General features: G+C 31.4%; 10 protein-coding genes and 1 long non-coding RNA gene across 20 annotated transcripts in view; 3 read left to right on the forward strand and 8 right to left on the reverse strand.

Moving 5' to 3' along the window:
- Positions 1 to 6,377: 6,377 nt before the first annotated feature.
- LOC101219665 (iron-sulfur assembly protein IscA-like 2, mitochondrial) lies at positions 6,378 to 14,817 on the reverse strand. 2 transcript variants are annotated; one of them, XM_004147240.3, is made up of 5 exons: positions 14,452 to 14,817; positions 8,773 to 8,977; positions 8,033 to 8,154; positions 7,809 to 7,917; positions 6,378 to 6,709 (listed from the first exon to the last, which is right to left on the reverse strand). In XM_004147240.3, exons 2-5 carry the CDS (start codon positions 8,941 to 8,943, stop codon positions 6,644 to 6,646), a joined length of 468 nt encoding a protein of 155 aa, XP_004147288.1. In that variant the 5' UTR covers positions 8,944 to 8,977; positions 14,452 to 14,817; the 3' UTR covers positions 6,378 to 6,643. The 2 variants fall into 2 exon arrangements, with proteins under 2 accessions (XP_004147288.1, XP_011653808.1); XM_011655506.2 differs by lacking the exon at positions 6,378 to 6,709 and adding an exon at positions 7,038 to 7,097.
- Positions 14,818 to 19,097: 4,280 nt separating this feature from the next.
- On the forward strand, positions 19,098 to 29,342 carry LOC101219905 (protein SEMI-ROLLED LEAF 2). 2 transcript variants are annotated; one of them, XM_011655513.2, is made up of 19 exons: positions 19,098 to 19,541; positions 19,648 to 19,722; positions 20,346 to 20,461; positions 20,916 to 21,030; positions 21,219 to 21,347; positions 22,772 to 22,819; positions 23,231 to 23,412; positions 23,488 to 23,684; positions 23,795 to 24,087; positions 24,450 to 24,599; positions 24,724 to 25,278; positions 25,384 to 25,530; positions 26,327 to 26,399; positions 26,566 to 26,693; positions 26,879 to 27,079; positions 27,180 to 27,320; positions 27,411 to 27,536; positions 28,133 to 28,366; positions 28,527 to 29,342. In XM_011655513.2, the coding sequence occupies exons 1-19, from the start codon at positions 19,413 to 19,415 to the stop codon at positions 28,686 to 28,688; spliced, it is 3,201 nt and encodes a 1,066-aa protein (XP_011653815.1). In that variant the 5' UTR covers positions 19,098 to 19,412; the 3' UTR covers positions 28,689 to 29,342. The 2 variants fall into 2 exon arrangements, with proteins under 2 accessions (XP_011653815.1, XP_004147289.1); XM_004147241.3 differs by having other exon boundaries at positions 19,100 to 19,541; positions 27,183 to 27,320.
- Positions 29,343 to 33,963: 4,621 nt separating this feature from the next.
- LOC101220141 (4-coumarate--CoA ligase-like 7) lies at positions 33,964 to 37,211 on the reverse strand. Its single transcript, XM_004147242.3, has 6 exons — positions 35,893 to 37,211; positions 35,354 to 35,543; positions 35,007 to 35,152; positions 34,531 to 34,598; positions 34,337 to 34,439; positions 33,964 to 34,257 (listed from the first exon to the last, which is right to left on the reverse strand). Exons 1-6 carry the CDS (start codon positions 36,901 to 36,903, stop codon positions 34,144 to 34,146), a joined length of 1,632 nt encoding a protein of 543 aa, XP_004147290.1. The 5' UTR covers positions 36,904 to 37,211; the 3' UTR covers positions 33,964 to 34,143.
- Positions 37,212 to 40,004: 2,793 nt separating this feature from the next.
- LOC101220380 (lactoylglutathione lyase) lies at positions 40,005 to 47,645 on the forward strand. Of its 5 annotated transcripts, none has more exons than XM_004147243.3 (9): positions 40,005 to 40,153; positions 40,396 to 40,515; positions 40,636 to 40,697; positions 41,510 to 41,570; positions 41,792 to 41,871; positions 41,965 to 42,035; positions 44,766 to 44,855; positions 46,023 to 46,144; positions 47,260 to 47,645. In XM_004147243.3, exons 2-8 carry the CDS (start codon positions 40,423 to 40,425, stop codon positions 46,121 to 46,123), a joined length of 558 nt encoding a protein of 185 aa, XP_004147291.1. In that variant the 5' UTR covers positions 40,005 to 40,153; positions 40,396 to 40,422; the 3' UTR covers positions 46,124 to 46,144; positions 47,260 to 47,645. The 5 variants fall into 5 exon arrangements, with proteins under 5 accessions (XP_004147291.1, XP_011653831.1, XP_011653833.1 ...); XM_011655529.2 differs by having other exon boundaries at positions 40,128 to 40,290; XM_011655531.2 differs by having other exon boundaries at positions 40,128 to 40,290; positions 47,322 to 47,645.
- Positions 47,646 to 51,657: 4,012 nt separating this feature from the next.
- Positions 51,658 to 61,339, forward strand: LOC101220610 (choline/ethanolaminephosphotransferase 1). Of its 3 annotated transcripts, none has more exons than XM_011655546.2 (20): positions 51,658 to 51,814; positions 52,273 to 52,457; positions 52,748 to 52,757; positions 52,853 to 52,903; positions 53,210 to 53,287; positions 53,434 to 53,509; positions 53,634 to 53,656; positions 53,739 to 53,839; positions 54,951 to 55,045; positions 55,144 to 55,212; positions 57,740 to 57,809; positions 58,255 to 58,318; positions 58,401 to 58,441; positions 58,524 to 58,608; positions 58,862 to 58,924; positions 59,898 to 59,956; positions 60,049 to 60,101; positions 60,377 to 60,449; positions 60,756 to 60,800; positions 60,930 to 61,339. In XM_011655546.2, the coding sequence occupies exons 2-19, from the start codon at positions 52,321 to 52,323 to the stop codon at positions 60,775 to 60,777; spliced, it is 1,170 nt and encodes a 389-aa protein (XP_011653848.1). In that variant the 5' UTR covers positions 51,658 to 51,814; positions 52,273 to 52,320; the 3' UTR covers positions 60,778 to 60,800; positions 60,930 to 61,339. The 3 variants fall into 3 exon arrangements, with proteins under 3 accessions (XP_011653848.1, XP_011653843.1, XP_011653846.1); XM_011655541.2 differs by having other exon boundaries at positions 60,946 to 61,339; XM_011655544.2 differs by having other exon boundaries at positions 51,660 to 51,814; positions 52,262 to 52,457; positions 60,946 to 61,339.
- A 12,292-nt stretch (positions 61,340 to 73,631) lies between these two features.
- On the reverse strand, positions 73,632 to 75,633 carry LOC116401706 (transcription factor MYB36-like). The gene is made up of 3 exons (XM_031880148.1): positions 75,466 to 75,633; positions 75,001 to 75,130; positions 73,632 to 74,508 (listed from the first exon to the last, which is right to left on the reverse strand). Exons 1-3 carry the CDS (start codon positions 75,599 to 75,601, stop codon positions 73,818 to 73,820), a joined length of 957 nt encoding a protein of 318 aa, XP_031736008.1. The 5' UTR covers positions 75,602 to 75,633; the 3' UTR covers positions 73,632 to 73,817.
- Positions 75,634 to 88,346: 12,713 nt separating this feature from the next.
- On the reverse strand, positions 88,347 to 92,045 carry LOC101220848 (serine carboxypeptidase-like). The gene is made up of 9 exons (XM_004147245.3): positions 91,541 to 92,045; positions 90,857 to 91,025; positions 90,645 to 90,764; positions 90,378 to 90,521; positions 90,146 to 90,296; positions 89,948 to 90,036; positions 89,514 to 89,772; positions 89,273 to 89,406; positions 88,347 to 88,653 (listed from the first exon to the last, which is right to left on the reverse strand). The coding sequence occupies exons 1-9, from the start codon at positions 91,861 to 91,863 to the stop codon at positions 88,531 to 88,533; spliced, it is 1,512 nt and encodes a 503-aa protein (XP_004147293.1). The 5' UTR covers positions 91,864 to 92,045; the 3' UTR covers positions 88,347 to 88,530.
- An 806-nt stretch (positions 92,046 to 92,851) lies between these two features.
- Positions 92,852 to 96,784, reverse strand: LOC101221083 (vacuolar protein sorting-associated protein 24 homolog 1). The gene is made up of 6 exons (XM_004147246.3): positions 96,378 to 96,784; positions 96,121 to 96,197; positions 94,591 to 94,693; positions 94,060 to 94,181; positions 93,269 to 93,463; positions 92,852 to 93,179 (listed from the first exon to the last, which is right to left on the reverse strand). Exons 1-6 carry the CDS (start codon positions 96,487 to 96,489, stop codon positions 93,102 to 93,104), a joined length of 687 nt encoding a protein of 228 aa, XP_004147294.1. The 5' UTR covers positions 96,490 to 96,784; the 3' UTR covers positions 92,852 to 93,101.
- Positions 96,785 to 98,570: 1,786 nt separating this feature from the next.
- Positions 98,571 to 106,698, reverse strand: LOC101206311 (polyadenylation and cleavage factor homolog 4). Of its 2 annotated transcripts, none has more exons than XM_011655564.2 (8): positions 106,346 to 106,698; positions 105,543 to 106,169; positions 105,236 to 105,337; positions 104,866 to 105,114; positions 101,421 to 102,215; positions 100,104 to 101,012; positions 99,457 to 100,005; positions 98,571 to 99,294 (listed from the first exon to the last, which is right to left on the reverse strand). In XM_011655564.2, the coding sequence occupies exons 2-8, from the start codon at positions 105,915 to 105,917 to the stop codon at positions 99,250 to 99,252; spliced, it is 3,024 nt and encodes a 1,007-aa protein (XP_011653866.1). In that variant the 5' UTR covers positions 105,918 to 106,169; positions 106,346 to 106,698; the 3' UTR covers positions 98,571 to 99,249. The 2 variants fall into 2 exon arrangements, with proteins under 2 accessions (XP_011653866.1, XP_031739723.1); XM_031883863.1 differs by having other exon boundaries at positions 106,342 to 106,698.
- A 10,124-nt stretch (positions 106,699 to 116,822) lies between these two features.
- Positions 116,823 to 118,788, reverse strand: LOC101221324 (xyloglucan endotransglucosylase/hydrolase protein 31). The gene is made up of 4 exons (XM_004147247.3): positions 118,533 to 118,788; positions 118,223 to 118,323; positions 117,642 to 117,859; positions 116,823 to 117,545 (listed from the first exon to the last, which is right to left on the reverse strand). The coding sequence occupies exons 1-4, from the start codon at positions 118,744 to 118,746 to the stop codon at positions 117,179 to 117,181; spliced, it is 900 nt and encodes a 299-aa protein (XP_004147295.2). The 5' UTR covers positions 118,747 to 118,788; the 3' UTR covers positions 116,823 to 117,178.
- A 23,795-nt stretch (positions 118,789 to 142,583) lies between these two features.
- LOC116401842 overlaps positions 142,584 to 144,179 on the reverse strand; it is a 2,781-nt gene continuing 1,185 nt past the window's right edge. Inside the window, exons 1-2 of the long non-coding RNA XR_004214250.1 lie at positions 143,396 to 144,179; positions 142,584 to 143,099 (exon numbers count right to left, since the gene is read on the reverse strand). The exon at positions 143,396 to 144,179 is cut by the window's right edge and continues 1,185 nt beyond it. This is a non-coding gene — a long non-coding RNA (uncharacterized LOC116401842). The remainder of the gene's footprint in view (positions 143,100 to 143,395) is intronic.

Raw genomic sequence — 144,179 nt, forward strand, 5'->3', positions numbered from 1 at the left:
TATGTTCTTGTCCTTTCTCGTCATTGTAAGCTTCGTGTAGTATACTAACTAAACGTTCACAACATCTTTGTCGTTTGCAAACTCACAGTTTGAAAACTCTTTATCCAAGTCAAGTAGAACAAAGAGAGCATACAGAAAAATTTAAGACAATAATACAATGTAAAAATATATTTTGAATCTTTCAAGTTTCCACACGATCATGAAAATCGAAAGAAAAAAAAACCAATCTTTATCAACCCTATCCGAGAAGTTTTGGATATAAAAATCAAACATCTTCATAGTATGAAATAAAATGAAAATGAAACATGCATGGTAATCAAGAACGAATAAAGTTACTTATGGTTAAACAGTCCATTGATAAATTTTTATACAGACATAACAGGAGAGCTAGAAGATGATGAGTTCTAGTTATATGCATTTAAAAACTAATGCGAAAATTGTGAAACTGTCAGTCAGTCAAAATTTTGAATCACAGTAGATGATATTTTCATAATTTAAAAAGCATTGAATTATGTTCGTGGACTGTGAACTAAATACAATAAATTGGAATGAAATAAATATTATGATGCATAGGATTGATTGAGCTGGTTCATTTGGAATGATTTTCATCAATCTAAACCAATGAATTTGAATTACACAAGATTTGATTTGAGTAGCTTTGAGTAAAGGTGGGTTAAGAGAAAAGGTGAAAAGGAGAAGATGTAGTGATGGGAAAAGGAAAAAGGAGAAAGGGTAAGTATTGATTAGGACATGTGAGGAATTAGTAGAAGATGAGAGATAGATATTAGATAAGGATTTGAAGATCGATCCCATCAATGACAGTAAAGAGGGTGGCCATGTCCTTGGATTGTATTGTACTCTACTGTGCCTTAGCAATTTTGATCTCTAAATATATTCATTCACCAAAAGCCCACGTGATGGGAACATTCTTTGCCACGTGGGTTCTCACTCTAAAACTAATCATAATCTGCCACGTATACTTCTCCATTTGGAAACCCTAACCCTCTTGTGTCCTTTGTGGGGGCACATCCCATCCCTCTTGGCCCCCCCCATCCCCCTATTTCTAGAGGACACACATGCTTATATAATTTCCATTAACAACTTCCCAAACCTATAATACCATAGTTGAAGTATGGGCCATATCTACTTTTTTTTTTTTTTTTTTGCTTTTTTCTACTTTGGAGATATTAGCCAAATATTGTTGGATTATCCTGAGAGTGTTAAAATAAAATAAACACAGTTTAATTAGCTATGGTAGAGAAATAAATTATGTACAGTAATCTTAATTAAATCTCGGGAAAAATCGATCCCGAGATTATCCTGAAAATGAATGTGAAACTCATATGATCTTGGGACTCCTTCAACGAAGTTCAGGATAAAGTCATAAATCTCGGTCAAGATTCGTCATCTGCACAAACCAAGATTCATGAAAAAACCAAGATTCTTCAAATGAGTTCAGGAAAAACTATAAAATCAGTCCAAGTTAACTCAATAATAACTAAATTGGAGCACCCTGACTCAAAATTGTATTTTCCTTTTTACCAACAAGTTAAATAAAAAAGATAAAAGATTTTAACGTTATAGGTATATTTTAAAGCTTTTATTTTAATTTATTTTTTAAATAATTCAATATAATATACACATCATCGAATATAACTAAAGTTCATGTCAGCATTTAACGATCTAGCAAGCATTTCGTTAAATTAAAATTAACTCAACGACCAATATTTAGAAGTATTTAGCAAACGTAGAGTGATCGAAGTGTTTGTTTTGAAACTTCTAGAACCAAATAGACATGAATTTCAAATCTTTGAGATCACAAGTATATTTTACCCTTTTAAATATTATTTTAAGTTTAGATGATTCGCAAGAGAATAGTTAGTAATATTCATATAGGAAGACAACGCAACAAAATATGACAACATCATTGCTCAAACTATAGGAACTATATTCAAACTAAACTCTAAAATCCAAAATTCTCTAAACTTGAAAAACTATGTTTGCAATTAAACCATTTTCTTTTAGTCATTTCGGAGTTAATTTGAAGAATGAACTATAAAGACATGTTTGACCCTCAGACTTGAGAGGAGTGGAGTAAGCTACTTCAGGTTTGGGGCATAGATTAACCAAGAGAGAGATTAAGGTTAATTTACTCTCTGCCACACACTATTCCACTTCATGCCATACACTGTTTCATTCTCTCGATCAGTTGTATCTCGGGATCATTGAAAATTTTGCTTTTCTCAGAGTCAATCTCGACTGAGATCGACCCAAAGATTCTTCCTAAATTTAAAAAACTCTTTCAAGAAAATTTTCCAATCTCTCTCGTGGACATCTCAAGACAACCTTAACCCGAAATCATACTATATAATGCTTATGTTCTTTAGCTCAAGGCTATCTCGAGATAACTTTGGTCTGAGATCATTGATTAAGCATTATGTCAATGATTTAGGGCCAAAGTTTCCCAAAGATAGCCTTGAGCTAAAGAACACAAGCATTATGGTCAATGATATCGGACCAAAGGTGCCCCGAGATAGCTCTGAGCTAAAGAACATAAGCATTTATGTACTATAATCTCCAGGCAAGGTTACCTCGAGATGCCCTCAAGAGAGACTAAGAAATTTTCTTAAAAGAGTTTTTAAAATTTGGGAAAAATCTTAAGGTTGATCATGAACGAGATTGACCCCGAGAAAAAAAGGTCAAATTTTCAGTTGTCCTGAGATGTACCTGACCAAGATAATGGAATAGTGTGTGTGTCGCAGGAAACGGAGGGATTTCGACGTAAAATAAGGGGAGTAAAATAACACTACTCCTCTTTTTGCTTAACCCATGCCCTAAACGTAGAGTTGGACTAAAATAGTCAACTCTACTCCCTTCAAGTAGCACTCCAAACGCAGGCTATAATAATACATATTATGATAGTCTACACCTTAAACACAGATTATTATAATTCTTATATTATTATAAGTCTTTTCTCGCCTCAAACGCTCCCCAAGTATTTTGAATGTTCTGTCGAAGCAATATAAGCCATTGGATTGCTTTACGAAAACAACCAACAGAAAAAAAAAACAAAAAACAAAGGGAGATAAGTGTGTGAGACTTGAGTGATTGCTGTTTGGTGATGAATGGGAAATTTTGTCCTTCTCTGCTGCCCCATTGCAATTCAACACTATTGCTGCTGATTTCAAATATATTTGTTCAATACACATTTCTTATATTACTTAAGTGGTGTCACCTCTTGGAGTTTCTTGGAAACAAAACTATTATTGCTTTATACTACCTCTCATTTTCTTTTACTTCTTTTTTCCCATGCAACAATTTAAACATTCAATTAATGATGGTATGAATGTTATCTAATTTGTTGTAAATGTATCAATAAACATCAAAAATGAAATCTTATGTTTAATGGATACTTTTACAAAAATTTCATTTTTGGTCTTCATTTGGATTTTAATTTTCTGTTTTTTAATTTAAATCTAACCTTATTTTCTTTCTTTTTTATTTAAGACAACCCTTTTACCGCTATTTTAGTTACACAATAAATTTCTAATAAAGTTATGTTTGATACGTAAGGTTTAGTTTTTTGGTTTATTAATAATAAATTATTTTTTTCAATTTTTTATAGTCAATATTATCTTTTTAAGTAAAGAAAGTGAATTTTTAGTCAAATTTCTAATTCCAAAAACTAAGTTTTAAGTTTTCAAAACTAAACTTTCGTTTGGTTTTCAAAAAGTTGGTAGAACTAAAGATACCATCATAAATAAAATAATTAAATTTAAAATATTAACAAATATGGAAAAGAATACACCAAAATCTATTGTGAAGCTTTCAAAGTCTATCTATAATAAGACTATCCATCACAAAATTTAACACAAAATTTTCAATGTTTGTAATTTTTTAAAAAGTTTTATTATATATTTAATTATTTCCAACAAGAAAAAGACAAATTTATTTTGAATTTATTTAAATAGTTTAAGGGCATATCCCTATTATTCCTTAAAATAAAAGAAGCAATTGCAACAATGACATTAAAAACATTTAAGAAAATTAAGTCTATGGTTTGACCTCGACTTGATTACGCATCATATTGTCATTTGATGATCTTTTATTGTTTTTTTTCAGCTTTAGCTTTAGTTAGTATTTTGAAATGATAATTAATTAACTTTTGATTCTCGTTTATTACTTTTCTTTGTCATAATAATTTTTGAACATATTTGTCATTTGATTGGTCACTATTCTTTGACATGTATAATTACTAATTGATATTGAATGTTATCTACCTGCTATCGTATTTATTTGTTATCTTATGATTGTTTGATTGCTATTAAATTCATGTGACTTTAGTTTTCTTTTATCGGCACCCAATGTTGACATAAGACATTGGGCTTTTTAAGTACGCTTCATATGTTTGGTGACTAAAAAAAATGAGATTCATCATGCCTAATTTTTAGCATAAAAGATAGTCATTAGTCATTTGATTTTTAACTAATTATCATATAAAATTCTTTTATTTTTGTCAACTAGTCATTCTCATTGTCATATAATTACTTTATATTCTTTTTCACTTTAAAATATTTATTAAAAATCAAATGACAAGAGAGAACAATCATTTGATAATTAAACAAAAATCACAAACCAAACCTTAAAAGTACCTAATGTCTAATGAAAATAAGAACATACTCAATAACATTCAATCATAGCAATCAGATGACAACCAGATAGAAATTAGATAATAATTGCATGATAATTTATGATTTAACCATTCAATAAAGAAAGAACCACAATTATTCTACCTCTTGACTAAGACCAATTTCTTGAGCAAACTTCACCAAATACCACTATATGTTGGCCAAACACCTAATGTACAGAAAGCACTATGCACACAATGAAGCTTCTAAAACCGAGACCAAACTCATCCATAAAACACAACCCTTTATACAAGATCCACTCGCTGAAAATCAACCCAACTTGCCAAAGACCCACATGACACTAAATCAATCATTGATCACTGCTGATCGGAATCCGAACGTAAAGTACTCAACATCTAATGAAATTTACATGACAATCATATATAAATAAGATAGCAATCATATAACAATTAAAAAATAGTTGGGTGTCAACAAGTGAAATTTCTAAATAAGACAAAAACAACATTTAAAAATATGTTGCTAATATTGTCTAAGAACTATAGAGTCTACCAAAAAGAATATCTTAAGATCGCGTTGATATATAAGTACGTGTAATATCAATACAGATGATAATCAAATATCAACAAGATAATAATCACATGACAATTAAACAGTAATTGGATGACAATCACCAATAAAAAAAATTCACACATTAAAAGCATATGAATAAACAAATCCGATAAACAAAGGATGAAATCATACCCTGTTTGAGTAAGTTATAACCCCATAAAAACAAAAAAAAAAAAAAATCACTTTCACCCACAGAGTTTTGGCACATAATAATGAACTTATTACCTTATATTGTTTGTCACGTAGTTTGGTAGTTTACGATTGCCATTCCATTGCCTTTTAGCATTTACTTGGTAGTCCATTTGTTCAACAACCTTAAAAGAGCACTTTACACATGAAATGCACAAACAGTTTTAAAATGTATTTTTCGGAGAAGATGTGGAGACTAAGTAAAAAACCAAATAGCACAAAATTAAATATATGATACACATTACACATCCAAAATACACAAACAGAAACCACCATTGCACAAAAAGAAAAAAGTGGTTAAATGAAAAAAACCTAACCCAGTCGTATTTTGAAAATCCACTCCATAATTTCTCCAATTAGAAAAATGGAAAATGAAGGCATTTTTTCAAACACCTTCAAGTGCACGATCGAACTTATTGTTACTCAGAAAAGGACCTTTCTACTCATTCTAGTCGCCACCCTCTCTTCAACAAGTCGTCATCGTCCGCTTTGGGTCTCGTTCGTTTGTTGTCATGTCTCCTAGTCGCCATCTCGACACAGCCGTAGATTGAAAGCTCAACGACTATTTGACTCTCTTACATCCATTCCTTGCACCATTGCCAACTCCAGTTTTTGACTCTCTTACATCCATTCCTTGCACCATTGCCAACTCCAGTTTTCCTTCGCCGTTCAAGTCGCACCATCATAGCAGGTGTTTCACCGGATTATAGCAATCTAAAAAGTACTAATGAATTCTTCTCTAAAATTGCAAAAATTAGCTCTCTCTATGGTGTTTGACTACCTATAAGTTTTCCACTTTTTAGGTTTCTCACGATTTGAGTCCTAAAGGAAAAAAGAGTGCAATAACTTCAAATTTACAATATAATTTACTTTATTGTCCATTAAACTTAAAAAAAAATTCAATACTCTTAAATAATTTTGCTATAAATCTAATTTTAAAAGACTTGCAAATATACAAGTATATTTTATTATCCAATGCAACTCTCTTGTAATAAAATCCATCATGATTAAGTGCAACAAAGAATGAAGTATGAAGTTCTCAAGTAATATAAAAGCGGCACATGATACAAAAATTATCGGAATGGACAAAAAGCCTTATCAACTGAACCAACCAAGTGATAAACAAATCCATTATATCTTCAAGTCAGAGTTTTGGTTATTGCTTCTATGCCTTCCTGAGAAGAGCTTTGTGATGATTATTGTTTCACCATAAAAGAACTTTTACAACTACAGCCACCAACAGCACTTGGATTTGTGGTCACCTGCATATGGCATATTACAAGAATTCAACTTCTGCATTAGCACTACTTTTGTTGTGAAATAAGAAATAAGAATGGATCAAATATATGATGTAAAATGAGATATATATGTTCTTTGGTCTCCAAGTTTTGGATTTATAAGAATGCATAAAATATATGATGTAAAATGAGATGTGTTTTTTGGTCTCCAGGTTTTAGATTTAGTTTCGGTTCAACTTTTAGATTTCAAAATATTACCCTTTTAAATGTCGTTTAGTAACTATTTAGTTTTTTTTTGTTTGGAGCATTTTACGTATAAAAAAATAGACTAAACTATTTATATGTTATAGCAAAATTTAGAAGTACTTTAGGAACCATAACCTCCCTCAACATCACTTGGATTTGTGGTCACTTTGTCCCAAACGCCCATAAAGTTCTTTAGTCAATTTCTAGAAATAAAAACAAGCGTTTGAAATTTACCTTTTTAGTTTTCAGATTTTGGCTATGATTTTGAGACAACAAAGCATGGAAAGTAATAAAAGGAAGCAATGTTAATAAACTTGATTTTTAAAAAAGAAACTAAATGGACAAAAGCTTTAATGATTAAGTTTTGAGTTTGATTTCAATTTAATCCTTAGATTTCAAAATGTTACCGTTTGATATAAGTGTTTGAGTTTTGTTTCAATTTGGTCCCTAAACTCAAGATTTACATTTTCAATCTCAATTTTCACTCAATACTCACTTTTAAATCAATACTCACTTTTAAAGACTAAGTAAAAATAATTAAGAAAACTATAATGGATTATGTTTCATTATTTCTTCATCAATGTTGAAGTTAATTTTGGAACTTCACTTCATAATTAATTTTAGATATTAAAGATAAAGATTGGAGTGAATATGTTATTTAAAAATTGAGGTTAAAAAGTGTAAATCTTGAAACTTGTTACTAGATTAAAATAAAATTCAAATTTTAAGGTCTAAAAGCATAATATTTTGAAATCTAAAGGCTAAATTAAAATCGAAGGAAAACTTATTAACTAAAAGTGTAACATTTTGAAACTAAAATAAACATATCTAAGCAACAATGGTGATCCAGCAAATGGTGAGACATAGGTTTACTCACAATGAAAGCGGAACGAATCAGCTCCTCAACATAATCAATTGTTGCTCCTTTTACAAAATCATATGAGATGTTATCAACTACCAATTTAACTCCTTCCTTCTCACACACCCTGCAAACATGAAAGGGGGGAAAAGGATGAAGTTTTAAAGAGTGAAAGCAAACATCATTGGCAATCTTTAGGTGAAAATCCAAATTAAGAAGTGAGTATAAGCTATTTAATAGACCTGTCATCTGGATTGGTTTTGTCATCCAAATTGAAAACATATTGAAACCCAGAACATCCCCCATTTTCTACACTCAACCGAAGCATCTTTTCTTCCATGGGTTCTTGCAATTCTTTCATTCTCTGCAAGGGCATCTCAATACTCAGCATTATTCAAAACTTACACTAGTGCAGCAGGCAAAAAAATGTGTAGAAAAATGATGGTAAGAATGCTTTTAAAGGATGAAGATCAAGGACTATGTCAACCGTGATGAATAACATAATTGCGAGTATTAACTAATTTAGCCCTTTGGTAACAGATAATACATCATACATCTAGTTGTGAAGAGTTCATTCCTAAGTTTATAAGTCTCACTTCCTTTCATTTATTTAAAGTTCTTTAAAAAATTAAGAATAAGATAATTATTATAACTGGCACCATATATTCTTCTTAATACTTCAGTTTTGGCATCATAAATTAAGCCTCGCTTTAGGGCATCACGTATGACAAAGCAAATGCCCAAATTTGAAGCGATAACAAGAAAATGCCCAAATCTCAAATTCTTCACTCATATTTTAATCGTGTTCAAGGCAATAGTTCATTAACATCCTACAACCAAGAAATTATAGGTCCAAATAATGCACAAAATGAGGATAGTCCAGAAAATCAAAAACTAAAACAATAATGACAGTGAAATAGATGAATAATTTTAAATCCATATGGTAAATGCACAAAAAGGATTACATAAAGAGTAGGGATACCCGAATGCAGTTATCTGACATGTGAATTGTATCAATGCCCGCAGATGGAGTTATCAACGAAGAAGAGGCTTCTTGATAGGCTGAAACAGAAGAGCTAAGAAGCCTTTGGTTCTTTCGGATATGTGCTCCCAAATATGGTGTTAGCCGCTGAATTAGAAATCTGGGAACCATCTCTTCACTCTCTCCTCTTCAATTTGATCCTTATCTGCGGCAAAACCAAATCCTAAAGGCATTAATATGACTAAAGACTAATGAGGATAATGCTTCTTCAAAATCCAGGTCAATTAAAAGTTGAAACAAAAATGGAAATCCAAGATTTCGAATTGGCCTAGATTTTTTTGGTGAAAACAACTTTCATTCAGAAAAAAATGAAAGAATACAATGGCATAAAAAAAACCAGCCCCACAAAACCTACTAAGTAAAATATTGTCTACAGAATAGTTACAAAAGTTTTTTTAAACCGAAGTCCAAAGAGACACGTGAAATCTAACCAAAAACCAAATCTCAGTATGCCCCTTCTCTCTACCCTTAAACACCCTATCATTCCTCTCGCCCCAAGTGTCCCAATTAACCGTGCACATCTCGGCGAGCCATGAAAAGCCCCCTTTATCTCTAAAAGGCGGATGGAAAAGAACTCCTCGATCGTCGCTCTAACACTCCTCAAACCAGCAAATCTAAAACTGAACTCCTAAAGGAAGGAGCACCACACAGCCCTAACAAACTGGCAATCCCAAATGAGATGATCAAGATCTTCCTCGGCCATCCAACACAGCATACAACAAAAAGGCCCGACAAGCGAAGTCCTCCTCCTAACAAGCCTATCAACAGTATTAACCCAACCAAGCAAGACTTGCTAGATAAAGAACCTAACTTTCTTAGGAACCTTAGTCCTCCACACCACATCAAAGATCGACTCCTTAGGGGGAACGAGATCCAACAACAGACTAAACAGAGAGTTGCAAGAGAAACCCCGACTAGGATTAGGATGCCAAACACGGGCATCCCTTCTCCCCTCTCTAATAGAGCACCCCTCAAGCAAGAAAAGAAGAGAGGTCACCTCCGTCGTCTCCTTATTGGTCAAGTTACAACGGAATCCGGAAGAAAAAGACATGGAATTTGATGGGATACCAGTTGTTCCCACTCCCAGTAGACGAAAATCAAAGACTATTGATATTACTAAGATGAAAATATCGAAAATAACTACAGGACAATATCACCGAATTGGTTTATAGCCGATTCGATGGACGCCCTTCCCTCTCCTGCTATCCTCTCTTTCAAGAATATATAGAAAGAAACTTCACCAAAAAGAAAAGCTCCTCATTCTCTCTTTCACTCCCTTATTTATATTCACTCCCCACCTACAGTGGTCCCCCTGTTTCATGTGTCGTTCCACTCATTGTGGTCCCCACATGCGGTTACATAACTAACTCCTTCTTCTGCTTCTCTTTCCTATTCTTTCTCCTACTGTATTGATGTATGATGGGTGGTCTAACAGAATTCTCAAATCTCACCAAAAGATCCGAGATAGGACAGTTTTTGGATGAGGAAAGATGATACAGATGCGGAAAAACAGAACAAAGGGGATTCTCCTCCACTGACCGATCCTCCCAAAAGTAAGTGTCCTTGGCCTAGATAATTTCAATCAGAGTGTTCGGGCAGCAATATTCAAACAAAACAGATGAGTCTAGCAACTTTAATCTACAGCATTGGAATATTTTCTAGGAAAGCAGTTTCAATTATAATCCAGTTGAAATCAAATGGATATGAAATTGAACGAGAAACTAAATTCTTAAGGGCTCGTATAAAATTAATATAAAAAAAACGATGATATCTATGAAACTTTAACCGCATTAGGTCACTATGTTGTTAGATCCTTTTCCCCGCCAAAGGGGGATAATGAAATTTCAAAGATAAATAAAATATCAAAACAGAGGGAAGAAGTCCCAAAATGCTAGCAATTTATAAGATCTCCCAATTAGATAAAAACAAAATAGAAGATAATAACCCCAATGGGAGACTAAAAGAAAATGAATCCCATGCACATGAAAACTTAATGTACAAACTCAAGTAGAAAAAACCTACTTACATAACATGCAAATAACTACAATTGTTAGACCTAAAACTCTTTCCCAACAGAAACACTAAGCAAAAGAGTCTTTCAACAAGAGAAAAGAAAACCATGACAAGAAGTGAAAAGAGATAATCATGAGAAGGCAGTACCAACAAAAGAATTTCTCTAAAACCATCGTCTACAAAAAGTCTGTGAATCTGTGATTTCTCTCCCCTTCCAAATCAGCTCAAGAAGAGCACTAACAGTTAAATTCCAATGAATCTTAGCCTTGCCCATAAACAATGTACCAGCAAGAATTTCCAAAACCAAACATCCAAATCCATTTGAAAGGAAGATCCAACTCTCGCTGGATTTAATACTTTTAGCGTATTTTCAATTTCAAAGTAAAGTAATAATCCACAGTGAGAGAGGTCAAAATGGAATTCACAACATTCAGGAGGGGGAAAATGCAGCTAGAAACCAAACCCGAACATTGTAAAATCTCAATCAAAAGAATGATGTATTGCACAAGGCCATTGTCTTGTGGATTTCTAACAATGGGTTATGTTTCTATTTTGTTGTTGATCTATGGATTTCGGGAGATTTTGAGAGGGAGGGGCAGGGCAAATCTGAAGAGACGCTTGCATTTATACAAGATTATGGAGCTAGATTATCCCTTTATGGAGAAACAAACATTCGAAAAGAAGAAGAAGAAGGCATCCTAATAAACAAAGCCACAAAAAGGAGGCTAATAAGAAAAGGCCTCTGTAGCTGTAAAATAAGACAACCTGTCACCAAAACCCAAAGGGCAACATGGATACAAAAAGGGACCAAACATCTTTAGGATCCCTTTCCAACCTTCTAAACACTCTATTGTTCCTCTCTCTACCCACAAATTTCACAATAGCACTCATAGTCTGCGTAAAAAGTCACAAGAAACAGCCATCCTTGAAAGACAGATGGAAAAGAAAGTCATAGAGCATCCCCAAACAAACTATATGATGCCAAATTGTAAATCAAACACTGTCCATGAAGAAATTCCACATGAAGCGTGCATAGTCACAAACTCCATAAGATATAATCCAAGTCTTTCTCCTTCTTCCAATAGAGGATACAACAAAATAGGTCTATCATTGAAGGCCACATTCTCGAGACCCGATCCAAAGTGTTAATCCAATTATGCAAAACCTGGTCATACAAAGAACTTAACCTTCTTTGATATCTTAATTTTCCAAAGAGCCAGGAAAATGTATTCCCTTGCTAGAGAAGGGTCCAACAAACAACGAAAAAAATAATTGTAAGTGAAACCTCTAGAAGGGTTGGGACTCAAAATACGAACATCTCTTATTTTGATCCTAAAATCAAACTTTCCTACCAAAGATAGGAGGGTCGTGACACTTTCCCTATCCAACAAAGGATGATGGAAACTGAACGAAATGGAAAGGAGATCCTAGACCAAACCAAGACATTGGCCACAAAGGAATTTTTTAAGAAGGTCAAATGATAAAGATAAGGAATCGATGTGTAAAGGGTTTTATCCCCCACCCACTGATCCTTTAGAAATATGTTTCCTTTCCCTGCCCCACAACACATTGACGACATGAAGGAAGGGATCTTGATGGAAATATCCTTTCACAAACTTTTTGAGTGTGCCTTTTTAGTGTTTTAAAAAGCCCTCCAAGCACATGCCTAGGCATAGGTATGTTAAAAAATAAGAAAAATAAGGTCTTACCAACAGTTGTTTTTGAAACTCTAAGGCTCAAAGCCCTGGTCCTTGGGCATTTTCCATTATTTTTTAAAAGAGTAATAATTAGGGTGCTCCCTTCTTTATTAACTAAAAAAACCAAACTTAATAAGCTAAATTCCAAATATCTTGTGTTGAGGGGTTTTTTCCCATATGTTCACTTCAACTATGCTTTTTCTTCTTTATTTAGTACTTCTAAATATTGTGCACCTCACAACAAAAAAGTCCATGCTTTTTTTTCACCTGTGAAGACCCATAAGACTATGCGCTTCACTGCCCCTTTAGCTTTAAAAATATTGTTCCTTTTGGTGTAAAAATGTAATTTTGAAAAAAACTTAAACTTGAGTATTATTAATGGCCCCTACATTACCCAACAAGTAGATAGTTGGCTCAATAGAGCAATAGGTTGCAAGTGATGTTATAAAACACACTACATCTAGAAACATTTGAAAGCCATATGATGGTTCAGCAAACAAGCAAGAACCAATCAACTACTTATCTTCCTTCAGGCGAGGGGAATATGCTAAAAATGGCTAATTACATTGCTACAGTGAAATTATTGGCTGATGCAGACCTATTGAACTAGTGAGTGAAAGTGCACAAATAACTAGTGTGACCTAGATCCATAATTCTTGCCCACCAAAACAGTTTGAATGTTTAAGATAATAAAGGAAAGTTTTTTGAAGAAACAATGGCACATATGAATAGGAGAAAGGCAAAGAGGGTCGATGCTTGTACTCGTGGCTTTAATAGAAATTAACCAGACTCTTGTTGTACCTACAGATATTAATTAAGAGAGAAACAAGTGAACTCTCAGGCTTAATCTTACTCCAAATGTGTTTTCAATGAGATATATAGTTAGACTTGTCACCGAATGTTTTCACTCATGTCTAGGAAGGAGTTGACTTCTTTAACGGTATACAGGGAGTTGACTTCACCAATCTTAATTCAAATGCTCTACAGTATCTATCTCAAATGAACCCAAACCATATAAGCCCTTAAGTCAACCAAGTCCAAATCTACAACATATATCTATCTCAAATGAACCCAAACCATATAAGCCCTTAAGTCAACCAAGTCCAAATCTACAACATATCACATCTCGCATCTCGACCACATGTTTGGGAGCTGTGACTGTGCTTTTTTGGTGTGGAATTGTTTTTAAGATTCCTTGCCAGGTCTAGGGAGTGTAGCTCTATGATCGTAGAGATTCTTCTTCACCCATCTTTCAAGAGGAAGGGCACTTTCTATGTTCGAGTCTCCCATTTGGACTTCGGTTTTTTTCCCATTTTTTGTAATTATACTTTAGGTGTTAATTTTCCATATTGGAACCCCGTTTTTGAGATTGGCTCTTTTTGGTGGAGGATTTCTCTTTGTAATATAATCCCGTAGTATTCTTCCATTAAAAAGAATGGTTTTTTCATCAAAAACATAAACGCACAGATGGCAAGCCCTAAACAGGATTTTGGGGTATGTAAAAGGAACATTAGAATTCTAGACTATGGAATAACACTATAAGTTTGAAAGGGGGTGAAGGGCACTGGACTCAGTCCCCTATCCATTTTAGTAATACCAGTTCAGTTAGTATGTTCGAACTTGTAGTTCATTCTCCTTCAATCTAGGGCTTGATCCCCATCCCTATCCCTTTTAGAAATACCAGTTCAGTATCTGAGCAATTCTCAATTTACAAAGAAGGTAAAGCTATTGGTAATAACCACCTAAAGAAAAACAAGTTATAAAGGTCAGAGTTCCTTTCTTCTCTATGGATTCATCCTTTTCCGTCAATTAGTACTCGAGAAATCGTAAGCAAAAGAAGGAAAAACAAGAAGAAAAAAAAAGGTATACATATTAATAGAACGAGAAGAAACAAGAAGAAGGTCCTTACATGCTGATGGCGCTGCAAACAGTAGCACATAAGGAATTCACCTCTTTCCCAATGCAAGTTGTGAGCATCAATAATTTAACTTGAAAAATGGTCACTGCTGCCGAAACTTTGGTGGGCTCGTGGTTCATTGTGTTCCACACATTCTTCCCCACTTCCCAAAGGGAGAGGATGCAGCAACGACTGCTGAAATCAAACAAAGAAGAAGGAAGAGATAATATGGAAAGAAAGATGGAAATTAGACAGAGAGAGAGAGGAGAGGAAGGTTGGGTTTGAATCAGGGAAGAAGGAAGAGAGGGAGAGTTGGGTAAATAATGATTTGGGGAAATGAAGTTGCAAAGGGAAATTGTGATAACTACCCTCTCCAGATTTTATCTTCCAAAACTAACACTTTTGTTAACTTGTTAAATTAGTTTAAAATGAGAAAAATTATATTAATATTCAACTTTTTTAAAACTATTTAGAAAAATACGTTTGTCCAACTCTTCCATTTCCCTTTTTTGTTTTCCTATAACTTTTATCTTTATTTTATTTTATTTTTCGTTTTTAAATGATTATCATTTTGACGGTGGTTTGATATCATTAAGTTTTTTATATTCGCAGTATATATAAAATAGGTGTGGTTAGTTATTTTTTCTAAATATTTTGGTTATTTAATATAATTTCTCTTCATTGTTTGATAAAAATATTTCAATATTATTTTTAAAAATTAAACGTATATTTTTAAATCACAAATACATATTTTAATTTTAGAGTGTGTCATGGTATAAATTAATTAATTTATTTTTCTTTATTTATAGATCTAAAGAATAAGAAGTTAGATAGTAGATTCGTTTTAAACTTTTGATAACCATTTATTTTTTTTGCTTTTGAAAATTTAACGTATGAACTTTATTTTGTTAACTTTTTATATGTTATGTTCCACTTTCTATCAACTATTTCAAATAAAACAAAACTAAAATTTGAAAATAAAAAAGAGAACAAACATGATTTTTTAGAAAAAAATAAAAAACAAATGGATATAATCAAATAAGATCTAAATTATTACGTATTGAATTTAAGGACTCAATTGCAAGAAAATTGAGTGTACATGAATCATAAATTTTATTTATTTATTTTATATGGATTTGGAAGATTCAAAATATAGAATAAATGAAACGTAAGTTACTTCATATTCCTTTTAACTCTAATTAGGACATAAACGTAGGGTGTACAAATATGGATTGAACTCGAATAATCCGGACTACCCAACACATATTATACGGGTTGGGTTGGGTTAAAAAAGTTTAATTTTTTCGGGTTGGGTTAGGTCTTGGGTTGGAGGGTTGAAAAATTCGGTTCAATCCAACCCAACCCGAATTAATATAATATATATATATATTATTTTAATAAAAAAAACAAATTAAAGGTATATAAATCTTGAATTTATTGTATGAAAGTTTGAATTATGTATGGTTTGAAATTTAAATGAAACAATTTTAAACTTTTATAATCATTAGAAACTAGAAAACGGAAAAAACAGTTTTTTTAAAAAATTTATATATACAGTGCGACAACCCAACCCATATTTTACGGGTTGGGTTGGGTTAGAAACTAAATTCGGGTTGCCAACCCAAATAATCCGAAAATATGGATTGGGTTGAGAATGTCTCCCAACCCAACCCGATTTCACCCCTACATAAAAGTAACTGTAAATTCATGTATAACAAATGCACGTGTTACTAACCAGTATATAGAAGAATATGAAACACAAGGTTTGAAGATGCATATGAAGAGCACATCAGCGTGCTATAAAGATCTGATTGATGGTTAAGGTATCTTAAGCAATAGCGGTCAAATATGCAACAGAATATTTTTCTCCATACTAAATAGAGTTTGTTTAAGCTTAGACTTGTGAGAATATTATACAAATGGTCTTATGTCTCCAATATGAATGGCTTTCCTCATACACTAAGTTTTAACAATAATCAATTAATCATTTGCACATTCCATTAGATATTGTTATTTCTTGGTAACATAAAAGCGTAGATTATAAAAAGAATACCTTCAACTTTGCATTTTCATTTTGTGTTAAGGAGAGAGATACCAACCAACAATTTAGTGATAAAGCTTTATATTTCAATATAATTTAAATATCAAAATGTAGATATGCAAATTCATATTTAAAAGTTCGAAATTGATGAAAATTATCAAAGTTGTAAAAAGTCAAAATACTGATTTTTGGTTTTGAAAAGTCAAACTTTGATTGACCGTACATTTAAATGTGATTTAAATTTCAGAAAAATGAATGTAGATTTATGGAGAAGGTTGAAATTAGTCAAGATTAACAAAACAGTAAAAAAGTCAAAGTTTGACTTTAACTTGAATAATCAAATGATCATTTTGTCATTTGACTAAAGTTAGTGAGAAAATTCAAAATTTTGTTGGATAATCTCACTACGTTATAGTGGGATGTATGGTTGCATAAGATATTGACATCAAGACCACTAATGGTTAGTAGAATGTGAGGTGTTGGGGTTTGATGAATGATGACGTTTTCAAAGTTTGAAAATCTTTCTGCTACTTTTGTATTTTGACAAAAAAAAAAATAATAACTTCACCAAATCAATTTTCTCTCCCAACTTTTAATCCCAAGTTCAACCTCCAAAATTCATATCTCTCCTCCATTCCTTCACTCATCAGGTTAAACCTGACTCTAAGTGGGAAGAATACAATTTCAAATAAGAAATACATACTAATACTTCTACAGGCGGCCCTCATCTCTTCATTTTCGAAATGTCATGGAAAGAATTTCTTAATCAAGTTTACATTTACATTCTCCATTTCAAGATAACCTAGATCTTCTTTCGTATCTCGGTTGCTCTGATTGTTTTTTAACGGGTTTCGAATGTCAGTGACAATCGAAACTCTCACATGGAAGTCTTGGATGAACCAAAGTGAGTTTCTTTCTTCTTTTTCTTTTTTTCTTTTTTATGGATCAATTGTGTAAGCAAGGACGCTCTTCGAGGGCTTCAGAGTAGTCCAATGAGTTGTAGAATATGAGAATGAAAAAGCCAAGCCTTAGCTAGAAGACTTCCAAATATCCACTGAGATGAAGATGACAATGAAGGCGTTGGCGATCGGAAGAGATTGGTCTCTTGTACTTCTTCCTGCTAGTGGTGGTGGGTTCATCGTCGGTGGTGCGTTGGCGATCGGAAAGGGAGTGTTTTGATTGAACCGACACCATGAACAGAAGATTAGAATTAGCAAGAGGAGAGGATAAAGATAGAACCAATGAAATGGGGAGATTTATGAAGGAAAATAAAGCTAATTTCTTCCCTTTGAGAATTGAAATCCATAAAAGTTTCTAACATAAATTGTAGAGATAAATTGGAGAGGAATTTGGTCTTATGCAGTCTTGCGGGAGCTTAAACAGACGTTATTTTTACGAACCCCAAATATTCTCCTCTAAACAAACCAATCAGTGGTTCATGTTTTTAGTTTTGGACGCAAAGCATGAATTAAACAAAACCAATAAACCAACGTTGGGAAGCAATAAAATTAAAGGCTTTCTATGCATTTAGCCTAATTGAATAGTTCTAAATTATAAGTGTTTATAGTTCGATTTAACTTTGGTTTGAAGTTAAAACCACATCAAACACCAAAATGCAAAAAAAGTCTCATCTAAAATCGAATCAAAACCAAACTGCTTATGCATAAATATTAAATTGAAATTCTTTATGAACATTATACACAAGTAAAAGTCCTACAAAGTTACAAACATAAATTAAATTAATTTGTACAACTTCTATGTCTTATACTTAATTCATACAAAGTTACAAACAATAAGTTTCAAAGTTCAACGAACATAAATGAAACTTCTACAATCATATAAATTTCATCGAAACAACTTATCCTTCACGTTTTTAATCTTCTTGTTCTTTTCCTTCTCATTCCTCTCCTTGACTTTTGTCTCTATACCCGATTTGAAGTTTTAAAAAATTATGTTCATCTCTTAAGTTATACTTATATATTTAATTATAATAGGTTTAGTATCTTAAACCAAATCAAACATGTAGTATTCAGTGTCTTAAACTATTTTAAACTATTTTCAACGTAGATGAGATTTACACGTAGAAGCTTTCTTTTTTTCATTATTTTTTTGGAATACGACAAAGCAAAAACAATAAAAAGAACCTTTACTTATAGTTTTTTCATAAGGGAAATTAGATAAACTCAACTTTATCTTATAAAAAAACATTTAATATATAAAAAAATTTATTAGTGACATTAATTGACCTTGAGTCATTTTTTCAGGCAAATAATCTAGGGATAATAATATATCATATTTAAAAGACTTGTTTTTTTCATCCATTTATCATAAAAACAGATTTCATCTTATTTATTTTTTCTTTCATCATAAATAGTTGATAAAAAATTGTTTAAAAGAACAATAACAAAAAAATTGAGAAATAGGAGAGTTGAGTTTGTATTTAAAATTAGCATTTCATTATATAAAAACTTAAAATTGAAATACAATAGCATGTGAAATGCACGTGTTAAAAACTAGTTAGAAGAAGTGGGAAAATAACGGTACCTAATTTGGCAGTTGGGGAGAGGAGAAAGCGAATGCGAGTTGTATGGTATTATGCGAAAAAGCCAAGAACAAGGAGATCAAATAGCCGAAAATGGAGGCCACTATGAAGATGGAGGTATATAATAATTTTCATTCCTCCATTTTTGTTTCGGTGGAGGTCTCGGAGATCCGGTGCTCTCGCGCTCGCATACCGGAACCGGACGTCAATCCCTTCTCACCATTTTTCGAGGGCCAGGGTTCTTCTTTCCCATCTCTCGTTCGGGTCCTCCTCCCGGTGCTTGTAGCCTTCTTCCCAATCCCAATCACTCCTTTTCATTTCTATGTATTTTGTTCTTTAACCGGATTTTTGGGATTTCCTTCTCCTCCTCCTACCTCCTGCTAACGGGAAATGGTTTCGCGCCAAGTGTTGCCTGTTTGTGGTACTCTTTGTTTCTTTTGCCCTGCTTTGAGTACTAGGTCTAGGCAGCCCATCAAGCGCTACAAGAAGCTGCTTGCGGATATCTTCCCTCGCTCTCAGGTTCATTTTTTCTCTAACGATTTTTCAACTACCGTGTTTGTTGGGGTGAAGGGAATTTGTGGCAGATGTTTTGTTGAGTTTGAACCTTCTTTTCATGTTATGGCAGGAAGAAGAACCTAATGACAGGAAGATCGGTAAATTATGTGAATATGCATCGAAAAACCCTTTTCGGGTTCCCAAGGTTCCGTTTACCTGAATTTTATTTTCGTTAATATGTTGGAACCCTGTTCTTAGATTATTCTGACGCGAATATCTTTATTGTAATTCTTTTTAATCTTCATCTCACATGTCTAGAACCAAAGTTTCTGTATAGAGTGAACTTCTATTGACAGGGAGATTATGAAGTCCTTTAATATGGAGGATGTGGTTGAATTATGTTCATATAAATCAAGCATGACATATTTCTCTGTCCTTTTATGTTTTTTTCCCCTGAGAAATCATATGACAGAAGAGTTGACAATTTGAAGGTTTGGGGGAAATTTAGTTGTCCAACGCAGACTTTTTTTTCCTCCTTACACAATGATGCACGGTGAAAATTCTACTGTTTACTTGGGCTTGTTAAACGTTTGATTTGGATACTCTATTATTTCCGTGCTTCCCATTAAAATTTAATCCCTATCAGAGGTTATGCATTTTCTTTTGGTGCAATCTTCTTGAGTTTAAATTTTTTGGGATGCTTTGGCTGATTTTCATTATGATATATTCATTGCTTGGTCCCTGAGGTATGGAGGCATAGTACTTTGATGATTTGTACTTATAATACGTTAGGTTTTTCTCTTAATAATTTTTTTATTCTTTTGGCAGATCACAACTTATCTTGAGCAGAGATTTTACAAGGAATTGAGAAACGAGCAATTGCACTCTGTTAAAGTCGTCATATGTATCTACAGAAAGCTGCTATTTTCTTGTAAAGAGCAAATGTGAGTTCCATATTTATTGTAATGACAGCTGCGAAATCTTTGAATATCAATATCATTTCCTGGATCTTTTCGTGAGATGGCTATAAACTAATACCGGGAAAGCTAAAATTTGGTTGAGTGGTGCAAGTTGCTAACACTTGCTAACATCTCAGGCAGATCAATGGATTTCAATTCAATCGGTTGTTGTAACTTCACTTATTTACTAAGATGTGGGGATTCATACGTAAAATGAAATTATAAAGCTAAATTGTGCAAACCATGTTAACTTTTAGGCCATATGTGAAACTTTGAATTAATTTATTTTTCTTCGGAATAAATTTTCTGGAAACCATTTGTGATTTATGGAGAAACGCCAAGCATGCTTATTGATTTTTGATATGTCCTAACTTGAAAATATACTAATTATTAATTATATAGATTTTAAAGTTGTAATTGACTTAAATAACTATTTCAGGCCTCTATTTGCGAGTAGTTTGCTTGGCATCATCCACATTCTACTGGACCAAGCACGCCATGATGAAATGCGAATTTTAGGCTGCGAAGCCCTCTTTGATTTTGTTAATAACCAAGTAAAGGCTTGCTTTTTGTAATGTTGCTTAGTTCATGGTTTCTCCATTTATTTCATTTATTAACGAATTATTTCTTCCACGTCCCCCCCCCCAAAAAAAAGGTTGTTTGGCCTAAGGTTGTGATGAATTAACTTAAAGTCATTACTTGCAAAGTTTTCTTATATTATGTACATTTGTTAACTATGCAGAGGGACAGCACTTATATGTTTAACTTAGATGGAATGATTCCCAAACTTTGCCTTCTAGCTCAAGAATTAGGGGAAGAAGGGAGAGAAAAACAGATGCGGTCTGCTAGCCTTCAAGCCCTCTCAGCTATGGTAATCTGCACTATGCTTATTTGGACGTATTACTATTTATCTTTATGCACGTACTTCATGGGTTGGGCTTTCAATCTGTTAGTTATGGCATTACATGAACAGACTTATATGAATGATTCTTTTGCTTTTATTGATAATTTATTTTTAATGAAGCATGTGGCATGAAACCATGCAAGGAGTTATTTAGTTTCTGGTTTTGATGTTGTAGAAAAGTTTCAAGATGTATTTCATGGAATACTCTATTTTGGATTTAGGTATTTTAACCTAATACATGACTAGTTTTAACTTTTGATTAAAGTAATAATAATCAATACTAAATTTTAATTTATATAATTTGATAGAAATGTTTTTTTTTAACAATTTATTCAATATCAAGAAATAATTACTGATTAAAATAAGATTATATCAACTAAAAAAGAATATAGGGCAATCTTATTTGTATAGGGTATTTAATACAAATATTTTATTTTACACACTAATTTACAACTTAATATTAAAATTAATTTTATAAAAATATTGGCTGGAAAAATCATTGGTAGTGAAAATAAGATGGAGAAAAACTTGTTAGCTAATTAACAAAAAGGATGTGAATGTCATTTATTGATGAGAGAAGGGGTATGATGTTAAAGTGACTAATGAAAAGGAGTCATTGTCGCAAAAGATGAAATGAGAACAAGATTGATGTGTGTTTAGGGAGAGAAATGACTAATGAGATTACCCCTTTATGGGGGAGGGGTTCCCATATTTGTGGCTGACCCATCGGTTGCTTTCATTGCAATATTTTCGGTTGATGAAATAAATTGTCCCGATTTAATTGAGGTAAAGTTATCAAAGTGAAATTTGGGTTGCATACATAACCTTTGAGGCAACTTCTTTTCGGTTAATGAAATAAATCGGCCAGAGCAGTTGAATATTAGCACAAATACACCTAATACTAAAACAAAATTACATATCTTTTAATTGCTAAAAGAATTGAATTTTTGGTCTGTTCAAATGGCAACAAATCCATTGTCTTAGTTAGGGGGAGGGAGGGGCATTGAACCAGAATGGCAACAAATCCATTGTCTTAGTTAGGGGGAGGGAGGGGCATTGAACCAGAATGGCAACGTAAGAACTTATTGTTAAGACAACGTGAGAACATATTGCTGAAAATACCCAAAAACAAATTGTTGTCCTGAACTAATTTCTCCTTTCCAAAGTCTGCTTTTATCATCTGCCTTTTAAATTTTGAATCACAATTCATATATAAATATATCTCTTTGATGTAACTGTTTCTGTTGTTGTATCCTCGCTCCTTCATGTTGAAATTACAATGACATTGATACACCGGTTCACTTTTCTTTGTGTTGCCTGTTTCTGTTGGCGAATCTTATTTGGTTTCTTTTTAGTCTGGAAATAATTTTTAATGAGTGTTTCATCTGCAGGTTTGGTTTATGGGTGAATTTTCCAATATATCAGCAGAATTTGACAATGTAAGTTGTTTTGCATTTACCACATTATTTTCATTCTCTCTTTAGTTTTTGGAACTATGGCCAGCCCTTTAACCGTTGGTTATTTAAATTATTCTCCTTATTTTGTTTTTGCTTGGTCTTCCTCTGCAAGTTTAAGACTTCAGTGGTTATATTATAACCATGAGGACATTTACGAATCCTTTAGTAGCTAAGTGGTTAAGACTACGTATAATTTGTAAACATCCCCCACACCCCTAATTCTTTTACCATCCTTTTTAAGAAGATCAATGCTGTTGGTAATTTCCTTATAGTTGTGGGCTGTGAGAAGTATGTTGATCTCTGATTGATTCTCTTGTTTATTCCTGATATTTTACTTGTCTACGTATTATTATGTCTTATGTTGGTGGTATAAAGTTTCATCTAAAATTTTAGGTTATCTCTGTCGTGTTGGATAACTATGGAGATCTTAAAAGTACTTCCACTGCTCCTTCCCACAACGAGCAAGATACTCAGGATGCAAGTGCTGAAGTAGTTCCCCAATCAAACGAGCACTTGACAAGGGTGTCTTCATGGAGGATGATAGTAACTGAAAGGGGGGAATTGAATATATCTCTGTAAGTTCATGTCTTGGAACTACATAACTATATTTGTGTCAACTTCCCAAGTGATATCGATCTTATATGTAACAGAGAAGAAGCAAAGAATCCAGAATTTTGGTCAAGAATTTGCTTACATAATATTGCCAAGTTAGCTAAGGAAGCTACAACTATACGACGTGTCTTGGAATCTTTCTTCCGTTATTTTGATACTGGCAATCTTTGGTCTCCAAAACTTGGGCTCGGTCTTTCTGTCTTGATGGATATGCAAATAATAATGGAGAATTTGGGTATTGTTTGAGTTTTGGCCTTTGAGATCTAAACCACTACTTCTGATTTCTTCCTATATTTGTATAATTGTATTAGTGATTTTCATGTTTATTATTATTTTTTTATACAGGGCACAACTCACACTTTATGCTTGCAATTTTAATCAAGCACCTCGATCACAAGAATGTTCTTAAAAACCCTACCATGCAAATTGACATTGTTAATATTGCTACCTCCCTTGCTCAGCAAACAAATGCTCAACCATCAGTGGCCATAATTGGTGCACTCGGTGATATGATGAGACATCTTCGAAAAACTATACATTGCTCCCTTGATGATGGTAACTTAGGGGCAGAAGTTGTCGAGTGGAACCGAAAAAGCCAAGCATCAGTTGATGCATGCCTTGTAGAGTTGTCAAGAAAGGTAATTTTGCATTCATTTGTGCTTCTCGAGATGCTCTTAATCATTTTTGTAACTAATTTGTTCCTATTACTTAGGTAGCAGTTTTCATATAAAAGAGCAGTTATTAGGCTGTAGTTACCCATCAAACTGGTAACCACGATTTTTTTACTGGTTTGTGGATTATCTGAAAATGGCTATATAAAGATGAGGTCGTTCCATTGTATATTTACATGTAATATAATCATAAAGTTCACGTTGTTTTGTTTGACTTCCGCACACTATGAATGCCTATGAAATCTTCTCAATTCAATTTAATTTCTTATAACCTTCTAATTTCTTAACATCGTTGTTGGTTTTGTGTTGATTTTCATGCAATGGCTTAGGTTGGAGATGCTGGTCTTATTCTAGACATGATGGCTGCGATGTTGGAAAACTTGTCAAATATTCCTGTAATGTCTAGAACATTAATTTCTACTGTGTACCGTACAGCCCAGATCGTGGCATCAATACCAAATCTTGTGTATCAAGACAAGGCAAGAGCATCTTATCTTTTTCATCTCCCCTAAATTCTTTAAGATTGTGGTTCAATCTTAGTCTTCACCTTTTTTTCTTCACCCATCTCTACCCCAGCCATGTTAAACTTAAAATGTTTTGTAGGGCTTTCCTGAGGCGTTATTCCATCAATTACTACTGGCAATGGTCTGCTCAGACCATGAAACTAGAGTTGGTGCTCACCGTATATTTTCTGTTGTTCTTGTTCCATCATCTGTCTGCCCACGTCCTAATGCTTCTGTACCCCCCTCTGCAAAGCCTACTTATCTTCAACGGACACTCTCAAGAACTGTGTCAGTGTTCTCCTCTTCAGCAGCACTTTTTCAGAAAGTGAAAGTTGAGCCTCTTTCCCCACCAGAGAACATCTTTCAAAAAGTGGACGAAAAAACTATAGTTCAGCAGCCTACAAAAGTTGAAAGTGACTCCATTTTTAACAGACTAAAGTCAAGTTACAGTCGGGTTCACACAGTGAAAAAGGATCCACCAATTTCAGTTCAAGCCTCAATTATAGAAGAAGAAGAAGAGGAAGAGCCAAAGATCAACAATAATACTATGATGAATAGGCTGAAGTCTAGTTACAGCCGAGCTTATAGTATGAAAAAGACTACTTCTAGTACAGTTACTGATGAGAAACCTTCGGGAAGTTCAGAAAAGGAACAAGTATGTATTGTGTTCTTTAATATTGTTACATCAAGGTATTCCTCGATTACTGTTTAGTGTTTCCTCATGGTTTAACATTATCATTTTGTTCAATTAAAACTACAGACAACATTCCTTAGGCTTAGCAGCCGCCAGATTACCAATCTTCTCTCATCAATATGGGCACAATCCATCTCTCCTCTCAATAAACCTGAAAACTATGAAGCAATTGCTCATACTTATTGCCTTGTGTTGCTATTTGCTCGGACTAAGGTAAAATCATTATTGTTAGTCAATCATTTTATGGAATTACTATATATTTTGGTCAAGCCCTGAGGAATGTGATCTAGATCTACTGTCGGGTCGTATTTATGTCTTATACTTTGGTTCCTAACAATAAGTTATGAACCTTTTCTTTTTTCTTTTTTTCCCTTCCTTTAGTGTTGACTACAATTTTGGGCAGAAAATGATAGTCTGACTGACTAGTCAATTACAAGATAACTCATAATTTCTGATCATGTAATACTAAATATATGTCTTGGCAATGATGTGGATTATGGATACCATTACTAGTTTGCATCAGCTGGTAATATTCTTCAAGCGAATTTGTCAAAAATGCATGTTCCTTTGATATTTTTTATTGGGATAATAATAATGTAGTTTTTTCATGATTATATAAATTTTAGAGTCCAGGATAATTTGCATCAAGGACTGATGAATGGGTTTGAACTGTTAGCATGAGTCTTAAATGGAGATATGCTGGATTGCTGAATTGAGAAGGAAACTTATGGTGTAGAAGTCAACTTTTTCCATTGTCTATCATATTTAAATCCATATAAGTTCTCAACTCAGCTTTTAGCTGTGATGGAGAGAAGTGAAATCTTAGTTCTCTTAGTTCTGGTGAACTGTACCAAAAATTTGATGGGAATACGTTATTTTAAGACCTCAGCTTAGCTTATGGTTATTGTTCAGTTTGCATTATTGTCAATTTGATAATCAATCATTTGTCCAGTACCGATTGATAGATATCCTTATATAATTGTCCTTATTTTATACTCTTCGTTGATAGAACTCCAGCCACGAGACGCTCATTCGAAGTTTCCAGCTAGCATTTTCCTTGCGGAGCATTTCCCTGGCTGGAGGTAGAAAACATTCTAAGTTATTAAAATTAAATTTCATGTCTACTGTTTTGAACATTCCAAATATGTTGTGATGGAAAGATATTTTTTCATTACTAGTCTTACGACCCCTTGGATGGACCTTCAGTAAGTCATCTCTTCATCTAAAATGAACTTCTACAAATTGCAGGGCAATTGCAATCATCACATCGTAGGTCCCTTTTTACGTTGGCAACATCGATGATCATCTTCACAGCAAAAGCCTACAACATTGTGCCTCTTGCCCCTCGTGCTAAAGTTGCCCTTACTAGTGAAGTAGTACGTTCAAATTTTTTTTGTTGAGACTCTAATTCATGCATAGTACTAATGTGTCTACCTTCCAGCTTGACATCTCTTTGCTGGATATGTAATTGGGTTTTTCTTGATCCTAATTTCGATTTCAAATAAAGTTAAAGATTTTAGATTTCATGAGTAAAGTTCTACTAAATTCTTACTTTTACCAGGTTGACCCATTTCTACGGTTGGTTGAAGATTGCAAGTTGCAAGTTGCTAATTTAGGACATGACCACCCCAGACCAGATTACGGATCTAAGGAAGACAATGAGGATGCTGTGAAGTCACTTTCAGCGGTTGACACAAGTGAAAGTCAATCTAAAGAGTCATTTGCTAAGCTAATTTTGCAGACATTGCACAAAATGTCACAAGTAAGCATAATTTTTTTTCTTTTCTTTTTCCACGGCAAATAATCTTTAGTTTATATTTTCCATTTCAAGTAATTGTAACTAATTGTTGTGTTCGCTAAAGCAGAAGGAGTTATCTTCTATTAGAGAACAGTTACTTCAAGACTTTTTGCCAGATGACACTTGTCCATTAGGAACTCAATTTTTTGTCACACCAAGAGAAATTTATCAATGTGGACCTAAGAGTGACGAGACTTCTAACACGGTTCATTACAATTCACTCATCTCACATGTCTAAAATTTCAAACTATTTTCAAATTATAGTGTTTTCTTTACATTTCGGTGTATTTTGTAGGTTGACCCCTTATTTTCAATGGATAATGACAATACATGTGATGAACCTCAAAGTCAAAATGATATTGAGATAGAGAAGGTCCCAGAAGGTCCAAGTGTAATGAGTGCTGATGAACTTTTGAATTTGGTAAGTTGCTAAACTTTGCACATGTGTTCGTATACATTTGAGATGAACATTCATAAAGACTACAAAATCTTGTATTCTACATTGTCTCAAAATTTACGAAGATTTAAAATACAGAATTAAATGTTAAAAACAAAACAAAAGGGAATTAAAATCAAGAATGTACTTTACTGATCGAGAAATGTAAAGTTGTTCTGGAAACACAATAAATAATCAACAGTCCTTTTAGGGTTCAGTATGCAGTATACATTTTCTCATACAATTCCTGACATTATTGTTGATATTTTTATCCTATTGAACTCAAGGAAATGTTTATGAAAACCTTGATTTAATCAAATAAGCAATTTAATAAAAAATAAAAAGGTCTCGATTTTAGTTTTCCTTCATTTATCCCATGAACGGTTTTGGGATCTGCTAGGGTGGCTGAAGTTAATTCTTCCTGTGATATATAATTAAGTTTCTTCCAATATTTCCGAAGTGATAGATGTTTGCAGAAGTATAAGCATGAGTCGGAAGATATTTTTTTGCCTAACCTATTTTTCCTCATTTATCTCCTTGGTGTAACTAACGTACCCTCCTATTAACAATCTTTGATACAGATTTCTGATATAACAAATCAAGTTGGAAGGTTATCCGGCTCCTTACCGACAAACATGCCTTACAAGGAAATGGCTGGAAATTGCGAAGCTCTTTCAGAAGAAAAGCAGCAGAAGATAACCAATTTCATTGCTTCTCAACCAACTAATGAAAGTTCAGTTAGAACCCCCACTCATGATGACGACAATCTGGGAAAAGAGCCTTCTCAACGCCATGTTCAGTTTACAGTAAATAAGGTACTTTTTATCATATACTCGGCTTCTGATCAAATCAATACTTCCATCTTTACCTGCTTTCATAGATTGATATCAGCTCATGTATGCGTAAATATCTCCACCTTCTCTCATGGCTATATCTTTCTTGTAAAATCTGACCATGAAATTCGTTGAAATGCAGAGTGGAAACCCATTTGTTGACTCAGATGCACCTATGTATTGGAATTCCTCCGTTAACACTTATCCAGCACTTTGTGCAACTGAGTACCAATATTATCCCCATCTCATTCAACTACCATCCTCTAGCCCATACGATAACTTCTTAAAGGCAGCCGGTTGTTAAGTTATGGAAAAGGACATGAAAACACTTCGAGGCTTCTCGGCGGCTGTGATGATTGGCTATAAATTTCAAGATTAGCAAGCAAAACTCCTAAGGTCTATGTTCTGGACCGGGCATCTGCTGCTGCTGCTGCTCTAGTCATTCGGTGAAGCTCTTGTCATCATTTTTGTATATCTTGATATGATTCATACATGCCATTTTCTTGATGGCAGGTAATTTGTTTTCCTCAGCCAGTTGCATGTTTGGATTGTTGAAATCATTCATATATGGTACCTTTGGATATGTATTATAGAGAAATAGGTTGTTAGATGAGATTGGGCTTAATGTTTGTCTAGACTTGGGGATTCCATGGTATCTGTCCTGAAGGTTCATTCACGGGAGATTGTTTACCTGTTGGACTGTCATAGGTTTGTAAGTGATGAAAGGGCGATTAATGGAGATTTGTTTAGCTGTATATTTGTAACAAGTATCTTGTATTTATGAGTGTAATTATTTCCTCTTGTAAGAGTTGACAACTATTCATTATAGGCTATATCAGTGGGGCTTATATTATGAAAAACTTCGGTCTACTCATTGTGCTTGTGTTCTGAACTATGAAGTTTAAATACTTCAAACTGTCAAAGATAATTGGTATTATATATCGGATACATTCAAATACGTGGTTGATACTGTCATTGTTTGTAGTTTGAAATTATATTATATCTAATAAAATAGTTTTTGATGGTTTATTAGTGAAAATTAAATACTATAATTTTGAATTCATAAAGAAAGGTTCCGAGACCTAGAGCAAACTTGACTTGAAAAAGTCAATGTTTGACCTTGGCTTGAATGGTCAAGTGACCATTTTGCCTTTTGATTAAAGTTAGTGGAAAATCCAATTAGTAGAATGTGAGGTGTTGGACTCTGGTCGACTATAGATTCAAATGTAATTTAAGTCTACACATGCAATAGTTGCATGTCTTTTGTCTATTTAAAGGCTAGTTTTCCAAATTTAAAAAAAAAACTTTGGACAAATTTTAGTTATTTGTCTTTAAAATTAAAAGGTGAAAAACTCACCTAAATTCTCCCCACCCTAATCCAATTTCCATCTCTTAATTATGCCAAATTCATGGCAAACACTATCCCCAAAGAAGAAGAGAGAACTCTTCAACAACAATGTTGTATTGAAACATAATGATCCAAAACTCCCAATACACAACTCTAACTTGGAGTTGGCTATTTATGGCTTTACAAGTAAATTACATAATTAACTAATTAAACGCTCATTAATCAAATTAACAACTTAACAAATACTAACCTAAAATATATTAATTATTCTCATCAATAAAGTATAAAAATATGCAGCAACTTATTTCAAAATGCAAAAGTTTAAGGATTTTATAGAGTTTACACTCGTTTTAAAAATTAAGAACTGTTAATCCATTCATTTCAAGAATTGGATGATTGCTAATTTAAACAAAAAGGGTTGTGATTTATTTAATGGTTGAGTAATGGAAAATGAAGAAAAATGATCCCAAAAGAAGGGTGTGACATTATAACTTTCAAAATATTGAATATTTCCTTGTTAACGGATTTTTTTTAAAAATAATGTGTTTTGTGAAAGTATTTTGAAAAATAGGGTTGTTAGGAAAGAAATTATAAGAATAAGGTTGTTTCCCAAACTATTTTCAAAAATAGGTGTTTTTTTGAAATTGAAGGAAGTCGTGTACGGGGTACACGACTTCGAAATGAAATTGAACGAAGTCGTGTACCCCGTACACGACTTCCTAAATGCACATGTCAGCACATTTGACCACTTCGCTCCACGTATGCAGGAGTTTGACCCACGTGGACGGAAGTCGTGTACGGGGTACACGACTTCCTAAGATGAATGAGACAAGATGGAAGGGAGAATGAAATAAGAAGAGACAAGATGAAGAGGGGGAAAGGAAAGATGAAGTTGGGATGAAGAATGGGTTAGAAAGAGGAAAGATGAAGTTGTGATGAAGAATGGGTTAGAAAGAGGAAAGATGAAAGATGAATGAGAGAAAAAACTAGATGAAGGAAGATGAAATATGAAGGAAGAGGAGAGTAAAGATGAAATATGAAGGAAGAGGAGAGGAAAGATGAAGGAAGAGGAAAGGAAAGAGGAAGGAAGAACGAAAAAGACGAAGAGGAAAAGTTTAGAGAGGAAGGAAAAATTATTTGGGATGAAGGCAGAATGAGAGAAATTTAGGGTTTTTAAAATAGGTGAAGTCGTGTACCCCGTACACGACTTCCTGCATGCGCGACACGTGTCCGCTCCCTCTGCACCCTACGTCCACCCGTGAACCCTACGGTTGACTGGACTGTTGACCGTTGACTCATTGTACGGAAGTCGTGTACGGGGTACATGACTTCCACCTTACGCGGCAAAATGTGCCAGTTGTACGGGAGTCGTGTACCGGGTACATGACTCCAGTCAGAAAACGTGGGCCGGGTCCACGACTCCACTCGGATATCGTAAGCCCGGTCCACGACACCAAATCGATTTGTGGAAGTCGTGTACCCCGTACACGACTTCAGTCACCTATTTTTTAAAATACTTTCCCAACTACCCTATTTTTGAAAATACTTTCCCAAAAGACATTATTTTTAAAAAAAATCCCTTGTTAACTAACGTCATTCTCCAATTTTTACTATGCTTTGCTACTTATTAATTTTGATTAATATTCTTCTGATATAGAATATTTCAAATTACTCTTTTCTTCCTTTCAACAGATTTCCTTCCTTTTGCTTTCATATTCATTTTTAACCAGGGAAATTTGCAAAAATAGTAAAAAAAAAATTATGATAATAGAGTTCGTCACTTACATTTTCTAAATTGTAAAAATAAAAAATTTAAGAGCAGATTACTGTCTCAATACCGTCATGTTTGCCAAATTTGCAATATGCTAAAAAAAGATGTGTTATGAACTATTTTTCTCTAAATTTTTTTTGTCATCTAATGCAATTGTCCACTTAAAAGTTGATCATCACTCCGTTAAAATCGTTAAACGTACGGCTAATATGATTCAAAATAGTGTAACTTTATATCACATATATCTTTTGTGTTTATGTATATATACTCAAAAATAAGTAAATATATGTCAAATATATATTTCTATATATAAGATTGTAAAAATTGTTTTAAACACCCACTTATCAAAATATACCTTGATTTATTTTTGAAAGAATCAAATACAAATGTGTATACTGTCAAATATAGATTATAACATTTTCCTTTTCTGTTTTCTGTTTCTTCTTTTTTTTAGAACAAGAAACATGAATGTGTTTGAAAACGGTTTATGCTTTTTGTTTCTTGAAAAAAAACAGAAACATAAAATATGTTTGATAACTGTTTCGTTTCTTGTTTTCTTATCTTATTTGATATTTATTTTTTATTTTATTCATATTATTTTATTTACATCTAATTCAATTAAACATTACACCAGTCACTTTATCAAACCTAGACCTGTCTTCTAGTAATCTTATGGAGATCAAGATGAAGATTGAGATATGAAGGATAGAACCGACGAGGAGAAAGACGAAAACCTACGATGAAGAGAACTGAAATCCACCGCGAAGATAAAGACAAAGACCCACAGCGAAAACCCACAAATTCGACGAAAACACAGATCCGACGAAGAGGAAGATGACGAAGACAATGAGAGGAAGAGGAAGATGATAGACACTTGGTGATAATCGGAAGAAAAAGGAAATCATGTTTAAAAATGGAAAAGGAATTAGAAAAATAATTGAGAAAAAGAAAAAAAACCAACAAAAATAATTGACAAAAAGGAAAAGAAATCAATAAAAATAATTGAGAAAAAAACCGATAAAAATAATTGAGAAAAAACCGATAAAAATAATTGAGAAAAAGACCGATAAAAATAATTGAGAAAAAAAAAAAGAAAACTGATAAAAATAATTGAAAAAATGAAAAGAAAACCAATAAAAATAATTGAGAAACGAAATAGGAGAAACTATTTTTTCTTTCTTTCAATAATTCCTTATAAAATGAGAAACGTTTTTATTTTATTTAGAACGAGAAACATGAAACGTTACCGAACACCTCTATTTCTTAAAAAATGATAACATAAACATAAAACAGGAAACAAAAACATTACCAAATGGGTCCTAAGTGTTTCATCAATTCTTACTTTCACATGTGAGGGTAATAATTTTTTAATTTTTGGAGATATTTGAAAAGATCTTTAAAAAAATCATAGCGACAAGAAACTTCTTATACGTGTTCATCCATAAATATTCGCAAGTCCTGTAGAATAAGAGTCTCTTTGACATTCTCTTCAAGATTCTTTTAATATAATAATTGGAGATGCAAGTTTCAAACCATAGACTTGATTGTCATTAGTACACTCAAAGTCATATGAATTAAGCACTTCTCGAATCTTTGAAGCTATTTTAAATACACGTGATATGAAATGACGTCTTTCGTGGTTGGTTTGTTTTGTTTTATGATTTGATGGTATATTTATATCAACTATTCAAAGTCAAACAATAAATTGTACTAGAAAAAAGACAAGGGATGCATTGATATATCTTAAAAGAATGTGTATTTTTTAAACAATCGTTGTATTAAATGCACTATTGAAAACACCCATCAAATTTTCCACTCTCTAAATTAACTAAAGTGGGTCCTTGATGTACAAGCAATTTCTAGGTGTCACATTTAAGGTGGAGAAAATAAATTCACATTTAAAGTTGGTAAAAAGATTGAGTGGTACACCAATAATTCTCGAAGTCTATTTTCCTTTTTCCTATGACCATAGAGGCATGGAGTAATGCTAGAAACAAACAACATCTTAACTCAATTGATATTCGTTTTGCTAAGAACCATGACATCCATGGTTCAAATTCCTCATCCCAACTTGTACTAAAAAAAAGCATTTCTTAATTAACTGTATCATATGGCAAATTAATGATTAGATCATTTTGAGACAAGTAGATCATAAACAGAATGAGGTACGGAAGTTCAAAACTGTATAATAGTCCAACACAAAATAGATCTTGTAAAGAATTAAACTGTGTAACTTCTCCAACAATAGTTGGAGTCAATATTCAAATTTCAAAGATGGTGGAGACTCCATTTCATCTTCTTTACCACCAAAATCCAAAAATAAAACAACGTTTTAAAACCAATTTGGTTTTAAGAAACACTAATAAAATATAGGCAACAAAAAGTTGAAAACCGATGGATGGAAGTGAAATTTGAAGGTTTAATTTTGAAAAACCAAATGGATGTCAAACGAGATAACTATTGAGTAGTGAGTCTTTTCACTCTTTTCACACACATATTGTAATAAAAAGAGATAATTTATTCACTATTATAGTCAAGTTATTCAGATTCACTCAAAATGAATTTAATATTAGGTCTATAGACCAACTTATTGCTTCTCTTCTATGGCCACTATCATAATGAAACTAGGAAACAAAGATCTCAGATTTTAGCTCTTACTTTCTCAATGAGTTCTCTCCTCAGAATTTTACCAGAAACAGACTTGGGGACACTGCTGATGAATGTCACTCTTCTTAACCTTTTATAAGGAGAAACCTGTTACAAGAGAAGGACAAGTAAGTTTAATTCATGATGTACGTTGAACAACAGTAAACTTTCTTCTAAAGTGGCTTACCTGATCAGCAATGAATTTAAGGATGTCCTCTTCGGTCAAAGAACTATTGGCAGATCGAACAACATAAGCAATTGGAACTTCTCCAGCTTCTTCATCAGGGCAGCTGTCGATTAAGTTTCAAAATTGATAGTATCAGTTAAATGGTTACTAAGAAATGAACTTCAAAAGTTTAAATATGAGTAATGAAAGCTTACGGGATGACAACAGCATCTAGTATCTCAGGGTGAGAAACCAGCAGTGCTTCAAGCTCAGCTGGTGCAACCTGGAGATATAGTAACAAAAAATGAGAGAGAGAGAAAAGCTTGAACTCCAAACAGCATTTGCACATACAACGACTAACCTAGCATGCTATCATCGATAGAGAAATTACCGGATATTAGGACATGTTTGTGGATGGTTTTGAAATTGTTAAAATTACTTTGAAGTGTATGTATATCTTTTACTATTCAAAACCAAGTTTCAGTGTCAGTCTGGTTTTAACTATTTCAAAATTACTGAAAAATATGTCATTAGTGTCGCAAGAAAGTTTTGAAAGGTAACGGTTGAATGCAGTATCATCTCAACAACAATGTTAGTTATAGCAACAAAGAAGCTCGGCTCATGTTACTTCAATTTTAAAAATGTACAGATCGTAACTAAATATGATAAGATAAACATATCATATATTCACCTGAAAACCTTTGTACTTGATGAGTTCCTTGATCCGGTCGACAACATAAAGCTGACCATTTTCATCGAAGTATCCAAGGTCTCCAGTATGCACCCATCCATGTTTATCAATAGTTTGCTTGGTGGCTTCTGGATTGTTGAAATAACCTGTAAATGAGGTATTTCAATATTGAATTTCAAAACCGACTTTAATCATAGGTACTAATAATGGCTCCTAACATGGGAAAGATCACCTTAGCTCATGATAATAGTTACTCTAACTGAAACAAATGCAGGGACTACGCTTACACTCTCTCCAAAGTATCGTATGAAACCATAAAATCAATGAAAAGATAATCACAATCATACCGAGCATCATGTTTGGTCCTCGAACATGTATCTCGCCATATTGATTAGGAGGTAGAGGCTTTAGAGTATCTACACTGACTATTTTAGCCTCAACACCAGAGGCAAGTGTTCCAGCTGAACCAGAATTTCGTTTGCCAACTGCTGGATTCTCCAAAGCAACAACTCCACAAGTCTCAGTCATACCATAACCCTGAAAATGATAACAAATTCAACGGTTCATTACATTAGAATGTAATAATTCAATTCTACGAGGTTGTAAATCAAAGTCAAATGAAGTGAGAACCACAATAATTTCCATTCAGGAGTAGTCGACATTTAAGTTGATTGTATTTGACTTAGAACAGGGGAGGTATTTTTAACCGAATAAAATAACTTGAAAGCATTTTCATTGTTTTTATCACCGTCAGAGATTTTGAACATTTCTAAAAACAATCAGGGTGATTTAGTAATTACCTCTGTAATCTGATAAGCTGATTTTAGCCAACAAGAAACAATACACAAAACATGTTATAGAACACACACAGCCTACAACAGGGTACCTGGATAACCACAGCACTGGGAATGTTATTAGCACATTCCTCCATTAATTCCCTCCCAAGAGGTGCAGCCCCTGAACCGACACGCTTCACGGATGAAAGGTTGTATTTCTTCACCAGACTCTGCTTTGCCAAAGCAAGCACCACAGGCGGCACAACCCACAGATCTGTCACCTTGTACTTCTCCACTGCCCACAAGGCTTTCTCAAGATTAAACTTTGGCATAGAGACAACGGTGTTTCCTTTCTGCAGTTGAGCATATGTTATACAAGCCAATCCAAACACATGAAACATTGGCAAGAAGTTCAGAAATACGCCATGTTCCTCTCCATTAAACGTCTGATCCATTGTTATCATCAAAGAAGATGCTATGAAGTTTCCGTGAGTCAAAATCACACCCTTACTAGCTCCTGTTGTTCCTGATGAATATAGAAGTGCAGCTGTATCACTCTGCTTCACCCCAACAATTGGAAACTCAGACCCAGATTTATCACCAGCCATGTTCACCAAATCATTGAAACACAATATTTTAGGAGAATGAATTGCTGAAGGAATTTGCTGGTCTAGTAACACAGTTGGGATGTTTAGATTCTTCACTTTATCCCACAATTCAGCAACAGATATCACGAGTTTAGGTTTAGCATCTCTAACTTGCTTAGTTAGCTCAGAAACCGTGTATACAGGATTACAAGTAGTTACAATAGCCCCAATGGCAATAACCCCAATGAAACAAATGGTGAATTGAACTGAATTTGGAGCAAAAATCAACACCACGTCATTTTTCTCAATACCCAATTGGATCAAACCATTGGATACCCTAATTGCCAAGGCTTTAAGCTGGGAATACGAGACAGAATTTGAAGATTCCGCATCAACAATGGCTAGTCTATTTGGATAAGACAATAAATTTCTGAAGAGGAAAGAAATCATGGAGAGATTGGGATCTTTAGGAAAGACAAGCGGAGGCCGTAACGACCGGAAAATTCCATCGCGACCATACCCAGATTTCTCCATTGAATGAAAATTACAAAGGTATTAGCAGAGAGGGTTTGGATAAGTAGTAGTAGCACACAGACCGATGCGGAATTTGAGGGAGAAAAGGAAAGTGAAGATGACAAGGAATATGAGAAAAATGAGGCATCATCAAAAGTCGGTTAAATGGAAGCAAAATAAGGAGAGACTTGTATAAGGAGTGAAGACTTGTTACAGCAGCACGAGGGAAGAAAAAAGTGTCGCCATGAGTGGTAGGTAATGGGAAGATTTGGAGATTTCGTCTTCAACCTTGACCGGTAAAGAGGAAGGTGATAAAAAATTTGGAAATTTGTCCGTTAATATCTAAAATGACCCATCTTTTACAAATAATGCCAACTAACCCTCCACTTAGACACCATATTCTATACTCGAATTTTATCAAAAATAATGGTCGAAAGTCGATTTAAGGAATTCGGTTTTGCAAAACCAAACCAACCCGACTCAATTTATATCCACCTTCAACCAACCCAACCAAAATTTTAAAGTATTATATAATATATAAATGTTTAACAATTATGATTATTGATTAAAGTATACTTATTTTGGATAAATGACAAAATTTTATTTAAATTGATAAAATAGCAAGATCGAAAAAATATGGAAAATAAATTACTCGAATAATGTCTTAAATGTTCATACTAAGTGAAAAATTTGCATCTCAAATACAATTATTCAACAAACCACAGATACTCTTAATTAACTCAAACTCCTAAAAAAACAATTAATACCTATCAAAATCTAAAAATTAACACTTATCACCATCAAAGCTCCACATAATTTTTGGAGTCGTTTCATATCTTATTCAAATCGTGTGAGTTCAAGTATTCAAATGTTATCAAGCTCATGTAGTTAGAGAAATTTATTCTAAACACCATTATACTTCATCATTGTGGGATGCAGACCAATATTATGTAAATAGTTCACTATTATCCCAAAGCACATTCAGATGATGTCCCAAATATTGCCGAGATAAGAATGAAAAATGTAAAATGTATAATATTTTATGAATCTAGAATTTTAGAAGCAAATAACACAAATACTTATGTTTCAAAATAATATAAAAAATGCACATTTCCATAACGTTTTTAAAATATATACATAAAAGACATACCTATTTTGTATAGGATTTTGAAATATTCTTATTTATATTATTTTAATGTTGTATTAAACTAATTTTTAAATTATATCTTATTTATTTAACTTAAAACCTAAGAAGATTGGTTTGCATAAAACAATAATTAATTTGGAAGTGTATCCTCTATACATAATTTATCATTAAAAGAAAAAACTATTTAGATTCTACTGTCCATTGACATTTTGTAATTTTTTTACCTTTGGAATAGTTGCAAAGGTGGTGGAGATCACTAAATGTGTTTGATCACATATGCATGTCACAATTGGCAAGGATTGGGGATGTCGTCAAGATAATTGGTGCATAAATCAAAGTTGGAGGCCTTTCTTTTAGTTAACATAATTTTTTTTGTGAACAACTGCTACTCTTACAAGGGTTTACGGTGTTTGACTCTTTACGTCAATGAAGTTGAAGAAGACGAACCAATGAAGGTTTTGAAATTAGGCTTCAATAGAGATGAAGAGGACGAACGAGTTTGGGAGAAATTGATGATTTTATTACTTTTAATTGCTTTGATTGTTTTGGTAGGGTAAAATTAGGGAGAGAGCTGAAATGTTTGTGGTTGGGGAGCCTAATTCAAATATAAGGTATTTTGGTTTTTGAAATAATCGTATTTGGGGTGTGAGTTTTTTTATCGGGATAGTTGCAAATTTAGCAATTAAATTCAAAATAATTAAGTATATAGTAACATTTAAAAAAAATTGTAAATATAACAAAATTTGTCAAATTTTATCAATGATAGAGTCTATCACTGATAGACCATGTTATAAAAATTGGTCTAATAAATCATACGAGTCTATTAGTGATACAAGTCTATCAGCAATAGTTTTGCTATATTTGCAATTTTTTTTAAATGTTGCTAAATGCTTAATTATTATTCCTCAAATGGTCATCCATTACAATTACCCTTTTTTCACTATGGACATTTAAGACATTTTTGCAGCCATTTTTTTCTCTATTTTACTTCCCTATATTAACAATTTAAATCAATATTTTCCATTTATTCAAAGTAAACTTATAAATTTGTTATTTTTCTCGTCATCCCTTTAAAAAAATTCCATAGCCCATGTTTTTCAATTGCTCTTCATTGTTAAATAACTTTTATAAAAAATTCCAAGTGGAACTTCCAATAGTTGTAGCTCTAGCCCACGTCATTTGTCGTCTGGTTTCTTCATTAACCAGCAATATCATTGGTTGTCGCTTCCCTCCATCCACTGTCGTACATCGACTTCCCTCTCTTCGTCTTTCCTTTGGCTTTGGTAAGGGTAATTGTTATTTTTTTCTTTCAAAATAAAAAAAAGGTGAAAAACCAAACCGATCAATCAATCGGTTCAAGCTTTTTGAGGCTGGTGGTCGGTTTCACCCATTGTAAATCAGTTTTCGTTGATGGTTGTTGTTCAAAATCACATCAGCTCAATCAATGATCACCTCTAAACAAATATGAAATTATTGTTTTGTCCTAAACTTTTGCCAAACGAAAATTTTGAAAGCCCCTCAAACGATTACACTTCATACGTAACAACTTCTTCACACACGCACACACACTTACACTTATGAGCGAGTCTAGAGACATTTATGAACGAGCTTAGCTAGACTTATTTTAGTGAGACATATGAAAGGATAAAAACGAAGATTTTACCGAAAAGATAAATATAAGGGTGTTTGATTACACACTTATGAGCGAGCCTAGAGACAATTATAAACGGGCGGACGGGCTTAACCCGACTTATTTTAGTGAGACATATGAAGAGATAAAAATGCTTGATAGCATAAAATTTTACAAAATCATTTCTTCGTTTAATTTAAAAATTCCAAAATATGATTGACAAAATAGTAAGGAAGACTTTTAAATCAAACATACCAAAAAATTATTGTTGTCGATGTGTCTACGATCAATTGAGAACACATTGGTTTGTGAAACAAATTGGAATGAGAAAATTTTTAGACCGAAACTATTTTGCATATAAAAGCAAAATTATTATAAAATATATTTGTCATTTGCAAAAATCCAAATATGAATTAGGATTCTAATATCTAATTCCATCTTTCTCAAGGGCATAATCACTAGTTTCGCACATCCGGGAGTAATCTCTGAAAAAGGTAAAGAAAACTGAGCAAAATCCATGGCTTCCTTATCAGTGGCCACCATTTTATCCCGTCTCTCTATTTTGGGGTTTGCATCAAAGTCTTCTTTTAAAAACCAATTATTGATCTCCTCCAATAGTAGTAGAATCGAGGTTCAAAACAGCTGTTTTTTTTTTTTTTTTTGTTGCTGTGTTTCTTTTACAATGGGCCTATCTACCCTTTTTGATTGAGTTTTTAGAATTCGTTTTTTCTTGCAGAGATTGAATCGATTGAGACCCTTTTCCATGGCTTCGTCTCCTAAAGAATCTCCAGCCAACAATCCAGGACTTCAGGCTACCCCTGATGATGCCACTAAAGGTTACATCATGCAACAGACTGTAAGATTGCTTACAATTTTCTGTAATATCCATTTCTTTGTTCTTTCATCTAATCAACTTTAAATGAAGGCACCATCCATTTTACTCACTCTTGATTCCATTTTATGGATTGTGCTGCAGATGTATCGGATTAAGGATCCTAAAGTCAGTCTCGACTTCTATTCTCGAGTTCTGGGAATGTCGTAAGTTTTCTTTATTCGCTTCTGTTTATTGCTGTAAGCAGATTATTCTAGAGTGAACTGAGGTTACTACGCAGCTGATTGATAACCATTTGGTTTTTTATTTTTGAAAATTAAGTCTACTTGTTCTCAATTTCTTAACATGATTTTCATTTTTCCTTGAGTAACCAAACCAGAAATTTAAAAGTGGTAGAGGTGTTTGTAGCCTCAATTTTTAAAAACTAAAAATAGAAAACTAAGGAAGAGTCTGGGACAAGAACTATCTTGGCTGTAATAACCGTCTCTGATATTTATTATTTGCTGCTAGAGTGTTTACTATTTCCTTCTCAAACTAAAATAATTTATACCTCAAATGCATACTGTTATAACCCAAATTAAAATAATCTATACCTGAAACACTAACTACCATAATTCATCATTTTTTTTTTATTCTTTGCTACCGTGTTTACTATTTCCTTCAGTGTTTACTATTTCCTTCTCAAACTAAAGTTGTTTATACCTCAAATGCATACTCTTATAACCCAAATTAAAATAATCTATACCTGAAACACTAACTATTATAATCCAACTACAATAACCAAGGACTTTAATAACCAACTGCTTGCCCCCAAATGCCCTCTAAATGGTTACCAAACGGACCTACATTTTTTTCTCTTGGTTCTAGTTTTGATGCTTTCTGTGGAAATTTTTTTGAGAACATAAGTTTGTGTTTGGCTCTTTAGAGTACTTGAAATTTTATTAAGTTTCCAGAATGATTCAGTCTAATATGAGCAATTTGGGTCAAATAATACTGACACTCTCCTCAAATATGGAAGATTACTCAAGAGGCTGGATTTCCCTGAAATGAAGTTTAGTTTGTACTTTATGGGTTATGAGGTAACCTCCTTTATTTTAAATTTATAGTGCACTATTTGCATTTATAACGACTCTTTACGTCGCTGTACTATGTTTCGCATATATCAGCTTGTTAAATTTTATACACTTGCACCATATTTGGAGTTTTTAGACAAGTCTCTGAAATTTTGATTTCCTAGCTTATATTTGTATATCATAGCATCTCTGGCTTATATCTATAACATTTTGATATGGTGCTTTAGGATACAGCATCTGCACCAGAAAGCTCAGTTGATAGAACAGTGTGGACTTTTGGTCGAAAGGCTACGATTGAGTTAACACAGTGAGACTTCTTTCACTGTGCAACCTTTCATTTCAAGGTCATTTGGAGTGCTTCTTTTTCTATTAAACTTTGACTGTCATAATCTTCCTGCAGCAACTGGGGTACTGAAAGTGACCCTGAATTCAAAGGATATCATAATGGGAACTCAGATCCTCGTGGCTTTGGTATCTAACTTCCTACTGATGCTTCTTTTCTTTGCTAGGATTGTAGTTTGTCTGTTGACTGTTGCTATTATCAAATGAAATAGACCCACTGATGCAAGAGTATGCATTTGGCAAGGACACGACACGTGCATCACTTTCCACTAAACTAGGGGGAAAACATAAAAGGAAATTGGTGCAAGTTTTCTTTATGAATCTCATTAGAGCCTAGACTTATTTAGACTGCTTAACGGTTAACACTACTGTTCGAACAAACAATATGTTTTTTGGTTCTGAGGCTTTCACAACTCTGGTAAAGACTAAATAGATGCATTTCACTTGATAAAACTTTATCTAGCATGGAGTTGTAAAGTGACGTTTAATTTGCAGGCTATCTCTCTCCCTGTCTCCCACTTGGTACTGCTGTTGAGTTGTCGAACTTATAAGTCACCAAGGGGTACCTGAATTTCTCTGGGTTGGAATGTAGTGATATGAAATCACTAGCGAATTGGAATTAGGAACCCTTTCAAAATGAGAACCCCTAATTCTCAATCACTGTGTTAGGATTCTTAACTTGAAAAGCAGAGAATTCCCAACAAGACAAAACAGAGGGAGCACTCTGCTATAATACATTGATCAAAATACTCAAAATGTTCCACAAAACAGAGATATAATCCAGAAAAACAGTAATAAAATAAGACTAACACCCAGCTCCTTAGAGAAGGCTGGAAACTTCTCCCAAATGAAGGCTATGGCAGCTTTCACGTAAAAAGACAATGAAAACCTAATGACAACAATCCCTAAAAATATTCTGTAAAAATACCAACTCCCTAGTGGGCCCTCAGAAGATGATTTCTCTCTCTTTGCTCCCCTGAATGCCATCAACCATGTTAATTCCCTTTTCTGCCCCTTCTCTTATATATATTGGGGTCTAACACACTAAAACCTCCAAATCAATATGATTTCAAGTTTCAACTCAACCCTAAGGGTAGGGTTAGACGCGAACGCTTAAGATCAATATCTTGAAACGAACAGTTTCTTTACCCCAAGATTCAAACACTCCACAAATAGGATGATCAATCCCACTTGAATGTACTTGGACAATTCAAAAAGCTTTAATGCTAATCTTGATAACAAGCATGAAGGCTAAATTTGATTTATCGTCAAAACTGATTGAAATAACCTAATAGCAATGCTTAAATAGCTTCCCAATGAAAACCCTAATGCACAATAGAAAGACTAAATTAACCCTACTTAAATGTCATGAAAGGATAAAATTGAAAAATACTAAAATTATATCAACATTATTAGATAGTATCTAATTAATAATTTAATGCTTGGTCGGTTCATATCAGTAGGTTTTATAGAATACTTAGTTTTTATTTCATTGGTAGAAATTAGAAGGGGAATTTTTAAAAATAGCAAAATAAATTAAAATATTTACAAGCTATAGCAAAAATTTGGATTTTATCAATGATAGAAACTAATAGACTTCTACCACTGTCTATCAATGTCACTAATAGAAGCATATCAGTGTCTGTTAATGATAGAATCTGAAAATTTTGCTATATGTTATAAATATTTTGTCAAATTTGCTATTTTTGACAATTCCCCAAATTAGAAAATATTTAACGATGATTGACTTTGCTTGTATTTAAGATGAAAATACAGACCTGTATCCTGAATTCTTTACATCTTACCAGCCCTTATATTCAAAGTGTTAAAAGACGATACGAAACTTGTGCCATTTTTGAATCATAAGAAGCTTAGGCCTCTCACAAGAGAGGCTTATGCCTCTATGGAAATGCACTGAAGCTCGAAGTCTCTATACCTTGTATAATGATTAGAAGAATAGTATTTATCAATTTGCCCAATCCTTTATATTTGATTTGAGTTGCAATAATTGAACTATTGCTGGTTTTACTACTAAGGCTTGAAAAACAGTGAAGAAAAGAATTTATTGAATAATAAGCCAATTAATGATGATATTAATGATGTGAAGGATATTGTTTTAGAATTTCTGTTTATCTGGCAATTAACATGGGTGGTTTTCTTGTATTATTTACTATTTTTAAATCTTGAATCCACTTTTATCCATTTGAAATATTGATTATATTTGAAGACGTCAATACATAAAAATATATGAAACTACTTTTTTCTCAATTTCTTGTTGTGATCTGTCTAAGTCATAATTTTTAGAAAATAATAGGTTATATTAAACAACCAATTCACCCAAAAGCTTAAGCTAGTGGTTGAAGATAAATTTAATTATATATCACTAACACTCCCCCTCACTTGTGGGCTTGAAATATTTGAAAGGCCCAACAAGTGGAAATTGATTTTAATTGGGGAGGAAACGGCAATGCAAGGGCGCTTGAACACAGGACCTCCCTGGACCACTTGCTCTGATACCATATTAAACCATCAATTCACCCAAAAGTTTAAGCTAGTGGTTGAAGGCAAATTTAATTATATATCACCAACAGGTTACATTGTTTGTTGTATCAAGTTTGTGTCTGTGCTTCTTAGTACTCAATTATATAGAACAATAGATATCAAATGCTCCATTCTGTTGGCTTTCTGCATCTTTTCATAAATATGCAGAGATCTATCAAGTGTACATGTTGTATGTCACCTTTACTCACAAAATACGTGGTTACAAGTACAACTTACAAGCTGCATCTTACCTTCTTTTATACCTGATTTTTGTTTTTAGATTGAATTATTCTGATTTATTCTCTGTTTTTTCTTCAGGACACATTGGCATAACTGTTGATGACACAATTAAGGCATGTGAAAGATTTGAACGCTTAGGTGTGGAATTTGTTAAAAAACCAGATGACGGTGAGGCAACTTGTCTAAGATCACTGTCAAAAGATCTTGTTAGAATCCCTATTCAATATGCTTCAATTGTTCTCTGCTTGCTGATTGTCAGCTGTGATTTGAAAATGAAATTATTGGCAAAACGAAATCTTTGTTATCGATTTAGTGAGAAAAGTTCATCGAAGTGTCTTGAATATGGTTGTCCTTAGCCAAACAAAGAGCCCCAAAGAAAATCCCTTAGGTTAGAGCTAGCTTATTCACTAACAAAAAGAAAAAGGAATAGGACTTTGTTGATTTGGAGGAAGATAAAGAACTTTGCCTGCGGTTTGATCCTATTTGGGATTTGTCAAAGGATTTTGTTGCGTGTTGCAAGTATTAATGTGCTGGAGCATAGTAGTGAAAAAATGGTGATTGATTTTTGGAGTTTGCTCTGTTCTTCATCTTCCTCTCCAAGGCTTTTTTTTAATATATATATATATTTTTTATATTTTATTGTTATTATTACTATTATCATTATTTTTTATATATATATTACAAGTTTCACATTTTTAATTCTAATAATGAAGGTTAATTTAAGAAAATGGGCTAATTGCAACCATTGAGAAACTACAAGGACAAAATTGATCAAATTGAAAATTTAGGAATGTGATTGTTACCGATCTCATAGTTCGGGCGTAGTTTATGCAATTTTATTTACTCTCCAAGTGAGATGTAGTAACTTTAACATGAGTTAGTCCTAACACTCTAGATAGTCCTAACACTCTAAATGGTAACCGGAAAATTAGTTAGTGGACTATTAATGAAGAATTCATATTTCTTCCCCTTTCTGTACGACCTGAATTTCAAGAGAGGGAAAATGTCCAAGGAAATAAACTAACGGTAATGGGAATATAAGGAAATTATTACAGAAAGGAAAACTGGTAAATAGAGAAGAAATTCTTTTCCTATATCCAACAATTAACATTACTTTGAGATTGCTTTCATATTATAGCATGGTTAACACTATTTTTTTTCCGCAAATGTTGTATTAAAGCATGGAGTGAGGGAATTGAACCTCTGATTTCTAGGTTGATTGTACAAGCATTATGTTAGTTGAGCTACGTTCATGTAAATACTATTTCTATTAAAATGGAAAACTATAAAAACTGTGAAAGTTGCTGATGTGTTTTTCTTCTTTTCTGATTGAAGGCAAGATGAAAGGAATTGCATTTATCAAGGATCCTGATGGCTACTGGATTGAAATCTTTGATCTCAAAACTGTTGGAAAAGTTACTTCTGAGGCTGCTTGAGATAATATGAACCTATTTCTGGTAAGTTAAAGGGCATTTATTGTTTCAAATCAGTGCTTGATTAACTGGATCAAATTGCTTCCAGCTTAGCTGCTGTCATTTCACTTTGTTATGAACTTGTGGGTCCAAGCATCTCCAGATCAAATAAGTTATATCACTAGCATGATGTTGGTTTTGTAATTAAACTCATGCGTATTGATGTGCAAATAACTGAAATCAACCTACAGGAGTGCGCTAGAGTGATTTGCATGCTAGGTTCTGTGATGAATTGAAATAGACTTCTACACATCTAGATTTTGTCTGTGTAACTCTTGATTTCCTTTCTCTCTTTTTTTATTCCATCTTCAAGTTAGATGACCCGAGGTTCTCGAGACAACTCGATGTTCGTAAAACTCAACTGATGTTGTTTTGTCTATTACTAGCCAAAACTTGTAATAGTAGATTTTTTAAAAAAACACAATTGGATACATTTAGGACGGATGAGGGATAATTCAAGTGATAAAATCTTGATTCTTTTGGACATGACGATGTGTAGGCATGATTTTTATGGATCAAAACCTTGAATTTGTTACTGTGGAATGTATGAAAAATAAGTATTTTATGAATGCATCTCATTTTTATGCTTATTATTAGGCTATCAATACTTGAAAATGGGATGGAAACCGAGCCCACTAACAATATCCATCTTCTTCTTCTACATTATTGAAGTGTATTTCTAAGGTTAAATTACAAATTTAGTACCAGGGTTTAGAATTGTCCCTATGATCTTAGAAGTTATAATTTAGTCTTCTACTGTTTGATATAACTTTCCAGTAAGTTTTATCGGGGACTAAATTATAACTTTCTCCATACTATAGAAACTGAATTTTACCATAAGAGTGTTAGAACCAAGGTAGTACGGGATGTCTTTGTCCCCAATTGGTTAGAATGGGATGATCAATGTAGCATTTAAGTGACTTGGCTCTTCCACTCCAATAGCTGGTTTTTGGAGTATGATTCTCCAAGGTGCTTAAGTACGAGTATCTTGCCATCATCTTCTGTCTTTTTAAGTGGCGTTGTTCATCTGAACAATTATTTTCTTTGTTGTCCTTGTGTTTTATGTTGTCAACTTATGTTTTATTTCAAAACTTTTGAAGGGTCCATTCTCTTCAATAAGATTTACAATTGAAGCTTCTGGTTTTGGGCGCATCTTGTTCAGGCTAGCGTTCTTCTCACTTTTGCCCTCTTGGAATGGAAAGAATAAGTATTTTGGGAGGCCCTTTGTTCTATGTTGTACAAGAATTGGTATTTGTTATTGAAAAAGAATGTCAGGCTTTGATTTTGAATAACGTGATGTGTTGGGTTGTGTCATATGGCCATTCACTCTTACTTTTGACTTTTCTTGGACTGATTCTTAAAATGAATCATGAAAGTCTAGATAGAATGAAATTACAAGCCATAACATCTTGAAAGGGCTACAAGGACTTATTATGGTTGTAAGTTTTAAAATAAGAGAATGAAGTGTTACATATGAAAGTTCTAATATTATATTATTATAAAATTTAAAGTACAAAGCTTTTTTATTAAATAAAATATGTTTTAACAATAAACCTCAACCCTAAACACAACTTTAAATTATAAATGTATTTGCTTTGTGCTACTGCCATCATATCAAGACAGTGAAAACTGCACGAACAAAAAATATGTGCTTCCATGGGTACTTGAATGATTCTTTATCCTACGATGTCCCTTATTTATAAAGCAACCGACCCTCCTATTTCTAGGCTCTTAGTCCGGTATTCTTTTGTGACATCTGTTTAATCTTCTCAACTGCTAAACTAATTGAATAGTTTAACTTGACATTATTTATTTGTAAAAGCAACAAAGGAAATGCAAAAGTTAGTGTATAAAAAGTAAGCATTGCTCAAGGCGTAATACCCCAGGGTATTCACATAACCAAACCCCTTAAACAATTTAACTCATGGTTAAAGATAAAAGAATGAACTTCATTAATTTAGAAATCATTGCTACGAAATGGGTGTTGAATTGGTAAAGAAAGAAAACAAAGACCTACAACAAATAAAAAAAGAACTGTTGGCAACCTTAGAGCATTCATGACTGCACATCTCCTCTCTGCGAGTGGCGCCGCCCACAAGCGATCTAGTGACGCCTGTGACTTCAACCCTGTGTGCCTCATCCTCCATCAGGGCATACTTGCAATAATGATCAATGTACCTCAGGCGAGTGGAGCTGCGTTGATGACAACGTGATAAGTGCAAAATTTGCAACCAAAGGGTGTGTTCCAATGTAAGCTAGAAAACGAATCATAGTAACAATTGCAATGACCAAATGACAGCACATGCAACTGCGTTTGAAGCTGTCGATGTTATGGTTGGATTCAGTGTTCACCAATATGCAACTGAAGTTCTATAGGTATTAATGGAAAGTTTGTATTTAAAATTATATTTGACAAATTTATTGATGAAGAAGTAGGAATCTAAGATATTCATTGAAATTTCATTCTCACTCAAGTAAAAGCTTACAAATTCCTCATTCGCATGGACAAAAAGTCTAAAAAAAATAGATCAAGAGGTCATTTTGTGGCTTAAGAGATAAACAGAATTGAAAGTTATTTTGTGACTCAAGAGATAAATACAATTGAAGTTGAATAATCTGACCTGTGAAGTCTTACCTCTTAACAAAAAGATAAAATAGTATAGTAGTTCACAATATAGTATTTAATATTATTAGTTATTTCTTTGGTAAGTTTCAAAATTTGCACATGTATTGTTGTCACTATTAATATTTAGGCACGATTTTTTATGAGATTAATAATTGATATCCAAGAAAATCCAACTTTTAGAAAGCTTAAATTTTCTTTAAGATAACAAAGGATTAAGTTATTATGATACTTTTATACCATTTTATTTCACAAAATTTATTCAACATATATCATAGCAACAATAATTTAATCCATCGTTCTATTCTTAAATTTCTTTATTTACTTTTAGTTTTTTTTTTTAATAAATTATTCCAAATTTATAATTAATTATAAGTTTAAATACTGATATTGTACATGTTAAACAATTACTGGTTATATCGAATACACGTTCAATCAAAACTTTAATTGATTATAAAAAACTGTGTAAGCCACGTACGTCACAACATGTTTTTCATCTATTATATGTATTTGTTTGTATGGACTCTTCTTGACATTATTATATGCTATATTATGGTTATAAATGTTTAAATTTTCCATATGACAGATCATGTTTATATAGCAGGCCAATTTGTTATAATTTATGTATGAAGTGGTAAGTATCTCTTGCATGCAAGTGTAAAAGGGAGAGCGTGATGCTTAAATCATGTATGGATGGCAGTAGGGGCAGAGCCACGTGAGGGCAAGAGGCATATGCCCATTGCCCCCTCAATTAGTTTGACTATTCAACGCACACATTTCATAAATATAATAAAAGGAATCTTAGAGTGAGGGGTCTTTTGGTCCTTTTCACCATAATTATGCCCCCGAGTTTGTTCCGTTTTTCAAAAAAGTAATTATTCTTTTTTTCTTTCCACATATAAGTAGTAGTTTATCGCCACTTGACTTTCACGTGCATATTTTTTAAATTTTAATTATATATTAACATACAATATTTAAAAAAAACAAAATAAATTAAAATATTTATAAACTATAACAAAATTTTAGATTCTATCAACGATAACCTTCTATCACTTTAGCATATATATAATTGATTATCAATGATAGAATTTACCATAGGTTGTACGTATTTTTGTAAAATTTGCTATTTTTAAAACTTTCTCTGTTGACATTTGAATAAAATAGTATGATTGTGTACCGAGATCTTTTATATTTGATACACGATTTTGAATTAGATAACAGTTTAAAAAATATAAAAGAAAAATTACTGAAAAATAAGAGAAAAATACGATGGAAAGGAAAAGAAAAATTGCAAAAGAAAGAAAAGAAAAAAGAAAATGGAAGGAAAGGACAAACTGAAATATTTTAAAAAAATGTAGACTTGACGGACTTTTTTATTTTGTTTATAAATGCACTGATAAAAGAAAGTCCATCGTTGTTCATCATTAATAGAATATTAAATTTTGTCATATTTCATAAATATTTTCAACAATTTTATTATTTACAATCGTGTTCCTAACAATGATTTCTCCTTTATATTTATATAAAATTTAAATTGTAAGTTTAGTCTCTAACATTTTTAAATCACGTGAATCAATTTTCTAAAACTTAAATTGCGTCTAACAAGTCGCAAATAAGGAGACAAGGGCCTCTCATTAGGTCAGAATATATATTGTTGATCCCAAGAATCATAAAGAAAAATTTCTATTACGGAAAAATATTGTTCATGTGCTTGCAAGACAAAAGAGATTAATCATGGGGTTTGTGAGTGATTAGAGAATATTTAAAACAGGAGGGTATTTCTCGACATATTTCAACCAATGATCTTGGTCGTTTATACATAGAGTGACACATAATAACCATTTGGCTGGCTCATAACTGCCCCTCTTGAATGTTTGGAACGATTGAATTAATGCTTGTCCAAAAATTACACTCTTTATTTAGGCGCTTTAGTGTGGACCACCCATTCAAATCTTTAATGTCTCACTTTTATGGCATTTCGCTTGTATAGTGTGACCTACGAGCTTCTCAGCTTGACCTTTGAGCTTCTAAACTATAATTGAACCTTTGAGCTTCTAAACTATAACCGGACCTTTGAGCTTTTTAACTCTCCTCTATAGCTTTCAGCACCTCAGCTCTTCTTTATAGAGCAACCTACGAGCTCCTCAACTCTCATTTATAGAGAGACTTTCAAGGTTCTCAACCATAGCTTGATCTGTGAGCTGCTCAACTCTTGTCTATAAGTCGACCTTTAGGCTCTCTCTCGAGCTTCTCTAAGTTCTCTCTTAGGTTTATCTGAGCTCGCCTCTACAACTTGACCTTTAAGCTATCTCTTAGGCTCTTTTGAATTTGACCTCTAAGCTCTCTCTTAGTCTTTTGTAAGCTCACTTATACAACTCAACCTATAAGTTATATCTTATATAGGCTCACCTCATGGGGTCCATTGAGCTTTCTCTAAGCTCGCTTCAAGCTTGCCTATACAATTGGATCTTTAAACTATATCTTAGGCTCACCTCATGGGTTCATTGAGATTTCTCTAAGTTAGCATAAGCTAAAAATCACTTGTAATACACGTTTGTGTATCGTAATCGTTTATAATAAGAACTACACGCATGCATGTGGTCGATTAATCACGTGTTAACTGAGACATTTTTTGTATTTTTTATTGTGGATGTGTGAGCTTGTGGGCTTTTTTCTTTTTTAAAAAAAATCCAAAATTTAAGTTTTAAAATATTTTAGAGATATATATCTAAATGTTATCCTACTTATATGGTTAATGAAATTTAAAAGTTGTATGCATATTGATAGTTTTATAAAATTGGAAAGTGTATAGCATATTTGAAATCTTGAGGGTAACAAATATGTTATTACCATGCAAGAAAGTCAAAAGAGTAATTTGGCTTTTGTACGAGAAATGGCTCTCCATCAGAGCGGGAGATGATAAAAAGATCCTCCTTTTTCACACTTGGTTTCTCCCTCCACAGGGCTCCTCCGTTTCCTGATTTCTCGTCCTCTCCATTTCCTTTCCCTTTCCTCTCCGACTAGAAATCAGGGTAATCTTCTTTCATTCACTGTGTTGTCTTTCCATGGCTTCTTTCCTCTATTACTTACCTTTATTTGTGGCACCCGATCTGATTTCTTACAACTTATTCTTCAACTGTATTCGATTCAACTTTCGCCAGATAGCTTAGTTTTTCATTTGGATCCATGCTTTCTGTGGGAGCTACTCTGTGTAAACATTGTTATGAATTGCCCCATCCGTATCTTATGATTGACGCTCTAACTAAAGCATTGACAAACACTTTGCTTCTGAATAGTAAATGGGTTATTGCTTTAAGGCTGTTTAGGATATTCAAATTCCTGGAATACATGTAGTTTTTATGTTTTTTTTCAATGGTTGCATCTTTTTTTTTTTAATCCTTGATTGGATACTGCATTCTGTAATTCCGGAGACTTTTATTGGTTGGGTTGAGTTACTATTTCTTTTTTTTCTGATATAGCTGAATTTCAGGCGTGTTGATTGGTTTCTGCTGCATAATTTTGATCTTATTGTGAGGAAATGGGGTATATTGGTACACATGGGGTTGCAACACTGCACAGATACAAGTACAGTGGTGTTGATCACTCTTATGTTGCCAAATATGTGCTGCAACCCTTTTGGAGTCGCTTTGTCAATTTCTTTCCTCTATGGATGCCGTAAGTAAAGCTTCTTTGTTTCTAGAAGTAGTGATTTCTGCAAATTGAGTAAAAGATTTTCCCTATGTTATCTGATCCTGTGGTCAGAAGCGAACTGTAGAGACTTCATAAGTCAGTTTTTCAAGACATGATAATGATTTGCATTTAAAAATGTTAATAGCTTCTAGGGCAATGTTCAAAACTGATTGCGCTTATTTTATTTTTTAGTAAAATTTCTTTCTGACGATATGCTGACTTTATCATTTTTTCTCTGTTCTTTCTTCATGTACTTTTCTGGATGATTTCATCAGTCCAAATATGGTAAACTGATGTTTCCTTTTGAGCTCTATACTCTATCTTTTGCTTTGACTTTTGAGATAATATGTTCTTTCCTTTGTGGCTTGTTCTCGTGGTAGATAACACTTATGGGATTTATGTTTTTGGTCACATCAGCAGTTCTTGGTTATGTAAGTAACATCCAAACTGGTCTTATTTAAATTTTACTTCAAATGGTGCCATTATTATTTTATGATTATCAGACTCTTGCAATACTTGGTTCTAACTCTTTAATATAGATGCTCTAAGACATGCCAAAGATTTTGTTTTATTAGTTTTTGTGTTTTTTCATACTTTCACTTATCTTTTTGTGGTTTTATTTCCATTAAAAATGTAATAGGCACAGTATATCTAAAATTGATTGAGATATATTTCTTGTTGGTTTATTGATCATCAGTCTTTCTTATATTTTTACTTTTATTCCACTTCCATGTCAGATTTATTCTCCTCAATTAGATTCAGCTCCCCCAAGGTGGGTTCATTTTGCACATGGATTGCTTCTATTTCTTTATCAGGTATGCTGTAATATTCTATATGGAGTTTTGTCTGTGCTCCTTGGATGGCATGTCCTCTTTTGAAAGCTGAACCACTCGCACAGATTTCATGGACACTATTAGAGTGTTGCTAATAGCCTTGTAAATCCTTTATCCCGTTTTACAAGACTTTTGATGCTGTTGATGGGAAGCAAGCACGGAGGACAAATTCCTCAAGTCCACTGGGAGAACTTTTTGATCACGGTAATATTTCTTTTTCATTTAAATTTTTTTTTCTTCTTGATCCTGTCTCTCCTGCTTTTAATTGGCTTACTGAAGATTAATGTTTTAAGAAAATATTGTTATTGGGCTTCTTTCTGTCTTCCAGGATGTGATGCACTTGCATGCGCGGTATGTATCATGGTGCATAATTGCTGTATTTTCCTGGTCATCTGGCATTCATATATTTTTACTTTCTTGGTGTTGATACCAGTTTGAAACCTTAGCATTTGGGAGCACTGCCATGTGCGGAAGATCTTCTTTCTGGTTCTGGGTACTTTCAGCTGTTCCCTTTTATGGTGCAACGTGGGAACAGTAAGTTTTCTGCACCAGCTCATTATTTTGATGTGATAGAAGTTACAATGAGTAATGACAGTGTATCTTCTCTTATGATTTTAGTTCTTAAATGGATCTCTTATTAGCTATGTGGTACCCGTTACTTAAACAATCCCTTAGCTTAGGAAGGGGAATTCTTCATCACCCTTTTTTTGGTATAACTTTCTTGTCTAATAAAAGATCTCTGTTTTCAATCTTTTGTCAATTTGGTCCCACCGAGGATATCTGATAAATTGCAACAATATAGAGAATTCAATCTTTGATCAATTTGGAAGAAAAGGAACCTTGGGATTTGTTAGGTTAGGATATATTGAATACAGAGGATACAACACTTGCCCTCTTGCTGGTGCTTAAACCAAAAAGACCTCTTTTGTAATTATAGTGTCTATTACAAATTAGAAAGCTTTTCTGTGATAGTTGTACTTTAGGAGGGGGTTCCTCCACTCTCGCCCCTGGGTTTTTCCTCTTTCTGTTCTTTTTTATAAATATTAGAGAAAGTTCCTTATCAAAATAAATAAATTAAATCTCTGTTTCTTTTTTTAAACCAAAAGGAAAAAGAGACAAAGAAGTCTGATGCTTCTAAGTGAACCCCCTTTTTCCACTTGTGGATCTTGTTTGACTTACGTAGATGGTACACTATTTTGCTGGCAATGTGTGATTATGCATATTTCATCCAGCAGTGAAATTGTTTCTTCTCTAAAAAATGTCTATCTGTACATGTGTGACTATGCATCTTTATCATGATCACGTGCTGCTGGGTAGACATTGTGATCAGATATACCCTTTTTCACAGTTTGTATATCATATTTATTATGTTATTTTTGCACAAAATTTTATTGTTCTTCCAATTCAAACAAGGACTATTGCTAACTTCATAACTTGGGTAATTAAAGTATGCAATTTTAATAACATTTTTATTAGCTAGTTGGAAAACCTTTATGCAATTTCTCTGACTTTGAGATTGGGTTTCGAGCTGTTACCCTTTCCTTCTATGTGTTCTTTTTTGGGTGGATTAGTTTGCTTATTATCTTGAAGGGAAAAAAGGAAACAAAAAAGAGGCACCTAACTTCCATTTCATCTTTGAGTACAGCTTCTTCACCAATACTTTAGTTCTTCCTGTTGTAAATGGACCTACCGAGGGTCTCATGCTGATATATTTATGTCATTTTTTCACAACCTTTGTGGGTACGTTTCTTCTTCCTGCTTGTTTTACAATTTCTGTTTGCAATTCTCTTCCAGCTTGATATAAAAGTTCATCAATTCCTGAATATATCTTCTACCAGGTGCTGGGTGGTGGACTCAGCAGTTCGGGAAGTCCATACCAATTTTTAGTTGGGTTCCTATTTTCCATGGTAAGATATTAAATCTACTATCAATGAAAATTTTCAATATTGTATACACACCTTCAGCAGTTCTAACTATGAATATCCATCCTCCTTACTTCCCTCTCTCTAACTCTCTATAATCAGTTTTTATATTGAGTTCTGGTTAGCTTTATACTTTAATAATATGTGAGATTCTAGTTCAGCTTGACTCTTTGCATTCTTGATTGCATTGATACGACTCTCTGTTCTTCTATGTCTTTATGGGTGGTCTGGTTCGCACTATCATATGCATATTGGGCATAAAATGTATAGTTTGTTTGTTTTTTTTCCTCTGATAAGAATGTTTGTTAAGTGAAATAATGCATACAATTTCAAATTGGTCTGGTTCATAGAATGAGAAATAAATGCATACAAATTTTAATGCATCCACTTATGCATGTCCTCCTTGTAGAGGAAGTTGGTAGATACGGTTGATCCATCATGTCTCAATCTACTGATGATTTGGTCTTTTTTTCAAGTAAGGAGGACTCTTTCCTTAATTTGAATCAAATTTTTGTCATTTTTGGAAACCATCTCAGTCCTTAGGATCAATTGAGGCAAAATTCAAATTTAGGTCTTAATTGAACCATCTAAGCTGGGTAGTTAGGCTTCCTTGGTGGGGTATGAGGTTTGTACCTTTCCTTCTACCTACATAAGCCTTTTCCTAGATCATAACCCTAGACTAGAAGCCTTACGTTTTAGGATCCTGCCTTTTTTTCTTTCTTGGAAGAGAAATATCTCATTGATGAGCGGAATTAGAGAAATATCCATACACACCTAAAGGTGATTACATAAGAGATCACCTGTTGGTAACTAAGAAAGATAAGCTAAAGTGTTTAAATGATTGCTTAATTTTGCACCAAGAAAAAACAGTAAAAAGAACCAATTGGTGATTACATTTTAGGATCCTGGCATTGACAAGATTTGTATAAGGCTCTCTTCTTGGAAAGATAGTTTTTCTTGAAAGGTTGGAGGGTTAGCCTTATTCAGTCTACCCTAAGCGGCTCCTACATATTTTCTGTCCGTAGCAAGATGTTGGAGAAGTTGAAGAGGGATCTCTTATGGGAAGAGGTTGATGAGGGGAAAGGCTTGCATCTTGTTAGTTAGAAGGCAGCATCTAGGCCATTGGAGATGTAAGTGTTAGGCATTGGTAATGTTAGGCTTGATACATGGCTCTATTATCTAAATGACTGGCAACTTTTGTTCCTTGTTTCTTCTCTCCCTTTTTAAATCAGCTTGCCTCCTTGAGCAGTCACACTGGTTTCTATCTTTTCTCTTGATGAGATATCGATTTTTTTTAAACAACTTCCATTGAAAAAAAAATGAAAGAATTGATGAGAGACATTTTTTGACTTTTCGCTATCTGTTGACCAATAGGAAAACGACTAACGTCTTGGCTTTGTTATCGTTGAAGAAACTTTTTATTCAGCCCTCGCAGAGGAGATGTTAGCCTTTGGAGTCTTTGCCCCTCTAAGTGCTTCTAGTGTATTTTTAGTTGTTTGGCTAGCTCCTCTCCATTTACTGACTGTCATTTTTCCTGTTTGTAGAAGGTTAAGCTTCTAGTATGGTAAGTTAGACATGGAAAAGTTAATGCTTTAGATCAGATTTTGGCCAAGGGGTCCTCTTTTTTCCGTATGGTCGTTTTGTTGTATACTTCTTATGAGGATGGCAGAGGATCTTGATTTACTCTTAGAGATGTGATTTTTGCCAGTTCTATGTAGAGTTGCTTCTTCGAGGTCTTAGATTTTAGGTTTGCCAGCTTGCAAAGTTGTGGGGGAGATGATTGCAGAGCTTCTTATCTCTGCCTTGGCAGGTTAGGGCTTGTTCCATTTGATGGGGTCTTTGCTGTGAGAGAGACAATAGAATCCTTACGGGGTGTGAGAGATCTTTGGTGATGCTTCGTCCCTTATCAGATTCTCTGTTTCTCTTTAAGCTTGGGTGATTAGGTCTTTTGGTAAGTACTCGCTAGGTCTTATTTTGCTGGACCCGAGCCTTTTTTTTGGGTAATTTGTGGCTTGACTTACTCTTTCTTTTTTGTGCTTCTCCCATTTTGTATGCTCTTGTATTCTTCCATTTTTTTTTCTCTCAACGAAAGTTTGGTTTATCATCCAAGAAAAGGAAAAGGAAAAAAATAGTTCTAGGTTTGCAACCTTGTTATAAGTTTCAGTTTTCAGATGTGATGATTCAATATTTATGACATGATATTGTACGAAATTAAGTTTGATCTGTGGACAATTTCTTTAAACTTAATCCATTTGGGTGACAAGCTTATTTTGTTATGTTATCCACCCTTCGCCTCTTACTGCGTTGTTATTTTGCGTTTTGAACCTGTCCAATATTGGCAAAATTCTCTTTTTATTCCTCACGTTATTTTATGTCAGATATATAATATAGGCCTCTAATACATTTTTTACCTCTTTCTTGTTTCATTACAATTACTCATTCATTTGGAAATTTCACTGCAACAGTTACTTTTCATGAAGTTGATCATTTTTTTTTAAATTTCTGTGTCCAGATATTCCTACATTCAGGGTTGCACTGATTTTATTGGCTGCTTTCGGTGTCATTCCTACAGTTGCATTCAAGTATGTTTTTCCTGTCTTCTTAATTTAAAGTGGCATCCAAAATAATGTGACACTTTCCTTTTAAGTTAAAAAAAGTTTCCGTAGCAGTGAATCAGATTAATAGTTTTGGATATACAGAATATCAAAGTAGTATGCAACAATTAATGTTATTTCAACTGTAAATGAATTACGGATACTGGAAAGTAATACTTGTGAGTCATCAAGTCAATATTTGGAGAAGGTTAAATATAAAATGATTTAAAAGAAAGTGAAACTTTTTACCTTTTCCAAAGTTGTGACACATCAAAAGTAAGTTGATTACCAAGATTTTTCCATAATTTTTCTACATGGGATGAAATGATAAATTTTCTTTAATTTTCAACTCATGTTTCGTTCCAGTTTCAACTTTGAGGACTTTTAACCGGAATATTTTCTCAAACCCATGTTATCTTATGCTTCTGGGCAGTGTGTACAATGTTTACAAGGTTGTGCAGGCAAGAAAAGGAAACATGCTATTAGCATTAGCGATGGTAAAATCACATTGTCTATTAACTTTGGTTTATCCATGTTATGCTGTAATAATATATAGATTTTGTTTCATTATTCATACAGCTCTACCCATTTGTGGTACTTGTCGGAGGCGTCTTAGCATGGTAAATTTCAATTGTATTTGTTTCCCTCACCTAGTACATTTGTAGTCATCATGTCTTTACACCGTTTATATCTTTCATTTAGGGATTATTTGTCACCTTCTGACATTATTGGAAGCTACCCACATCTGGTTATAACTGGAACTGGACTTGCTTTTGGATTCTTAGTGGTAAGACATAGGCTCTCTCTCTCTAGAAGCTATGACATGAATTTGGTGGACTGAGTTGGTAATTTTTTTAGTGTTACTGCTATTAAATGGAGGTTTTGATGTACTATCCCATCATTTCCTTCGAGACAGCATTATGTCCCATGAGTGGGCACCATTTTATGGCATCAATGACTTACATTAGTTGGAGTAGGAGCTCGCATGCAATGAATTCTAGCTTTTCTAAAAACTAAAATTGAAGTATTCTGTTTTGCAGGGTAGAATGATTCTTGCCCACCTCTGTGATGAACCCAAGGGCTTGAAAACTGGAATGTGCATGGTATGTTACTTTAATGAACCAAAATACTGTTGACAAATTCGTCAATATTTGCTGATGCTAATATATGACACCAAAAAATCGTTGATTGACAATTCTAGTATTTAGTCAAAAATCAAAATATAGACTTTGCACCAAGTCAACTGACTTTTCAAGCCTGGCTAGCTAGGGGGGACATTATTGTACTGTTTTGAAAATCTTCATGAAGAGGCATGATTGTGAATTCATCTGGGCTTGAACCCCCACCCTTAATCGGAATACTAAACCTTGGTTGTTTGCTTTGATTTTTCTAGTTAGTTAATGAGTTATTGTCATACATAATATGATTAACAAAATTGCCTGTTCAGTCTGTAAATAGCATAATTCATAGTTGAATTATTAAGTTACAGTTCATATACATAAAAAAGAAGCTATAATACTCACTGGTTTTTTTGAAAATGCATGGACTTAATCGTGCTTCATATTTAAAAATTAAAGCTAAACCAGGTCTCTACCTGTGTTGAATGTTCACTTCAGACTTGAAAGCAACAACATTTTTTAATGAACTACGGTTGTGGCAGGGGAAAAAAGATGTTAAAAAATATTCAGAATAGACTAGGGTAATTAAGCTAGTCCAGCCTAGTTGGTCAAGTTTTTTGGATGAGTTTCAAAGTAACAGAAGTTTTCACAGTCATTGGTAAATACTGTAACATGGAAGATGATGTAATTAACCGCCCGATCGGTTTAGAGGTCTTTGTAAGTAACTTGGTGTTCCCATTGTTATTATTGTTGAAATCAAGGTTAACATCGGATATGGGAGCAAATATCTCCGGACCAATAAAAAATTGAATATTAATCACGATGCATTTATTGCATTTGTTCGTTTCTTTGGAAATCCAAATTATTCTTAATTTTCAACATTTCATCCGTGTCATATTATCTAGATGGGGGTAGAGTCTGATGCAAGATTATAATTTTTCTTAAAATATTTATGCAGTCACTACTATTTCTTCCTCTTGCCATTGCAAACGCTCTCACAGCAAGGCTTAACGACGGGTATGTGGTTATGGGTTCAATTGTACAGTCTGCAAAGATGGAATGCTATATCATTGATACTAACAATAAAATTCTGTAAAACCATGTGGCAGGGTACCTTTAGTGGATGAAAGTCTGGTTGTTCTTGGTTATTGTCTTTTTACTGGTATGTTTATTTTTTAACAATTCTCCTCAACCCACTCTTTAATATTCATAGTACATTTAATGTGCTATGAAATCATCAGATAGGTCTTTTAGATAGACCAACCATATATCATCTCTAAATGTATAGTAAAAACGTATTATAATATGAAAAGTATACGTATTTGCAGATCCTCTACACCATTGTTCAATTATGCTATTATTCTTATTGATTCAATCTCACCTCTCCAATTTGGGCTTCATTTTTCCATGACTTTTGCCTTTTTCTGATTTCCTTAGGTGCTCTGTATTTGCACTTTGCTACTTCAGTCATTCATGAGATCACCACTGCCTTGGGAATCTATTGCTTCAGGTGAGAAGAGAGTTTTGGCCATTCTCATTATGCTCGAATATGGATATTTCGCATTTTTGTAGCCTTCTTACTTCTATGAGATTGACAATCCAAAACTGTGAAATACATATCGAAATTGATTTTGATGTAGTTAACTAATTTTTGCTAATATCTGAGATTAAAATTATTATTATTTTTCACATCACTTGACTGATAATGTATAAAGAAATATCTCTTCCTTTGGCCTTAAGTTATTTTTTTCCATTTTTTTTTTTTTTTTGTGTATTATTATATCTTTCTTATTCATCATTTGCTCTTATTCTGCAGGATAACGAGGAAAGAAGCTTAAAGTTGGCTGCAGTTTTCTTTACGGTAAGGCTTCTTACAACTGAGTTTTCAAACATTTTTATGTTCAAACCCACATTACAGTTGATGATATTGAAAACTTTATTATTATTGATAAAAACTTCTGTTTTGGTTAATTTTGTTGCTCTAAACTAGATGTTATGTGTCTCAGCCAACTGGAAGTTGAATGATTCTGCTGCTACAAGTATTCCTCATTAAGACAACTATTCTGCATTATTGGGATTTTGATTGATATCATTTTTGGATGAAATTGATGAGGATAGTTTTGAATCCATTGATTGTTATTCAATTCATCCCATACTTCAATTGACGATTTATAAGATCAGTATAGGATTATCTTAGGTCATGTGACATTCTGAATTTAACTCTAGAAAGAGTAACTTACAAAATGTGGTATTTGATTCTTATTGTAGTATTTATTATTACTTGTGTATTAGCACGTGCTATGTAGGATTTAGGATACTTGAATTATATTTAAACTCAAGTGATTTGGTGAAATATTTGAAGTGTAATTAATTTTGAAATAAATTGGGATAATTGAATAATTTTCTTTTGCATATCATATATTTCAATAATTTAATTTCAATAACTAGGTTGTAATTACCACATATAAGACAAAGATAATTCAATTATGATGAAGATAATTCAATTATGATGAAGATAATTCAATCGTAATTGACATGTGCACTTCAGGAGGTTGGTTGAAATTATTAACTTCCACCTAATATTTAAATTTATCATGGATAGTAAACATGCATTATGATTGATTCTAATTAATTCAAATAAGACGTTCTTTTCCCCAAAAATTGTGTGTTTTTTAAAATCACTTTCTAATGATAATAAAAAAAGTTGGGCCAATTAAAAATGTGTTTATGTTTACATGCTCTTAAATGTGGATCAGAAGCTTGTTCAATGTAGTTGCACATCTAAAAGTGATCTATTATGAATTTCAGATTATCATGAAGTGATTGATTATGTTAAAAAAAGTAACCTATCTTTAATTTTCTTAAAAAAGATTATACTGTGGGTTTTTTTTTTCAAACATGGAGTATTTTTTATTTCAAAAAATAGTTTTGGGACATAAAAAAAAATTCTTAGAGTCTAATTACACTAAAAAAAACCTACATGCTCGAAGGAAGAAGGGAGCAAGAGAGGTAGATTTTACATGGGCAGTGGGATGAAGGATTTATTTACCAGTTACAAAAATGATTATGAAAAAGTGGTTATTATTATAAATATGATAATTTAGAGATTAAAAGATGTCTATTATACTCATGCATGGTTTCTATTGCCCATATCACCCCAAATATTTTACACATGTTAACGTTACACACTAATAGACAATGTCTAACGTTACACACTAATAGACAACTTCACGTTTGTCAAATTGCCTATAAATGAGGACATTTAGTAGGTTTTATACAACAAATATCGGTTAAAATTCATTTGGTTTAACATTATATTTTATCAATATTTGTGTTCACATTGTGCTTTAGTTTTACAACACAGTATCATCGTGAGTTTCTATTATTTCTTGGGGTAAAGGTACATAGATCATGAAAGTATGTCAGTTTTTTCTACTCGTTATAATTAACAAATATTATTTTGCATTTCAGTATAGATTAAAGTTTTAATATAATTACAATACATTACCTTGAAAAATATTACGAAATTACAATTTCTAGTAGTTGATACTAATATCAATAATTATTTATCATGAATGCTTACATCGAGATGCCATAAAAATACGATTATTATATAGAAAATAACTATTCTTCCTAAAGCTCGTTATAAATAGATGCACTTGAGACTACAAAATTTTAAACCAATATGCTAAAGAAGATATTTTTCTACATTTTGGATATACTCCTTTAGTAGCAATATCAAGAAAAATATTTTAAAAAGTATCATGCACTTATTTAATGAAATAACAAGTTGTTGATTGAAAAAAAGATCATGAATATCAATAATCTATAACAACATTTTCTTAAGTGAAAGTTGTAAAATTTAATAATGGTGGATAAAAATTCATGAATTTTGATCCATTAGAACAACTCAACTTTCTGAAGTCAATTTTTCATAATTGGTCGTTGTAATCATCTAAATTGTGAAATAATGATCATGAAAGAAAAACTCTACAAGAACGAAAGAAAAATGTGGAAGTAGATTTTTCATAAAAGAGTAATGGTACATTTGGCCCATTCAGTATGACAAATTTAGATATGATAATTTTTTTTAATTTTATGAAGAGAGAAAATACATATTTGATAAAATAGCAAGTGTTTCGTTCGTAATTATATTATAATTATTGTTTTTTTTACCTCATTTTTATTTTTATATTCTAAGTTTTGTTTCTTTCATTATAGTTATTTTGTTTAATAAAGAAGCATAAATAGCTTTCTTACGTTGAATAACTAAAAAACAAGCGATGGATAACATATACAATGCAACTACATGCACAATAATACTCACCGTTAAAAATTATTTTTTAAAATTGACAATATTGAAAGCAAAAGTCAATATAATAACAAATTCTATAAAGGATTTTAGAAAAATAAATATTTTTTTTTAGATTAACAAAATTTATAATTGATAATACATATTGTTTTATAGTCAATCAAAGAGAAATAATCTATTGAGTTTTAAAAATATATGTTGAAATCGCTATCATATTGAGACTGATAGAAATTTGTGATATAATATCTTTATATTATATCTATTGTTTGATATGAAAAATGTATATTGAAAAAGTTGCATGCTTTATCTTTTGGATTAATTGAAATATATGCAACATTGAACTGAAGTAATTTGACATGATTAATTGAGTCATCCAGGATCTATAATGATGAGAAGAATTATTGAAAATTCACGTAGTCATCCATTGAAAAGACATAAGATTCATCAATTTAATAAATTATCATGTGATACTCACACTCGAGGCAAATTGATTAGACCATCACCAATCCAAAGTGCAGATTTAATCACTTACATTTTTATCATGAATTCGTGTGATATATATGGACCAATTATCCCACCAAGTGAACCATTTAAGTACTTTGTGGTATTAATCGACGCATCCAGTAGATGGTCACACACATGCTTTTTATCAAGTTAAAATCTTGCATTTACAAGATTACTTGCTCAAATAATTCAGTTAAGTACACATTTTTTTTGATAATACAATTAAGAACATTTGACTTGATAATGCTAGTGAATTTACATTCTAAACATTTGACAATTATTGTATATCATTAAGGATTAGTGTTGAACATTGTGTAGCTCATGTTCATATACAAAATGGTTTAGCAAAATCATTTATAAAATGTTTTCAATTAATTATTGCTAGACCATCACGTATAAAAGCTAAGCTTCCAACATCTGTATGAGGAATATGCTATTTTGCATGTCGCGTCACTTGTACGTATTAGACCAACAACTTATCACAAGTACTCACCATTATAATTAGCATATTGTCATGAACCATATATTTCTCATTTGAGAATTTTTTGATGTGCAATATATGTTCTAATTGCTCCACCATAACATACTAAGATGGATCCTTAAAGGAGGCCGTTAGGAATATGTGTTGGATTTGATTCCCCACCAATTATTAAATATCTTGAACTCTTGACAGATGATGTATTTACTACACGATTTGCTGATTGTCATTTTAGTGAGACAAAATTTTCAATATTAGAGTAAAGAATTCAGAAGTTGGAAAAAGAAATTATATGGAATGCATTGTTATTTTCTCATTTAGACTTCCATACAAATAAATGTGAACTTGAAGTCTAGAAAATAATTAATTTTTAAAATATAATAAATCAGTTACCAAATGCATTCATAGATACAAAAAAAGTAACTAATTCACATATATCAGTTGTAAATGTCCAATCAAAATTTGATATCTCAAAACAACAAATTGTCATTAATGAGTCTAGAACACGTTAGAAACATGATGGACTAATGGACTTCAAAGATAAAAATCCTAAGAAAAGAAAAAGAAGTCAAATAACTCGATTAAGGATATAAGTGTTCCGGAAGAAATCTAAATTTTGATTCCACAAAAGAATGTCAAAGAAGATAAAACACTTGAGGATAATAATGAGATTTTGATAACTATGCATGTTAGGACAAAAATCAAATCGAACTAATGTAGTTGTTGACAATAATTTTCCATATAATGTTGTTATTGATATTATATCTGAAAATGAGGATCCTGAATTAAAATATGTTAATTGAGAAAAGATGGTCTTTGCAGAAAGAAACAATTGGGACAAAATTAAACTCATTTTCAAAAAGTCAAGTTTTTGGACAAATAGTTCAAACACCAAAAAAATCTGTGGGATACTATGGATATTTGTAAGAAAAATAAATGAAAATAATAAAGATTAAGATAATTAAACAGGACTAGTTGCAATAGGTTTTTCAGAAAGACTTGATATTGATTAAGAGAAAGAAATATTCTCTAGTGGAGGATGCAATTGTAGTAAGATTTTTAATTGACCCAACTATGTATGAAAATTTGGACATGCATCTTATGAATGTAGTCCCAACATATCTATATGAATCTCTTGATAGTGACATTTATATTAAATTCTCACAAAGATTTAAGATACCTGCAACATATAAATCAAATTTTTGAAAACTATATTAAATATAGTTACAAAGATCACTATATGGATTAAAACAATTAGGACGAATATGGTATAATCATCTGAGTAAATATTCGTTGAAAAAAAAGTATATCAAAATAATCCAATATGTCCATGCAGTTCCATAAATTAATCATAGTCATTGTAGTCGCCTAATTTTATCCTACATTTTTTATATTCTTTTTTAAAAAATAATAATCACTAAGATTTTTATTTTTTCTTATATAATCATTTATTTTTAAAAAATATCTTATTTAATTTACTTTTATTTATTTTAGGAAAATGAAATTTTATTTTATTCACATAATATCCAATTTTGATTTTATTAGTATTAATTTTTTCTAATTTATGGTACGACTCATGTTTATAAATAAGGACTTTTGTCATTTGGAAAGAAAGTTTCTTAGAAAAATCTTTTGCATAGATTCTCTAAAGAAATTTTTCTAAGAAACTTTATTGAGAGAATCTATGCAAAAGATTTTTCTTATTCATTTCATCAGTGTCTTGACCTTTTTTTTCTTTTTAGCAAATCAAATCCCATGTTGAAATAAATTTAGTTGGAGGTTGGATTTGATCGAGATCTACTCCAAAGTATCCGCACCTCATACAATAAGTAATCTTTTTAGGGATTTGAATTCTTATTTTTCTTTTCTTTTTTCTTTTTAAAGATAGAGAGAAAGAAACGAAAAGAAAAATGTATAAGGAAAATTTTATTATTTTCTCGTCACTTTTTTTTTCTTTCGTCATTAATTTTTTTAAAAAAATCCTTTAGCCTTTTTCTTCTTTCTAAAAAATAGGGAGAAAGACAAAAACGTAAGGAATTGTAGTTATCTTAGTTACAGGGGAATATAAATCAAAGTAGTCAATACCTTGTTTTTTAGTATACCCTACCACCACTGATCTAGCCTTGTATCTTTCTATTGACCCATTTGGTCTAGTTTTTCTTTTGAAGATCCACTTACATTTAATTGGCTTATTTCCCTTGGAAAGGTCTACGAATTCCCACGCTTTATTCAAGATAAGAGAATCTAGTTTATCTTATTAGCTCCCTTCCACATACTTGACTCTACAGAGCTTAAGGCTTCTTGGTAAGTTTTAGGATCTTCATCTATTACATACAAACTCGTGAAATTACAGTCGATTTCATTGCGCCTTTCTACTATAAAGGTGCTTAGGAAATCTGGTCCAAAACTTTTCTCAGTTCTCTGTCTTTTACTTCTTTTAGGTTCTAAATCACATATTACATTATATGTATATTAACAATTTCAAATTCATGTGTTTTACTAACAGCTAAAGGGCTTTCATGCATATTGGTAGACGAACAAGGAATAGACATAGATTTCTTTAAAGGAAAAACATGCTAAAAGCATTCTACATCCCTAGATTCATTTATGATTTTATCATTTAAACACATAAGCCTATATGCAACATTATTTGAGCATAACTGATAAATATATAGTCAAAGGTTTTAGACCGTACCGTAGATTTCTTTAATGCTGAAAATGGTACCTTAGCCAAGCATCCGCAGACCCTCAAGTAAGAAAGATTCAAAGCGTAGCATTTTCAGAGTTCGTAAGGAGTTTTATCCAGTTTTTTATGAGGAAACGTATTAAGAACGAAATATATATGCAGACAGCACGACTTCCCCCCACATGTTATCAGATAATCCAAAACTTAATAACATAACATTCGTCATTTTCTTAATGGTTCTATTTTTTCATTATGTTATACCATTATGTTGTGGTGAGTAAGAAGCAGTAAATTATATTCATGAATAATACGATTTTTGATTCACCTCTATCTGATCTTAATCTTTTTATCCTTTTACCTAACTGATTTTCAGTTTATGCATTATATTTAAAAACATGCTACTAGCTTCATTTTTTGTTTTTAAAAGATAAATCTGAGTAGATTTAGAGAAGTCAACAAAAGATACATAATAATTTTTTCCACCTCTACTTGTAGTGTTTTTTAAATCAGCTAAATCAGAGTGAATTAATTCTAACAATTTGATACTTCTAGTCACAACTGGTTTGAAAGGTTTCTTAAAGTGTTTACTTTCTACACAAACAGAGTATTTTACCAATTTCATACGATTCAGATGCATTTATTATATTAGTCTTAAATCTTTAAGCTTTCTAATTGATGTAAAGTTTACATCACCTAGTCGACCATGTCACAAATCAACAGATTCAACTAGGTAGAAGGAACTAGATGCATTGACATTCATTGAAACGATATTGAGTACAAACAGACCATTAGACAAATATCCGTTACCGAAAAATTCTCCATTTTTTGGTGAGGACAACCTTGTCACCTTCTAGTACAACCTTAAGACCCGCTCGATTCAATTGTCACCTTGTCACCTGCTATGATTTTGTCATCTTGTTAAGCAAGATTGATTTGATGTACCGGTCTCTGGTTTGGTCTCCCTTTCCTTTGATGGCATTGATAAGATTTATGTTCCTCCTTTCCACATATATAACGTATTAACACTAATAGAATTTAGGTTTGTAGAGCTAGCTTGTCTTTCAGTCTATTGCTTTCTTCTGTGCAAATGTGGTTGATCAAATCCTGAAGGTTCAAATTCTTCTTTTTGTGCTTCAGGTGATTTCGATAGTCGTTCCATGAAGAAGAAAATTTCTCGACAAGAACATTCACTTGGAGTATTTCACACATCTTCATTCATTCAGATAGAACATTTGCCACTAGGTTTTTATATTCATGAATCTGTTCCACAACAGGCTTGTCATCTGTCATCTGGAACTACAACCATTTTCCAACAACATACTTTTTCCCTCCTGCATCATCTCCACCATACCGAGATTTCAAAATGCTTTAGTTATATCTTTGGAAAATTCTTAGCCACGAACAGATCAAACATTGAATATGACATGTGGTTCAACAGTTGTCCATGAACTATCTTGTTGTCCTTTGTGTTTTTCTCAAGATCGACTGTGGTGGTTAGCGACAACGACAAAAGGAACCGTGAATGATTCTGGATTAGAAGGTATTGAAACAATTGTTGGAGGATCAGATGGTGGATCGGTGGTAAGAACATAGTCGGCCTTTCAGGTGCTCGTAGAAGATTAATAATTTTTTTGGACCATCAGCGGTAGTTTGTTCCATCAAGCGGCTGAAGTTTGGACAAATTTGGTAGAACTTTGTTGAAGGTCTTAATCAACATTGTGGATAATTGCTTTCCTATTGTTGAACAATATAAAGAGAATGTTGAACACAAAATAAATTACTGTTCCATGGCGAACCACTGCCCTGAAAGCAATTACAGTCTATCGAGATGTCAATTGTGTTGTTGGTTGCTTCGAGGTGTCAATCGTGTTATTAGTTGCTCCTCAAGGTTAACACAACTCCTTTACTCATATGTGTACTCGTCGAAATAAGGAATAAAAACAAATCAAAGATTGCTTAGAACAAATTTAAAGCTGGATGGGAAATGAAAATGATTATTTTTTAAAGAGAGAGTTTTAGTTTTGTTGTGTGTGTTGAAATACTTGTGAGGCATTGTATTTATAGTGATAGTCTCCCAACCGTTAAGCTAAAATATAGGGCTTCCAACGACCTACATGCAGACCAAAAAATGGAGATGTGGTTGAGTTGAAGATCTAGCTGAAACTGAAGCTTGAAGAATGCCAAAGCTGCTAGTCAACTTGCTGACTAGAAGAGTAAGCCGAAATTGAAGCTGAAGTGGTTTCGACTCACATTCATTTCCTACACTATGGTTTCAGGATAGACTCTGTAAGCTGGCGTCCTTTTTGATGTCAACATTTATTCTCTGTCGCCACGTGCCCGAGACGACGCGGAGCGGCCGACGTCCTCAAAAGAGCTAGTTTTAAAATAAAATAGGAGTCGCCACCAATATTTTTTACGGTGTGATTGGACATCGAAATAAATAAACAATTTTAAAAAAATGGTCTGCGAAAAATAGAATTGAGTTCGGGAGTCATTTGTGTGTGCGGAAGGTATTAGCACCCCACAACACCCATTTAGAAAAACGGTGACCAAATTTAAAATCTTGAATTGAAAACATTTTTAAATTTATTTTAAAACTAATGTTTTATTTCATCCCTCATTACTCCAATATTTGAAGCAATGATCTCATAAAATAAGTGGAATTATATTCCATTAATTAGACTATATATTGAAGGAAAGTTTCTCATCTTAAGAAAATAAGAAATTATTACAATTTCAAATATATCAAAATATATCATAGACTAGTCTTTGAATAAAGACTTTTTTTTTTTAAAACATTGATTAGATTCTTTTTTTTTTTGGATCAAATCTCGGACTTCCAAAGATGTGATCCCTCACCTTAAGAATTCTAGGAAATTGGACTCCCAAATTTCCTAGATTTTATCATAGGAATATTTTTAGCGAAATAGAAGTGAGTTATTAAAAAAGTTGATTAAGGAAAACATATGAAGTATAGATTTATAGTTTAAACATTTTTTAAAAAAAATTAAAAGAAATAATTGTAAAGTAAAAATTTCTAAACAGTTAAAAAGGGAAATTTAATAAAGATCTTCAAAATTAAGTCAATAGGAAATAATGCACAATAGAATCAAATATAATATACCCTAAATTAAGCAACTAAGATAAGATTTTATTTTTTTAAAAAAATATTGAGAATCGAATCTTGGATTCCCAAAGAACCGATTCCCTTACCTCAAGAATTTAGAAATAACGAACTCCGATATTTCTAATTCCATCGTCGGATTTTTTTTAGAATGAAAAAATGTAAAAATAAATATGATGTAAGGAGAAAAAAAATTAAATGATTGATATGAAATACCATGGTAATATTTCAAAGTGTAAAAAATATTCTTAAATTTAATATTACATGATAATAATTATTATGCATCCAAGAAATGCAAGTTAAAAAAATAAATATAAAAGGAAAATACAAATGGTAGACAACTACAACAAATAAATATATAAATAATAAAAAAAAAAGATAAAAGGAAAAGAAGAGGAAGTTTTTTTTTTTAAACCTTGCCGCCACCCATATAATAATAATAATAATAGTAATAATAATAATAATAATAATAATAATAATAATAATAATAATAATAATGATACTAATAATAATAATAAAAATAATAATAAACAAAAATATTAACCGTAAAAGAAAAGAAAAAAAATAGATTTTCAAATCCCAAATAAAATTTAATCGTCGATGAGGTGCGGATCCTTGGGAGTAAATCCCTACCACATGAACCTCCAACAAAGTGTATTTTAAAATAAAATTTGATTTGCTAGGGAGGAACAAAAAAAAAAAAAAAGTAAAACATTAACGTAATGAAATGAATAAGAAAACTCACATTTTTAAGAGATTATCTCTAAAAAAAATTTTAACGTTTTCTCTGCAGACTTTTTGTAAGAAAATTTTCTCCAAAGAATTCTTTGTTAAAAAAATTCTTCGTCTTTTTTCAAATAACAAGAGTCCCTATTTATAGATCTGGAGTGTACCACAAATTAGAAAAAAGTAATAAAAATAAAATCAAAATTTGATATTATATTAATAAAACAAAATTTCATTTTCCTAAAATAAATTAAATGAGATATTTTGAGATTTTGTGGAAAATAAATTAATACATCAAATCAAATGAATATTAAAGTAATTTTATTTAAAATTGATTTTCTTTTTTCCTAAAATGATTTAAGTAAGTCAAAATTGATATTAGAAGATTTTATTTAAAACAAATTCAATTTTTTTTTTCAAAATAGTACAAATATGATATTAAAAGATTTTTTAAAAAATAAATTGATTTATTTTTGTTTCTTAAAAGGATAAAAATGAAATATTATAAGATATTATGTTATTATTAATTTTTTACCTTTTTAAAAGTAAATAAATACATAAATAATTTAGCAATTATTACTAATATTAGTATTTAAAAAAGATATATGTGTAGGATAAAGATAGGTGGCTACATTCTCTATCCGGACGATGTACAAAATGTTGACAATTTAAATGTCAACAAAAACCTTCTATCTTTTAATGTTATATGAGTTCTTTTGTTTGTATGTACAACTCATATGTATATTATTTGGGTGTTTGCAATGTGTAGTGAAGTGTTATTATTTGAAAAGGAAATATTGTGAAATTCTACGTGTGACTGTTGCCAAGCATGGTCTTTCAGTTTTGATTGATGAGGGTTGATCCAATTGTTTACCTCTATAAAGAAATTTGATACTAACTTATAGTTCCGAGAGTCTAAGTTTGATTGTATTGATACATGATCACATAATTATAAAGAATCTAAGTGAGTTTGTTATTGGAATACTTTTCAAACAAGACTAGGCCGGAGAGAATATTATAATAATGAGAAAGAGGATCTCATGTTTAGAAGTATGTAGTCTAGCTAGTTATTACCAAAGATCACAGTAAATTTTACGTGAGAAACAGAAAATATCCAACAAATTAAATAAGTACCATTGTAATAGGTTGTATATCAAACAAATAAATACCATTTGTATTAGGTTGTATGTGTCACAATAGAAGATATCTAACAAATAAGTATCGCTGTAATAGGTTGTACATCTAACAAATATAACAAGTACCTTGTAATAGGTTGTGTACAAATGTCGCAAACTCATCGTAAAAGATATCTGACAAATAAGTACACCATTGTAATAGGTTGTATGTAGGTCATACTAGAAGAGGTCTAATTACAAAATTATTAGTATTTCATTATAATCACTTAACTCTTTACTATTTAAGTTTCTTTTCATGGGACATATTGTCCCTCTGAAGGTAAGTGTTATTGTACTCAACTAAGTTATTAATATATATCTTTCTATTTCTGTTTGTTTCTAAGTTTACTTGATTGTCATTCATATTTATTGCAACATTACTTGTATTTTATTAGATATTATATATTAGATTAATATCCATATCGTTTCAATAAGGGTGGTTATATGTATATAAGTCCTATCCAAATTATTTCACCAAATCTATGGTGGGGTTATGAAAGGAGTTAAAGATGATTTTATATCAGGAGATCACAGAGATAACATCGTAGACTAAAATCAAACAAAATGGAAAGACAAAGTTTGCCGAAAAAGCCAAAAGTTGGAGTTAATAAATTCAAACAATAGGGTTTTTTTTTTCTTAAAAAAAAAATCATTTTGCCATGTTTAAGTCCAACCTAGGGTTAGCCTAGTTTCTGAAGAAAAATAAAAAATATAAAAATAAAAGAATAAAAACCCTAATGTGGGACTTAATATTATTCCAACCCAGGCTCTGCAGGTAGAAGTAGTAGAGGGAAGAGGCAGATGAATTCAAAAGGTCAAAACCATCCCATCATTTCTTCAAAGTGTGGTGATTTTTGCAGGGTCTGAAATGTCTTTTCAATAGCTCCATAGCTCTACTACTAACCCCTATAAACAACAAGCATGGCCTTCACATAATTAATACAAAACTCTCTATCTTTCTCAATATTTTTCTAAAAACACATCCAACTATTGTCCATATTCAAGTAATTTTGTTGCTACATGTTCGATATTTCTCGTCGTTTTAATAGGTTAGATTGACACGAAATTAGGTGAATCAATATTTCAATTGTAATATAAAAAAATGTCAAACATAAAACTAACAATATTATAATATAAACAATAGATGTTCTCAACTCTTAATATTCACTGATTGCCATTATTGATATTTAAGACTTTTTGGCACCTACTAAAAAGATTTTCAAGAAATACTCTACTTTGAAAATGTATATTTCCCTTATTGTTTTTGTTTTTATATTATTACCTTATGGAATATATTTTTACTTCCATATGTATGATTTTTTTTATATTGCCATGGTTATAAGGACTTGAACTCTTGCTATTCATTTCTCCTACATCACTTTTAGCTTCTAGTTCAAAACATATTGGAGTACACCAGCTATGACATAAAAGCCAAAAAATTGAAAAAATAAAAAATATCAAATCTTTGTCAATATTAGCTTTTTATATTGGATTATTTTTAATTTTAGAATGATTATAAATATCAAGATTTGGTTTTATAAGATATGGTAATTAAATGAATTTCAAATCACTGTTATTTTCTTTCCTTTCAATTCAGCCATTGGACCATCATTCCTTTATGCTAAAAAACCTTCTAGTTTTCATAAAAAAAAACATAAACTAGCCTTGAATTTTGGAGCAACTACAGTAAAAAAACAAAGTTTGTACCAACAGTTTCACATCATTAAATTACCTTCATTAACAAAGTGCACAAAATCAAAAGAAAATTTTACCCAAGTGCTGTCAAAACACAAAAGAAAATTAATCTTCCCCACAAAAAAAAAAAAAAAAAAAACGAAGAAGATAAGTTTATCTGACCTTTTTACCCCCTTTCTCAGTACATGAAATTTTCTAGTAATGTTTTGTTTTCATCCTCCATGTAAGAGTACTCAAGATTAGCAGCTGGTTGATGATTAATATAATTCATAATATTATCAGAATAATAATAATAATAATTAGGGTTATTATTATTATTATTATTTTGAAATCCCATTATCCCTGAAGTGGTGTTGATTTGAGTGTAGCTTCTTCCATCAGAAGTACTTGAACTGCAACTTCCTTCACTTCCAAACCCTAATAAGCAGCTTTCTTTCATTTGTACCAATGGATTATGATGATTATACATCAAGGAATTACTACTCAATAAGTTGGTTGTTTCTTGTGTTTGGACAAGACAGGGGCTAGGGCTAATGTTATTATTGTTGTTTGACCAATTTGATGGGATTGATGAAATGAGAGATTCAAAGCTTTTGATTGTTGTTGGAGGGGAGGAAAGGTTATAATTGGAATAATTAATATCATTGAAGTAGTCATCATGTTTGTTGATTAGGGATGAGAGTGGTTGAGATGAAAATGATGAGAAAATTTGATGATGATGATGATTATGTGAAGATGGTATGGTTCTGGATGTGGTTATTTGGGCTTTCTTCTCCATTTCTATAAGCTTCCTCTTTAGCTTGCTATTCCAATGATTCTTTATGTCATTGTCCGTTCTTCCCGGTAATTGCGTTGCGATTATTGACCACCTGCGAATTTGATCGATCTCAAGCTAGATCCAGAAAAAGAAAGAAAGAGAAAAAAAAACCCTAAGAAAAGCTTACTCGATCTTTCACTCGTGAGATATATCAACCACCTATAAATTCTCAAGCTAGATCCACAAGAAGATGAAAGGGAAAAATCCTAAAAAAATTTCGTTAAAGTTACTTGTTTTTTGAAGAAATCAAATATACATTATCAACCACCTGTAAATTCTCAAGCTAGATCCATATAAGCAAATGCTTATATATACATTGTTATGTAATGTTTAAGTAAGCTTGGTTAGGGTAAATTTAATTGTTTATACACACTATTCTAAACATAAGAAGATAATAATAATGTAGAAATGCATAAAGAAGAAGAATAAATAAAATCTACAAAAAAGAAAAAGAAGAAGAAGAAGAAGAAGAAGAAGAAGAAGAAGAAGAAAGAAGGTTAAGTGATTAATAAAATATTAATCAAGATTATATAAATAAATGTACCTGCTTCCAATAGTGGAAAAAAGAGTACAAATTATTCTATCTTCCTCATCAGTGAATCCTCCATGTTTAATGTTAGGCCTCAAATAGTTAAGCCATCTCAACCTGCAACTCTTCCCACATCTCTTCAAACCTTCCATAATAATCCACAAAACATGAAAGAAAGAAAAAACAATTTTAGTATTATGACTACTATTATTATTTTAACAAAATAGAAAGAGAAATTAACCGACATATCTCAACTAAGTTTATACATCCTGCACCCTCATCACACCTCAACCACAAATGCAATGAAAAAGAAAAAACACTCATTTTACAAAAAGAGATCTAAAAAAGAGACTTAAAAAACCCCACTTAAACAAAGAAAACCGTACGAGTAATACAATTATTTAACATTGTGATCTCCCTACCTTTATGGTAAGAAGAAGGGAAAATAACAGATTCAAAACCCTAACACCCTAAAATTACCAGCTTTTTGGGGGAGAGAGATCCAATTTCCACCAGTGCCATTTTTGTCAATAAAATCCTTGAGCTTAGCATCTTCTTCAGGAGACCAAGGACCCTTCTTCACATTACTCTTATCACAACAAGGAGATCTTCCCATTTTTTTTTGTCTCTATTAAGGAAAAAAACTATAATAATGAGTGGGAAATGAGGAAAGTGAGTTATTATTATATAGGAGAATTATAGATTTTTTTGGAAGGGGTTGGTATTATTATTATTATTGCTATTATTTATAAACGACTCAAAAGTGAAACAGTAAGTCAAAATGATAGACAAATGTTGAAACAGTTTTCTAACTCCTATGGGAACAAGCTATACTCTATAGTCTCTTCAACTTTCCAATCCATTAATTTCTTTTATTATTATTCTTATTATGTATGTATGTGTGTGTATATATATATATATATTATATATATTAATTTGGCAGCCTTAAGTACAGCAAACCCTTACTCTTTTTTTAAAAGCATCCAAAGTATGTTCTAGGAACGGAAGAGGACAGACATGGAAACAAATGTATAAGCAATGTAGAAAGAATTTGACTACCATAAATATGTGTATTTTCCCAAGTCCACATGCATTAAATAAATGAAGAACAACTCTTTTTTTAATCACAAAGTTGGTCGGTTTAGAGAAAGTTTAAACTTATAGTCCTATGTGGCTATGAAATTAAAAGTTAGAATTTATTTATTATGGTTTAAACATTATAAACAATACTCTCTATAAGGATTTGATAACATTTTCATAGATAAATTTTATTAGGACTATTTAATTATTTGAAACTTTGTGATCAAACCATATATATGTCCAGAAGTTTGTTTGACAACACATTCTGATAATAATTGGATGGCAAAGATTTTTTAAAGAAAAAATCTACTAGTTTGGTGGTAAAAATGAAAACCATTCTTTAGAAAATTAGATTGAACTAATTTTTATTGAAACATCCAAAGTGATTGATCTCTTTAGAATCACTAAAATTCACATTCCGCGATTTGACTTTATATGGAGCCACTTGTAATTTAGCTGATGAATGTCCCCAGCCAACTTTTAATTAAAACTAAGGCTAAATTACGTAAATTTATGGAAAATTATATCAGACAACAAAAAAAAATCTTTAGAAAAAAGTACTCCATAATATCTATTTCTTACCTATGACAAATATTGCAAATATGATAAGTAATTAGATATATCAGACCGTTATCAAACAGAGAGCTATCCGCTTTTAAATTAATTTTTTTGACAATTTAGAAAATATAGTGACATGGGTCATATTATCATATTTTTTTTTGCTATTTTAAAAAATGTCACTAAATTTATTCTCTATAATTTGTAATTAAATTTTAGTTTAATTATTTTATAAAGTCTTGATTGGAATGAACTTTTATCGGATTTTTAGTTTGAAATTATAGAAACTACTTTCTTGAGAAAAATAAAATAAATCACAAGAAACTTAAATTCAAAATTTTTATAAACTATAGATACAAAATTATAATTTAAACCTTAAAACTGCTATTAAGAAAATGTAGCCAAGGACATATACTTTTCCTTTTAATTACCGTATGATCTATTTTGAAAATGTATTTGGATCAATAATAGATAATTAATCAAATTAATCTACCGATCATAGTTCAATCAAGTACTCTTGTTCTTAAATGTACTAAAAAACCCTAAATCGATCAAATGCAGTGTGTAAAGGTTGTTTTTGACAAATTAAAATAAATTTTTTATTATACATGTTCTTTTAATAACAATTTGGTCATACAATTGGAGTGGTCAATATTTGTATTTTAATATATTAAAAAGTTGTTCAAATAAAAAAAGCAAAGATATTTTCAAATATTGCGTGGTAAAACAAAATATTTATAAAATATAGCAAAATTTTAGATATGTCACTAGATAGACTTCTAACAATTTTACCAGTGATATTGATAGAGACTATTAAAAGTATATAAATGTCTATTAATATCAGTTATTTATAGAATTTTTTTTTATATATATTTTCAATAGTTTTTAAAATTTACTATGACTCCTCCTAAAAACTATTTAAAAAAAATATTTTTCCAAATCCACGTCATACAACTTTTAAAAGATGGCCAAAATTACAAATTGACTTTAGAAATTGAAAATCTAGGAAGAAATTGTGTTAAACAAGATCTGTATTATATAAAATAATAATAAAAATAATGTAAAGTAATATCTTCTTTTTTAGGCAAAACCATATACCTTCTATTTTAGTCACACAAATCCTCCAACTTATTCATTAATGCCTAGATCGAGTTTATTGTTTACATGAATAACTTTAACTCAATTGAATTGATAGAGGAGTAAATGGGTCGTGGTCAAATTTTTCGTCAAAAAAATAAAAAAAAACTCTTTCAAATATTATATAGGGTGTTTTTAGAAAATATAATCTATCAACAAAATATTTACATTGTATAGAAAAATTTTGAAAACAGAAAAAGCATACAGACCCATAATGAAAAGTATAAAAAATGCCTCAGTTAACATGTGATTAATCGGTCATAGTACGTGCTTGTAATTTTTCTTCTAAACGATCATAATACACGATCATGTAGGTAGTATCAACACAATTGCAGTGACATATTCAAAAATTTTATATAGGGGGCACCAGACACTATATAATAAACACACTAAAAAATATTTTTTAAAATATCTCAACATTTTACTAATACTCCAAAATCATTCACTACATTTGTAGCAATAAAGAAAGACTGATAATTTCTACATAATTTTTTGTAATGTAAATATGTGAATTTAAAATTTGCGTACAAAAAAACAAGAATAATATTTTTTTAATGGAATATTGTTGAGAGACGGTAAGTTTAGAACACCTATTTTGTTGCATTTTTTAAATTTTATTTTGTTATATACAAATAAATGCTAGGAAATAAGTTAGAGTTTTATGTTAAATGAGTTTTTTTTTTTTTTTTTTTTTTAAAAAAAGAGTTATCTACTTTTTAGAAAATCAAATTATTGATATTTGAGAAAAGAAAATTATTGATGTTTTGAATAAAATCTAATTCGTAAAAAAATAAGTGTAGTAGACAAGATTTGAACTCACAACCTTGCAAGGGCATCACCATCATAGAAGAAACAAAATTCAGACAAGAAAAACTAAATTTAATATATATTGTAATCTAATATTTTACAATTAATATTAAAATACAAAAACCGATAATGTGAGGGAGGGCACGTGCCCCTGACCCCTTAATACATTCGCCCCTGAGGATTGTGTAGTTTTTTTTAGCGATGGAAAAAATGCTTCAAATCTAAACGATCGTGTGATAAGTGATCGTTTAGACCATATTTACATGATCGTGTAGTTCTTTTTAAACGATTGAAAAAAGACTTCAAATCTAAACGATCGTGTTGACCATGCTAAACGATTGTGTTACTTTGGTAAGAGATCGTTTAGATCACATCAACACGATCATGTAATTCTTTTTAAATAATGCGAAAAGGATTTCAAATCTAAACGATTGTGTTAACTAGATAAACAATCATTTAGATCATATCAAAGCTATATTTAAATGATTTGATATTTCGAAAGAGAAGCTGGAACAAAGAAAGAGAGAAGATGAGGAAAGAAAGAGAGAAGATGAAGAAGGAAAGAAGGAAAGAAAGAAAGAGAGAAGATGAAGAAAGAAAGAAAAAGAAGTTGAATAAAAATAGAAGAAAAAAACTCTGGAGGAGGAACTAAATAAATCTGGAAGAGAAGATGAATAAATTGCCACGAAGAAGAAAGAGAAGTGACGAATTGTTGAAAATAACAAGAAAAAATAAAAAATTTATGAAAATATTTTACTGGTTTTATAGGTTTTTTGTTTCTGTTATCCAGGTGGTAAATATTTTGGTGTTTTGTTACATCTATGAAAATTAACCTAATATATATATTTGCTATGTAACATAAAATATAATATTTACTTCCAAAGCTACGGGGACCTATATACTAAATTATGAATTTGTACACTTCATTTTTGGTAAGATATTTTGGCAAATAGATTACCATCATTTCTAGATAAACAAAATTCTTTTTAGAGGCTACTATTATGAATGAATCTTAATAAGATTGATTCCTTATTTTATAAGATTGATTCCTTATTTTATGGAGAAGAGATATTTTTTCTAAAATGATATATTAAGCGTCATTCATGCTTAAGGTTTGGTTAAGCGAAAAACAAGAGAAGACGGTGAATGGTGTACTGCTAAACTTGCCGAGAAGAGACAGAAAAAGGTGAGCTTCATGTATATTTATTTCTAATATATTCACTGTAGATAATAACCTACGAAGAAGATGACAAAATGGATAGATTGATGAGGAATATGTCGACAAGAAGACCGCATATGTCGACAAGAAGACCGCATAATTGAGGGATCAATTCTCAAAGCCAGGGGGAGCCTGTACTGGTCTTGGTAGCATGTCGATGAGAAGATCATGGAGTTGAGGGATCAACTTTAGAATTTAGGGGAGCCTGAATCAATCTTCAAAGAGATTCAGGAATACTTAAGCAACGCCTGAGTTTAAATTACAAAAAAATAAACATTTTCTTTTTTTCAAAATTAAGTTCGTTGGATGATAATTTTGTTTTTTGTTTTTATTTTTATCTAAAAGTTAAGTCTATTTTTATGATTGGAGGTGTGACGATGGACAATCAAGTGAATGGTCAGACCTCGACGATGATAGACATTTTTTGTGAGGGAGGAGATGAGTTCGTGAGAGCGAGCGATGGAAGAGAGGAAGAGATAGAAGGAAGGGTTTTTTTTAGGAAAATGGACACAGTAGAAATGAAATCTATAAAATGGAGGCGATAAAGAATAGAGGTATTTAGAAAGTGTGGGTAAGAGTAACACATAATGTTTTTAAGAAGTGGGGGAAAAAAGTAAAACGTGGGGCTTAAGTAGTTTTTGATTACGCAAATTACATCAGCAAATACCTAAAATATTTGTTCGGACACAATACATAAGCAGAAACTAAAATAATTGTTAGCAGAAATCCAAAATTTAAAAGTGAATAGTCCTTTAATAGCTTTTGATAGTCTTCTCATATATATCTAATTACTTGTCATATTTACAATATGCAAAAACAATGTATATGAGCTGTTTCTTTCTACCGTTTTTCGTCATCTGATGTAATTCATTATATTAAATACCATAGAAATTTTTCGGCCACATAAATATTTTTTATGATAGAAACAATGATGTGCCCAAGTATTTACGACGACAAATTAAGAATTTTTAAATAATATAAAATATATATGATAATAATTATAATCTTAAATAGCCATCTCAAACTGTCACTAAATTTTATACCATCACACTAGCCCAATTAACAAAAAGAGTTATTAGGTTTTGAAGTCATGTGACGCATGAAGATGTTAGGGCAATTTTGTCACACATCCAAATGCAATAACAGTGCCCTAAAATATTGGAACCCCAAAATTTAATTGCTATATATATATATATAAATCCAAAACCCTATTTTCATAGGGAAACAACAAAATAGATAGAATATTAGGGCTGTGCCGATCTATGAATCTATGTATTTGCAAAATAATAAATTACCAAATTTGCTTCTTTTCGTATTCAGTCAGTACCCTAAAGAAAAAGCTTTACACAATTTTGGTAATTTACATTTTATCTTCATCATTTAATTAACAATTTTGGGGAAACTTTATGATTATGGCAGTTTCTATTTGTGCTTATGTCTATGTGTGCAAACCAAAATAAATGAAAATATTAGCCTTCCCTTTACCCTTCACTATTCACTATTCACTATTTACTATGTATATTTACTATTTACATACACCACCTAGATCCTTTCTTCATCATTGACCTACATCTTTTCTTAAGAAGAATAAATTAAATTATTGCAAGGGGACTATATATTATGGCTTTTACTACCTATGTTGTCTACACTATAGGTTAAACTATACAAATTATTCATACATTATACTTTTGTTAGATTTTTTGTTTGTTTGAGATACATTTTTTTAGATTTCAATTATATTTCTAGATTAGTTTATTTCATCATTATTATAACAGATCTTTTAAGAGATTATGTTTTGCAGCCATACACTAGTTTTTGTAAGTACCTCCGATTTATCTTAGTCAAGTTTGTGTATTTTATGTGATTGAGTTTTGTTAGGAAGCTGGGTTCCATTGTTATTAACACAATCAAAATTTATGTCCTCAATCTTTTGAAGTATGTGTTACCAAGTTGGGTTTTATAACATTTACTTTCCAGCTTGAGGTAAGTGTTAGAAATAGTGGACTTAGGTCATGTTGAAAACTCATGGATAACTAAGATTTACTTTGCCCTAGTTTTTTTATTTTTTTTAATTAGGCTTGTGTCCCTTTGTACCTCTATTACTATTAGAAAATAATCAGAATAAAACATCATGGTTTTTCTCTCGTTACTTTGTTTTTCATGTAAATTTGTGTGTTTTTTGTCTCTACTTTCAATATTTAGTTTATGTTCATCCTTATGCATATGTTTGGTTAAATTTGAAGTTTTTAATAATGATCTCTCGAAAGTTGTAAATTACAATATATATGTATTTAGTTTATGTTGAAATTGATGATCATATTTTATGTGTTAGTATGGATTAAAGTACCCACTTATGTTTGGAATTTAAATCAATCAAATTTTGAGAATAAGGTAAGATTGTGTGAAGTTTTAATGAAATTATTGCAGTATCCAACTGCAAATTGTGATGTAAATCCGTGGGATTGTTTTTTGTTATGATGCCTAAATCTCAGTCCTTTACCTTGAGTTCCTTTTATATACTATAGAATTCCGTTAACTGCTTCCATGTGCTCCTCATAAGGTTTTTGCAAGTGACTGACTTTCTTACAACATAGGAGATGTTATGAATAGTTTGTTCGTCACCAAATTGCCCAAATTGGTAAACTTTTAGACATCAAATTATAGTTGTTCAATTACTCATGTTTATTTGATGATAATGAATGAGGTGGTATTATGAAACATTAATGATTTAGCATGAATGTATTGATGTTCGTTATTTTAAAACATTTAAATTTCCCAAAGGTAGATATGTAGTTTTATAATTTTGAACTTATTGTGGTTAATTGAGGAATTTTTGGTTAAATACTTTAGTGTATCCAGAGGTAACTAATCTATCTAATTTAAGCATTTAAATTATCAATTATATGAAATTAAATTTAGCATCAGCTAAGTATAAATATTATACATTGTTGTGTCTTTTAAAGAAATTTTAATGTATAAGTTAATGATTATTTAATATTATCTGAATCTATGTTGTATCTTTTAGTTTATTTCTCAAAGCAACAATGTGTAAACATATTTATTTTGTAATTGCAAAACCTGCTCCTATTTTTCTTCATTTGCATGCTATGTCTATAATCAAGTTTGATGGACTCAATTTCTCTGATTGGTGCGAACAAATCCAATTTTATCTTGGAGTTTTGGATCTTGATTTGGCACTCTTGAGTGAGAAACATATTGCAGTTACTTCTGCTAACAGTGATGAAGATAAATCTTTCTATAAAGTATAAGAAAGATCAAATAAATTAAACCTAATGTTTATGCGAATTACTGTAACAAACAATATCAAGTCCACGATTAAAAAAACTGAGGATGTTGAGGAATTTATGAAATATGTGGAGAAATGTTCTTAGTTAGAGTCAGCTGATAAGTCATTTGCTGAAACACTTATGAGTACTTTAACCAAGTAACATCAAGTTTGATTGTTCTCGTGTTATACATGGGCATATCCCTGAAATTACGAACTTGGCACTAAGACTAAAGGTCATGGGAATATAAGTTAATGAGATTTTTCTGGTAACATTTATCCTTAATTCTCTACCTTTTAGAGTATAGTCAATTCCACATGAGCTATAACACTCTGAAAGATAAATAGAATGCACATGAATTACAAAGTATGCTCATTCACTTTGCCAATCTCATGAGTCACAAAGGGGCTAGAAAAAACCTGGAAAAAGTGGAAAGAACAACCATGGACAACTAAAGATAAATAAGTCATTTTCCTCAATCCATAAAAAGGAACAAATTAAGGATAGATATCGTTTCTACAACAAACTAGGACACTATCAGAAAAATTGCCTAAAATGTAAGGCATGGTTCGAGAATTAAGGTAAGTATAATGCTTTAGTATGTTTCAAATCAAACTTAACTTAAGTTTCTTATGGCACAACTAGAAATTGTTTTTACCATCGGAAGAACTGCTTTTGGAAACTATGATTGTGTACAAATAATTGTGCTAATGTGCATAGTTTTTATGGAAAAAAAATGATTTCAACTTGTGCATGCATAAAAAAGAACATGATTTAACTGTTTTTTTTCTCTGATAACAGTTTTTCTTTCTGAAAGATCTCTCAAATATTCTTTTGTCTTTCAAGCATTGAGATGAATTGCCGATCTCTATGCTTTTCTTTAATTTAAAAATCAGTATATAAGTCTCCCTTGTGTATAATTAGACATACAGTACACTCTTTTGAAGAGAAAGGGATGAAGATAGGCGTAGCCAAATGTACACTTAACAATTTTATTTGGACAGCAGCTTCTTAAAATCCTTTTATTTCTATGATTTTGCCAAGGAGCATTTGAGTCTGCATTTTCAATAGTGTTTCTGTGTTGATTATTTACAGTTTCTGTTAGCAAGTCTACTGCACCATTCTTTTTTCTACATTCTCTTTTTGGTTGCTTATCTTGCTCCTTATCGTCTCACAGTTTTCCTCGAAATGACATTTGCAGTCATGGAACTTCTGCGACTACCATGAGGCTTGGAGCAAATGTTCTAGTGTTTTCCACTTGCACAAACCAAATGTTAGCTTTTCCTCATATTTATATTTTACAGACTTTTATGATTTTTTATATTGGACATAGAGCTAGATGGAACAATATATTTATATGGTAGAAGTTTGGGCTATTGTAATTAAGTATTTAATGACTAACTATACGTATGGTTCAATGATATATGCAATTTGTTAAAGTATTAGTTCTTTGATGGAAAGTTTGGATTGATTCAATTGTTTAATTAATATTGCATAGTTTAGCAACTGTGTAATCCCAAAAGGTGTACTTATATGTGTGAATGCAATATAATTATATGATTATTTAAATTGTACAATTTTTCATTTGAAAAGAAAAAAAGTCTTGACTTGCAAAATGTGTCGAATAAAAAAATTGTTGACGTGTATAAACTGGCAAGTATAATTTTACTTGAAGCTTAAAAACTGTCAAACAAAAAGTCTCTCTTATTCTTGACACTAGATTACTTGACGCGTTTTACCTATCAAGTATAATTGTACTTAACGCTTAAAAATTGTCAAGTAAACTTTTTTCATTCTTGACACTAGATTACTTGACGCTTTTCAATGCGTCAAGTAAACAAATACTTAACAGGTAAAAAGCATCTAGTGTTGTCAGTTTTGTAGTAGTGTGTCCTCTTCTTTCTTACTTTTTGCCATTAAGGTTATCCCCTGTAGAGGATACCTAAAGGTGTAAAGGTGACACTTCCTCCTCCGCCTAGGTTGTCCAACTATCTCTCTTAGTGAACCGCGTTAGGGCTCTCATTCCTTAGTTCAGCTCCTTGGCTCACTGGGTTAGTCCTTCACCAACTTGGTTATTCCACTCATCTGCCTTCTGAGTCTGATCATTCGCACTAAAGAGCAATTCGCCTACCAACTGGCTCCTCAAACGTAATAGAAATTTTCATAGTCAACGAGTCATGTAAGACTACAGAGACACTTTGTCTTCCTTCCTTAGCTTGGCTATGTAACCTTAGAACTGACATTCGCATGGCCTCAAGGCCTAACAACTTGGGGAGGGGAAACATTAAAAAGTAGGTCAAATGAACTCAGTGAGTGAGAATTTTGGAAAACCTTTTTGGGACAACCACCGTAGAAACAATAAGATCATACAACAACATATAAGTCTCATCACATAAGCCACAAATCATTCAAACATCACTACAGAAAGTGCTACAAGCACCACGTGCTCAAATCGCCTAGCAATTTAGCGCATTACGATCCACAAACAATACAATCATCAGTATCTAAGGGCCCATTTGGTAACGTTCTTGCTCCCTGTTTCCTATTTATGTTTTCAATTTTTAAGAAACGGAGGTGTTTGGTAACCTTCTCTGTTTCTTGTTCTAAAAAAAAGTAGAAACGTTTCTCATTTTATAAGGAATTATTCAGAAAAAAAAAGTAGTTTCTCGCGTTTCCGTTTCTCAATTATTTCTATTGGTTTTTTTTCCTTTTTCTCAATTATTTCTATTGGTTTTCTTTTCTTTTTTCTCAAATTCTTTTTATTGATTTACTTTTCCTTTCTCTCAATTCTTTTTATTGTTTTCCTTTTCCTTTTTTCAATTCTTTTTCTATTTCATTTTCCTTTTCCATTTTTCTCTCGTGATTTTATTTTTCTTCCTCTTATTTTCATCTTCTTTCCCAAATAACCACTCTCCACGTGGTTTTTTTTTCTTCCTCTTATCTCCATCGTCTTTTCCAAATAATCATTCTCTTCCTCTTTCTCTCATCGTCTTCATCATTTTCACTGTCTTCCTCTTCATCTCCCATCGTCTTCCTCTACACAACATCTTTCTCTTCATCTCTCATCGACTTCCTCTACACAACATCTTCCTCTTCGTTGGATATGAGTTTTCATCTTCCTCTTTGCGTCAATTATGTTTTCGCTGTGGATTTTCGGCGAATTTGTGGGTTTTTGCTAGATTTGTGTCTTAGCCGTGTATTTTTGTCTTCCTCTTTGCCGTGGGTTTTAGTCCTCCTCTTCGTCGTGGGTTTTTGTCTTCCTCTCGCCAGCTCTGTCCTTCAGATCCCAATCTTCATCTCGTTCTCCATAAGATTACAAGAAAACGTTCAAATCTAGGTTTGATAATTTAATTTTTTTTAATGCTTAATGGAGGACATATATATTTGTTTGATGTTTAATTGAATTAAATGGTGAATAAAATAAAAAATAAATCTAAAAAAATCAAGAAACAAGAAACAATTATCAAACACTCTTGATCTAAAAAAAGAACAGGAAACCATAAACATGAAACAAAAAACAAAAATAAGGAAACATGAATGTTACCAAACGGGCCCTAAAGTGTCGAAAGCATCACAAGCTTAAATTGTGTCGCAATTTATATTTTTTATTGAGACCTGGGTTTCTCCTCTATAGACACACTATTCTATGTTTTTCATACACACATATATATAGACACTACCATATTTTATTTCGATCCTTTCATGAAGAGAAAAAGTCTTATTAGTAAGTCCTACTTAATTATTTCTAACACACTATTCTATGTTTTTCATTTTTTTCCTTTAAAGGACAATATTACGTCATACGAAAATGAACTATTGACATAGTCAAAAGGATTATTATTATTATTATAGTTTTAAACAAAACCTTAATTTCACTTTTTGAAAAGATTAATATTCTTACTTTTACCAACAATTCAATGAAGCCATCATTAAGATGGACTTTTCTAGTAAAAAGAAATTTCACCATTCTTTGTAATATGATTGAGTTAGATTCAAATTAGTTTTTTTTTAGTTGAAAAATATGAAAATGGAAATTTAAGAGTAACCTTTTGATTAGTTCAGGAAAAAATTGACATTTTTTTAAAAACAGTATTATTAAAACCTAGATTTGATGTAACCCTAAACATGGGTATGACCATTTTATGTTTAGCTTCCATCATTTCACCTTGAGTATGTATTTGTTAATTAAATTGAATATCGAATCTTTTCATTAAATTTATAATACTTTAATCAATTGGACCATGTGATATACTAAAATTATCTTAAACTTTGTGAGATTTATAGACTAAAAATTTAAGATAAACGATCCATGTTTGATTGAAATTCTTATTTTTAAATCGTATGAAGAATCAATTAATTGTTTTAAAATTGAATAATTAAAAATCTATTTAAAAGAATTTAAGGGGTTGATGAAGGGGAAGGTGGCAGCAAGTTTACCAAATTGCAACTTTGTTATTGACTATCTTTACATCATTGCATTATTATTTATAAATTAAAATGCCAACCACTGTCATAATTTAAATTAAATATATCATTATACATTATCTTATAACTCCTCCATATACTACTTCTGCTGAAACTTGATATGAACTAAGAGTATGAACCCATTAATAACTAAACTAAAATTTAATGTATCCACTATTTTTAATAAACTAATATATATGGTTAAAATGAGTTTAGGTTAACCGTAGTTGAAACAATCTTTCTATGCAAAGCTCAATATTGATAATACATACCTACCTGCTTTGCTTTTTAATTTTTGTTGACAATGGTGTGAAGGGAGGGTGTAATACAAAATTTAGTCAATTGAACTAGACTTATTTTCTTATTTTTTTTTCGACCATTTAAACTAAACTAAATTTGATGGTTAGGAAACTAAACATTCAATTTCTTACGTTTTTTTCCAACTTGATAAAGTTTTGGTTAAAAAAATAACAAAAAAATTGAATAATGTAAAGAGAAAAAAAATCATCACCATATACATAAATTCAAATTAAAATAAAATTCAAATCAACAGTGTTCGATTTTTTTTATACATATTTTGCTGTGAAATGAGTGAATAAAAATATGAGCATAACTTAACCATCCTAATTGCAAATACTAATCTTGTTAGGTGGTTCAAATTATATTGTAATAAGGTGTGTTTAATATTTAATATAAGGTATATGTGTGAAGGATGGAATGATTTCTATTTTTTACTTTTACTTCTTATTCGATGAGTAGGTCAACAAACAAAGACCAGAACTACAACCAGAAAATCTACTTCGAGCAAATGTCAGAGAAAGTGAGGTGTGGTCTGTAGTTTTATTAACATATTGAGAATATATAGAACAGTAAAATAAATTTAAAGAACATGAAATAGAAGCAATAATGATATTTAACACGATACAGAATTATACAGACAGTGACTTAGGTAAGTGATGAGTGTGTGAACCATAGGGGTGAGATGAGGAAGAATCATTTTGGAGAAAGTTTTTGATGTGTGTCATCTAAGGTAAGTTTACCCTGCATCCAACTCTGCAGCATTTGAAGTGAAGCCTTTGGCTGATCCATTGGCACCATATGACCAGCATTATGAACCTGTAGTACCAAAACCACCACACATTCTCAAATCATATCAGACTAAAAACTCCTCCACTGTAATCTACAACATAATTATTATGTTGTCTCTCTTTTCTTTTTCCTTTCTTAAGTTGTAAAAACCTAGTATTTGTTAACCTTTTTGTCTCGTCATTTTTTCTTTAGAATTGCAGAGTATGGAATCAAACTTCCAACCTCTAAAGAGGAAAACAATATCAATCATAGTTGAGCTAAAATTTACATTGACCATTTGCCTTGTAAATCAAATGAAATACTTAAGTTCACATAAAAGGATAAAAAGTTTAAAATATTAAACTTGCTCACCTAAAAAGTTTTAAGTTTTCAAGATCAGTTCAGGTAGCTAATAGAGGGCAGAGTCAGTTAACTTTTATACATCCGAGTCCTTTGACTTTACTAACTTGAGAATTTAGAGGAAAACTTTGAAATCTTCTGTCTTGTTTGGTAATCAATTGACTTTTAAGTTTGTGTTTGTTTTCTCTCAAATTCTTTTAACTAAAAACTAATTGGGAATTAAAATTAAAGAACTAAGAGGGGACAATTGTTACATTAGTGACAATGTTCAAATATTTGCTATTATATAGTTGAAAGAGAGAGTGACCTTTATGAAAGCGAGAGGACCATGGGTTTTGAGAAGCCCAGCTTCTTTGCCATCTACTAGGAATGGAACAATTTGGGATGCTGCAAATGCTTTCTGACCAGACCAATTCATTTCATGAACCCACCTCGAATTTCCTGCAAATTTCAAAACAAAAGTAGAAAAAATCCTTTAGAAACATTTTGTCAGAAAAATTATGGGACTTCAAATGGAGGATTTTGAATTATGAACATCGTAAACTTACCGAGCCAATTGCATATCAGATCATATTCTCCAGCATACACCAGCACCTTAATTCCATCATCAATGAGAGCTGGAATGCCAACCTCAAGATTTCTCATCCAATCCATAAGCATGGCACTGTACACCTTACTACTGCATGACACGAAGTCCATATTCCCAACTCCGAGCGCACTTCTTACTGATTTTTGGTTAAGAAATTTCTCCATGTTTGAGAAGTCGTAACAAAGACTTCCAATGCATTCCTTTCTAACATCATAGTACTGCATAACAAAAACACGATAGAAATTAGAATTTCCATCAGTGGAAACAAAACGTAAGACTCTCCTCCATGTCCAAGTTTTTAACATTAATTGGCATGCTATCAGAGCTTTATGAACTAAATATAACAAGGTATTTCAATTATAAGACTTGATCATTTGGTTTTTTCTTCCTTACGTTTTTGTCTCCGACGATGCCCATGATTCTGTTGAATATCTGGTTGCAGATAACGTAAGAAGTGACACAAGCACTTCCTCCATTAGCACCTGATGATGGGTTCATTACATAGTAAACCAGAACAAAGATAAGTTACTTGACCATATCTTTTGACATCATGTATTTAAAAGAAACTTGTATGAGTATTTAGAAAGTTACCACAAGTTTTGATTGCCTTCTCACAGCCTGGGACCAACTTGTTTATGCTGTCGAAGTCGGATTTTTCAATCAATCCCATTTCCAAGGCATAGTCAGTGTATGCTTTATACTGAATTTCAGGATTAGTAAGACCGTTGCCAATTGCAAAACCCTGATAAGACATTCAGTATTTAATTAAAAGAATTGAAGAAAGAGAACAGATTCAATCCAGATAAATTAGTAGCATATGTACCTTAAGATTGATATGGATTCCCTGCTTTTCTTTATTTCCTTGGTGAACTCTGGATGCAAATGCAGGAATGTAGTGTCCAGCATACGATTCGCCGGTGATGTAAAAGTCATTTGCAGCAAATTCTTTATGTTCAGTAAAGAATGCCTGAGAATATTGATAAAAATCAAAAGGAAAGGGGAAGAGATCTGTTAATCTTGTAGGATATCTAGCCATTACATATACTATATATGTATCGAAATGTAGATGAAACTGAAGAGACTGTCCTACCTGCAAGAAGTCATACAAGTCATTGCTAACACCTTCTTCGTCATGACGAATGTCATCGTCATCAGAAGTGTAACTGAAACCAGTTCCAGTGGGCTGGTCGACGTAAATAAGATTTGAGGCCTGCATACAAGGATCCAAAATGACCAAAATCAGACGATGAAGAAAAAGAAAAGTGATTTCGAGTAGGGATGTATGGTGAAGAAGAAAATGACCTTATCCCAGCCATATTCATTCCAAACAAGAGACAAATTGTTTGCAATTTGAAAAGGACCATTTTCATAGAACATAGCAAGCTCACTGCTGCACCCTGGTCCTCCTGTTAGCCATATCACCACAGGGTCCTTTTTGCTGTTTCTTGATTCAAAGAATAAGTAGAACATCCTGTAATATGAGTTGCATGAATAAATTAGAAAATGAATCAATCCTGTGAAACTCACCAAAAGCCGTAAACTTTGGAAGAAACTGAGAAATACAGGATTCAAATGATAATCAACACAATGAAAAAGATTCCTTGATTTTGTTTGGCTGTGTAATCCCTCACATGAATGCACAAATTTCCCAATAACCTACTTCAACCAAGAATTATCGGCAAATGCAAAGTCTATTAAGTTGAAATTAACTGAATGAACAGTAATACATTCACAATTCAGGTTGTAAAGGATTCATGGTCAAGATTACAGTAGGCATGAACAGAAAGTGAGATTAGTCAAACTAGTCTTGTCCATATGCTTAATTGATCCCAGGAAAAACGGTTTTGTTTTTCCTTTTCTTTGTTGAAACCTTCCATTTTGCACATTCCAAAATCAATTTTTTAATGAACAATCAATAAAAGTACAATGACATATTATAATATGTAGCTGGTGCAATTATAGACCTCTAAGAATGTGCTCAATTACCTTGCTGATTTAGTATGTGGAAGGGGATAATACCCAGCATGATGGCCAAGATCTTGAACTGATGGGCCTTGACTTTTTTTCCTTTCAATAAAAGGGAACTGAAAGCTTTTCTCTACAATCCCTGAAGAAGAAAATGAAGGCTCTTCTGCTGCAATGTTAATAGAGTCCTTGGGAAACAAGTTAAGATCTCTAATGAGCTTCTCTGCTTGAAGAATTGGATAGTTAATGGTTGCTTGCTCTTCGTCAAGAGAAGTTGCAGATGCCAACGGTAAAGCAAGGAGGAAAAGGAAAGAAAGACACCTGTGAGAAAAAGAAGCTGCCATTTTTTTTTTTGTGTACAAGAAGGATATTTCTTCCAACTGTGGTTGAGGGGTATATATAAGATTCTGTCTAAAGCAGATGAACTACCTATTTTACTTGGCTGATAAGGCTAACACAAACTTGGAGTAAAGAATGTCTAAAGCTAGAGAGAGAGAGAGAGAAAAGAGAGAAGAGAGAGAGAGAGCCTATAGTAGGTTGGTGGGATTTGAGGGAGGGAGTTGTAGAAAGAAAAGCAAAGTAAATTTCAGTCAATAAGCAGATATTTAAAAAAAAAAAAAAAAGATAAAAGGAAGAGAGAAAGCAAGAATAAAAGTAAGGAAACAAAAGTAAGTTCTGCTATTTGTCTCTTAATAGCTCTGAAATATAAACAGAGTTGATGTATTATGTATGAAGGTATCATTAAACAAACACTGTTCATATCTTCACGGGGTGAATAAGTACACAGCTGCCGAGTTAAAGAGTATCAAACAGGACAAGAATTCTATTATGCATTTTAAATTATCAAAATGTTAAAAATAAACATAAGAATTAGTGGCTTTTTCCAACTATCATCATCATAGAGCAAAAAGAATGCAATAAGCAAGACTTAACGTGCCTTAAAGGCTTGGCCAACGTGCGTCTTTATCTCTCTTTCCACCTTTTTCTTTTGGAAAAGAATATAATCTAATACGTCTTAGATAAGGAACTCCACTTTGCTACTTGATTGGGTATAATATAACATTCCCCTACTACCACCAATGCTCTTCTAAAGGTCCAACGATGATCCATTACATGGGTTCACTGCAATAAATAAAAACCTTCAAACCTACTTTTTTTTTTTCAACTTTTTAACTGCCTGCAGGATCTGAATATGGACAATTTTGTCTGGTAAACGCAAATACAACCGTTCCCACCATTTCCTCTCACTTTATAACAAACAAACTGCATTATACTTTTTGACAATGAACATAGACCACAATGTAGGTAAAAAACAGCATTTACACACGCATGTGATGATAGAACAATGCATCATTTTCATTTAAATAAGAGATTAGATACAATATACATCAAACGGTTAGTTTCCGTCTCCACCTCCACCCTCTCCCTATCTATTTGATAAATATAATCTCAGATCACACAAACATGAGCAAGAGAAAGTTTGGTATGTCGCTTATTTTCTCTCATTATATGCCAGGACAAGTACCGTTGACACTCAAATTGAGCTACAGCCAATTTTACATTTTTATGTGAAATATTGAATTTATGATCTAACTTTCGCAAGTCGAGCCCTTATCTCTTCTAGTTCTTCCTCGTCATCAATGCCCTCAGCTATTGCTTCCTGCAAAAGAAATAAATGTCACAATACTTTTCCTGTACATAACCATCGTAGGAATAGAACGTGGGTGCTCAAAATTATGCAATAGATACCTCTTCCCGGACTTCCTGCACATGAGCCGGTTGTTTCATCTTTTCCTTCCTGACAGCTTCTGGAAGCTGTGCCGCAGTCTCACCGGCAATGGCAGTCAAAACTTTGTCAACTTCCTCTTCAATCTCCTCTTCAATATCCTCAGAATCTAGTGCTGAATCCACCGCATCATTTACAAATTCCTCGATCACCCCAGCCTATAGATACAGTATATAAAAAACTAGCTACATTAATAATTGTATTATAACACTTTCTAAAGAAAACATATAAATTTAGTGGCAATTGGTAAGTTAAACAGAGAACAAAAACTTGACAATAAGGCTACAAGCAAGTATCCTTTCGATAAATGTTTACAAACAAAGGAGCATGAGGATTTAACAAACGGGTCGTACACAAAGTTGTGTTGGAGCTCCAACCACAAAACATCCTTTTGTAATTATAGACTCCTCATAATTTTGTACAATTAGTAGGCTCTCTCTTATAGTCTCTTTGGAGGAGGTTCTCTCCACCTCAAACCTTAGGCTTTTTCCTTTTGGTGTTGAACAAAGTTAACTATGTTTCTATAAATAAAAGATAAAATTATTTCCTCATTCTCCCAATGACAATAAAAGATAAACCAAGTTATGGAACCGGGATAAACACATTGTAACTTGATAAAAAAAGATTTCTACCCACACAAAAAAGAACCGAACAAATAATGTTCAATCAAGTCTTGTGTCAGCTCCAAGCCTCTAAATTCATAGCCTTGACCAAGGAGAAAGTAAGAAATTGTTTATATTCTTAAAAAAGATACCTTGGTCATCTCCTTGCTAAACTCTTGCATTGTTTTTGCCATTTCTGGGGCCTTCATCAGATTATTAACAAGCTTCATAACTTCAGCACTCTTGGAAAGATGTCCCACCGTTCTCGCAATGGCTGCAAAATTGGTAGACTTTCAACAATGGTAATATTATGTTGTGCTACGATATAAAAAGTTGTTGTAAATTGAGCTAAGTAAGAATCCCTTCCGCCACCTTCCGTCCTTATACTTCTAAATTTCATACCAATTCAAGCTTTTCTATCTGTATTCAAGCTTTTCTATCGTATTCAATTGATAACATAAGCAAAAAATATATCTTTACATATATATATGCATGCATGCATGTATATCTTCAGCAAACTATTGTTTACAATAAACTTTAGCTATATTACAGAGTTTGTCATGGATTCATAATCACCAAATTATCTCTCAGACTCCACAAAGCATTTAGTTAGGTTGTAGAAGATAAAACAGCAAAGGGACCAAGAAGAATTTTCAAGCTTTAAAATATGGAAAACATCGTACCAACACTTTCGCCAAGGTGCATGGATATCGAATTAAGCTGTGCCTTGTTTTCATGTAGGCGGTTCACAGTTTTTTTAGACCTCACAATTTCTTTAGCCAGTGCCTGAAACACATAAATGGCAATATTAAGCAAGAGATAGAACATAACCCCATGCTGAAACAATTAGAGATTAGGTCCAGTGTACTAATTCATAGATCATTTTCCCTAGTCCAGTGTACTAATTCATAGATCATTTTCCCTAGTCCACTGAGAATTTAGATAATATCACATAAATACATTCCAGATATATAGGAAACCTCAATGTCAAACTGAACCCAGCCATCTAAGGTACCAGTGGAACAAAAAGAAACTCAGCAATGTAAATGATTATAGTTGATTGGAGAGTTCATCCCATCCACTTCTGCGTGATAAGGACCAACTTTTATGATTTGCTGGGTGCATAATAATTTGGAGTATTTTTGGACGAGTGGAATAACAGTGTTTAGGATAAGGAGCCTAGTGAAGTTTGGTTCCTCTTTTAGGGGGCTTGGCTTTTTGTGTATAGCCTTGCAATATTTGTCCATGAAAGATGTAGCTTTTATAAAATTAAGAGAAAAAAAAACCTCAGCCCAAAGTGATTACCTATTCCTATACTGTAGACCATTTAGACTATCAACTTGAACTTGATCGACTCTCACATCACTACATGAAATTCAAGCATTCATACTATAGTCAATAGTTTATTGTGCACTTTAATTTCATGCAATTTAGTTTTCCTGTCAACAAAACCAAAACCCTGCAGACAGACTTGCGAAGATGTAGACTCGAGCTTTATCATTGGCCTTTATTCAGCAGTATACCTAACAGCTTGGTATGCATTACGAGCAGGGGCTGTAGGACATTCCATAAATATATTCTTAATTAGTGGTAGATACTTATCATTAAAGTTTTAAAAAAGATTTACGAAGGATGAGAGAAAAATGAGATTCTATTACTCTGAACCTAATTTTTTTTCCTTTTTTACAGCAAAACTAAAAAATGAACTATCATATCTAGGGCATGTTATCTAACAAAGGTCTCCTTTTTCATTCTAGAGTTGTAAACGTTGTGCATTAATGAATAAGATGGTTATCCACTTTTAAGTTGATCTAAGGCATCATTCCAAATGTCGGAAGGCTTATTTCGTAATGCCTTAGCAACAGTAGTAATAGCTATAGGCAAACCTGCACATTCTCTCACAACCAAACCCCACCCCCAACTTTCAAGTCATGCTTTGCCCTCAAGGCATAAGATTTATACAAAAACACAAGAACAAACAAGGGAGGGAACAGAATAGTCCCCTCGTTTTGTTCCCGAATTAAAAGAACATTAGGGAAAATAATTTTTCATATAACATCTTTGGTTAATATTTTTCAGATTCTCCCATTTTTCACCTCAATACCCCTAAATATTCTTAACTTGTAGAAAATTTCCCAGATCGAAATTTGTCTTTCATTATGAAACCCCTAATAAGAAAATTAAACAGAGATAACCTCAAGTTCTTAACATACCTTTGCAGAGACCATATCATTCCTCTTGGCAGCATCCCTAATGGCTTTCTGCACATTTTTCTCTTCTCGCTGTATATCTGACCCAAATCAATCAAAGAAGAAGAAATCAAATAAAAGACACATGAAGAATTAAAGAATCCCTAACGGTAGAAGAAGAATGGATGGCATGATCAGAATTTTAACCTCGCAAGGAACAGATACATAAAAGAAAACACGAAAAAGATTGAAACGGAAGATACGAAAATACGATCCGTTACCTCGAATTTGGCGTTCGACGTTGCGGCACTCTTGTCGGAGCCTACGCTGCCAATCCCTCAGCTGTTGTTGAGGATTTGGTTTGGGCTTCAAGATGTTCATCACTTTTTCCATCTCTCTCCTTTTGACTACCAAAAATTTTGAAGATCAAAGAATTGCGAACTTGCTTAAGATCAATGGAATCAAAGTGAAATTAGTAGCCTCGAGAAGCTTAGGATCAAAGTCTAGAGGAGGGGATGTCCGGCGGCGGTGACAGTTGACGTCGATTTGGTGGACGGGAGAAGATTTATGGGAGAGAGATTCCCGAGAGTGAGAAGGAGGCGTCCCGTGAAGGGTTCTTCAAATCATTTTATGTAACTTAATATTCAAAACATTTCAAATCATTCTCAAACAAATAATAAAAGTGAATACTTGTTCTTTTAACCGATCGTGAAAAGCAATCATATAGAAAATAATACACGATTATGTAGTTTTCAAAAAATGTTTTATCTAGTTTTTCTTCTAAACGAATCATGACATGTGGTCGTGTAGTTTTTTTTAGAAATGACAAAAAGGCATTATGTTATTCTTTCTTCTAAACGATGATCGTGTAGGAAATGATACACGTTCATGTAGTTCCTTTTAACGATGGAAAAAATGTTTCGTGTAATTCTTCTTATAAACTAAGCTATCGTGTAAGAAACGAAACTCGATCGTGTAGAAAATTAAATCATACATGATCATGTAAAAAATTAATTGATACATGGTCGTGTAGAAAATTATACATGATCGTGTAGTTCTTTTTAAAAATGGAAAAAATGCTTCAAATCTAAACGATCTCGGAAGAGAGTTATAAGAAAGAAAGAGAAGAGGAAGAAAGAAAGAAGTAAAAAGAATGAATAAAAATAGAATAAATAAAATCTTGAAAGAAATCTGAAAGCAAAGATAAAGAAATTGCAAAGAAGAATAGAGAAGTTATGAATAGTCTACTATATCAAGGGACAAATATGAAATTTATGAAAACTTTCTATTGGGTCCATGAACTTTTTTATTTTGTTACCCGATCCGTAAATTTTTTTTGTGTTTTGATATATTTATGAAAAACAATCATTTATAAAATATAACAAAAAAAACCTAAATAGAAGAAGTTTGATAGATTTTGCTATAAATTTTAAATAGTTTCAATATTTTGCTATATTTGTAAATATTTCTTATAACCTTGAAAATTTTTGGAGATTTTTTTAAAATAGAATAAAGTACAAAAATATTTACATCGTAATAAAACAATTTTGAAAAAGGAAAAAGCCCACAAGCTCACGACGTAAAATAACAAAAATACCCCTTTGATCACACACTTGACAAAACGATTAAAAACGGTTTTATATCCAGTCTAAACGATCTTATACTCCAACCTAAATGTTATTGTACCCCGTACCTAGTCTAAACGATCTTGATACACAACCTTGTACTCTTGTGTTCAATCTAAACAATTTTGTATTCTTGCTCTTGTGTTCAATCTAAACAATTTTGTATTCTTGTATCCAGTATAAACGATCTTGTACCAAATCAAAAGATTTTTTTTGTATATTTTCTTTTAATTTTCTTTTCAACGTCTTTTTTTCAAGAGTATATACTCTATGTCAATTGGATAGTTTATATTGATAGATCATAAGCAACATTTTATCTAACATCGATCTTTTTTTTACACCCGTATATACTAAAAATATAAATTTCAAATGCCAAAATTCCCCTTGCACCAGACCTAAAGTCTAGACCCATGTTACAATAGAAGATGTATTTGGTAAAATGCAAGAATGAAACCATACTATTAGAGGTGTTCACTCGTCAATAACTATTTCAAGCTCAAACATAATTTTCTCATCGAGGGATATAATAACAGTACATCGATTAACTAATTTATTGTGATCACCAAAGATAATAAGATTGAAATAACAAAAAAGAAAATAAAACTAGTATTTAATAAAAAAAACCTTTTTTTTTTCCAATTCTTTGCATCTGGGACTTTCACACAAATATAGAAATTCACAATGTCTGTCGATGATGTCTTATAAATAAGATTTATATCATATCTTAGAGTTGTTGCTCTAAAACAAATCTTCCGGTCCCCAATCCAAAATTGGGATCTTCAGCATATTAAAAAACAAAAAGGTAAATGCACTCATTAAACATAAGTTAGAATTGAATCCACACGGTCATTAAACAAAACCAAGTCCTTGCAAATTTAGCGAATCTGAACATTCAACATACTGTATTGTTCACGAATTGTCAGAGTACAAGCTCGATCCAACTTCATAGCAATTTGAACCCAGAAAAACAAAGGACACAACAAAAACGGCACTAATACAAAGAGAACTCAAATTCATTATAAAAAACAAAAACAAAAACAAAGAAGATGCTGTGGATGGTCCATCGTGTAACTTGGGGCTTCAGTTTGAATGGGATAAACATCGAGCAAGATCTGATAAGCAGCAACTACACGCTCCATTCAATCCCCTGCAGATGTTAAGTCAAACACAGCATGGATGCAACAAGCAGCTACAATGCTACAATTACGACTACGATTCCGACTCATTATTCATCTATACGAAAGCCTACAAGACGTTTGCAAACTAAAACATTTCATTCCAACGTACATACCAACCCTTAAAGATAAAGGATTTTAGATGTAAAACTGAAATTCCACAGCAAAGAAGATGAGATTGAGGGTTAGCCTCTTTTAGATTGCAATATATTGCGCATGAAAATTTCCATTTTTAAATATACAATGCTTCAAGCATAATCCAAGTAAATTCTAGCTAACACTACTGTGAGAACAAGAGATCATGTGAAAAAAACTTGTATACGCTACAACGAGAGTAAAGAAATCCATCTAGGCTAGCTCCGCAATCGTTTTCTTCGATTACCCTCTTCACTAACTCCCTGCAGTAAAAAATTTATCAGTGTGAGTCTAAATAAACACAAGAATGTTGCAGCTAACAGACCACCTGGTATACATCAACAATCGACCAAATTAGAGGGCGAAATACAAGGAATGTATACATGACATGGGTCTAGGGGAGAGACAAAAAAAATTAAGCATACCCCTTCATCTTGGTCAAAACTTTCAGAGGGAACCACATTAGTTTCGGTCCTGCATTTAGCATGCACTATGGGCCCTAACTGAGAAATATCCATGCCGGCTGTTTGTCCATCAGGTGCATTCATGTAGACAGCACCCCGATACATCCACTCCTCTGTTTCATCACTGTAAAAATCCTCGAAAGGTTCTCCACATAATGCACATGTCTTCTGATCCTCGTCAGCAGGAACAGCCAGTTCTTCATCATCTTTTTTCTCTACAACAACCTCAGCAGGCAAAAATCCTGGAACTGCCTCCGTTCCTAAAGCCTCTGCACCGCTAAGCCACATGCTAATACTTACAAACCATTTGCGAGAAGGCTTTTGCTTCCTACTTTTCGACATACGATTTTTAGTGACATGCCAATCCATATGATTACTATGCTCTTCCTGGGTCTTGAATCGAAGACCACAGGTCATGCATTGTCGAGGAAGATCAGCATATAGAGCAGTGATTGCAGATTCATGTCGCACCTTGAGTACATCTGGATTGAATTCTAACCCAACAGAATCCTAACATTTAACTCTCTTAGTGGATAAAATATAACAGTAGAAAAAATTAAATGCCCAAACTAAAGTTAGTAAGAGGGGTACTACCCAGATGTATATACCTGTACAGAAGCTTGATTGTTTAATGAGATTAAACCCCGGGCCATGAGAGAACTTATTAGCCCAGAAATTGCAGTTCCCGGTTGCTGTCCAGGAACCTTTTGAGAGATAGGTATAGTCGGACCAGAAGTAGGATGAGGCCCAGGTGGAAGAGGTGGCAGCGGCCCTCCTTGTAAATGCAAAGGGTTACTGGAGCTATTATGAACAGACAAATTCCATTGTCCAATAGGGGCAGAACTTGACAAACCCTCACTAATAGCAGGGCGATGTCCTTGTGAAATGTATCCTTGACTCAAAGATGGTGCCATTAAATGTGGTAACACTGGAGGTACTGCTGATCCACTAAAATTATCTTGCATGTCCTGAGATGGTAGAAATTGCGGTTTTAAAGGCATGCCCTGCAATTGGTTTCCCCGAGTTAAAGGAATATGCCCAGTATGTTGGTTGCCAACTTGTGGCGACTTAGTTGTAAGACTTAGCTCCTTATTTCTCAAGTTATTCATCTGCTGCTCAGGCAAAAAAGTCCTATTTGCACAATTCATGAAAGAATTGCTACCATTTAAAGACTCAAACTGACTTGCATTGTGTCTTGGTACAGGAAAAATTGGAGGTCTAGAGGGTGGGCAAGAGTTAGAAAGATTCAGAGGATGCCTTGGGCCCATAGATTGTACAATTGATTGCGACTCCATGCTAGAGTCGAGACCAGAAGAACCCAATCTCGAAGCAATGTTAGTGGGCCTATGTAAAGCATCATTGGTCAAAAGCTTGTCACCATAAGGAGACATCTTCTCACCAACAGAGGAAGTTATGCCTCTCCCCAACATAGGCATCTGGAAATTTCTTCCCTGTCCTTTATTGTTCATGAGGTTCTGAGATGTCTGAGAAATGTGATTGTGCATATTCCAATTATCCTGCAAAATCGGAAAAAAGAAAAAACCATACTATAATTACCTAGTGGAATGCAGAGATCCTACTACACACTCGACAGAAAATAAGTTCTAAATGCATGCTATAGAATCTGAACACATAAGGTCTTACACGCCTCTCAATAAGTGATGCCAATAAGAAAAAGAGAAAGGACTAGTGGAAGAAAAGGTGGTATATCACCAATAACAAAGCTTTAACAAGCTCTGGGAACCTAATAGGTTTATTCTACTAGTGTATGATAAGAATCCAATGTCAGGTAATATGTGAAATCATGGGATTGAAAACACAAAATATACTAATTACTTTGATCCAAAACTATAATAAAATGCCAGAAGCAAATGATAACAATGACAATAAAGAGATGACAGAGCAAATAAGTTCAGGAAACCTACAGGTGTTGAATGGACCACATCTTCAATAACTATGGAGGAATCAATACCCGGTAGCCGAACCGGACTAGACCAATTGCTTCTCATTCCTGGCTCTATAGGCATAGCATTTGATCTTTCAAATCCTGATCTTGTCCTAAATCTTGAAGGTGGGACAGGTGGTTTCAACATATCATTATTTCGGCCTCTATCAGCTAATGTGGGGCTCATATCTTCCCAATCAAACTCTTCTTCTTCAGTGTTCTGCCATGTTACCGGAGTTGCCTTGTTGTCTATAACATTGATAGAAAAATGTTCAGCTTGGGGTGGATTGTCATTTAAATAACCTTTTCCTTTATCACTTCCATATGCTTCGATTAAAGCTCTTGGTCCCTCAAGTGCATGTCCATTTCTAATATTATATGAAGAAGTACTTTCAAGTCCATTCAGATTATCGTCAGGATATTGCTTTCTCCTCCATTTATTGGTATCCTCATTTCTATCAATCATCTTCGAACCTTCATAATCATAGACATTCTGCGAGGGTGAGGCTCTGACCGTTTCATGTTCATCACCAACTGATTGTAGAGGTCTATGGGGTCCAATTCTTGAAGACAGAGATGATTTTGCTAGCTTTATATTTGCTTTATTTGTTCCAAGGGAAAAAGAATCATGGCCCATGCTTCCCATTGAATGAAATCCTTGAGGTCCACCATGTTCAAGAGCATCCGCATGATCGTAGTCATACTCTTCATATCCAGAAGCAAGCTTTTTATCATGAACTTTTATAGCTGAGGTCCCTCTTGAATCTTGGCTATGCTGCAAAGCTAAAAGCTAGTTACACATTTGTACGTTATTTCTTTACCCCATGTATGCATGAGATTTAAAAAAATAAAACAAAATTCAGTCCTAATTGCATTAAATTAATGTCGGGGAATCACATTGAGAGGTGTGTGTGCGTTGTGTATGTCTTTCACATGCACATTTAAATATATATACAATGTACACGACATTGTATCGAACAAGAATCCGAATCTCATATTTGAACACAATCGGCAGCACAAAATCGCCCGAAATCTAAGGAACATGGTTCTATCTTCCCCTATTTTCTGACATAAAACAAATTTATATTGTATACAAAATATGAAAAGACAAACACCCAAAACAAGCGCAGAGGAATGATGAAAGGGTTCTCCTATTAACTACAATCACTTAAATACGAAATGAACAGTCGGGCCTCCAGTTACAAAAGTTTATTCTAGAAGGGGAAAGAAAGGTATTTCACCCCAGACAAACAGTGCTCCAGCCGTCTAGCAGTGTTGGGTGAGAGAAAGAATGTCGTTATATTGTTGGGACCATGTGTAGGGTTATTATCTGGAAATAACTGGGAGAAGGGCTGTGATAATCTTTTGGGAGGTACCAGCCCTCTTGATTTGGCTGGGGCTATCTTTTATTCTTTTTGTGATCCTCATTTTCTTCTAATTATCTTCATTTTGGAACTTGTGATCAGTCCTGTTATTTTGGAAATATATATCATAGCAAGAGCAAAGCAACTAGTATCCTTCCACCAACAAAATAGTTATAAAAAAAGTCCAAATTATGAAAAATGAAGATAATAGACTAATAATTTTTTTATAATTGTTTGAAACCTCATGATTTTGGGGGATCTCAAATGAATGCAATTACCGCAAGAAAAAGAATGATTTTAAATCTACTTTTTCATGAACTATATATAATCCAAACACAATTTCAAATACATTCATTTTAAATATTTATCATTCCAAACAAAATGAACAATTTAAAATCGTTTCTCAAATTTCAAAACACAAGCAGTGATATGAAAATCCTAGGAAGTGAAAATTAGGAACTCAGTTGATGAAACCCTAATATTAAATTCTAAAACCCTGAGGTCAATTTGACAAAAATCCAAAGGGAATGACTAGAGTTGGATTACCTTTTGATCGAAGACCAAGAGATAAGACTTAAGATTTGAACACTCTACAAGCAAGATGATCAGACTTACCTGAATGCTCAAGCATGCATCCCTAGATCAAGAATTGCAAAGGTTGGTGATAGAATCTCCGTTATCAACATAGAGAAAAATTTCATTCCAAATTCAATATGCAAGAAAACTCTTTTTACAACCTAATAGCAAGACTTTAAATAGCCATTGCAACGAAAACCCTAATCCATCATAAAAAGACTAAATTAACCTTATTTAAATGTTATTAAAAAGGATAAAACTGAAAAATATTAAAATTACATCACAATTATTAAATAAAATCTAATTGATAATTTGATGCTTGGTCGGTTCATATCAAGCAATGTTTTCTAAAGCTGAAGGCACAATAAAGCTCGACAGTCTTCTAGAGTTAAGCACTAAGGTAAGAGGGGAAAAGGCATGAACTTTTTATTTGTGAGGTGCACTAAACACAAGGAATTATATATTTAGGCTTACTAAATTTTATGAAACCTTAATAACTAAAATTTTTTAAATTTAAAATAATGAAAATTCCAACAGCTCAGGGGTTCACAGACGGCACATGCCTAATCCTTACATTATTTGTGCAAGGCAAGAAGCTACACTTCTGCCCAGCACCTAGGAGGGCTTTTTAAAACACTCATTATAGAATTTGAAGTCATTTCTTGAAATTTCTAGGCTCCAAACGGAGGGCTAAAATTTCTGTCATTGGAACTCTAAAGTTTCCTATTCAGCTAAATCTTCAAATAAAGAAGAAACAAATATAGTGGATCAGGCAACTGCACAATGAGATTGATTGAGATCTGAACAAGCTAGTCTGGAGAGAACCACACCTTGAATGTCAATTCTGCCCATAGCTACATCTTCACTAGTAGAGGTATTAATACCCATCAACGATAATTTTTCTAAATTGACTATGCTTACATCGTCTCTAGAAAAGGACATTTTTCCTTCGTTCTCTCAACATCACATATTCACATTGGTTTTGCTTTTCTTTCTACATCCTTATGTGCTATGCACTTAATTTGAATGTACGTCTCCATAGTTGTAATTTACAAGTAATGCGTAAAGGAGCTAAACTCTAAAGGTTCTTATTTTGAGCAAAGGCTAGCATGATCTTCAATCTCTCTCTGAAAAAGCACAACCAATGTACAGATAAAAATCCTCATATATCATCTTTTTCACCTTCTGTACAAATCTAGGCCAAATGCAACCCCAGGCACCAACATAAATAATAGATGGCTTGGATGGACTAATCAAATTTATTCATTAAAAAACAACAATAATTAAAAATAAAAGTTATTCATTGACTAGAGTTGGTTGCATTAAAAAATGAGTGTTGAGGGAGAGGGGAATGAAAAAAAGCCAACAAAAGAATCAGGATGGATTTTTTTTGGGGAAAGGGATGCTGGATGAAAAATATTCAAACAGACAGAAGCAAACTCAATCAATATTGTATTCTAAGTAGCAAAAGAGATAGATTCTCACTTTATCCACCACTGAGTGTTCCAGCTGTCGCAAGTATTTTGGATTGACATGAATACCATGAGTTGGCCGAGGAGATTCAGAAGCCCTTGAGGATGTCAAACCTGATGACTCTTGGGCTGTTAACTGAGAAAGTTGAGCTTCAATCTTCCGAATGATGGATGGTGGAAACACAGTTGCCCAAGTCCCAAAGAGGTGGCGCATTGCATTGTGCAAATTAGGATGAACTTGCCTGTAAGCCTCGCAAAACACCTTAGAACCAAAAAACAGAACAAAGAATTGATGAAAACTTCGTGAAATTCAAACTAATACCGGTATGATTATTGAAAATATAAGAAACAAGAGTGTGTACCAGAAACCAAAATTTACATACCTCAGGTAAACGAGACGCGAAATAACTAATGTACTCGTGCCCAACATTCTTAACAATGCTGTCTAATAGATATAATGAAGGAAGTTTTTGGTCAACTGGAACCTGCACGAAGTTTTGAAGTGGTAAACTGGAACCCCGCAAGGTCTCGGGAAATATAATGATCAAATCAGTAACAAAAGCCTTTTTTATAGCTCAAATCCCCATCAAATAAAAAAAAGGAATACGTGATATACAGGTAACCGCACTGAAACATTTGAAAGAGTATTCTCAACTCAAATTAGAGGAAAATATAGTTACAGAAACAAACCTCGAGAATCCGCGCACAAATTAAGTCGGCAATGCCCTTCCCATGTTCTCTCTGCTCATCAGCAAGAACAGTGAGATCCGTAATGATGGGCTTCGAATTAAAAGTGAGCTCCGACAACATGAGGTCATACAACTGCACAATATCCTCAGCGGTAGGAAGGGGCACAACATCATGGCCAGAAACCCTAAATTCATCATCCCGCTGCTTTAACTGAGCTCTAAACCGGTGAGCTATGGAAGGGGCAGGCTTTTGTGGCAACTCATTGGGCATAGTCCTGCCGCTGGTGGTGGGGATTGGGCGGTCAGATGGGTAAACAGAATTTCTAGGGTTTCCTCGTGAAATTAAGAGCTTTTCCGATTCCATGAAACGGGTCATGAAATGCAAAGTGTAATTGAGTTCAGAAGTTTACCCCGCCAGGGAGGGAAGAGAACTGAATTAGGGTTCCTACCCACCATAGAAGAAGCTAGAGAGAGAAAAACAAAGAGAGAGCGCTTTACAGAGAGATACGGTGTGGCTTAGTTTAATTATTCGCCAGTGCGCACTATCAATTCCTTGCCAATATTAGCTCTAACGTAAATATGGACGAGCTTGAAATTCTCCTAATTAGCAGTTCAGTCTCCTATTCACCTATTCAAAGATTGTTCAACAGAAAATTATCACATTCACATGGCATCAGAGACCTAAAAGAAAAGAAATTTCCAGCCCTTCTCCACCGGCATGTTTTTCAGTTTTCTCATCGGCGGACAACCTAGCCCAGTCAATCAATCATTCAGACATACAACTCAGATCAGATAATTACCTACCGTCCACTGCACTTTGTCACCGTCTTCACGCAGAACTACCAGTCAAGCATTCGCAGAGCACTCCCAGACTCGTGCCCACACCGCCGCTGCTCAGCGCTGGCTCCGTTGCAGGCACCGTCGACGGACGCCAAACCAGCCGCCGCCTCTAATTGCAAAAGGCCCAAAATACGTTCGCTCGCTCGCGCAGTTCACAGATCGGCTCGGATTCACGTTGTGAAAACCCCGAAGAAGATAGAAAGCCGCACCCCTTATTTCGAACAGCCCTAAATCCTGTATTTTTCGATTTTCGATTTTCGATTTTCGATTTCCGATTAGATTAGAGTCATTCGGTTTGGGTCACTCAATCAAACTCTTTTCTTCTCAAACCGGTTTTTGAAAATTTGGAGAGAATATTATATATTTATATGTATATATATATTGGAATAAATCCTCTTTAGTCTCCACATTTCAGGAATAACTCTCGTTCGTCCCTAAAGTTTTAAATCGGTCATTTTAGTCTTCAAGTTTTCAATATTAGGTTTAAAATGTCCCTCTTGGTTAATAGAATGGTTAAAACTAACATATTTGTCCACATACATTTTTTAACCTTCATTCATTAACTATAAGGCAAACCAATATAGACCCCATACTTGAACTCTTGTACACTCTAGGACAAGTTTCAAATTGATTCTTCATGAGTTGCTCATAATCACGATTAGATCAAATACTTTTTTTACCCCTATAATTATCTATTTTACTTAAGTACTATTGATTCCTTTAATGAACAATTTTATGGTATAATCATAAATTAAGTTCATATAAGGCGAATGAGAAAATAGAGCCCCTGATGAAGTCTCAAAGTCAACATTTAAATAAACTACTCATCTACTTATTCTATACGAGAAGAGGTGAATTTCATCTTGTGAAGTTATGTTCTTAGCTCCACATACAATCAACTTCCAAAAAATGGTAGGCTTATTAAGTCAACAACTCGGGTCACTGTCACCCATGTACATCAAAAGATGAGACCTCCCAGACAAATATTCATAACTCACTTAAGATTAAGAGCGAATCACAAAAGATCATCTTATTAAATATTAATCTCATCAATTAAGGGATTTACAAAGAGAGTAATTATTTTGTTGTCATGTCTTATACAAACTCTTTGTATTGGATGCGCTCTCAGTCATATGTCTCCACATGAATAGTTTGGATCAAACCATTTGAAACTATTTCAAAGTGTGTCATATCCACGAGGATAAGGCACCCATTCTTATCTCATATAATATAGACTATAGGTTATTACTTGTGCGTGATCCACTTATATGTCAACTACATATTGTTAAAGACTACATATACTTGAATATAAGCAGTTACTCCTTCAAGAAGCAATGTTGTCTTACAACTTTTTAATCAAGCCTAAATCAATGGTTGGCTTGACTTTACAACATTCCTCGTTGGCCTCAATCACTATATCTACTCATGTAGGGGTGTAATCAGGTTGGGTTGAGAGACATTCTCAACCCAACCCATATTTTTTGGGTTATTTAGGTTGGCAACCTGAATAACCCGAATTAAGTTTTTAACCCAACCTGTAAAATATGAGTTGGGTTAGGTTGGATTGTCGAGTTGGACGGAGAAGCTAAGAAGACAACTGAAGAGGATGACCGACGAATGGACTCTAAGAGCTTTTGATAAAAAATGCTCAATAGTTGTTTGATTTTAGTTTCTCCGAAACTCATAAGAAGATAGTGGCTTCGAAAATAAGAAGATATGAAAAAAAAGATTTTAGGGCTTTCTCGAATATGAAATTAGTTTCAAGCTCTACAGTGACGAGTTTTGACAAGGAGAAGGAGGAGACTTATTGCGAAGAAATGGCAAAGAAAAATGGCGCTCACAAATGGTGGCAAAGAAATGGAGAAGACATGGCGAATTGCGTGATTACTAATTAGATTTGGGAAATATGGCAGGAAGAAGAGAGAAAATGGGCTTGGGCTTTCTTAAACCTAATTATTTTTTAAGTTTTATCCAATAAATTATAAATATATATTATATTAATTTGGGTTGGGTTGGATTGAACCCATTTTTTCAACCCTCCAACTCGAAAAAAATTCAATTTTTTCAATCCAACCCAACCTACATTTTAACCTAACCCTGGGTTGGGCGATCCGGAAGAAATAAAATGCTCCATAGCTCTAAGCACACATTCCACGTACTTCTATCTAACGATGCCTTACAAGTTAATAGAGAGTGTCTTCCTAATATTGTATAACAACATTAACGAGATTGTTGTGTCGTGCATTATTGTTGGCATTATTTTGTGCTTGCTGAAGTAAAGTCAAATTGCAAACTTCTTCTTTATATCATCAAGCTTCAGTGTGCAACACCCCATGACAAAAATAACCCACTTAGCTCCCTCGAGTTCTACCATCTTCGTGGGCTCATTTGCTTGGCCATCGAATGGCGCATAAAACCTCATAAAGTTGTCATTATTATGCTCATCTAGAACGTTGTAGAATGAATTAATTATAGTGGTTGAGTTATGTTGGGCTTTATGTCATAAATTTGTATTTTACGAATGTTATACTATTATATCCTTCAATGAAGTCATTGTTGAAGTATTGTTCAATAAGTTGTTATTGAATAAAAAAATTTGTTATTTATAAAAACTCAGAATTCAATAAAAAAAAGTTTCTTGATTAGAGTATGAGTGCTTTGTTTATGTAGAGACAAGTTCGACTAAAAAGTCTAAATGATGTATAATATAGAAAGGTTGGACACCTTACTTTAGGAACATTACAAATGCGACCCACTTTGTATTAAGTACAAGCGAAGTGATCCTGAGACGCTCATGTAGAGACTTACGAGTGAGAACATTTTATACAATCAGATTATATAAGACCAAATCATGAAACAGTTACTTTAACATTATAACACCATTAACTGATTAAAGCTGACTATTTCGAATATTGAAGACCTAGGTAACTCGACCTTAATCCTAAGCTAACCATGAACTCTTAAGGTCGAGGTCGAGCTAACTATTGAGTTGGTCTATTAAGCTAGCACTAATGAGCTGGCCAGCACTCCCTCAATAGACCTTCCATTTCAGGAGTAAGACCGAGTGGACCACTGAGGATGTAGGGTGTAAGAGAGAATTCACTCATATCTAGTTTTTTAAGGAAAATGAGACATGCATAGTGGACTAAGGATCAATTCTACTCGAATTACATCTAAACAAATTTAGAGATTAGCATGCAGACTACCCTAATTAAAACAAAATTATGGCTAAATGAATACATACCTTTGAAGATTTTCCTATCCTCGTAATCTTCTCATGAACTCAAAGTCGAGACTACCACTAGTTGGCCCGCTATTCTCCATACTTAGAATCGGGTTGTAGGACCCGATATGTGAATGAAATTTAGGGAGAGATAGAATTTGGAGGTGGGAATTTAGGTTTGATATTTGGAGAGAAATAATTTTGGATTAACTTTGAATTCAAAATTACAAATTGGCCAAAAGAATTTTTCAACCTGAAAAGAACATAAGCTAATTACATGCAAATTGGTTGACAAAATCTCAACACCTAGCATCCCATTAATCATTAGTGGAACTTAGGATGCTAGGTGATTACATCTCATGTAGCCACGTATCCCACTAAGTGTTAGTGGGATTATCCAACAAAATGTTGGATTTTTCTACTAACTTAGTCCGAGGGCAATATGGCCATTTCAACTTTAAAATTAAAGTCAAACTATAACTTTTTTAAGTCAAAAGTCAATCTTTTGAATTTTTACCATTTTGTCTATCTTGACTAATTTCAACCTCCAATTCACATTCATTTTTCTAAAATTCAAATCACATTTAAATTTAAAGTAGGTCAAAGTTTGATTTATCAAAGTCAAAAGTCAACATTTTGACTTTTTACAACTTTGACCATTTCCATCAATTTCAAGCTTCCGAATATGAATTTGTATTCATTTTTTTAATATTTAAATTACATTTAAACATAAAGTTTTATCTCAAACTTATAACCAATGACTATATCACATATATCAGTCGGTTTCTCTCTTTTTACCTTATTTGAACAATTCGAATTATTCCAACATATTGTTCTAAGTTTATTTCATAGGAGCTAGCAAGGAACCTAATAGACCTATCTAGCTGACTCGTCTTGGCCTTTCTCGTGGTGTCATTATTCCTATATCGTATCAAAACATTAGACTCTTATGTCATCACTCTACATGACACCTTATGCATGATTCTACTTGAGATCGTTTGCAAGAACTTGAGCTCTGATACCACTTGTCACACGTGCATTTGATTATCGAACGCTACTACAGCTCTTTCGTTGAGGTTGTCGGCTGCCACTCTCCCACACAACTCGATAGTCAGGGTTTTTCTTTTAAATTAATTTTTTGGATTTGATCAACATTTGATAATTTTGTTTTCAGAGTGTTGGAAAAACAAATGTTGATCATAGTTGTGTCGTGTCGAAACACTGGCCTCAAAGCAAAATTCGGTGCGACTTCGGTGCTAAATTGCTTATGCCGATTGCTCCCCAACATTAACACAACTTTCCCAACTCATGCGTGCACTCGCTTGAGTTGCTAATGGAATAAAAAGGAAAGAATTGCTCACAGAATCAGATGAAAGAACTAGGGTTTTGCAAAAAGGAAAAGTGAGCTTCCTCACAAAATTCTTTACGTTATATATATATATATATATAAAGAACAATTATAATTATAAAATAGAATAAATAATAATAATTATCAATTTCCAATTGAAATATCAATTAGAAAACAACACAATGATGGTCATTTCCAACAAAAATGATTATATGCATTTTGACATGCTTTATGAAATAAAGTGTTTAATTGATAAACTGATTGGTGTTGGTATTTAAAATTTGACGAAAATGATTTATCAAAGGGCATTGCAAAAAAGATTTCATAAAACCTCACCTAGTCATTTAAACTTACGTTTTAAAAATTTTATCTTCCAAGATCAGGCGTTTAGGTCAAGTAAAGAAGAAGGTTGAAAGATTTGCAGCGAGATGACTCCAGATGTTTTGGAAATAGTTAAACATTAGTTATTTGGTCAAAGTGTTGTAATTATGTATCAAGCGCATGTTATTAATAAAGTATACGTTTTTGTATGTATTTATTATACTTGGCGTTTAGGTTGACCACTGTTGCATTTTGACTTTTGTTGATAGTTCAAAAGGAGTTGAGAATAAAATTTTGTGATAAGAAAATTTCAAGTTTGTAATAAATTCACATGTTATTCCTACTACTTCGACGTTATCGTCGCAGTACAGTTTGGGATGTAACATAAAATGAGTTAGTATTGCTGAAGATATGAAGCTCGGAAGATAGATGATATGCATATAAGAAAAAAACTAAAAAACTTATAACTTGGGGAACTTTATTCCTAAACAAAACCAATAACTTGGAAAGTTTATAACGGTCTTTGATCCACAAAGATTGATACAACAACATTCCACAAATACAACATTTCACCACAATAACAACATTCCACACATTCATCCATAAACTAACTCTAATTCAACCACTGCTACAAAATCAAATATAAATCTAATTCAACCACAAACTAACTATAAATTATCAAAACACTTTTCAACCAAACCTTAACTAAAATGTATACAACAATAACATTCACCAAGAACATTCATCCATGAAACAAATCCTAAAATTACTAAATATAAAAAACATAGATATTTATTTAGGGCTGCGTCAATCCACAATTAATAAAAAAACATATGAATTCAATATAACCTCAAATGCAATATAACCTCATATAACTCCCAATTCAAATTCAACTTCAATCTTAAATCCAAACAACACTTCAAATTCGAATTTAATACTAAACCCTATAACTAATTCAAAATCTAAATACTAAAACTAGTTTAGAATCTAAAACCTAAAACTAATTTGAAATCTAAATACTAACACTAATCAACTAAAACAAAACAATAATTAAACTAAACCAAACCACTTACCAGAATGAAGAGCAGCGACGGTAGATGACGATAAACGACGAGACATGAACTACAACAAGCGACATTGTGGATTTCTCTCCTTCTCGGTCTCTTTCACAACTCTCTCGGCTTTCTTCTTTTAAGTTTTGTGAATTACATAACTGGATGTGGGTTTTTATAGGGGAATTTTTTATGCACTTTAAAAACATCGGGAGACACTCCCTATTTTCGACGTTTTACTTATGGCGTCAAGAATAGGGTCCACCTCTCCCAACGTCTCTTTCATGGCATCAGGGGAAGTTGAACAATTATTTTATTGTATATTTTTATCCAACATAGTTAACATAGACTTGGGAATGACTAAACTTTCCCCGATACTGTGCATAGAGACATTGAGGAAAATATGAGAGTTAAATATTAATTTATCTTTCCCTGACGTCTTGAACCACGACACTAGGACTACTTGTCCCGGCCAACGTGTAGTTTTAGACGTTGGGGATGGGCCTTTGTTCTGACGTTGCCTTCACTGACGCCTATTTCTACATCGGGAGAGCCCCAGTTTCTTGTAGTGTTTGTCGAATTAAGTTCCAAATTGACATCGACACTTATTTCTACCATGAAATTGCTCGAAAACCTATAAAACAATCAAATAAAAAAAAATTTAAGGAACGGGCTTGAATTAAGTGGAGCTAGATAGCACATTTTTTGTGCTATCAGCTCACTCTAGATGTGAGACTCCCTCTCAAATATTCTTAGGCTCCCTCCAAGTGTGGTGAACTAGTGTAGACACTTCAACAATTGATAGTGAGTGAAACTCTCTCTCATGAAGTTATCTTCCTTTAAGAAAGTGAACTCCCTTTACCGTTGAAACTTAGAATTCTCTTAAGTTGGAGAAATCCTTCTCCGCACCAAGGTCTTAAGCTCCCATAATACTGAGAATCCCTTATTGACTGCAATGAATTAGGTTCTCCTTAAGCCAGTGATTCTTCAACTTGATTCACTAAGGTAATGTGTTAGAAGTTACATAGCCAAATGGTGAATAATCGTGTAAGAACTCATACTAGAACACTTGGGCCAAACAATACATAATGACCGTTTTCCTCTCATACAACAAAGGCTAGACAATGAACAAATGCAACTTGCACAATATACAAATGCAACAACTCTAAAATAGCAGCAAAATTCACTTTAAATAATGAAATCCAAGAAAGGAAGTTATTTTTCATTTAGAAAAGGTTAGTCACACCTCAATAAAGAAAGATATCGGATCAAATATTACAGCCGGATATTTACAGATAAGGAAAGTATTGTTTAAGAAAATACTTTAATGTGAAACGATGTTAAAACTTTCTTTGAAATATCTGCAAAAACCAATACCTTAGAAAAATATAAAGTCAAACACCTCAAATTTTCAACCGATTGAAATGAAGGTTTTCGTGAGATTTAGTAAAATTGTTAGATTTTGTTCTCTTTCACATGTGAGTGATTGTAGTAAACTCAATTGTTAAAAGCCATTCATACAACTATCTAACCTTATAACAAATACAATCTTAATTACTACAATTATTTTGAGGTCAAGAATATGAATTAGAAACTAAAAAAATACATCTTATTTAAGTCAAAGATATATGTAATATACCCCCATGAACTTATGCACTCCACCATCTCAATGTTGAAAGAAACCAAACAGGAGTTCAACAAAGGTGTCAAACCCACAAGATATGGGTACGTAATAATAGTAAGAATGTATTCAAATGTGTCACACAAAATAATTCATATAACCCTTACCAAAAAGTTCAAGTTATCCTATTCTTATATGAAAATGCAATAACGTGTTTTATCACTGGTTCATGTTTTAGATTTGACACATTTTGAACTCCTTCTATGAGCCTCTCATCTCGCCAAATATTGACTTTCCAAGTTTCACTACCCTAATGGGAAAAAAAAAGTGAGAAATGGGTAGAATTAAATTTTCCTTTTGGCAAAGTGCAGGCTGCCATGAATGAACACGTGAGGATGAAAGGTAAAAAAACAGAGAGATGTGTCATGTGCTAGAGTAATGGACCATGCCCCATTGCCCTTGAAATACTACTCATCATTCATATCTGTATTTATTATATTCTTAGCCCAAATTAAATAATAATAATAAGAAAAGTTATTTTAAAAGAAAAAACCACTAAAAGTACGTACAAATATATGGTAATATACATATCACAGTAGATAGCTACTGTGTCATACACATATAATAGTCTGTTGAACTGATATAGCGTTACATTAATAAATCCTCCAATAATATAATATAATAATAAATTGGAATGGAAACGGTTCATACGTGTGAAAGGTGGAAAGTGGAGGCCAAGAGGTGAGAATTTGTTAACAAATTAGGAGAAGGCTAATTAGTCAATAAGCAGGTGCCACTAGCTTTGGACTAGACTTTTGACCTCTGAGTATAAAATAATTTCATGGAAACACTAGCAGAGGGAAAAATAAAATTAAACCAAAGATTTCATTAAAATTCATAAACTAAAATGTATCAATTATTCAACGGTGATCAATCTTACACTGTACTTCTTACTTTCGTTTTAAAAAATCATTCATATAATTCTTATGTATATATGCAAGAATCAAGGCAATGTGAAAGAGAAATAGAGCTGTGATAAAGTTTGTTGTAGTGATTCCCATAAAAATCACTTAGTTTCTCTTAACTTTGAAACGATTTAATCTTTTTTATATTTTCCAAAATTAAACCGATAAACTGATTAGAAACTTCATATCTTTACAAAATACATAGTCTGTAATAAATCAACTTTCATTTTTTTATCCGAAGAAATAAGTTATTACACATTTGAATTATCTACAGACTAAGTTATTATTATATAAAAAGTATAAGAACTAGATCGTTGCAATATAAAATTTAAAATCAAATTGTTATTTTTAATAAAAAATAGTGATTTTCATTCATGTAAATTTGTTTATTCCTCCCTCAAGATACTTAGGTCCCTATTATTTGTAAGTTCTTTCTAAAAAAAATAATATTAGTTTGTAGTTTTGAATTGAGTATATTTTATTAATCTCAATATCATAGGATCGTCACCTGAAAAAATAATTTATACAACCTTTACAAAGTTGAGTAAAAGTTGATTTTCTCCGGTAAATTTACTAGGTGGGTAACAATGTTGAAATGAGAATAACATTTGTTTTAAGAGTAAGAAACTATTGGCTGTGATATTTTATATATTTAAATCAAAACTTCTATCTATATATAGAGATTTAAACATATAAACTATTTTTAAATAGGTATGTAATATATTTTACGTGAACTAGAATTATCTTTGGAATTGTTTTATATTAAAACAAATTTATTCGAACCTAAAGTCTGTCCTATGTTACAACTAGCAAGTTTCCAATTATTGATTGATTGAACTAAAAAAATGAACTAATTTTTTTAGACGTAATAAATTGCATTATATAGTCAAGACTAAGAGAGGACCGTAAACAAAATTTGTTTCTGGAATAACAAAGTTGGAGGTTAATCTTGTTTCCTACGTAGATCTCTTGGGTGCACATTTTGACAAGATTACTATATAAGTAATTAAATGGAAGTATAGAAGCAATTGTGGTCCTATTCTTTGATCACGAGTACACAGATGTGTTGCATTCCATCATAAGCCAAAGACAATTTAGGCTCACGAGTTGTATTCTTTGTTTTTGCCTTACAAATGTAGAAACAATTGCAAACTATGAAGAAAAAAATTGACAATTGAAAAAACTATTTTATCAACTTAAAGAGCAACCATAAGTATAAAAAACATAGATATGTCTTACAAATAGAAGCCAGAGAGTTTACATAAATTGCTCAATATTCTTAAATTCTAAATATATTTCACTCAAAATAGAAATAAAATAATAATTTTCATATTTAAGCATACAATTAAAATTAAATAATGAATAATAGCCAAATCATCGTGTTAGTTCTTTCAAAATTTTAGATAAACGTATTTAAGACATTTGAGTAAGTAATAATGTAGCTTCTAAGAGTATTAGTAAACCATATAATAATAATGATAGTTATTATTATTTAATATTAATAGGAAACATTGGATTACTTACTAGCAAAATAAGCAAACCTAGAAGCATTAGATCATTTTAGTCTCCCAATACATGCATAGTGGGGTGTGGGTGTGGGTGTGGGAAGCTATGTTTTTGTCTTCCTTTGTTTTTTTCTTCATAACAAAAACTATTAAAAAATATAGCAAAATCACTTCTATTATGATTAAATTGCAAATTCAATTTCTATACTTCTAGAGAAACTTAAAATTTAGCCCCTATAAATATTAGAAGTCAGTTCCTACTATTCAATCAATAAAATTTTCATAAATAATCTTTACTGCATCGAATATTATTTATTATTTATCCTGGTTTATCAAACTATAAAAATAACTTTTTTCTGGATTCAACTTTTTGGTTTATTATGTAAAGAGACAAGGACAAAAAGTGTTTCATAGAAATGGCATCTTCACTGAATCCATGGGACCCAAAGAGATGATTTCATTTATTCCATTGATAGTAAAGAAAAGAAAACAAAAGAAAAGGGAAATGAACCAATACAAATACAATCCTTGGAAAGACTTGGAGGGCCTAACACAACTTTTTTTTTCCTGACCTCTCTCAAATCTCCCAATTCCATTTTTTTTATCTTTATAAAAAACTATAAAAAAAACATAATTTTCTTCATCATTGATCATCACTTCAATGATCCTAACAACACACACCCAAGTATTATATTCAACTTTTGAATGCCAAAAGGTAAAAAAAAAAAAAAAAAAAAAATGTAAACTTCTTTTGGATATTTTTTAACACTCAGGAGTTAGAGTGTGATCTCTTCTTGGATCATGGCAGTAATTATACACCAAGTAGTTGTTTTGCACCCACTCCATTGCCTTCTCTTGCTGTTGACTCATCCTGCCGCGGCCACCCCCACCGGGTCCGCTGTTGAGTGGACGACATGAAGCTGCCCCGTCTGTTGTACACCCGCTTAGTTTAAAGTTGTTGTATCTTCCAATAAACGGTTGGTATTTGTAATCAGCTTTGTATTTTCCATCCTCCGTTGCCCATGATGACGCATCCCATATTGACCCGTACACCCACATTGGCCTCACTGGAAATGTTGCCTCGCTCTTCCTCTCGTACCTCCGGATTGGAACGTCGTCCACCAAGAATCTGCATATCGCATTAATAAAAATTTATAGACACAGTTCGAAAGTATAGGGACCCAAACATGTAATTTTCTTTAATATGTTTAGCTTTCAAACGTACATGATTTCTTCTGGAGTCCATAAAATGGCATAATTGTGGAAATCTTGAGTTGGGTTAAACCAAAGATGGAACCTCATTTCCCTCCCTATGATATTTCCATCTCCACTCCCTCTCATAAACACGTTTGTTTGTAGAACATATGGCTTATCTGATGTCGTTCCGAGAAACTCAATGTCAATCTCGTCATGGTTTCCTGGGTAGTCTTCATTGTTTGAAAGCTACGAGTCCAAAAAGAAAAATAATAAGATGTAAGTAATGAAATTAAATCAGCACTAAACTCTCCAGCGCATCAAGCTAGCATTAGATTATACTAAATTTAATTGTTTATTCATATTCTTAACACACTTCTCTGTCAAGCATGTTGGCATCGGACAATGATCAGGTACATTCTAAGATGCACCAAGTATTTTTCGGCTAAGAAAATTAGTACAAAATCCAACGATTAATAACCTTGAAAACGACGTTACAAAATTCAAAGCGACAAAATTCCATCCCTTAATACCAGAATAAATTACTCGTATGAAAATAGTAAATTTAATGAAAAAAAACATAGTCATAACAATTATATATCCTTAGCTTACATAAAAAGAAGTGATAACTCCTGCTGTGTAGCCAGGATGAAGCTTAATGGCAGCTCCAAAGTAGCCTGATTGATATCGATGGAGGGACTTGAATCCACTGCCTGTTTGAGAACAAAACGGTTATCCTCAAAATCTCCACTCAATAATTACGTTACTAATAACTATAAATTCTATCACTGTTATACGTTATCTATCAACGAACACTACTATTAACGAAGTTCAAACACAAAACTCTGTATTTCAATACCATGTTATGGAATGATACGAGTGAAGTTAAAAGCTTAAGTTGATAGGTTACAGTACTATATACCTGATGAACTGTCGAGCCAGATTGTTAAGGTTCCTTGGTCAACTTTTTGGTGTTGAGAGCCCCATCGATTTCGAAAAACCTGATCAAAGCCAGTGGATTGAACTTGGGTACTTGGAAAATAGCCAGGGGAGGGAGGATAGTTTTGGGAAGAGGTGAAAGAGAAGAAGAAGAAGAAGAAGAGAGAGAGAAGGAAAAGAAAAAAATAATGGGACATTGTTGTTTTAGAAGAGAGAGAGGGGAGTAGTGTAAAGAATGTGAAGAGAGAAAAGTTTTGTTATTTTGTGGAATTGTAGGGAAAAGTGAAGGAGTTGTATTTGGTATAAATAGAAAGATTAGAGGACCCACAAAAGAGAAATTAAAAGATGATAAACTTTGGTTGATGGGGAAGTTGGAAAATGGACTTGGGGAGACACCATTATTATTATTGTTATTGTTATTATTATATATATTTGTGTACAAAAATTAGCAAATAAAAGTCCAAAAACTTCATGATGGGTTTGTATTTTTTTATATAATGGAAATTTGGTTATCTGTTTATTAACTGAAAACTTGTTTAGTTGGAAAAGGTAATAGCAACAAAAGAGAGAGGAAAAAGAAAAAGGAAAAAAAAAAGAACACGAGAAGACATTTAGAGGACAGGGGGTAACTCAAAGATATGGAACACCTTTGCTGTTCCCATATTGTTTTGCATAAGTTTTCAATTTTTTTTCAAATAAAAAAAATAAATTTGGATAAATCAAAGATAAAAAAGATCATTCATGGATCAATTATTGATTAGGTTAACCGGTAAATATTATACCTACGACTTTCATCTTGGTCTCTACAGAAAAAAAACTTTAAAAAGATCAATAGATTAATGACATCCAACAAATTCACAAATTCGACTTTTAAGGAGCTTTACCTCTTAACAGTGAAAGATAGATCATGTAGACAAGCTATGTAAACACATCACAAATTGTCTTGAAAATGGGAATATTTTTTATTATTGTTATTATATTTTCTAAATGTTAATTTTTATCTATATACTTAATTTTAATACACGAATACTCTTACCTTTAAAAGATGAAATAAGAAATAAAAATGATTGGACTAAAATAGTAATTTTTAAAAGGATGAAAATGAAAATGGATATTTTGAAAGTTAAAAGGACCAAATGAATTAAAGTTGAAATTATAAAAATCAAAATAAACACTTTGAAAATACACTGACTAAAATAAAATCAAAACCTATAGCATGGATGAGACCAATTTGAAACATTCTTCTAAATATTTTTGTCTTTCATCATTTTATTTTTAAATTTTGTATTTTACATAATCAACTTCCTCTCAGTTTCATGCAATTATTTACGATTTTTTTTATGTTAAGTAAGAGAGTCAAATTTCTATAAAAAAGAAAATTAAAAAACTAAATTTTAGAATATCAAATAATCATGAAAGGAGTCCAAGGTAATATTATTATAAAAAATGAAGAGAAGTGTCGGCCAAAAATTGTTGCGGCTATATTGAATATATAGTTTGGAGTGAATTTGGTAATAATGATTAGCAATCTACATCCTTGGATACTTCAAATTCATATCCTTTTAATTGGACCACAACATACTCACCCCAAACTCAATATATATTTAGTTCCCAATTCAAATGCTATCATTCCACCATGTTAAACCTAGCTACCCCCTAGGAATCAAAATCATTTCTTTTACCTTTCAATTTTCTTTCATAAATATATTCTACTTAGTATAGCATGTCGTAAATAAAATCTTTTTCATTATTGTTAGTTCAATCTATCAAGTTCATCCAAACGTTGACATTTGATACCTAATTTAATTTAATGATGTACAACAATAATCGGTGATTACTATTAAATGTACACATTAACATTAAGTTTCTCTTCAAGATTAACTTGGAAACCTAAAATTGAGGAGTTAACAAGTAAGAACCGATATTTCTATACTAATATTAGGAAAGTTCCATTTTATTATGACACCCTTAATTAACCCACATGTTTTACTATATTCATATCATATAATTAAGGATAGCCCCTTCAATTTAGGGAGAAAGAAAAATCTTTTTGATATAGCACAAGCAAAATCTTAATCTAAACACAAGTGGTCATTTCATGGAACAGTTTGAAATATATAGTAATTTGATTTGAAAATTTTGACATGATATGATATCAATTGATCATATATGTTTTCAAAAACACTGTTTCAACATTAATGCTTTTCATTCATAAAAGATATCAATTCTTAATTAGAATATATTACAAACTACACTACAGAATCATCTGGAAAAGTACTTTGCATGAGAGGAAAAACAAGGACAAATTTGGTACTTGAAATTGAGGAGTACTGGGACCATCAACATCAACTTTAATTTTAGAAGACTATTAATATACCTTACTTCATGGTTTAATGCTTCAATACAAATAGTTTGTGCATTTTGTATGGTATGATAAATTTAAATATCGTACGATTTATTGGATAGACTAAATTATTATAACTCACAAACTATGATTGATACTTTAAATGCGTGGTCAACAAAAAAAAGAGTGGAAAGATCAAAATTAAGGGGTTTGACTGGTCACATTTTTCATACATTCCATGCAAGAAAAAAGAGGTTTCAATTGTTTTTTAATTATTTGAAAGAGGAAAAGAGCCATTTTTGTAGACCATATAAAGGAAATAGAGAGAAAAAAAAGAAAGAAGAATATTGATGTGGTTGAAGATTGGGCGGCTGTGGTTGGGGGCCTCTTCGGCCGACATGTCGGGCAGCTTTGGATGAAGAAAGTCGATTGATCGACAGCCAGCCAGAGAAGTAGATGATTATAGAGATCAAAGAGGAAAGAATATATCTTAAGGACCCACTTCCCTTTAATGTTTATACGACTTAGACTCCTTTAATTGGAAATTTTTCGAGAATTTTCCTAATAACATCTACAGATCAATATTAACATTTGAATATAATTTATGGAAAAAAATGGATGTTTAGAGTAGACCAAATTATTTACAAATATAACAAAAAAATATATAAGATATTGTAATAGATTGTAGCTAAAAACGAACTTAGTTCATCTAACATTTGTATATTCTTTAAAATAGAGATTTCGGTTCAAATCCACATCGCAAATTGTAATTAATAAAACAAACTATAATTGACTATACTTGCAAAATTTTCAATCGTTTTATCAGTTAAGATAATTTTTTGGGGTGTTTACAAAAATAGCAAAAAAATTATGATAATAAGATCTATGTCACTACATTTTCTAAATTGTAAAAGTATCAAATTTAAAAGTCAATGACCCTATGATAGATGTATGATATCACTAATTTTGTCATATTTGCAATATACAAAAAATAAGTATCCTGAACTGCTTTTTTTTAAATGTATTTGTCATTTGATGCAATTTTCACAACTTTTTTTTAAAGAAAATAGTAATATCATATGTTTTTTTTTTCATAGACTATTCTATTGTTAGTATTAATTTCTACGTCATGTGACATAATAAACCATGACAAGTATCTATTTTACCTATTTCTTAGCTTTCAAATCTTTTACATAATAAGAGTAAAATTTTATCTCTTATCATTTAGTGATTTCAACGCTTGGATCGTTATAATCATAAAACAATCGAAGAATCTAAAACGAATCAAATCTGGTTGAGTGGAATTTCAAGAAACTGTAAATTGCTTTTTCATAAGTTGATGAGATTAGATTATCACCCAAAAAGACAAATCAAGAGCATTACCAGCTCAATCCGAACCCAAAGGGGCATTTAAACGAAAGGGTTGAGTCGATTTCTTAAACAATATTCCTTTGTAGATGTTCCATTAACTCATTTTGCAGCTGTAAAATAACAATAGGTTGGATAGTGCATGAACTGAGATAACTTGCTTACTAATGAATAGGTGGTGTATGGGCATGAAAATCCAATATACTGAAGAACTAAGAAGAATTTGCATCCCCCTAGCAATCAAAAGAAGGGAAACGAGAGCCGGAGCTGCTCTGATACCATGAAATCTTTCACATAATAGCAGTGGAAGTTTATCCTCTCATTAACTTAATGATGTTTACAACTAAAGTGAGTATTTTTAATAACTTATAGTTTTAACAACTTAACAGGAAATAAATCAACAGAAAACTAACAGATATAGTATAATAATCTCTAGAACTTCAAATTTCTGCAATTTTTTTAATTTTATAGTTTGTAGGAGTATTTGAGATTTGAGAAGGCTTATGTTGGTTACCATAGTAAAAATTTTAATTAGTCTTATTTCCAGCTTAAAATCAGACTTTAATTTTATTGAAAATGTCTAACATCAATTTGTGGGCATTATTTTATTATATGATAGTTTGTTTCTATCTCATTTGAGCCTATATTTTTTCTCCTCTAAAATATTATATTAAGTTTTGAAAAAGAGTATAAGGTCTAACCCAAGAGAGTTGTAATCACCATGAGAGAACAATAAGAAGAGAACGATAAAAAAAAAAAAAAGAAGAGTAATAATACCTACATTAAATGAATTTATTCATCTTGTTAGAGACGTAAAAGGATGCATGGATGAATCTAATTAACAAAACATAAAATTGAAAACAAAGAAATTAATGAAAAGAATATTGTATTTCATGCTGTGTCATTCAAGAAATGACATGCAAACTAATTCTTCATATTGTATTGGTTAATTAAAATATGATCGGTAGAGAAAATTATCATAATATATTAAAAATGAAGAGCATCGTCGTGTTCTCAACATTTGAAGATCAATTTTTTCAAGTGGCCTTTTATAGCATGTGGATGAAAACACAAGTTTTTGTTACTTTTCTTAATTTTATTTTCATGAATTATTCCTTAAAGAAAAATTAACCTAATGATATGAACATAATTACACTCTTCTCAATATTCTAAAAAATGATGATAGATTACTCACTATTGTTCATTTACAAGAAAACGGGTCATGTTTCAATGATTCAATGTATCATTCCTAGTCCACACATAAGACATTAAATTTATATATTATTATACATATAACTTTACAATAACACACTTCTAAGTGTTACTCCTTCATCCCACTATGAAATGCACAAAGCTCTATAAACAGAAAATACATATATAGAACATTATGATGTTTTTTCCTAAACTATAGAACATGGAGTTAGAATAGTTTTAAAGGTATTTTACTATTGCACAAACTACACATTTTAAGGGATTTTTTAAAAGCATGTGTTATTTCTCTTTGGGACAAATAACTATAAGTATTAAATCTTAACTTTCAAATATGGAAACTAAATATTCACTTTCACATCAAATTTATTATTTGGCATATTTAGTTTTTATTTCACTTAATAATTGTTTCGATTTTTACTTTTAACTTTTAAAAATAATTCATAATTAGCTTGTTTTACTCTATTAAGTCGTTGTTTACTAAAATATTTTTATTTTTATTTTATATATATACAAATGTTGATATAAATTGGTGAGGTGTCGATTTTAAAGGATATTTTAAAAAATTATAGAAATTATAAAAAAATAAATTAACAAATAAACTTGTCATTATCTTTAATTAATAGGCCTCAAAGTTATTTTCATTTTAGGGATATTTCGTCAAAGTTTTTAATATATTTCAAATATTTTGTTAAAATATTCAACATGGTAATGAAGGGGTGTTTCGATTCACACGATCTTATATATATTGGTACCAATCCATGAACATATAGAAATGACAACACATCTAGATAAAAGTTTAAATACTCTACCTATAGGTAGGCCAGTAGGGTGTCACACTCTTTCATAATCTTTTTTTTTTCCATTAATATATTTCTCTATTTCTCTTTCAAGTAGTAAAGCCTTAGAAAGAAAAAATTTGATAACTTAAAAGATTTTATAGTATACCAACGATTACAAACGAAAAAAAGAAATCATATGGTTTATTATAACTTAATACTTATAAAAGAGTTCTGATTGAGTTTATTACATAACTTTTTTTCTTCTCAAATGAGGGTTTTTATCGAAAGATTTGATAAGTTTATACATATAATTTAATGAATTAATGGAATAAATAGTACAAATGATCTAATGTATGACATTATATTTATTATATTAAGCTATTAAGTCCTAAATTTTAAATATTAAATGATTAAAATTGTTTCACCAAACTTATTGAATTATTTGGTTCATTAATTAATTAACTATTCAATTTAAATAGAAGTGGATTATCTATTTGATATTTGTTTAATACGATCATCACTTTTTTTCGTACGGTTGTTATATTGTTTTAATATGAATAATGGATTATCAAAAACAGCCCCAATGTATCTTTCAAACTATTTGTTATATATTCAAAAAATTAATTAAAATAAATGTTTTCAAAACATCTCATTTGATTTATATAGTTTCCTTTATAATTAAATTTTCTTTTGGCCACATATAGCTAAAGTATAGTCTTAATAAAACCTTCGCAAATAATGCACGAGAATGGAATAATATATCACATATATTATGGATTCCACAAATATTTGATTGTCCTAGCTCATTTCTGAATTCATTATTATATTTTGTTACCAAAGCATATAAAGTTGAAGAGTATTCAATATGATTATTTGATGTTTTGAACTTTGTTAGACAGTTTTTGTGAGTTTAAGTATAATGTATATATATGTTGGGTAAAGAATTCAAATCTCTAACATTTATACGAGAGTACTACACACTTTCTACTATATTTAGATGAGATTTACATACTTTATAGTATGCTTATGTTTGTAAACTTTGGTAATTTCTCTCATATTTTAAGAAAATAATAATAAATAAAATAGAAAAATATAAAATTTCCTAGAAATAGCAAAAATAAAATATAATGGATAGATTTCTATCAACCTTATCAATGATGGACCTATATCAATTTCTAACACTGATAGTCTATATTAGCTTTTATCATTGTTAGATGTTTATAGACTTCTATTAACGTTTATTTCAATGGTAATTAAAGAATATATATTCATTTTTTATAACTAGTAAATTGTTTGATCTATTCCTTTATATTTAAAAAGCTCACATCAAGATTAAATTACAAATAGGGTAATTACAGTCATAACAATTTTAGAAATAATAACTAAGTATAAATAAATTTTTTAAAAAAATTAAAAATAAAGCAAAACCTATTTATCAACATTTCAATGATGCTCTAATAATATTAACTATATTTATAGCAATAAAGAAAGATCGAAAATTTTCACATGATTTTTTGTAACGTAAATATGTAGGTTTAAAAATTACATAAAAAAAGAAAGAAAAAGTAATATATATTTTTCTAAACATTTATTAGATAAGAAATGAGAGTAAGAAATAGTTTGTTGGTTAAGGTTTAGGGTTGTATAGTATTATAAATTTAAAATGCACAAAATACGTAATTACTCTAAACGCACTACTTGGCCTATATAGGCCATTGACACTTTTGAAGAAGTTTGTTAGAACAAGGACAAAATTGTGACAAATTATGAAGAGTATGAATTGAACTTAATTACTTATTACAATATTATATTGAAAGTATATAGAATAAAGCATTACGAGCCAAAGCTAGTAAATTGTGGATCTCATGAAAGTTTTGAGACCAAAGTATTTTTTTTCATCGGATCAATTTCTTTATATATATATATTTTTTTTGTTCTTTAAGATTTCAATAAAAGTATAAAAATTTGAGCTACAGTTTTTAAAATTTTAAAAATCAATGACATAAAAGACAATGAACAGAAAAAACATAAAACAAAAGAGAATGAACAAACAATTAGTTACTATTTCTTTAAACTCTAAACCAATTCAAATGGTGATTATTGATTATCTATTATGGAATCTTCTATTTTAGTTTATATGTGTGTATTTTAGGAAGAAGAGTAGAGAAATGTGGGGTTAGGGGAGAAAAGTGACAAAATTCGAAATTTGATGTTATAAGACACATGATGATCATTTAAAAATTTGGCACATATCATTCTCAATTGGGTAGTTTAAAATTAATAGTACGCTCACCACTTTGGTTTATTTGAGAGAGAGAGAGGTCATTGTCTTGTGAGAGGAAAAAGGTCTTATATTATTGTTTCTATTCCTACTTTGGAATCTCTCAAAACTCAAAAGCCTTTTATTAATGATTTGACCTTTCATAATCTTACAATCAATTCATAAATAATTATAATTACTCCTCTTTTTATGACTTTTTATTTACCTGTTTTTCTTTAATGAAGGAAAATAACAAAACAGACTATTTGAGAGAATTTGGATTCAATTAAAAGTTATATGGAATAAATTTTAATTTTAAAATTTTTACTAGTAAAGTTTTAAATGAAAATAAATCATTAGAATTAGCAAAATAAATTAAAATATTTATAAGCTATATCAAAATTTTAGACTCTATCGTAATGGTTTTGATAAAATTTACTATAAGTTATAAATATTTTGAAAAATCTACTATTTTAAAAAACTTTAGATTGGTTTTTAAGATTGTTGATAAAGAAAAAAAAGTTATAAATATTTTAAAAAATCTACTAAATTTTTAAAAGAATTTTAGACGTTTGTTTGTTGATGCTTCAATAACATTCATTCTATTCGTAAAAATAAAGGAAAGTCTAACAATTTCTATATGATTTTTTTGTAATGTAAATGTGAATTTAAAAAGTACATAAAAAAAGAAAAAAAAATTCATGAAATATCGTTGAGAGAACAAAAATTTATATCACTAATTTTGTTGCATTTTTTTTCTAAATATTTGTTAGGTAGCTTAATAACTAGAAAATAAGTTATAGTTTTTTTTTCTTTTTTTTAAAAAATTATTTTTATGACATTTGTCTACAAATTTGACATTTGGAGTATTTGAATAAATAAAATTATTGAAATGTTGCAAAATTATGTTATTGCCTCTAATTGTGAAATTAAATAAAAATAAATATATAAATAAGTAAAGTAAATACGTGAATTTAAATTTACATAAAAAAAGAGAGTAATATATTTTTTATGGAATATTGTAAAAAATTATTTTATCTTTTAAAAAATTGGATAGGTTTTTTTCTCTTTTAAAAAAATTATCTTCCTTTTAGATTTAAGCAAAAATATAACTCTTAACTTAGTTCCACGACCATTATACCATAATCAAAATTTAGTTAAAATAGAACATTATTATATTTAATATATACTGTAATATGTTATTTTAAAATTAATATTAAAATACAAAATCGATAATTTGAGAATGACACCCACAATTTGATCCGTCCACGTTTGGATATATGAAAAAAAAAGTTTAATTTTATTAACATCATATATTATTAATTTCAACCTGTTGAACTAAAAACAAAACAAGATAAAAAATACTTTTTGGACTTCTACGTTACTACGTAACAAAGTATTATCCATCATGTATTTCTTACATTTTTATTTGAATTTTCTTAAAAAGTGTTTGAACTTATTTTGATAAGATAAAAATTACTTGGGTGCAGTCAAGTTGCAATTCATCTTCATGATATTGTACATGTTCTCCAATTTTTCTTCGTTAATTTTTATAAATATAACGAACAGTTAAAATATTTACGGTTAATGTAACAAAATGAAAAAAAACCTATTAAGCTAACCATTTTTTAAAAACATTTTAAATTTGTCATTCATTTTCATCTTTTTTCTTTTTCATTTTTTCTCTTCATCATCTTTCTTCTCTTCTCCTACCATTCTTTTTTTTCTTCGACCATTTTTCTCTTACTTTTTTCAAATTGTTATTTGGTTTAAGATCGTGTACTAAATATAAAAGATTTATATTTTTTATTATTTTTTTCAAACTGTTGGTTCTTCAAGATCGTCTATCAAATATATAAATCATAGTTTTGATAAACGATCATGTACCAAATAATTTTTTAAAAATTGTTTAAATTTGTGTAGCCAAATCTTAACGATGAGATCTAAACGATCTTGTATAAAAGATTCTTGAAAAATAATTGAGTCAAATTTAAACGATCAAATCTAAATAACGTTAAATTTAAACGATCGTTTCTCAAATATATTACGAACACTAAATGTCAATTAATCACATGATATTTTATATATTTTTTATTATAAATCCGTGGATATTTTGAATGGTAGGTGTGTGAGTTTTTTTTTTTAATTTAAAAAATTGTTTTTTAGAGTAAATATTTTAGCGCTATATTATAATTTCGAGCAGACCCACTTTTCTTTTTAAAAAATTAACTTTGTTTTATTTTATTTTAAAGAAATGAAAGAGTATTGAGTGTGGACAGGGTGCAGAGTAATCATTCTTCCTTCATAAAACTACGATTTAAAAAATAGGAAAACATAAAGGAGTGGAATTCTATCGTTGTTGTTATTAATGTTATTATTTAGTTTAGATGAAGAACCAATTATTTCCTTTCAACAGTTTTCCTTTTTCCTTTAAATTTAAATAAATGAAATGATGGGAGAATTCAAACCTCTTCCCATCATCTTAACTAGTTGCTTTAAAAAATTATTACAATTTTTTCCAATTTTTATATGCCACAAAAAATATATCATCACCCTACTAAAGACAGGATTTATATAGCATTATTGAGAACTCAAATTATACTTGGATTCGAGAAAATGTAAAAAACTTTTTCAACTTATAATTGTATCAACAAAACTTATAGAAATTAATTTTATTCTTTTGTAATCTTTTATAAGGTAATACCTCAATTTGTATTAATAAAAATACATATTGCATGTGGTTTGAGTTAAGAACTCATGAGTTTGTTTAAAATACTCAAATAAAAAATGAATCAAATACAATGAAAGCCACTTTTACCAAGACGTGATTCACTTAGAAAATTGTTCTTTTTTGATTTGTTTTATAACTCAATACATATATATACACGTAATTAAGTTAGAAAACAAGTCGATACATATGCTTTATATAAATATATTCTAAAATATGAAATATTCAACAAATAAAATCTTGAAAATGGAGCAGTTACAAGAATAGTCTGATTAAAATTTCAAACTTGATTGATGAATGAAAATAACCATACTTAAATTTGAAGCCACAAAATCTACATTTTTTAATATAAAAAAGGAAAAACAAAATACAGAATAATAGAATTTCAAAACTAATCTCTAACGTACCTCCAATTCTTCTCTATTTGAAAAATTAGTGTACGACTTGCTAAGTTCCCATTATCTTATTCCAATATGATATATCGTTTTCAAACCAAGCATATCCAAAAATATATGCACATAATTTTAAGCTCAATTATTAAAATGAAATTATAATATAATAGAAATATAATAATGTTTTAAAAAAAGAGGTATTAAATATTTGGTAGGATGAGGGTCTTCAAACTTCCACTTGTCTTTATTAGGATCATATAAAGCAAAGAAGATAAGAAAAGTAACTACTAAGATGGAAACTGTCGGGGAAAACCAACCTTCTTCTTTCCTTTTTGTCTTTTCTTTTCCATTTCAATTTTCTTCAACTAATCACTAACAACCTAACATTTTTCAATCCAATAGATATTCCTAAATGTAGAATCTGTTATCGTATTGACCTTGGTTACATGGATATATTAGACGTCTTGTTTCAGTTATGTAAAATTAAGCATGATGTTTTCATCGATGTAAATTCTGTCTACAAATGTTTTTCATTTTTAATCAAGTTGTTGCATTTTCGTTTGAATCATCTCCTTTCTAGTAGTGAATGAGATTTTGATCTTTGCTCTTTGCATTTCCTTATATTGTTTGTGTAGTATTTTGTTTGAAAGTAAGCACTTTAATCTTAAACTTGTTTAGATCACGTATTGATAGTTGTTGTTTGATGAATATAATTGTGCATGCAAGTTTTGCCATAGTTATTTACACTAAGATATGTAGTGCTTATAAACGTGTGCATTTAGGGAAGCTTCGTATTTACAATGTGTTCTTTTATATGAGTGTAGGAAAGCTTCGTTAATGTTTGTATGGATAAATAATTCTTTTAACCTATTATACAGTGTTGAGCTAAGTTTGCAAAGAGCCAGTAACAACTTATTTTAATTGCTTTTTTCTCACCTAACAAAAAAACTAGTGACTGTTGTTGAGAGAAAGTCTCACACTTAAGGAAACATAAGCCATTATTCACTATAAGATAAGTATATGTGGGTCACTTTAGAAATTATGCAAAATAGATAGTTTTACTATGTTGTATAATAGTAGGGGTGTTAAAAAAAATCGGTAACCCGACCAACCCGAATTATTCAACCCAAACCGTAAAGGTTTTGGGTTGGATTAACACTACTACAAAACTGGGTTTACTTGACAGTACTTAAAAACTGTCAAGTATTTGTTTACTTAACACTTTTCAATGCATCAAGTAATTCTGTGTCAAAAATAAGAGAGTTGTACTTGACAGTTTTTAAGCGTAAAGTATAATCATACTTGACAGTTAAAAAGCGTTAAGTATATGAGATTACTTAACGTTTTTTACGCATCAAGTATATGAGATTACTTAACGTTTTTTACGCATCAAGTAATCCAGTGTTAAGAATAAAAAGGTTTTTGTTTGACGGTTTTTAAACGTTAATAATTTATTTATTCTTGACACGTTTTGCATGTCAAGACTTCTTTTTTCAAATAAAAAATTGTACAATTTGAAATATTCATATAATTATATTGCACCTGTTTTGAAATGCATTTACACACATATAGAGCCTTTGAGATTACACAAAGTTGCTAAACCACGTATATTAATTAAACAATTGAATCAACCCAAACTTTCCATTAAAGAACTAATAACTTTAACAAATTGCATATATCAATGAACCTTATGTATAGTTGGTCATCACATACTTAATTACAATAGTCCAAAGTTCTAACAACATCCTAAACTTTTCATCTATGTCTAAATATAAACAAAATATATTTGCAACCCAAAGGGTGTACCATATCAACAAAATATACATGTCTAAGCTACAATACGAATCTTTTCTTGTTGCAAAATCTTTGATTCTTTCTCAAACAATTGAGTCCTTGCATTTGTGGATTCTAACCTCTCCTTTAGCTTTTTTATTCCATGCCTCATAGAAGATACTTCAACATCATAACTATCAATTTTTTATTCGACAACTTGTAGAAATTACATTTATTTCATAAGAATGATATTCTTTTCATCATTGAGATAGAAAGTGATATCCAAAAATATATAGAACCTAGCCACAAATTTGAAACGGGTGGAGAAGACCCAAATTAAACATCAAAAGAAAAACAAGCTAGTCCAATTTGTTAGAACTCTGACCAATGGTCTTGATTACCCGTATAAATAGATGAACGTGTTATTGCATTAGTTGCTTGATTTTATTAAAAGCAAAATTTGAGCAACATGTCAAAACGTTGGCAATAAAACTTCAACAAAATATTATTTTCATATAAAAGATTTATTTGCATATTAAGACATTATTTTCTTGCATATCTTTAGCCTTTATATTCTCATATAAATAATGTTTATTCTCTCCAAAAATATAGTTGGAAAGCTGGTCATATTTATATTATATCATTATTTTTTTTCTAGGATAAGCTGACTCAATAGAAAAATGTGTGCATTGAATACGTTTTGAGTTTACGGTTTGTGTAAGTTGTCTCAATCTTCATTTATTGATATTGAAAATCCTTATGCTTGTTGCTGAGTCCTTTGATAAGGTAACCATTGTAGCACTTAAAAGGAGTTTGATATTGATATAGTATTTAGGGGGAACCTAAATATAGTGAATGTAAGGAGCATATCTCACTCCTTAGGGAGAGCACAAACATGTTGTATCCAGGAGAGCTCAAACTTAGGGGGTAAGTTGAAACGTTGAAAGACAAGCTCTATGGGAGTCACTAAAGAAAGAGCGTGTTAGACAAGTACTTAATTTATTGTAAATTCTAAACTCTTTATATACTAAAGTTTCATTTCATTGGGCACACTACCCCTTAGTTGTAGGTGATTTTGCACCGAACGTAATGGCCAATTTTTGTGTCATTACTTTTTCTACTTGCTTTTGTAGCATCCCTCTTTATCGGATATGTTGTCAAAACATCGTGCTTGACATTGTGTTCTTTTCTAGACCCATTTGTTTTTTAAATTGGTATCAAAGTGGGTTAATTGTTTCACACGAAGTCTCAATGGAGTCGATCACGGAAATTGGATCAATTTACTCGCCCTCTTATTTTAGATGGTGAAGAAAATCTTGTTGAATATGATTCTTGGTTAACAAAGCAATTTACCAAAGTTGTGAAATGGCTTAACAAGTGTACTGGTATTTATGGATCAACTCGTGGCAAGGATCTCAGCAACTAGAACGATGCAAATTTAATAGAAAAAGTTATCTACCTTCAGGTGAGGAAGGCGTGGATAATTCTCAAATTAAGTGTGACAAAACTTTTAGATGTAAGGAATGTGAAGGCTTTGGCCACTATCAACTGAATACCCAAATTTCTTGAGAAGGCAAAATAAAGAATTTTTAGCTATTCTATATGATGATGAATCAGTTACAACCAGTGACTCAGATGACGAGATCCATGTCTTGGTTGGTTGCAATTCTACAAATGATAATGAAGAACACTTGACAACAAAGTTATGAAAGTAAATGAATTGTGTAATGAAGCTAAATGAATTGTGTAATGAAGCTCATCCTACTGCACATCAATTTAGGAACCTAAGTACTCAAGAAATTTATAAGAAAGGAGAAGAAAATCTCCTTGTTTTTTTACCAACAAAAGGACAGAATTCAAAAGTTTATTACTAAAGATAACCATCATTATGTTTATTATAGGCATTATTGCTTGTAATAAGACACACAAAATTATTTAGTGCTGCGGTTTGTTTGAGGTGTAAATTATTTTAGTTTGAGAATAAAATAGTAAATACTATAACAAAAATAAAAATACGTCTCAATATAAAATAGTAAAAATTGTAAATACTATAAGATATGCACATTTTGAAATAGGTTGATTCTAACCAATTAGAAAGTACAAATTAGTTTTTAATACAACATTTTGAAATATATTTCTTGAGAACCTTCCTGAACTTTATAAACAACACGAATTGTCCCTCTTGAAAAATAAAACTAGCTAATTTAGGATAGATTATTAATACATATAGTAAAATTTTAAATTTTATAAAATATTATTAATAAAATCTAAAATTTAACTACATTTTACTAATATTTTAGTTCATTTAATTATATTTAAAAAATTTTATATCTTATTTTTATATATATATTTTTTTGTTACTTTATTTATATATTTATAAAAGAAAGATAACCTGTTACAAAGAAAATATTAGTAATAAAAGATAGATTGATAAAGAAGCAAAAGAAAAAGAGGTTTCATTGAATTAACATACATCGTTTTTCTTTGGTATGGCATACATATAGGCCTTATTATATATATATATTGCATGAAAATTTAATGCATTGATTATTTTATTTCAAATGGAGTTGGAATATATACAAAAGTATGACCGAATTATTGAAAATAGAGAATATTATTAAATGATCATTATCTACTAATTAATATTTAAATTGAAACATTTTTTTTCATTTAATTATAGAAGGATGAGAAGACGTGAGCTCTTCCAATATATTTTAAAACACTTAATTAAAATATGCTTTTAATATATGGATGTTGATAGAAATTAATAGTTTGTTGTTGATAGAAGTTGATAAAAATTAGTAGTATGTCTTTCTTGAAGTGAATAGAAATTGATAGTTTATCGATATTTATTAATATATACAGGTGATAAAATTTAAAATGATTATCATATTTTGTATAATCGTTTTATCATTTACAATCATTTTTTTTTAATTTAAAAAGATAACTCTATAAAATGTTATAATTCTTGGCATTTTTCTCAACGTTCATTACATGCTAACTCCTATTTTTCAACTTTTAATATATATATATATATATCATATTTTTTAAAAGTAATTATAATTCATGACCATTTGAAGAATAATAATTAAGAATATAACAATATTTAAAAAATTATAAATATAATAAAATTATTACCGATAGACTTGTATCGTTGATAGATTCGTATGATCTATCAGTGATAAACCAATATTTATAACATGATCTATCGGTGATAGACTTCTATCATTAATAAAATTTGACAAATTTTGCTATATTTGTAAAATTTGTAAAATATTGTTATATACTTAATTATTTTGTAAATTTGCAACTATCCCCTTTTTAAATCTAATTAATAATCCATTATTTCTCGGATAATATTATTCTTAAACTTTTTTCCAATATTTCTAACTACAAGTTCCAAAAAAAATAAAGATTAAAAATTATTTTAAACTTGCATTTATAATAATTTAGTCTCTTTAATTTCAATTTATAACAATTTAATGCACTGATTTATTATGTAACATTTGTAACGTAGTTATTAAATATTTACATACCCATATGTCACGAGTTATGTTTTCTTTTATTATTACAAATAAAGGTTAAAAGAATAAGTTGTTTATTTTTGGAACACAGAAGTATTTCTTAGCCACAAATACATCCTATCAAGTTTAAGATTAAAAGAAAATGACCTATGATATACTATATTACAATATTATCTAAATTTTTTAAAATATTTTAAATGGACTAATATTTTACATTAATACGAGCTCAAAAGATCAATTATCCATTTTTATTATTAATAATATATTAAAAGAATATAAAAATAAAAAAAAAAGGAAATGGATCAAAATTAAGATTTGAATTTATTAGATATGATATGTAATGGTAAATGGTAAGTGATTAATTATATTATGTTAATATTATAATAAAAATTGTCACTTAATTATCCCTCCCGATCTCTCTCTCACTTTTTAATTTATCTGTTCGTCCATTATTTCTTTCGTTTTGCAGTGTTTTTCATATATTATACGAAATTATAATATATATTGAAATATACGGTGTATATTTTGTGACTGAAAAGTTTTTATATCATTTTGTTTATTTATTTTATTTAAATATTCATGTCTTACGTAGTAAATAATATGCTATGTTTGAAAGAATATGAATGAGAAAAAATTATGATGATGATATGTAATATATGTCATTAAAACATTAGTTGTTCTCTGGTATATGTAATGTTGAGGAAAACTGAATATGCTTGTGATTGAGGAACTTTGATGAAAAAATTGGAGATCCAGGAAATTGTATGAAAAAGTAGTTGAATGAAAAATTGGTTTATGAATAGTACACATGAAACAATACATTGTATATTTTATGAATAAAAAGTTATGCTATCAATTTGTTAAACTTGTTTATGAATAGTATATATAAAATATATGTATTATGCAGTAGTATATATGTAATAACTAAAAAAATAGATTGATAGTTACATAATATGTGTATGCAGTGTATATAAAATCAGTAAGAAAAAATTACATAACTAACAAAAAATGATGTAGATGTATTATTAAATATATGCAGTAGTATATATGAATAGAACACAAAACATAAATACATTATTAAGTCGCATATGTGTAAAAAATAAAATAGAATTACATAACATATATATAATTCGTGTATGGAGTGGTACAACGAACATGATAGCAAGATGAACAAAAAAATACAAAATTAAACAAAATAGGAGGAACATGACCAGAATATATGCAGTCGTTGCCGGAATAAAAGACGTAAAAAATTGAAGGATGAAGTCATTGTCGGTTGACTGATGGAAGCACTCAAATTATTAACATGGTACGGATAATATGAAGTTGTTGCCGGAAGAAAAGACAAAAAAAAAAGAAAGGATGAAGACTTTGCCAACGACGAGTGGAAGCACTGAGATTATTAACATGGTACGGATAATATGATACACGATTATACTTAATTATTAAATTATTCCATATTAGAAAATATTTTTTTTATACTTAATTAAAAAATTATTTCTAATTTATTTTCATAATAAAGTTAGACATTAATTGAATACACAAATAATGAAGCTATTATTTCATGATAAATTGCGTGAATAAAAAAATAATTTAAATTTAATTTCGAAAATCATATATAATTAATAATAATGATAGAGGTACAATTGTCCAAAAAAATATATGAAATCTTAATTAAAAAAATAAATTTTAATTTAGCATATTTGTGAAATTTTGTTTTGTCTAAATCTTTCATTTTTTTTAACATTTATCTAAATGATTGTTAATTTTAATAAATTAAATCTTTCACGAAAAAATTCATGTTTTTAAGTAAATATTGGAGAAATGATTTTAAATGATAAAATTTCGGAAGATATTTACAAATATACTAAAATATCACAATTTGTTTGTGATAATTAAACCACGATAAAATCTATAGCCTATTATCTGTGTTTATCATGATACAGATAGACACATATAATAATCTATTGCAGTTCAATAGACTTTAATATTTTACTGTATTCGATTCATTTGGCTAGATTTGAAAATAAACTCTTAATTTATGGTTGTTTCTATTAATTGTTAATTATTATTTTTATCTATTATACCTTAACACTCAAATTTCTAATCAAAATTTTAGAAACATAAACAAACCATATGATCAAAACTACTTTTACGTTTTAAATCTTGACCTACTTTTGTAAAAATGTTAGTAGAATAAACCAATTACCAATTAACTAAACCTTCTACCTAATTAATATAGGATTGAATTAAAGAAAAAATATTTTTTAATAAACTAATTTTTGTTTGAACTTTTTTAATTGTTTAAAATAAACCTAAAAATTTATTTTGAGTGAATTTAAAATATTGTAATTTTTTTAAAAATATAACTTATTTTTTAAATTAAACACCTCAAAATATAATTCAAATCGTTTCATTCAAATTGAAAATACCTTTCATTCCAAGACTTTAATTTACTGTCCAAAAAAAAAGAAGAATAATAATAATAAGATAAAAAACATGCATTAAAAAAATATAACAAAATGAATTAAAATATTTTAAAATATCATATAAAATATATATTTTTTTATGGTTTTGTCCTTTAATTTTCTAATTGTTTAAATAATCAGAAAAAAGAAAAAAGAGAGACAAAAGAGCCCAATGGAAACACACAGCCAGCGATAATATTGAATGCATTTATTAAAGAGCGACTGAGTTACAAAAGAAAACGAAAGAAAGAAAGACTGACTCATTACTTTGATTTTTTCAAAATAAAAAACCCAAAATTCTATTGTTCATAATGGAAAATGAAAATGGACGGTTTTATATAAAACGTGATCTTAATTGGACAAAATCGTCTTCCACATCTAAGCCAAAAAAAAACAAAAGAAAAAAGAAACGAGTAATGTGTTGTTTCCATTTAACTCTATTTTCCTAAAAAACTAAGATTATATTTGGTTAATTTTTATAAATATATCATAACTATGATCGATCTAACAAAAGAAAAAAAATTCATGAAGCATATCATTTTTTTAAAAAAAACATTCTAGGTTTTACACTTGTCGCTTGATTTATTTCTTTTCATTTCTATCTTCTTTCTTTTCTTCTTCTTCTACAATTGGTACACGATCTTGGACAACAACCATTGAGATATTAGGTACACGATCGTTTAGATTTGAGTATATGATCGTATACCAAAATATAAAAGAATTCACAAGACCGTGTACCAAATTAATTGGAAAAGAATCGTTGGGATATTGGTACATGATCATGTACCAAATCTAGACGATATTAGTACAAGATTGTGTGCTAAATATAAAGGTCTTGGTACACGATCTTAAATTAAGATCATTTAGATTTGTTACACGATCGTGTATCATTTCCTATACGATTGTGTACTATGATTGTTTAGAAGAAGAATTATTTGTGCGTATGACCAATTAATTGCATGTTGACTAAGACATTTATGAGCTTTTTTCACTTTCGAAATTGTTCTATACAATGTAAATATTTTGTCGATTTATTATATTTTAAAAAGTTTGATTATGATTTAAACTTTTTTGTAAAAATCTATTTGATTAATTTTTAATTAAATGGAAAAAAGAGACTAGCTTAGATTTTGAAAATAATTTATGGGACGCCGGCAAAAATAGCAAAAAAACATATGATAATTGAACTCGTGCCACTACATTTTCTAAATGTAATATGTAATATGCAAAAAGAAAAGTGTCCTAAACTGTTTTTTTTAAATGTTTTTATCATATGATGCAACTTTCTTTTAAAAAAATCTATAAAAGAATAAAAGTTAGAGAAAAAATATTAAAAAAATGATTTAAAGTGAGTTTCAAAATATTTGAAAAGCTATTTTAGATTGTCGAAAACATTTCAAATTTTTTGAAATGATTTATTTTCCAAATTTAAACTCTTAAAAAGTTAAATCATTCGACAATACTTATCGAGCATGTTTTAAGTAAATATATCTTAATCACTACAGCATTGTTTTCTTCATCGAACGTGTATAGGGATAGGAATATTATATTAATTTATAAACCCCAAATCAACTAAATTAATATTTCTAGTGAAATTTTGTAAAAATATCAATTTAAACTTGGTACTCTGTTTCGTTTGAAAAAAAAAATCAAGTAAACTTATAATTATATCAATTGAATTCCTAGACCACATAATTAAGTGAGAATTTTTCGTGAGCCATTCAAAAAAGTGGAGGGTGTAAAATTTAAAATATGGATATAACTTGAAAGTTAACGAATATAAATGAATATTGATTTTTTTTATAGGTATACATGAAAGGGTACCTGTTTGAACTAAAAAAAAGTAGGAGAGCTATATGTGTTTATTATGGCTACCGACACCTTTGCTTTCTTTTTTTTTGGTTGAAAAATGATTTGTCAACGTTAAGATTATAAATTTAGTATATAGTTGTGTAATATAAAGCAGAATCATATATATATATAGGTCAAATTTTGATTTTTGTAGATTGGTATCTGAATCAGTCAAGTCCAACTTCTTGGTGGGTTGCTACATTTTCTTTTTCTTTTGTAAATCACTGTTTTTACAGACTTGGACAAGCTGTATGAACTTATTTGGTTCATATATGGGTGGGTTCTCTTTTCTCCCTTTTTATTTATTTTTCTTAAATATTTAGGTTAAGTTATAGATTGATAATTCTTTAATTAATTTGGGAGTACATTCTCAAAACTAGAAAAGTAAATTAAAATATTTATAAACTATACAAAAATTTTTGAAGTATATGAGTGATAGAAATTAATAGATTTCTATTACCGTCTATCAATGACACGGGTAGTAGCATATCAATGTTTATTATTTGATAGAATGTGGTGTATGTTGTAAATATTTTGTCAAATGTTCTATTTTCGATCATTCTCTTTTATTATGTAATAAGAGATATCTCAATTGTCTTCAAGTTTATTTGTAAATTTGATATCTTATCCTAGTAACACTATGGACGATATGACCCACTTTGTATTTGATACAAACGCAATAATTCAATGTGTTTGTGTAGATGGTATGTAAGTGAGAATATTCTATATAATGAGTTTGCATAGGATTGACTACAAGATAATAACTCTATTGACTAACTAATAAAATGTTATTATTATAAATTCAATAAACTAACATCCTAAGTTGTTTGATGAGTCTTGAACAGTATGTAAAGACATACATGGATCAAAGCCTGAGTACCTTATCCTAGTAACACTATGGATACGACTCACTTTGTATTTGATATAGACACAATGATCCAACGCATTCGTTTAGGTGACATACGAGTGACGAATTGCATAGGATCGGACCACGAAATAATAACCATTAGATGTAACTCCGTTAACTAGTTGTGTTTCTATATCATTTGGATGACCTAATTAGTAATTTAATTTTAATCCTAAGTGTATTATGAACTCCTGTTCAAAAGGGATTGTCCTTTGATTTGTATGGGTGAGAGTGGTCAGATTGTCGACTCAATATGCTTATCATTTTGGGGACAAGTTCGAGTGAGGAATTGAGAACATAACTATCTAAGATGAAATTCACTTCTTCCCTACTTTAGGGTAAGTAGATGAGTGTTCCCTTAAATGATGTCTCTGTGACTTAAGCAAAGAGTCCTATACCCTCTCTATGGCACGAGAGAAATTTTTGTTTATTGGTTGAACCATAAACATGTTGTTCATTAGAGGAGCACTGATATTTAAGGATTGGAAGTAATCTAGGAGTAAAACGGTAATTTGACCCAGTGGAGTTATGAACACTCGTGAAGGACTAACTTACTAGTATTGGTCTATATCCGTGGATATAGAAATATATCTATAGTGAGAAGAGTTCAGCTGTGAGTATCTAATGGAGTGTACACACAATTAATGAATATTGATTAATGAGTTTAGTCATTTAATCTCATATCATTGTAGTTTTTGATCTGTAGGTCCATTAGGTCGTAAAGGGTAATGTGATTTATTTATATTTGATGTAATTTAAAATGTTCAAATTTATTTTGGGAATTAGTATAATGTATGGTGCTACATTATAATATAAAATTTATATTTTATTTAAACTTTATTATATATATTTAATTTTGGATATGATTTAAATTAATTTATGAGAGATAAAATATTTTAATGAGTTCAAATATTAATTTAACGTGAATTAGATTCATATTAAAATTATTGTTTATGAGAGAAATTTATATTTGAATATGATTCAAATTTGAATTAAATTAAGGAAAATTGTATAAGATAACATTTTGAGAATATGATATAACAATTATAACATATTGTTTTAGAATTTTGCAAATATGATAAAATTTTCATTTTCCCATCTTAAATTTGTTATTATTCCCAAACTACCATTCAATAACTTATTTCTCCTCCTCTTTTTAATGTCATACTCATTATTTATTTATTCTCCCACTTTTTAATGCTCTAATTATTTGTTTATTTTTTTTCTTAATCTTAATTTTTAAATATCAATTGTGCAATAATTGTAATATGCAATATAATGTAATAGTCGTTGATCGGAGTAATTTAACTTCATTTGTGTTTTTTTTTTTTACTTCTTTGATATGTATTTTGAGTTGAATCTGATTCTAACTTATTTTGTCATTTTTGCAAGTGTCTCTTGAATCAAATATAAGATATCTTATATTTAATTTAGCAATTAATTAATGATTTTTTTAAAAAAATAGTAGATTTTACAAAATATTTACAACCTATAACAAATTATATCATTGATAGTCATTGATATGTTATAGTGATAGAAGACTATGAATAATAAAATCTAAAATTTTGCTATATCTTGTAAATATTTTAATTTATTTTGCTATTTTTAAAATGTCCCTTAATTAATTGGAGAATTAATTAATAGTTTAGTTTATTTTCATTTAATTACATTTGATTTAATTAAATTAAAACTATAAGATATGTGATAGATATTCATTAAATATGATTCTAAATGAAATATTAATTAAATATAATATAATAAATTATTAATTAATTGATTGAAATTTTTATTAATTTAATATGTTTTAAATTAATAGAATTCCATGATTCTCTTACTCCTTGAACAAAAGGGAGTTATAAATATGCAGAAGAAAGTAGTTTTTCTTCAACTTATGTTTTTACCTCTCTGCAAATAGTTTCTCTCAAAACATTTTTCCATTCCAATTGGTTGCCAGAAATCAATCTCATCCCAGATGATAGAAAGGTTTCCGATGAGTGGTGTCTCCAATTTGGAGGTTTAGTAGATTTAGAGGTGTCAAACTACATGAGTTTTTCATTCTTTGTATCTTTTAATTTAAAAGCATGCTTAGCCTTTTAGAAAATTAGTTTCGGTATTATTTTGCCAATATAAGGTATTTTAAGTTCCCAATTAAATTGGTCAAATGTCTCTATAAAATCTTTCGTTGTCCAGGGCTTTAATTCTTTCAGAAAAGACACGGCTTGCTCGTTGCACAAGTTTACATAACAACCCACCTTTTTCTCCTTCGCTTGGCTTCCACGCTTAAAAACCATTGTTTACTTAGGATCAATGCTTGACAACCAGGAGAGGGAAAAACTTAAAACGTAAATAAAAAAGTTAGTGAGTGATGGACTTAGAAAATACCTGTTTGGGAAATAGTACAAGTTCAATAATAATAGCAATCTTAATCTCATGAACACAAGTTTTAATTGCATCAACATAAATTCTCAATACCATTTACAAACACAGCGATCACAAACAATTCTACGCGTTTCAAATCATCAAACATTCACCATTCATCACTGAGACCTAGGATTCTCCCATCCACATCTAATCACCTAGACTTCGAATTCATTCACAAGGATTTACCTACCTAGACCTGGGACTCACTTCACCAGTGCCAAGCGTTAAACCTGTGATTTCCCTCAGTGTCTTGCGATAGATTTAGGATTTCTACTAGCGTCTTGCAACATTCTATCTCATCTCAAACCTGCTATTCGCTTTCACGAGCATCACATCACCTGAACTTGGGATTTAATTACCTTACTAGCGCCTTACGATAGACCTAGTATTCACTTTTATTGGCATCTCACAAATTCATTCCACGCTTAGATCTGGGATTCACTTTACTAGCATACATCTGCCTAGAGACTTGGGGTTCACTTCAACAATGTCATTCATTAAACTTGGAATTTCCACTAGCGCCCTTCAATAGATGAACAGTACCACACATCACACAACCATTACAATTAACAAGTGAGAAATGTTAGCTCAACAACTCACTTTCAGCGCATAATCTTACAACAATAATAATATATCATACGACACAGGCAACAACACAAGGTTACAAAGGAATGCTTTTCATAGAATTGTTCGTAAAATACTTCATTTATTACGAGAATCATAGATGCAAATGTTTTTGTTAAAAACAATCATTATTCAAATCATTTTCTTTAATTATTAAATCACATACAACATTCATTCCTTTATAAGGATACTCACAAAAACACTTAGCCAGCCTTAGCTCTTTCTCTCTTTTTGCTTTTGGCTTTCTCTTCCCACATAGTGATTCCTTCAATTGACCTCTTCAACAACTCAAAACCTTTCTTCTAACAATTTTTAGAGTGACTAGCGTTTCATGCCCTTTCTTCCGGCCTTTGTGTTCTCTTTATAGCGACCTTTTACATGCATGGGTCGTTTTCACGCTTTACATGTGTCACTTTACCGCTTTGCCACACTATGCAACCAATCCAAGCTCGACACGTAAGCCAACTATCACTTCACGATTAGACATTTTTCTTGAGATGTCAAACTTATCTCTTCAGAATGCTCAACCCGTCTAATTCACTTCTCAGGAAATGACAAACATTTAATTTTCCTCGAAGTGTTGTCTAATCTTGTCAACAGAACAACTACTTCATTGCAACATACTAGCATAGGTACTTCTCGCCAAAGAAACCACCAAGATTAAATTGAAGTTCAGTTCCACTACTTTTTTTTCTTCCAAGCTTTTAATCTCTTCTTTTGAACCACTCCTGCCAATTAGTTTCAAAGTTTGCTACAAATATTTCAAACTAAAATGGTTGATTTTTTCAAGATTTCAAAATGAAGGATTTGAATTTTTTTCAAAACACGTAATGTAAAATAATTTCTTGTACTTTGGTTCCAATAGAAGCATAATGTGAAGAAATTTACAACTTTACTTAGAATGGAACAACATAAAGTAAATATCAAACAAGTTGAACAACTTCATCCCCAGTCCAAAACCAACCTTTCAGTAAAGGCC

Source organism: Cucumis sativus, chromosome 1 (genome assembly GCF_000004075.3).
Source record: "Cucumis sativus cultivar 9930 chromosome 1, Cucumber_9930_V3, whole genome shotgun sequence".
NCBI classification, from domain to species: domain Eukaryota; kingdom Viridiplantae; phylum Streptophyta; class Magnoliopsida; order Cucurbitales; family Cucurbitaceae; genus Cucumis; species Cucumis sativus.

Coding starts and splice junctions, on each gene's coding strand:
- LOC101219665 (XM_004147240.3), bottom strand. CDS start 8,943: ATGGTTCCCAGATTTCTAATTCAGCGGCTAACACCATATTTGGGAGCA. Junction 8,155..8,772: donor TGTCAGATAACTGCATTCGG/GTATCCCTACTC, acceptor ATGCCCTTGCAG/AGAATGAAAGAATTGCAAGA. Junction 7,918..8,032: donor AAAACCAATCCAGATGACAG/GTCTATTAAATA, acceptor TCATGTTTGCAG/GGTGTGTGAGAAGGAAGGAG.
- LOC101219905 (XM_011655513.2), top strand. CDS start 19,413: ATGGTTTCGCGCCAAGTGTTGCCTGTTTGTGGTACTCTTTGTTTCTTT. Junction 24,088..24,449: donor TTGTAGAGTTGTCAAGAAAG/GTAATTTTGCAT, acceptor GCAATGGCTTAG/GTTGGAGATGCTGGTCTTAT. Junction 26,400..26,565: donor GAGCATTTCCCTGGCTGGAG/GTAGAAAACATT, acceptor TACAAATTGCAG/GGCAATTGCAATCATCACAT.
- LOC101220141 (XM_004147242.3), bottom strand. CDS start 36,903: ATGGAGAAATCTGGGTATGGTCGCGATGGAATTTTCCGGTCGTTACGG. Junction 35,544..35,892: donor CCAGTGCTGTGGTTATCCAG/GTACCCTGTTGT, acceptor TATCATTTTCAG/GGTTATGGTATGACTGAGAC. Junction 34,599..35,006: donor TCAAGTACAAAGGTTTTCAG/GTGAATATATGA, acceptor CTATATCTCCAG/GTTGCACCAGCTGAGCTTGA.
- LOC101220380 (XM_011655529.2), top strand. CDS start 40,177: ATGGCTTCCTTATCAGTGGCCACCATTTTATCCCGTCTCTCTATTTTG. Junction 40,291..40,395: donor CCAATAGTAGTAGAATCGAG/GTTCAAAACAGC, acceptor TTTTTCTTGCAG/AGATTGAATCGATTGAGACC. Junction 41,872..41,964: donor GCTACGATTGAGTTAACACA/GTGAGACTTCTT, acceptor ATCTTCCTGCAG/CAACTGGGGTACTGAAAGTG.
- LOC101220610 (XM_011655546.2), top strand. CDS start 52,321: ATGGGGTATATTGGTACACATGGGGTTGCAACACTGCACAGATACAAG. Junction 58,319..58,400: donor TGCTATTAGCATTAGCGATG/GTAAAATCACAT, acceptor TTATTCATACAG/CTCTACCCATTTGTGGTACT. Junction 58,442..58,523: donor GTCGGAGGCGTCTTAGCATG/GTAAATTTCAAT, acceptor TCTTTCATTTAG/GGATTATTTGTCACCTTCTG.
- LOC116401706 (XM_031880148.1), bottom strand. CDS start 75,601: ATGGGAAGATCTCCTTGTTGTGATAAGAGTAATGTGAAGAAGGGTCCT. Junction 75,131..75,465: donor CTCTCTCCCCCAAAAAGCTG/GTAATTTTAGGG, acceptor TTATTATGGAAG/GTTTGAAGAGATGTGGGAAG. Junction 74,509..75,000: donor TTTTCCACTATTGGAAGCAG/GTACATTTATTT, acceptor TCAAATTCGCAG/GTGGTCAATAATCGCAACGC.
- LOC101220848 (XM_004147245.3), bottom strand. CDS start 91,863: ATGGCAGCTTCTTTTTCTCACAGGTGTCTTTCTTTCCTTTTCCTCCTT. Junction 91,026..91,540: donor CCACATACTAAATCAGCAAG/GTAATTGAGCAC, acceptor CTCATATTACAG/GATGTTCTACTTATTCTTTG. Junction 90,297..90,377: donor GAATCCATATCAATCTTAAG/GTACATATGCTA, acceptor ATGTCTTATCAG/GGTTTTGCAATTGGCAACGG.
- LOC101221083 (XM_004147246.3), bottom strand. CDS start 96,489: ATGGAAAAAGTGATGAACATCTTGAAGCCCAAACCAAATCCTCAACAA. Junction 94,694..96,120: donor ATGATATGGTCTCTGCAAAG/GTATGTTAAGAA, acceptor TATGTGTTTCAG/GCACTGGCTAAAGAAATTGT. Junction 93,464..94,059: donor TTAGCAAGGAGATGACCAAG/GTATCTTTTTTA, acceptor CTGTATCTATAG/GCTGGGGTGATCGAGGAATT.
- LOC101206311 (XM_011655564.2), bottom strand. CDS start 105,917: ATGACCCGTTTCATGGAATCGGAAAAGCTCTTAATTTCACGAGGAAAC. Junction 102,216..104,865: donor AACACTCAGTGGTGGATAAA/GTGAGAATCTAT, acceptor TTAGCTTTGCAG/CATAGCCAAGATTCAAGAGG. Junction 100,006..100,103: donor ACAATCAAGCTTCTGTACAG/GTATATACATCT, acceptor GTTAAATGTTAG/GATTCTGTTGGGTTAGAATT.
- LOC101221324 (XM_004147247.3), bottom strand. CDS start 118,746: ATGTCCCATTATTTTTTTCTTTTCCTTCTCTCTCTCTTCTTCTTCTTC. Junction 117,860..118,222: donor GAGTTATCACTTCTTTTTAT/GTAAGCTAAGGA, acceptor TTGGACTCGTAG/CTTTCAAACAATGAAGACTA. Junction 117,546..117,641: donor TGGACTCCAGAAGAAATCAT/GTACGTTTGAAA, acceptor TGCGATATGCAG/ATTCTTGGTGGACGACGTTC.